The sequence below is a fragment of the Ranitomeya variabilis genome, chromosome 1 (assembly GCF_051348905.1).
Source record: "Ranitomeya variabilis isolate aRanVar5 chromosome 1, aRanVar5.hap1, whole genome shotgun sequence".
Lineage (NCBI taxonomy): Eukaryota > Metazoa > Chordata > Amphibia > Anura > Dendrobatidae > Ranitomeya > Ranitomeya variabilis.
In genome coordinates this window covers 778,627,010-778,771,188 of record NC_135232.1, presented here as the reverse complement: position 1 = coordinate 778,771,188, position 144,179 = coordinate 778,627,010, and the positions used below count along the sequence as shown (strand labels likewise).

Genomic DNA, 144,179 nt, shown 5'->3' with positions numbered 1-144,179 from the left:
TTAAAAGCAGTAGTGGATGGTGAGAGATGGAGCCTGAAAGTCCAAAGTTCAATGCTACAGTTTATAGGAAGTCTATTGTGCAAGTGATGATCGCAGGTTGAAATCCCCCTAGGGGACTAACTAAGGTTTTCACAAACATGAAAAAAATAAAATGTGGGGAAAAAAGATAAAAATGCATAATTGTCCAAACGAAGATAAAATGAACAAAAAACACTTAATGTGAATGACAAAACGAAAAACGATAAGAAAAAATCTCCATAATAGTTCATTTTCATTTGCTGCACCCCTTCTCCCCCCCAAAAAATGTAATGTATGTTTCCAATTGTGTTGTAATTTCCATTAACTAGATACGTCCCTACATTCAGAGCAAAATTGGTATTGGCAGAACGACAGCTATGAATTGAAACAACTACAGCTTGATGTGCTAAAAAGTAGGCATGTTCATCCACAGAAGAAAATAATAAAGGGTCCAGACAATGGTGAGACAAACCGCATTTTTTATTATGGAAACATATACATTTTCTGACAGCTAAACATAAAAAAGTAATCCTTTTCGATCACCTTAATGTTCTTGACTTGAAGAATCCATGTTGACAAGTCATATTTCCCGCACAATGAACGGCATAAGAATAAAACCCCAAACCAATGGTCGTATGTATTGTCACCATCTAGCACTTGTTTGTGTTGTTTTTTTTTTTTTAAAACCTTTTCCAATATTTTATGCATTGTTGTGAATTGTCAGTCAAATCTAAATATTCTCCCACAAAAAACGGTCCTCATACGATTCAAAAGCTATAAAACATTTTAACTAAATCACCTGCATGTCATACAAAAAAAAGGAATAAAAAAAAAATGTGGGTCTTTAGATCTGGCAAGAAAATGTGGTTTTGTGCCTTCCCTTCACCATCAAGATTGGCCACATGATGTATGTTTATAGTATTGCAACATTCCTATAGGCTTCTATGGTTCCTATTAACAGATTGGTTCTAGTAAAAAAAAATAATCCAGTGGGACATTTGTACACGAAAGCATAGTTAGTGTACGGCCTTTGCAACTTTTTTTTTTTTTCTTTACAAAGTTGCTTTACTTTAATGCTTTAATGTATTGGAGCAATAACTTTTCATTGGGATACCTTCTGTATTGTCTGTCCACAAATCCTTTGCCGATCTGTGGATTTCCAGAATTGGAGACTACAAATTGGGGTAAAGGTCAGGCTGGGATCACACCAGCGTGTGATATTGCTTTAAAGAAGCCAGTTAAGGAGAGGTGTGTGTGTGTGTGTGTATAATTAATAAATATATATATATATATATATATATATATATATATATACATACACACACACACACACACACACACACACACACACACACACACACACACACACACACACACACACACAGACAGACACAGACACACACAGACACAGACACAGACACACACATACATACATACATACATACATACATACATACATACATACATACATACATACATACATACATACATACATACATACATACATACATACATACATACGATCCTTAAATGGCTTCTTGCATGTCAATTAAGAGATTTGAGACTTCTGATCTTTGCACAGACATGTTAGATCCTTTTTTTTTGTTGGATTCCCCCCCCCCCCCCCAAGAAATAACGTGCATTAGTGTGGCTGCTTCATCCTGGGTCAATACAGAATTCTAGCTAAGGAACAGGTTTCTCATTCTGGTGCAACAAGTAATGTTTAACCGAGGGGACAGTGTAAAATATTGTGTTTGAGAATGTCATGTAATTAGCAGATGAAATAGTGCCTTAGTACAGTACCAGGCTTGCACATACTGCGTCCTATCGACTTCTCTATATTTGGCTCATGTACACCATGTGGATTGCTTATTGTGAATACCTAAAATGGTCTACTGCAGAAAATGAGAAGTTGGTAGTTGCTGGGTTGTGAACGTTCATCGTTGCTGCTATGATGGTTTAGGTATTGGAATCTAAGCATTTGATTAGCAACAATTTGACTACGGCCATAGCCATGTAGGCTTTAGATACGATCTGCGTTACCTACCTTTAGATTGTGTACACCTGGACTAAATCTATGATCCAGTAGTCTGTGATGGGTTCACATGTTACAGCTTTTCTGAGCTAGGGTGCCAAGACTACATGTGGCTTCCAATTTCACATTTTGCACCAATGAGCATTACTTTTACTGTACTTTACCACAACAATTTGTGGTAAACTGCCTGTAGTTTTGCCATTTGTCATACTGTTCGGCAAGGCACCACACACTTCCACCCAGCTGCTTGAGCATGTGACTGATAAATTTACAATAATTTTGTCTTATATTAAGATCATTTCAATGCAGGTTTTCTGCAACTTCTTTGTGTATAGGTAGATACTCTGTGTGTGTATACACAACTGTTAATATTTTAGGCAAGTGTGGAAAAATGCTGTAAAGTAAGAATGATGAGCGAACGAGCTCAGATAATGAGTCCCTGCAGCTGCATGTGTTGCACCTGTCTAACAGGCAATCCCCCGTGTGTTGCGGCTGTCTAACAGCTGCAGAGACTCGAACATATTATGAGTATTCCCAAGATACTCAGAAAACACCAGAGCATGCTCCTATAATGTGTTATTCGAGCATGTTTGCTCATCAGTATTGAGCATGCTTTCATAAATAAGTGTTAGGCTATGTGCACACGTTGCGGATTTGGCTGCGGATTCGCAGCAGTTTTCTATCCGGTTTACAGTACCATGTAAACCTATGGAAAACCAAATCCGCTGTGCCCATGGTGCAGAAAATACCGCTTGGAAACGCTGCGTTGTATTTTCCGCAGCATGTCAATTCTTTGTGCGGATTCCGCAGCATTTTACCCCTGCTCCTCAATAAGAATCCGCAGGTGTAAAACCGCAAGTGAAATCTGCACAAAAAACTGCAGGAAATCCGTGGTAAATCTGCAGGCGAAACGCAGTGCGCAGGATTTTTCAAAAACGGTGAGGAAAAATCCGCACACGAATCCTCAACAATGTGCACAGAGCCTAAGTAGTTCAATTTTAGTAATTTATAAAAGTAAATGAACAAATGAGAAGCCTAAATCAAATGAATATTTGGTGTGACTGCCCCTTGTCTTAATTCTTACGGATAGACTTGCACATCGTTTTTGATCGGCAAGGAGGTTTTTCCAAACTTTTTGGAGAACTATCCACAGATCTTCTGTGTGTGTAGGCTTGACCAAATCTGTGTCTCTTCATAATAACCCAGCCAGAAATGATTGATTCTTCTCATCACTTCTGGGACTCCTCGTTCCTCTGTAACTGAAGATGGTTTTTAATGATTTTGGCTGTATGTTTGAGGTTATCCTGCTGCAGAAAACATTTGGAGCCAATCCGATTCCTTCCTGATGTTACTTCTTGATAAAGTATCTGCCTGAATTTCTCTGCATTGAAGACACCATTAATCCTGACCAAATCTTCAGCTCCATTTGTTGTAATGCAGCCTCAAACTTGTAAGAACCCTCCACCATGCTTGATTTTTGCCTGAAGACACTTATTATTGTACCACAGCTAGCACTTCTGCAAACAAACTGCCTGTTAGAGTCAAACATTTCACATTTTGACTCTACAGTCCAGAGGACCTACTGTCATTTTTTTTTTTTAAATCCATGTTCCTATGTTTAAGACTCGTGCTTATTTGAGTCACTTGACTCTGTTTCTAAGTCAGAGGCATGGTTTTTTGGCTGCAATTGTTCCACGAAGACCACTTATGGACAGACTTTAGAACAGTGGATGGTGTAGCTGGGTCCCACAAGTTCTGCTAGTTCTTAAGGGAAGTAAGCATGAGGTCTTTCATCTGCTGCATGAAGTTTCCTTGGCCAATCACTGCGTCTACAGTCTCAATGTCACCAAATTGTTGGTGCTGCTTCAAATGCGTTTGAGCAAAAAGTTTGAAAATCACATCTTGAAATCCCATTTTGCTTTACAATCTTGGCTTGGGAGAGACCTAGCTGATGCAGTATAAGTACCTTGTGTTTTGCTGCTTTGCTTAGCCTACCTGTGACATGAGTCTTCCACCACCTCACCATTGTAGCAGAGTTTTGCCGTTCCTCACCCGGTTTTAAGTTTTCTAAACACCTGTTTGTTTCAATGAATGGTTGCTTCAACATGCATATGGAAAAAAGCCTAATCTGTTTGGTATAATTGGTTACTCATACATCTGACTATAATCTTACAAAATCCCTGATTTGTACACATGTACCTAGAGGAATTGAAATGCTGTTGACAGCACAGCCAATATTTTATTTTGATTTTAGTTTCTTTTGTTCATTCTCTTGCTCATTCTATTGTTCATTCACTTTTCCATTTTATTAAGTGATGAAAAAATAAATTCTTGACTTTCATATTTTCCAAAGTATTTTATTTTGCAGCATTTTCCGCAAACCTGCCTAAAAAATTTTTGATAGAATTTTATGGTTTTTTTGTTGTTGTTAAATCTGTATCTTTTAGCCGCACATGTAAGCCTAGGTACACGATTGGATAGCCTTTATACACTCGTCTGAATGAGTGCTAATCAGTCCGTGTCCTCAATGTTTTCAAAACTAGCAGCATTCGGGCAGCACACTGACCTATGTAACTCAATGTGATAGTTCGCATGAACGTCTTTACACACGAACTGATGGTCTGTGTGGAAACATCAAACATTGCAGCATTTACGATTTTTGATACGTATTTTGGATCAGACTCGCAATAATAAGTCAATGGGTGTGCTGAAAAAAATTAAATACATGTTACCATTGTGGTTTTTTTTGTTTGTTTTTTTTGTTTTTTACAGATCAGTACAAACAAAACTGCTCTTTTGTTATATTGTTCATGTAAAAAAGATTCCATATTGAATGTCACCACTATGGAATCCATATGTTCGTCTTTACATTTGAACGAGATTTTTTTTTTCTAGATAAAAAAAGCAGATTTTTTTTTGCATACGCTAGTCTGATCCTGGCCTTAACCTGAGCAGTACAATTGAACAATGTAAAATAATAGTTTTTTTTTTTGTTTTTTTTTGAGCGTGGGTTAGAACAAAAAAGTAAGGGTTGTGAATAGTGATGAGTGAATGTGCTGGAATAAAGTTATCGGAGCATGATCGGGTGCTAAGTGTGTGTTGGGCATGCTCAGATAATAGTCGAGTCCTGTTGGACAGCTGCAACACATGCATCGTTTGTCTAGCAAACGGTAATCTATGCATGTGTTTCAGCTGTCGAGGACATGCAGGTACGGGGACTCTAATATATTATCTGAGCATGCTCTGATAACACCTTATCCAGGCACATTCGCTCATCACTTGTGAAATATTATTATCTCAGCCCTTCGATTATATTCCTGTAAAAATAAACTTATTTTTATGATGTACTCAGGGGGCAGGAACCAACAACTGCATCTATGGTGTGGACGTTAAATAAAAGCTTCATTATTCAAGTTTTTTTGGATTTGAAAGACATTTATATGTACAGATCAGGATGAATGTACCACAGATGCCAAACGCTTGTATCTCCTTTTTATAGATTATTGCACTTGGAAAAATTCATAGTAAAGGGTCAATAAAAAAAGATGCATAAAGGCTAATAAAAATAATTTTAATAACCTTCAGTGTAATTTTCTCATATCCTTGTTTGAAACTGAGAGCACCCAGACGTTATCCTTGTTCTAGCAGTTTCAAACACGAACCCCAAGATGTGAATTGGCAGGATTGGCTAGCAAATCAGACCAAACCTGGCCTTTTTTTTTTTTTTAACAAATATTGTATGTCTGGCCCCTTGGAAGGAAACTTGATTTTCACATATGCGTAGCATTCATGTGTGAATGGAGTCTAATGCAAAATTCAATTTGCAGAACTGAATAAATCTTTCACCCCTAAATGATTATAAAAAATAATTATTTTTAAGTTCTAGAATGACTTTCAGAAAAATATGCACATAAACCGTTTAACTTGTTGGTACAATTGTGAATGACCAAAACTACATGCAAATTTGCCATAATGCACTGTGGAATTCTAAATAAAGTTATCGATAAGTAACAAATCTGTGCTGCAAAAAAACTGGAATAAGCACTTTACTGTATGTTAAAATTTTGATGCAGCTAAATGGAGGTTTTTGTTATCAAAAAATTCATCTGAAGTTTTGTATTTTTTTTTGTAAGACTGAATAAAAAATGTACTGTGCTTTTTTTTGTATTTTGATCAATTGTCACATTTTATCTTTTAAAGGGAAAAGTCCACGTGTAAGCATGGGTTTTGGTTCTTTAACTAGTGCTTTTCCCTGTATACACTCCAAACATGCGCTTCAAATGTTCCTGTGAATTTAGCGAAGCACAGACATGCTCTGCCTCCATTGACTGTTGTAAAATGCGGATTATCTACTCTGAGAAGACCAAACACATTGATACCATGGTAAAACATGTAGCATGGCATTACCGTTTTTCATTGCCATGCCAAGAATCTACATCTAGTCAGTAGCATGCTCTGGTGTTATACGAGTATCTTGGGTGTGCTCGAATATTATGTTCGAGTCCCTGCTGTTGCTTGTTTTGTGGTTGTTGGCAAATCCCCGCATGTTTTGCGGCTGTCAATAGCTACAAAACATGCAGCTGTCTGGACTCATAACATATTATATGAGCACGCCCAAGATACTGTAAGACTGGTTTCACACTTGCGTTTGGCTGGTCTGCGTATTGCTGCGTACATCCTTTAAGCTCCGCCTACTTCTGCATGCGTCCTGCGTACCGATCTTTAACCCCTTCCCGACCTGTGACACAGCGTATGCGTCATGAAAGTCGGTGCCAATCCGACCTGTGACGCATATGCTGTGTCACAGAATGATCGCGTCCCTGCAGATCGGGTGAAGGGGTTAACTCCCATTTTACCCGATCTGCAGAGACAGGGGGAGTGGTACTTCAGCCCAGGGGGGTGGCTTCACCCCCCCGTGGCTACGATCGCTCTGATCGGCTGTTGAAAGTGAAACTGCCAATCAGAGCGATTTGTAATATTTCACCTATGAAAATGGTGAAATATTACAATCCAGCCATGGCCGATGCTGCAATAGCATCTGCCATGGCTGGAGACCCCGATCTGCCCCCACCCCACCCCACCGATCGCCTCCCCAGTCGTCCTTCTTGCCCCGATCTCCGTTCCGCTCCCCTCCTCCCTCCTGTCGGCTCCCCCGGTCCTCCTGTCCGCTCCCCAGGTCCTCCGATTCCCCCCCCCGTGTTCCGGTCCCACCCCCCCATACTTACCTAGCTCCGATGTCCCTCCCGGTGTCCGGCCGTCTTCTTCATGAGCGCCGCCATCTTGGAAAATGGCGGGCGCATGCGCAGTGCGCCCGCCGAATCTGCCAGCCGGCAGATTCGTTTCTGCACATTTTGGTCGCTGTGATAAGTTCTATCACAGCGATCAAAATAAAAAAAATAGTAAATAAATCCCTCCCTTTATCACCCCCATAGGTAGGGACAATAATAAAATACAGAAAATATTATTTTTGTTTTTCGGTTAGGGTTAGGGGTACGGTTGCACTTAGGGTGGGGCTAGGGTTGCACTTAGGGTGGGGCTAGGGTTGCACTTAGGGTGGGGCTAGGGTTGCACTTAGGGTGGGGCTAGGGTTGCACTTAGGGTGGGGCTAGAATTAGGGTTAGAATTAGGCTATGTGCACACGGTGCGGATTTGGCTGCGGATCCGCAGCGGATTGGTCGCTGCGGATTCGTATCAGTTTTCCATCACGTTTACAGTACCACGTAAACCTATGGAAAACCAAATCCGCTGTGCCCATGGTGCGGAAAATACAGCGCGGAAACGCTGCGTTGTATTTTCCGCAGCATGTCAATTCATTGTGCAATTCCGCAGCGTTTTACACCTGCTCCATAATAGGAATCCGCAAGTGAAATCCACACAAAAAACACTGGAAATCCGCGGTAAACCCGCAGGTAAAGCGCAGTGCGTTTTACCTGCAGATTTTTCAAAAACTGCGGAAAAATCCACACAAATCCGCAACGTGAGCACATAGCCTTAGGTTTAGGGTTGGAATTAGGGGTAAGACTAGGGTTAGGGGTGTGTTGGGGTTAGGGTTGTGGTTAGGGTTGGGATTAGTTAGGGGTGTGTTGGGGTTAGTGTTGGAGTTAGAATTGAGGGGTTTCCACTTTTTAGGTACATCAGGGGGTCTCCAAACGCGACACGGCGCCACTATTGATTCCAGCCAATCTTGCGTTGAAAAAGTAAAATGGTGCTCTCTCCCTTCCGAGCCCCGACGTGTGCCCAAACAGTGGTTTACCCCCACATATGGGGTACTAGCGTACTCGGGAGAAACTGATCAACAACTTTTGGGGTCCAATTTCTCCTGTAACCCTTGGGAATATAAAAAATTGCGGGCTAAAAAATTATTTTTGAGGAAAGAAAAATTATTTTTTATTTTCACGGCTCTGCGTTATAAGCTTCTGTGAAGCACTTGGGGGTTCAAAGTGCTCACCACACATCTAGATAAGTTCCCTTGGGGGTTTAGTTTCCAAAATGGGGTCACTTGTGTGGGGTTTCTACTGTTTAGGCACATCAGGGGCTCTGCAAACGCAACGCAACGTGACGCCCGCAGAGCATTCCATCAAAGTCTGCATTTCAAAACATCACTACTTCACTTCCAAGCCCCGGCATGTGCCCAAACAGTGGTTTACCCCCACATATGGGGTATCACCGTACTCAGGAGAAACTGGACAACAACTCCTGGGGTCAAATTTCCCCTGTTACCCTTGGGAAAATAAAAAATTCAGGGCTAAAAAAAATTTTTTGAGAAAAGAAAAATTAATTTTTATTTTCACGGCTCTGCGTTATAAACTTCTGTGAAGCACTTGGGGGTTCAAAGTGCTCACCACACATCTAGATTAGTTCCTTGGGAGGTCTAGTTTCCAAAATGGGGTCACTTATGGGGAAGTTCCAATGTTTAGGCACACAGGGGCTCTCCAAACGCGACATGGTGTCCGCTAATGATTGGAGCTAATTTTCCATTCAAAAAGCCAAATGGCGTGCCTTCCCTTCCAAGCCCTGCCGTGCACCCAAACAGTGGTTTACCCCCACATATGGGGTATCATCGTACTCAGGACAAACTGTACAACAACATTTGTTGTCCAATTTCTCCTGTTACCCTTGGGAAAATAAAAAATTCTGGGCTAAAAATCATTTTTGAGGAAAGAAAAATTATTTTTTATTTTCACGGCTCTGCGTTATAAACTTCTGTGAAGCACTTGTTGGTTTAAAGTGCTCACTATGCATCTAGATAAGTTCCTTGGGGGGTCTAGTTTCCAAAATGGGGTCACTTGTGGGGGAGCTCCAATGTTTAGGCACACAGGGGCTCTCCAAACGCGACATGGTGTCCACTAACGATGGAGATAATTTTTCATTCAAAAAGTCAAATGGCGCTCCTTCCCTTCCGAGACTTACCATGTGCCCAAACAGTGGTTTACCCCCACATGTGAGGTATCAGTGTACTCAGGAGAAATTGACCAACAAATTTTAGTATCCATTTTATCCTGTTGCCCATGTGAAAATTAAAAAATTGAGGCTAAAAGAATTTTTTTGTGAAAAAAAAGTACTTTTTCATTTTTACGGATCAATTTGTGAAGCACCTGAGGGTTTAAAGTGCTCATTATGCATCTAGATAAGTTCCTTGGGGGGGTCTCCTTTCCAAAATGGGGTCACTTGTGGGGGAGCTCCAATGTTTAGGCACACAGGGGCTCTCCAAACGCGACATGGTGTCCGCTAAAGATTGGAGCCAATTTTTCATTCAAAAAGTCAAATGGCGCTCCTTCCCTTCCGAGTTCTGCCGTGCGCCCAAACAGTGGTTTACCCCCACATATGAGGTATCAGCGTACTCAGAACAAATTGGACAACAACTTTCGTGGTCCAGTTTCTCCTTTTACCCTTGGGAAAATAAAAAAATTGTTGCTAAAAGATCATTTTTGTGACTAAAAAGTTAAATGTTCATTTTTTCCTTCCATGTTGCTTCTGCTGCTGTGAAACACCTGAAGGGTTATTAAACTTCTTGAATGTGGTTTTGAGCACCTTGAGGGGTGCAGTTTTTAGAATGGTGTCACTTTTGGGTATTTTCAGCCATATAGAACCCTCAAAATGACTTCAAATGTGAGGTGGTCCCTAAAAAAAATGGTTTTGTAAATTTTGTTGTAAAAATGAGAAATCACTGGTCAAATTTTAACCCTTATAACTTCCTAGCAAAAAAAAATGTTTCCAAAATTGTGCTGATGTAAAGTAGACATGTGGGAAATGTTATTTATTAACTATTTTGTGTCACATAACTCTCTGGTTTAACAGAATAAAAATTCAAAATGTGAAAATTGCAAAATTTTCAAAATTTTCGCCAAATTTCCATTTTTTTCACAAACGCAGAAATTATCGACCTAAATTTACCACTAACATGAAGCCCAATATGTCACGAAAAAACAATCTCAGAATCGCTAGGATCCGTTGAAGTGTTCCTGAGTTATTACCTCATAAAGGGACACTGGTCAGAATTGCAAAAAACGGCAAGGTCATTAAGGCCAAAATAGGCTGGGTCATAAAGGGGTTAACATTGGGTACGCAGGGACATGTTTTGTATGCGGATGCGTCCACGTGGCGTTTTGATGTGCCCAGCAACTGCACGGGAACGCAACTTTTTGAAACCTGCCTTACACCTGAGCATGCTCGTTCATCACAACTAGTCAGCCAACCAAGAGAATTCTGCAACCATGACCATTGTTAGGTTGTTACTTCATCGTCAATATGCATAGAAAATCTGCACTTGCACTTTATGCTGTCTTTCCACATCTGGGTCTTTTTCAAGATTGAAATTGGAGAATTTTTCTCTTTGCCATGACAGCACCCACTTGAGAGAGGGGATCCGCCCCTTAGGAACAGGAAACCCTATGGAGAGAATAAAAGGGGCGGTCCCCCTCGCTCCCACAGTTGGTTTCCTGTTCCTAAGGGAACCCATGGAGAAGAGGATACCTAGCCTGGTTGCCGCATGCGGTTTACCTGAGAGGACGGCAGGGGCTCCAGTGCTAGAAGCAGCGTCGGGGGTCCTGGGCTCAGTTTCCCCCCTCTGCTGGCAGGCAGTGTGAGGCCAGGATCGGGGAGTCGCCTGGCTCATAGGAGAAGGACGCATCAGCGGGCCTGCGGCAGGTGAGAACGCTCCAGGGGGCGCGACACTGCTTTCGGTGGTACGCGCAAGCATGCTGCCTGCAAATTACTCCCACGGAAGTGAAATGAATGCTTCCGGGGGGGGGGGAGAGAGAGAAGGGGAGAGGTGACGCCGGGCAGATGTGCAGGTAATCCAAGACTGCCGCGACCTGGAAGTGGTGATGACTTCCGGGTTCCACAGGAAGAAGATGGCGGTCCCCCGCATTAAAGGACGCTGGCGCTGATCCCCCGGCGGCCAAACATGGAGACATCTCAGGACTCAGCGGTGCCTTCAGTAGAAGTCACAGCTAAAATAGCTCGCAGCGGACGCAGATCCTCCACAAAGAGCGCTAAGGATAAGAGATCTGACCGATCCTCGTCCCAGCCTGTGCCATCATCTCCTCTTCGGCCGGTACCTGATTCATCTGCTTCACTGGGGTGAGTGTATATCCCACCCTATTAAGCTGATTATTGCCCTCTTTTCTCTATGCATCCCCTAGGCAAAGAGATTCGAAAAATCAAAGCACAAACAATGTGCTTTATGTACCCAGCCCCTCCCGGATAATTATGCAAAGAAAATGTGATATGTCTGTATTGAAAACACCTTACGTGAGGAATCCTCTGTATGATCTGAGGACATCAGACACAGGAACGAGTTACGAGCATTCCGTAGTTCAGAAAGTATTCCTGAAACTAAAAGCAGGAAGTATATTTCTCCAAGATCAGATCATTCTACTGATAAGGAAGATACGGATGTCTCCCTAGAATATATTTCCTCGGAAGGGGAGCAAGATACGTGTTTTCCAACAGAGAGCATAGATAATCTTGTCAGATCGGTATGTAACACCATGGGTATTAAAGACAGTAAAGACCCTAAGACACCACAAGATATAATGTTCGCAGGATTGTCAGAAAAGAAAAGACCTACATTTCCCGTAATATCACCAATCAAAGAGTTAGTCAAAAAAGAATGGGAGAGTTGGGCAGAAGGGATTACCATCGTCCTCAAAGAGGCGTTATCCCTTTAAGGGTCCCTTTCCACTTGCGAGAGAAAAAACGGTCCGTAATCTGGACCGAAAATACGGATGTAATGTATGCAATTGTCATGCGAGTGCAATGCGATTTTTTTAATCACATCATCCGTTTTTTGTAATCGCATCATCCGTATGACATCCTTATTACTGTCCGATTTGTATGCACCGGTGTCCTTTGAAAAGCCGGCAAATCAGTGCTGTGTACAGTAAAATCACACCGACAGGTTAGAATAGAGTAGATATATACACATAGAATAGGTATATATACATATATATATGTCAGTGAGACACCTATATATGTATATTTATATTTAATGCAGCACTAGATAGCATAAAAGCCGGTAATTCAATTGCCGGCTTTTGCTCTCTCCTTCCCAAACCCGACAGGATATGAGACATGGTTTACATACAGTAAACCATCTCATATCCCTTATTTTTTTTCATATTCCACACTACTAATGTTAGTAGTGTGTATGTGCAAAATTTGGGCGCTGTAGCTGCTAAAATAAAGGGGTAAATGGCGGAAAAAATTGGCGTGGGCTCCCGCGCAATTTTCTCCGCCAGAGTGGTAAAGCCAGTGACTGAGGGCAGATATTAATAGCCTAGAGAGGGTCCATGGTTATTGGCCCCCCCTGGCTACAAACAACTGCCCCCAGCCACCCCAGAAAAGGCACATCTGGAAGATGCGCCTATTCTGGCACTTGGCCACTCTTCCCACTCCCGTGTAGCGGTGGGATATGGGGTAATGAAGGGTTAATGTCACCTTGCTATTGTAAGGTGACATTAAGCCAGGTTAATAAAGGAGAGAGCAAAAGCCGGCAATTGAATTACTGGCTTTTATGCTATCTAGCGCTGCATTAACCCCTTCCCGACCTGTGACACAGCGTATGCGTCATGAAAGTCGGTGCCAATCCGACCTGTGACGCATATGCTGTGTCACAGAATGATCGCGTCCCTGCAGATCGGGTGAAGGGGTTAACTCCTATTTCACCCGATCTGCAGGGAGAGGGGGAGTTGTACTTCAGCCCAGGGGGGGTGGCTTCACCCCCCCCGTGGCTACGATCGCTCTGATTGGCTGTTGAAAGTGAAACTGCCAATCAGAGCGATTTGTAATATTTCACCTATGAAAATGGTGAAATATTACAATCCAGCCATGGCCGATGCTTGCAATAGCATCTGCCATGGCTGGAGACCCTGATCTGCCCCCACCCCACCGATCGCCTCCCCAGTCGTCCTTTTTGCCCCGATCTCCGTTCCGCTCCCCTCGTCCCACCCCCCCATACTTACCTAGCTCCGATGTCCCTCCCGGTGTCCGGCCGTCTGCTTCATGGGCGCCGCCATCTTGGAAAATGGCGGGCGCATGCGCAGTGCGCCCGCCGAATCTGCCAGCCGGCAGATTCGTTCCTGCACATTTTGATCGCTGTGATAAGTTCTATCACAGCGATCAAAATAAAAAAAATAGTAAATAAATCACCCCCTTTATCACCCCCATAGGTAGGGACAATAATAAAATACAGAAAATATAATTATTTTTGTTTTTCCATTAGGGTTAGGGGTAGGGTTAGGGGTAGGGTTGCACTTAGGGGTGCACTTAGGGTTGCACTTAGGGGTGCACTTAGGGTTGCACTTAGGGCTAGGGGTGCACTTAGGGTTGCACTTAGGGCTAGGGTTGCACTTAGGGTTGCACTTAGGGCTAGGGTTGCACTTAGGGTTGCACTTAGGGCTAGGGTTGCACTTAGGGCTAGGGTTGCACTTAGGGTTGCACTTAGGGCTAGGGTTGCACTTAGGGCTAGGGTTAGAATTAGGGTTAGAATTAGGGTTAGGGTTGGAATTAGGGTTAGAATTAGGCTATGTGCACACGGTGCGGATTTGGCTGCGGATCCGCAGCGGATTGGTCGCTGCGGATTCGTATCAGTTTTCCATCACGTTTACAGTACCACGTAAACCTATGGAAAACCAAATCCGCTGTGCCCATGGTGCGGAAAATACAGCGCGGAAACGCTGCGTTGTATTTTCCGCAGCATGTCAATTCTTTGTGCAATTCCGCAGCGTTTTACACCTGCTCCATAATAGGAATCCGCAAGTGAAATCCACACAAAAAACACTGGAAATCCGCGGTAAATCCGCAGCTAAAGCGCAGTGCGTTTTACCTGCAGATTTTTCAAAAACTGTGGAAAAATCCACACAAATCCGCAATGTGAGCACATAGCCTTAGGGTTGGAATTAGGGGGTAAGACTAGGGTTAGGGGTGTGTTGGGGTTACGGTTGTGGTTAGGGTTGGGATTAGAGTTAGGGGTGTGTTGGGGTTAGTGTTGGAGTTAGAATTGAGGGGTTTCCACTTTTTAGGCACATCAGGGGTCTCCAAACGCGACACGGCGCCACCATTGATTCCAGCCAATCTTGCGTTGAAAAAGTAAAATGGTGCTCTCTCCCTTCCGAGCCCCGACGTGTGCCCAAACAGTGCTTTACCCCCACATATGGGGTACCAGCGTACTCAGGAGAAACTGATCAACAACTTTTGGGGTCCAATTTCTCCTGTAACCCTTGGGAAAATAAAAAATTGCGGGCTAAAAAATTATTTTTGAGGAAAGAAAAATGATTTTTTATTTTCACGGCTCTGCGTTATAAACTTCTGTGAAGCACTTGGGGGTTCAAAGTGCTCACCACACATCTAGATAAGTTCCCTTGGGGGTTTAGTTTCCAAAATGGGATCACTTGTGGGGAGTTTCTACTGTTTAGGCACATCAGGGGCTCTGCAAACGCAACGTGATGCCCGCAGAGCATTCCATCAAAGTCTGCATTTCAAAACGTCACTACTTCACTTCCGAGCTCCGGCATGTGCCCAAACAGTGGTTTACCCCCACATATGGGGTATCACCGTACTCAGGAGAAACTGGACAACAACTCTTGGGGTCAAATTTCTCCTGTTACCCTTGGGAAAATAAAAAAATCAGGGCTAAAAAATTTTTTTTGAGGAAAGAAAACGTATTTATTATTTTTACGGCTCTGCGTTATAAACTTCTGTGAAGCACTTAGGGGTTCAAAGTGCTCACCACCCATCTAGATAAGTTCATTTGGGGGTCTAGTTTCCAAAATGGGGTCACTTGTGGGGGGTTTCTACTGTTTAGGTACATCAGGGGCTCTGCAAACGCAACGTGACGCCCGCAGAGCATTCCATCAAAGTCTGCATTTCAAAACGTCACTACTTCCCTTCCGAGCCCCGACGTGTGCCCAAACAGTGCTTTACCCCCACATATGGGGTACCAGCGTACTCAGGAGAAACTGATCAACAACTTTTGGGGTCCAATTTCTCCTGTAACCCTTGGGAAAATAAAAAATTGCGGGCTAAAAAATTTTTTTTGAGGAAAGAAAACGTATTTATTATTTTTACGGCTCTGCGTTATAAACTTCTGTGAAGCACTTAGGGGTTCAAAGTGCTCACCACCCATCTAGATAAGTTCACTTGGGGGTCTAGTTTCCAAAATGGGGTCACTTGTGGGGGGTTTCTACTGTTTAGGTACATCAGGGGCTCTGCAAACGCAACGTGACGCCCGCAGAGCATTCCATCAAAGTCTGCATTTCAAAACGTCACTACTTCCCTTCCGAACCCCGACGTGTGCCCAAACAGTGGTTTACCCCCACATATGGGGTATCAGCGTACTCAGGGGAAATTTGACCCCAATAGTTGTTGTCCAGTTTCTCCTGTTACCCTTGGGAAAATAAAAAATTCAGGGCTAAAAAAAGATTTTTGAGAAAAGAAAAATTATTTTTTATTTTCATGGCTCTGCGTTATAAACTTCTGTGAAGCACTTGGGGGTTCAAAGTGCTCACCACACATCTAGATTAGTTCCTTGGGAGGTCTAGTTTCCAAAATGGGGTCACTTATGGGGAAGCTCCAATGTTTAGGCACACAGGGGCTCTCCAAACGCGACATGGTGTCCGCTAACGATTGGAGCTACTTTTCCATTCAAAAAGTCAAATGGCGCGCCTTCCCTTCCGAGCCTTGCCATGCGCCCAAACAGTGGTTTACCCCCACATATGAGGTATCGGCGTACTCAGGAGAAATTGCCCAACAAATTTTAGGATCCATTTTATCCTGTCGCCCATGTGAAAATTAAAAAATTGAGGCTAAAAGAATTTTTGTGTGAAAAAAAAGTACTTTTTCATTTTTACGGATCAATTTGTGAAGCACCTGAGGGTTTAAAGTGCTCACTATGCATCTAGATAAGTTCCTTGGGGGGTCTCCTTTCCAAAATGGGGTCACTTGTGGGGAAGCTCCAATGTTTAGGCAAACAGGGGCTCTCCAAACGCGACATGGTGTCCGCTAAAGATTGGAGCCAATTTTTCATTCAAAAAGTCAAATGGCGTTCCTTCCCTTCCGAGTTCTGCCGTGCGCCCAAACAGTGGTTTACCCCCACATATGAGGTATCAGCGTACTCAGAACAAATTGGACAACAACTTTCGTGGTCCAGTTTCTCCTTTTACCCTTGGGAAAATAAAAAAATTGTTGCTAAAAGATCATTTTTGTGACTAAAAAGTTAAATGTTCATTTTTTCCTTCCATGTTGCTTCTGCTGCTGTGAAACACCTGAAGGGTTAATAAACTTCATGAATGTGGTTTTGAGCACCTTGAGGGGTGCAGTTTTTAGAATGGTGTCACTTTTGGGTATTTTCAGCCATATAGAACCCTCAAATTGACTTCAAATGTGAGGTGGTCCCTAAAAAAAATGGTTTTGTAAATTTTGTTGTAAAAATGAGAAATCACTGGTCAAATTTTAACCCTTATAACTTCCTAGCAAAAAAAAATGTTGTTTCCAAAATTGTGCTGATGTAAAGTAGACATGTGGGAAATGTTATCTATTAACTATTTTGTGTCACATAACTCTCTGGTTTAACAGAATAAAAATTCAAAATGTGAAAATTGCGAAATTTTCAAAATTTTCGCCAAGTTTCCATTTTTTTCACAAATAAACGCAGAAATTATCGACCTAAATTTACCACTAACATGAAGCCCAATATGTCACGAAAAAACAATCTCCGAATCGCTAGGATCCGTTGAAGCGTTCCCGAGTTATTACCTCATAAAGGGACACTGGTCAGAATTGCAAAAAACGGCAAGGTCATTAAGGCCAAAATAGGCTGGGTCATGAAGGGGTTAAAGGGCACCTGTCACCTCGTTTTTTCAGTATGAGATAAAAATACTGTTAAATGGGGCCTGAGCTGTGCATTACAACTGTGTATTTTGTGGACCCAGATTCCCCAACTATGCTGCCAAAATACGTTACCAAAGTAGCCGTTTTCGCCTGTCAATCAGGCTGGTCCGGTCAAAAGGGCGTGGTGTCTTCCCCAGATCTTGCTTAGTTTTCCGTTGGTGGTGTAGTGGTGTGCGCATGTCCAAGGTCCCGAATCCACTGCACAGGGGAGTGAAAAGAGCGCGATTTGCGATATTTCATTGGTGATCGGTGGGGGCGGCCATCTTCCTTTGGCCGCGCGTGCGCAGAAGCAGCGCTCTGCTCGCCGCGGCTTCAGGAAAATGGCCGCCGCAACCTCCATCTGCGCACACGCGGCATCCCGCGGCCATTTTCCTGAAGCCACGGCGAGCAGAGCGCCGCTTCTGCGCACGCGCGGCCAAAGGAAGATGGTCGCCCCCACCGATCACCAATGAAATATCGCAAATCGCGCTCTTTTCACTCCCCTGTGCAGTGGATTCGGGACCTTGGACATGCGCACACCACTACGCCACCAACGGAAAACTAAGCAAGATCTGGGGGAAGACACCATGCCCTTTTGACCAGACCAGCCTGATTGACAGGCGAAAACGGTTACTTTGGTAACGTATTTTGGCAGCATAGGTGGGGAATCGGGGTCCACAAAATACACTGTTGTAATGCACAGCTCAGGCCCTATTTAACAGTATTTTTATCTCATACTGAAAAAACGAGGTGACAGGTGCCCTTTAAATATAAATATACATATATAGGTGTCTCACTTATTTTTATATATATATATATATATATATATTTATATATATATATATATATATACACTCACTCACTCTCTGGCCACTTTATTAGGTACACAATGCTAGTAACAGGTTGGACCCCTTTTGCCTTCAGAACTGCCTCAATTCTTCGTGGCATAGATTCAACAAGGTGCTGGAAGCATTCCTCAGAGATTTTGGTCCATATTGACATGATGGCATCACACAGTTGCCGCAGATTTGTCGGCTGCACATCCCTGATGCAAATCTCCCGTTCCACCACATCCCAAAGATTTCATGTTGTTTACGCCAAATTCTGACCCTACCATCCGAATGTCGCAGCAGAAATCGAGACTCATCAGACCAAGCAACGTTTTTCCAATCTTCTACTGTCCAATTTCGATGAGCTTGTACAAATTGTAGCCTCAGTTTCCTGTTCTTAGCTGAAAGGAGTGGTACCCGGTGTGGTCTTCTGCTGCTGTAGCCCATCTGCCTCAAATTTCGACGCACTGTGCGTTCAGAGATGCTCTTAGGCCTACCTTGGTTGTAACGGGTGGTGATTTGAGTCACTGTTGCCTTTCTATCAGCTCGAACCAGTCTGCCCATTCTCCTCTGACCTCTGGCATCAACAAGGCATTTCCGCCCACAGAACTGCCGCTCACTGGATTTTTTTTCTTTTTCGGACCATTCTCTGTAAACCCTAGAGATGGTTGTGCGTGAAAATCCCAGTAGATCAGCAGTTTCTGAAATACTCAGACCAGCCCTTCTGGCACCAACAACCATGCCACGTTCAAAGGCACTCAAATCACCTTTCTTCCCCATACTGATGCTCGGTTTGAACTGCAGGAGATTGTCTTGACCATGTCTACATGCCTAAATGCACTGAGTTGCCGCCATGTGATTGGCTGATTAGAAATTAAGTGTTAACAAGAAGTTGGACAGGTGTACCTAATAAAGTGGCCAGTGAGTGTATATATATATATATATTCTAACCTGTCAGTGTGATTTTACTGTACACCGCGCTGAATTACCGGCTTTTCAAAGGACACTGGTGCGTAAAAATCGGACAGAACTCGCATGGTGCGAGTGCTGTGCGTTTTTTTTTTTTTTCTCGCACCCATTGACTTGCATTGGCGAGTCTCGTCCGAGAATCGCAGCAATACGCAGCATGCTGCGATTTTTTTTTCTCAGCCGATCCAGATTTTTCTCAGTCCGATTTCGGCTGAGAAAAAAATCGCAAATGAAAAGACACCTATTAAATAACATTGGTCCGAGTGCAATCCGATTTTTTATCGGATTGCACTCGTCCGTTTTCCTCGCAAGTGGAAAGGGGCCCTAAAGACGAGGACATATCTGCGTGGGCCAAAGCCCCGAAGGTAGATGCGGCAGTGGCATCCACGTCCAAGAAATCCTTACTTCCTGTGGAAGATTCTGGTTCCTTACAAGACCCCCTAGATCAGAGGTGTCAAACTGCATTCCTTGAGGGCTGTCAACAGGTCATGTTTTCAGGATTTCCATGTATTGCACAGGTGATAATTTAATCACCTGCACAGAATGATTCCAGCACCTTGTGGAATGCTAAGAAAATCCTGAAAACATGACCTGTTGGCGGCCCTCGAGGAATGCAGTTTGGCACCTCTGCCCTAGATCGTAAGGCCGACTCTTTGTTAAAACGAGCATGGGAATCGTGTACTGGGGCATTCAGACCGGCTATATCGGCTACATGTACGGCAAGGTCCATGTTAGTCTGGCTTAATGACCTGGAGGAAGGTCTAAAAGGGAGCCTGTCTAGAGAAAAGTTGATCTCTTCCTTACCCCTAATCAGAGGCGCTACAGCGTTTTTAGCGGACTCATCTGCTGACTCTATCAGGTTGGCTGCCAAATCAGCAGGCCTAACTAACGCAGCTCGTCGGGCCCTGTGGCTAAAGGGTTGGAAAGGAGACGCCCAAACAAAAACTAAATTATGTGGCCTTCCTTGCCAGGGTGAGTACCTTTTTGGTACAAAGTTAGATGAGATTCTAACCAAGGCGGGTGAAAGAAAAAAGGGATTCCCTAATAACTATTTTCCATCCTATAGGAGAGCGTTCCTGAAGCCCATCTTTAATAAAAGAAGGGATTTTAAAAACCAAGACCGCTGGGCCAATAAGGATAACAAACAAAGAGGCTCTTTTTTCAGGAAACGTCCATTTAAAATGGAAGACAAACCGCGTTAGCACAGATCTGCCAGTAGGTGGCAGATTGTCTTTTTTCGCCACATAATGGCGTGCAGTAACATCCAACGCTTGGGCAACTAGCCTCATAACTTCAGGCTTAAAATTAAAATTTGCCCGAGTCCCTCCGGACTCATTCCTATTGATTTCTTTAAAGTCTCAATCTCAACAACAATTTTTGGAACAGGAAATAATTAATCTCCTATCCAAAAATGTAGTAGTGGAAGTCCCGTTTCATCAGAGGGGAAAAGGTTTTTTTACTCCCCTTTATTTTTGATCCCAAAGCCTGACGGATCATATAGGACTATAATAAATCTTAAAAAACTGAATATCTTTCTGGAAAACCAAACCTTCAAGATGGAGTCGATCAGGTCCACAGTAAAACTTCTGTTCCCTGGGTGTTTTATGGCAGTCCTTGACCTAAAAGATGCATATTACCATCTACCAATTTATATTGAACACCAGCAGTATCAGCGTGTAGCAATCATGATCAATGGGCAAATACGTCATTTTCAATACACAGCAATGCCCTTCGGACTGTCAATAGCTCCCAGAGTCTTTACTAAATTAATGTCGGAAGTAATGTCGTTTTTAAGATTAAAAGATACCCTCATAGTTCCATATTTAGATGACCTGTTGGTAGGAAACTCCCCTTCACAATGTGAACAGCACCTATCTAATACCATCTCATCCCTACAGGAAATGGGATGGTTGATTAACTGGAACTTTTTCCCACGCTCGACGTCATATGAGGACATCCAGCAGAGGGCGCATCACCGCGACTGAAGGTAACTATAGGTCATTGACCTACATTACCTTCATTCCCTGGGATTTACAGGCACGAGCACAGCTGCATTTATAGCAGAGCTCCTGCCTGTAAAATATTTTAACCCCTTCAGATGGATTTATATCGTGGGACGTTACAGATCTACGGAAGGTATGTATATTGTTGGTTTATTATTTTTAATTTGTTACAGAACGAGGGTCTTCATGTGGATTGAGAGAGCAATAAAATATTACAACAACCTGTGTGTTTATTTCATTAAAATACTTTGCAATATTGTGTGTGTCGTTTTTTTAACCATTTCATATAATTGGATTAATAATGGATAGGTGTCATAATTGAAGCCTCTCCATTATTAATCTGGCTTAATGTCACCTTACAATAGCAAGGTGACATTAACCCTTCATTACCCCATATCCCACTGCTACACGGGAGTGGGAAGAGAGTGGCCAAGTGCCAGAATAGGCGCATCTTACAGATGTGCTGTGGCTGGGGGCAGATGTTTGTAGCCAGGGGGGGGGCCAATAACCGTGGACCCTCTCCAGGCTATTAATATCTGCCCTCAGTCACTGGCTTTACCACTCTGGCGGAGAAAATTGCGCGAGAGCCCACGCCAATTTTTTCCGCGATTTAACCCTTAAATTTAATAAAACACACCAAAAACAGGCAGAGATGCTTACCTGTCTGAATAGGCCTCAATACAAATGCACAAGCAGGGTGCAGCGGACCCAAATAAAATAGCAAATGCACAGGTGCAATACCTAATGAAACAGCCAGCCTTCAATCAGGGATTGGCCGTGTGGTACACCAATGCACTAAGATAAAAACTGTATGTGGCGTGTTCACACAAGGAATGCAAGCATCTGGCTCCAGCCTATTAATGACGCCCTATGGCGGGCTGCCCAGTGCTACAATGCATCCTGTGTGAACAGAGGCCACAGTATACAGAACCATTTGGGCCCAACTGCACCCTGCAAAAAATACAACGTGCAAAACAAAACATAAATATATGTAAGGGTATGTTTCCACGTTTCGCCGCAGCGGCGAAGCCGCTCGGCGCTAAGCCCCGCCCCCTTAATGGGATGCGATGGTGCCGGATGTGTACAGTACACATCCGGGATCATCGCACCCCTCGCCATAGGGCCCTGTGATATGCCTTGCGGGGACGCTGCGTCCCCGCAAGGTGTACGGACATGCTGCGATCTGAAAAGACGCGCAGCATGTCCGGAGTCGCAGGGCCTCCGCGTGCGGGTTTCCACGCATAGTGGAGACGGGATTTCATAAAATCCCCTCCACTATGCTGGAACATCTGGACGCTGCTTGTTTGACGCTGCAGCGTCAAACAAGCAGCGTTTACTTACCGTGGAAACATACCCTTAGGTATTGGTTGATATTCTGGCCATAATATGGAAGCTGGCAACCCACGTCAAGGGTCCTTACTTTTTGCCAGTCCTACACTAACATGAAAAACACCAAAAAAGGAACAATTCAAGAAAACACACCAAAAACAGGCAGAGATGCTTACCTGTCTGAATAGGCCTCAATACAAATGCACAAGCAGGGTGCACCTTAAATTTAATAGCTACAGCGCCGAAATTTTGCACATACACACTACTAACATTAGTAGTGTGGAATATGCAAAAAAAAGGGGGGATATGACATGGTTTACTGTATGTAAACCATGTCTCATATGTCGGGTTTAGGCAGGAGAAATGAAAAGTCGGCAATCGGCTTTTCTGCTATATCGCGCTGAAATAGATAGATAGATCTATCTATCTATCAAAACGCCGCGTTTACATGCGTTTTTTCACCACCTGCGTTTGCGTTTTAAACGCTGCGTTTTTAAATGCAAGTGTGAGACTAGCCTTAGAGAAGGTATGTCCCTTTTAGGTTCCTTTACATCAGAGGTGTCAAACTGCATTCCTCGAGGGCTGCAAACAGGTCGTGTTTTCAGGATTTCCTTGTATTGCACAGATGATAATTTAATCACCTGCACAGAATGATTCCAGCACCTTGTGGAATGCTAAGGAAATCTTGAAAACACTCATGGTTTGAGGCCCTCGAGGAATGCAGTTTGACACCTCTGCTTTACATCATGTATTCTGGCGGTTCCATGGGCTCAATTCCACACTAGGCAGTTACAGTACACAATTTTACAGGAGGAAGAAAAATTACAAAGCTATTTAAGTAGTCGTTTATACCTCCCATTAAATGTGATAGAGTCCCTCTACTGGTGGTTAGATCCGGACCATCTGGTCGGTGGAGTCCCTTGGGTGATTAAACCTTCAAAAATAATTTTTACTGACGCCAGTCCTACTGGTTGGGGGGCACATCTGGAAGACCAGTTAGTTCAAGGCCAATTGTCTGTTAGTGAGTCAAACGATTCATCTAATGAAAGGGAACTAAAAGCAGTTTATCATGCCATATGTAAATTCCTTCCGCAGTTACACGGAATACTTTCAGACAACATGACATCTGTTGCGTATATAAACCATCAAGGAGGAACGAGATCAGGAGCTCTCATGTCTATAACAGACGATATCCTATCTATGGCCGAGATACATCTACTGTCTTTGTCAGCACTACATGTCAGAGGAGTGGACAATTCAAAGGCAGATTTCCTCAGCCGTCACACTCTCCATCAAGGAAAGTGGGTACTCAGTCGGCGTATTTTCATGATGATAGCCAGGAAGTGGGTGCACTCCTGACATAAACCTGCTTGCAACAAGAGACAACAGACAAGTCAAAAGGTTCGCTTCATTGTTCCTGTCCGACAACCCCGATATTCTAGATGCTCTCCAAGTTCCATGGACATTCCGGCGAGCTTATGCCTTTCCTCCATTAATACGCCTTCCGACTGTAATCAGGAAGATAAGGGAAGACAAAGCGAACATAATCCTAATAGCGCCATTCTGGCCCAAGAGGCCATGGTTTTCCTGCCTCGGAGCCATGTCTGTTGCGGATGCATGGATCCTTCTAGAGACTCAGGACCTTCTTTACCAGGGTCCCTTCAACCACCCTCATGTGAAGGGCCTACGGTTGACAGCCTGGTGTTTGAAAGGCAACTATTAAAACTAAGAGGTTTTCAAAAAGATTGATTGATACCCTGCTACTCAGTAGAAAGAGGTCTACAACAACCATATATGTAAGAATATGGAAAAAATTTCTAACTTTCTGCCCAGCAGCTCTATCAAGAGAAATTCCTATTTCTGCTATTTTAGAATTTCTCCAGAAAGGACGTGACTTAGGCTTGTTGGTCAGTACACTAAAAGTGCAGGTTTCTGCTCTAGGAGCTCTGTATAGTCACAATATTGCAGGAGACAGATGGGTAGCACGGTTCATCTCAGCATGCCAAAGGGCAGAACCAATCCAGATTCCCCACATACCACCATGGGATCTTAATCTAGTTCTAGAGGCCCTAACAGGGGAACAATTCGAGCCAACACACTCGGCCCACATAAAATGTTTCTCTTAAAACAGCTTTTCTTGTTGCTTTAGTATCAGCCAGAAGAGTAGGCGATATTCAGGCATTATCGGTAGATCCTCCTTTTCTGTCGATATTCCAGGATAGGATTGTTTTAAAAACAGACCCTTCTTACTTACCTAAAGTAGGGACCAAATTACACAGATCCCAAGAAATCTTTCTTCCTTCCTTCCTTCTATAGTAACCCCACAAATCAGGAAGAGGAAAGATACCATACATTAGATGTAAGAAGGGCCGTAATAGCTTACCTAGACAGAACTAGCCCCTGGAGGAAGAGCAGGGCTCTCTTTGTTTCCTTCCAGGGCCATAAGAAAGGTTCTAGTGTCACGAAGAACACGTTATCTCGATGGATTCGGACGCAATTTGCCTGGCCTATTCAGCAAAAGGGGAGAACCCGCCTGAGACTGTAAAGGCACTCTCTACCCGGGCGATGTCTTCATCCTGGGCTGAGAGAGCGGAGGTTCCAATAGTACTGATATGTAAGGCCGCAACCTGGTCTTCTCCTACTACCTTCTATACTCACTATAGATTGGACTTGTCGTCCTCATCTGACTTGTCTTTCGGTAGATCAGTTCTAATGCTGTAGATAAGCCCCCGATGTTACCTGAAAGAGGAGAAAAAGGTTAGATTATACTCACCCAGGGGCAGTCCCGCTGCGGTCCGGTCCGATGGGTGTCTCAGGTCCGCTCCGGCTCCTCCTATCTTCATTCCATGATGTCCTCTTCTGGTCTTCATGCCGCGGCTGCAGCGCAGGTGTACTTTGCACTGTTGAGGGCAGAGCAAAGTACTGTAGTGCGCAGGCGTGGGGCCTCTCTGACCTTTCTGGTGCCTGCGCACCGCAATACTTTGCCCTCAACAGGGCAAAGTACGCCTGCACCGGAGCCGCGGCGTGAAGACCAGAAGAGGATGTCATGGAATGAAGATGGGAGGCGCTGTACCGGACCTGAGGCGCCCATCGGAGCGGGACCTCCCCTGGGTGAGTATAATCTAATGTCTTTTTCTCCTCTTTCAGGTAACATCGGCGGCTTATCTACAGAGTTACAGAATGTTGTAGATAAGCCCTTGATGACGGTGAGCTTACCTCACCATCGATTTTGGGGGTGACAGGTTCCCTTTAAGGGTTTGTTTTACTAAAGGTAAACATTTTTTATGGGGGGAAATTGCCCTCCTTACAACACCATTGCTCCTTTTACAGCAACACCGTTTGACAATCAATTTCACATGCTGTTGTGCAAATGGAATAGACAACAGATGGAAATTATTGGCAATTATCAAGACACACTCGATAAAGGAGTGGTTCTGCAGGTGGGGACCACAGACCACATCTCAGTACCAATGCTTTCTGGCTGATGTTTTGGTCACTTTTGAATGTTGGTTGTGCTTTCACACTCGTGGTAGCATGAGACAGACTCTACCATCCACCCAAGTGGCTAAGGTAGTGCCGCTCATCCAGGATGGCACATAAATGTGAGCTGTGGCAAGGTTTGCTGTGTCTTTCAGTGTAGTGTCTAGAGGCGCTACCAGGAGATGTGGAGGGGGAAGTAGGAGGGCAACAACCCAGCAGCAGGATTGCTACCTCAGCCTTTGTTCAAGGAGGACAATGCCAGACCTCATGGAGTGTGTCAGCAGTTCCTGCAAGATGAAGGCACTGAAGCTATGGACTGGCTCGCCTGTTCCCCAGACCTGAATCCGATTGAATACATCTGGGACATCATGTCTCGCACCATCGACCAACCTCATGTTGCACCACAGACTGTCCAGGAGTTGGCGGATGCTTTAGTCCAGGTCTGGGAGGAGATCCCTCAGGAGACAATCTGCTGCCTTATCAGGAGCATGCCCAGGCATTGTATGGAGGTCATACAGGCACATGGAGGCGCGCCCCACGCACGCACACACACACACACCTGAGCATCATCTTGTTTTGAGGCATTTCCACTGAAGTTGGATAAGCCTGTACTTTGATTTTGAGTATCGTTCCATATCCAGGCTTCCGTGAGATATTAATTTTGATTTACATTGGTAATTTTAATGTTTTATTGTTCTCAACGCTTTCCACTATGTAGTGAATAAAGATTTACAACTGGATTATTTTATTTAGTGATTTCTAGGATGTGGTATTTTAGTGTTACCTTTATTTTTTTGAGCAGTGTATATATCCCCCCCCCCCCCAGATTTGGATTACGCCTTGGGACTGACTGTACGCCAGACAGGTATGGGTATATTCCACAACAGGAGGAAAAAACCCACAATTCTGGGAAACCATTATATGGAAACCATTTTTTGGAGTGCTGCTTTCTGTTTTTTTGTCGTCTATATATTGGTAAGTATGGATTGATTGCTGGAGGCTTTGCACCCATCAGATATTAGTGCTGTTCCGTTTTTTTTTAACTATATTTATATCATCTATATAATCTATCATCTATATTTCTATACCATCTCTATATAATCTATATCTACATCTATATCGTCTATCTATATAATCTATATCTTTATCTCTCTCTATATATAATCTATATCTCTATCGATATAATCTAAATCATCTGTATCATCTATATCTATATATCATATGTATCTTTATAATCTATATTTTATCTACATCTCTATTATCTATAGCTATATTTCTATATCTATATTATCTGTATTTATATATATTTCTAAATTTTTATCTATATCATTTCTATCTATAATCTATATCATCTTTATATCGATATCTCTATCATCTATATCTATATAATCTATATCAATATCTAATCTTTATCTATATAATCTCTATATCATCTATACAGCATCTATATATCATTTATATCTATATAATCTCTATTTCTATATCTCTATCATCTGTATCTATATAATCTATATATCTATCGATATAATCTATATCTGTATCCATCTATCTAATATATATATAAAATCTATATCTCTATCATCTATATCTATATCATTTATATCTACTGTATATATCATCTATATATAGTAAAAAAAAGGAACAGCACAATAGTTCACAGCGGGTGCCATGCCTCCAGGCAAACAGTCTAAGGGTATGTGCACACTTTGCGGATTCTTCTGCGGATTTTTCCGCTGCGGATTTGGAAAATCCGCAGTGCAAAACCGCAGCGGTTTTCACTGCGGATTTTCCTGCGGATTCCTCTGCGGGTTTTCAACTGCACTTTCCTATTGGTGCATGTTGAAAACCGCTGCGGAATCCGCAGAAAGAAGTGACATGCTCCTTTTTTTCCGCAGCGGTTCCGCAATGAATTTTCCGCATCGTGGGCACAGCGGTTTTTGTTTTCCATAGGGTAACATTGTACTGTACCCTGCATGGAAAACTGCTGCGGATCCGCAGCGTCAAATCCGCTGCGGATCCGCAGCAAAAACCGCAAAGTGTGCACGAGCCCTTAGGCTGCTTTCACACTAGCGTCGGTATGGGGCCGTCGGCCCGACGTATACTGTGAAATAAATGCCCGACGTGGGCAGCAGAAGCAGTCTTAGGACGCTTCCGCTGCCCCATTGCAAGGTCTGGGGAGGAGGGGGCGGAGTTTCGGCCGCGCATGCGCGGTCGAAAATAGCGGTCTCGACGCACAAAAAAGAATTACAGGTAACTTTTTTTGTGGCGGAGGTGTGCCAAAACACGACGCAACTGTCGCACGACGGTTGCGACGTGTGGCAATGCATCGGTAATGTTAGTCTATGGGGAAAAAACGACGTGCAGCCAAAAACGCTAGTGTGAAAGTAGCCTTAGGCTGCCGTCACACTAGCAGTATTTGGTCAGTATTTTAACTCAGTATTTGTAAGCCAAAACCAGGAGTGGGTGATAAATGCAGAAGTGGTGACGTGTTTCTATTACACTTTTCCTCTCCTGGTTTTGGCTTACAAATACTGATGACAAATGACCATGAGAACTATTCTAGTGTTACCGTGTGATTGCTGCAATGCTTATCTGCATAACATCTGATCACAGCTGTGTACATAATTAAAATTAAGTATTCTACCTGTCAGGGATCAAGCATGTCAGCATGGAGGACGCCATCACCGTTTATCCCAGCGTTCACCTATAGATACTGCGCATGTCTCAGTCCTTGTGATGCTAAGGAAACACTAACAGCCAATAAAAAACATTGTGTGCCATTTTTATAAGTGCGCATGCGCACTCGCACTATATCATCTCCTCAATGCCATCTTGGAAGAGGCAAACATAGAAAAAAATACATATCTCAGGTATTATAAAGAGAAATACCGCTGAAACCATACGGGGTGAAATTCCTTGTTACTTAGCGGTAATCTAGCGCTTATAAATAATACAATATCACCACCATACTATATATGGGTACATTTTCATTCATTCTAAAAAGGAGTATACCGTTTTTTTATGGCATTCTATAACTACCCTGACGCAATGGACGGCACCCTCCTCAGGCCACCTCCGCTCACTAATAGTGCCATAGTGGTACACAGGACCCTTCCGGACCCTAGTGATCCAACTTGGGCTACTATAAAGGTAGAAATGCCCATTTCTTCAAACTCCTTCAATCCTGAAAAAAAATCATACGTATATATAAAAGATTAACCGAGAACTTTATATGTGATGCTACTTTTTATTCAATAAATGTTTTTTTTAACAATGAAAAAAAAAATTTTTTAGAGAAAAAAACAAAACATTTTTTAGAAAAAATTCTTGGCAGTTATATATAGTCCTCCATATATCCATGTTTCTTCTCCAAACCAGTATGGTGACAGGTGACACCCAAGTGTTTTATCTATAAAAAATAAAATATAATTATTTACCACATAAATAACTACATATATAGAACCTGGTTCCCAATTAGCCGATTATAAAGAGCAAAATATCTTGAAGGATTGCTAAATAACTGAATGAATTTTGAAATCTGCTGGTTTTAGAGTATTGAGTTCATATATCCATTTAAGTTCACGTTTCTTTAAGAAGGCGCTCTCTGTCGCCCCCTCTTCTTTGTGGTGGAATTGCATCAATGATTTCAAATCTAAGTTGTTTCTCCGTATGATTCAAATCCAAAAAATGTTTAGGCACTGGAAGAATCGATATGGCCCCTTCATATGCAAACCTAGTTATGGGAGTCTTGGAGGAGGACCTTATCTATGTATCCCACCACTTCCGACATGCATTGATGTGGTGGAGATACATAGATGACGTCTTCCTCCTATGGATGGGTAACCATGAAGAATTGAATGGGTTCTATGTATTGCTTAATGGGATTAACCAGACCATCAAGTTCACTTTGAATTTCTGTTTCAGATGCTACCAGTTTTTAGATGTCCTGATAAAACAGGTAGATGGACAATTGAGTACAACTTTCTTTGTGAAGGAGATAATACCCGAGATATGTATTTTTTCTATGTTTGCCTCTTCCAAGATGGCGTTGAGGAGATGATATAGTGCGCACGCGCACTTATAAAAATGCCACACAATGTTTTTTTATTGGCTGTTAGTCCTTGTGATGCTAAGGAAACACTGAGACATGCGCAGTAGCTATAGGTGAACGCTGGGATAAGCGGTGATGGCGTCCTCCATGCTGACATGCTTGATCCCCGACAGGTAGAATACTTAATTTTAATTATGTACACAGCTGTGATCAGATGTTAGGCAGATAAGCATTGCAGCAATCACACGGTAACACTAGAATAGTTCTCATGGAGTAAAATAATGTTTTGGCACCAAAGCACTTTATGTATGAAGCTCAGCTATAGGCAGCATCAATAGTAAACCGTTGGGGACACACAGGGTTAATAGCAGCGGTAATGTCACCCGCGGCATAGCGCGGTACGTTACCGCTGGGATTAACCCTGTGTGAGCGGTGAGTGGAGTATGGAGCGGGCGCCGGGCACTGACTGCGGGGGAGTAGGGAGGGACTAATCGGACCGTGCCCGTCGCTGATTGGTCGCGGCAGCCATGACAGGCAGCTGGCGAGACCAATCAGCGACGCGGAATTTCCTTGACGGAAGTTGCCGACAGAAAGACGGAAGTACCCCTTAGACAATATATATATGTATATATACACAGTATATATAGATAGATATAAAAATTCTTTATCATCTATATATTATCTTTATCTCTATATATCATCATATATATATATATATATATATATATATATATATATCTCATCTCTATCATCTATATCTATAGAATTTATATCTTTATAATCTATATTTATCTAGATCTATATCTCTATCATAGGTATCATCTGTAGCTATATCATTGATATCCATATCAATATCTACAGTATATCATTGATATCTATATCAATATCTATCATCTATAGCTCTATATATCATCTATATTTCTATCTAGATCATCTATAAATCATCTATATCTATATAATCTATATTGTCTATATCTCTAAAATCTCTCATCTATATCTCTATCATCTATATCTTTATTTATATAATCTTTATCTATCTAGATCTCTATCATCTATAAAATCTATATAATCTATATATAATATATACAGGGGCGGATTATAATATGGTCAATCTGGGCTGCTTGTTTACTGAACACACCCATGGAGTCAATCATCACTCCACCTGTAGATACATTCCCAAAAGGGGTATCATTTCCAAAATGGGGTCACTTGAGGGGGGGGGATTCTGCTCTTCTAGCACTTAGGGGCTCTGTATATGGAATTCGCATATTCTAGGAAAATCAGGCTCCAGGAGACAAATAGCAAACAGTCCCTCCCGAGTCTTGCCGTATGGCTAAGCAGTATTGTAGAGCCATATATGGGGCATTTCTACATTCAGCAGACATTGTGGGACACATTTTGGTGCCATTTTTATCCATTTCACAGTGTGAAAATGTAAAATCTGGGCCTAAAATAAAAAGTTTGGTTATGAAAATGTTATTTTTTTTTCTTTCTTCACTGCCCAATAGTATAACATTCTGAGACCCACATGTGGTGTCAATATGCTCACTGCATCCCTAAATGATTTCATTGAGAAGTGTAGTTTGTAAAATGGAGTCACTTATGTAGGGGGGGAGAGGGGGTGGTTTCTGCTGTTCTTGCACTTCAGGGGCTCTGCCAATGTGACATGGCACCCTCAAACTAGTTGATAAAACACCTTTATCGTTTATACAATGGGTACATGGTACCGGAGTTATCAGTGTCCGTGAGCTCACGTGGCACATCAGTGTGGCACACTTGCGGCAGCCGTGTGCCAACTGAGGACCCCCCAGACCGTGCAGGAGACAGCGCTACAGTAAGCGCTGTCCCCAGCGTGGTGCTGAAGCCGCCATTCATCCCTTCTCTCCAGCAGCATTCGCTGGAGAAGGAATGAAAAATCAGTTGATTTTAAAGACAAAAATAATTTAAAAATAAAGTTCCTTGTCACCTCCCCCCTCCCGTGCGCCCGCACGCTGGAAATAAATTAAACACCCAGCTCCCTCGATGCTTCCTCTCAGCGCCGCAGCTTGTCCTGTATGAGTGGTCACGTGGTACCGCTCATTAGTGAATATGCGGCTCCACCCCTATGGGAGGTGGAGCCGCATATTCATCACTAATGAGCGGCACCACGTGACCACTCATACAGGAAAAGCTGCGGCGCTGAGAGGAAGCATCAAGGGAGCTGGGTGAGTATTTTATTTCCAGCGGGCGGGCGCACAGGGGGGGGGAGGGGGGGTGGAGACAAGGATATTTATTTTAACCACAAAAAAAAATAAAAAAACAATGATTTTTCATACCTTCTCTCCAGCGAACGCTGGTGGGAAGGAATCAATTCCGGCTTCAGCACCCAAAGCAGGGGACAGCGCTTACTGTAGCGCTGTCTCCTGCACAGTCCATGTGGTACGCAGTCAGCACATGGACAGCATCCGTGTGTGGTACGTGTTTACACGGACCCATTGACTTTAATGGGTCCGTGTGATCCATGCGCTCCCACGAACACTGACATGTCTCCGTGTTTTTCAAACGGACACACGGTCCGTGAAAACACGCTGACATGTGCAGAGACACATTTATTTTAATGTGTCTACGTGAGTCAGTGTCTCCGGTACGTGAGAAAACTGTCACCACACGTACCGGAGCCACTGACGTGTGAAACAGGCCTTAAAAATACAAAACCCAAAAGGGTATGATTAAAAATAGGTATTGCTGCAGGACAAATTCCATGAGAGAGTAAATTGGGGACAGTATTAATGTTGTCAGTAATAACCCCAACCTGTAGATCCGGTCAGAAGTATAGGGGTGCCTCTACTGAATATAGTGAGCATGTGATTGGCATATGCAGTGTGACAGTCACTGGCATAGCATGTCAATCGAGATACGGGTCACTGCGCATACTGCTATCAGCGATCTAAAACCAGAGTGTTTTTGCCTCCAGCACACTGTGCTGAGAGGGTTAATAGTAACGTATGTTATGGGATGGTTTTAGTGGACCTCCATAGAGCGGGTGGGCGGAGGTCCACCGTATCTGCACAGGCAGAGTCCTGACAGGACCTGTGTGAGGTCAAGGTCATGTGACCATCACATGGGTGTTAAATACCTGGCAATGAGTCAGTGTGTTGTGTATTGGGAGAGCAGGAACTCCCACATAGCTCCCGGAGGAGCTAAAGGATTGTGCAGGATAACTGCAGGTGAACCCTGCAGGGAATGGACTCATATGGACTGTTTGTTTTACAGTTATGACAGCAAGGCTCTGTTTATTTTGCTGAACCCTGCCAAGGTTTATGCTATCCACAATAAACCAGCAGGTGATTTTCTACCAGAATGGTTCCTGTGTCTACCCGAGGAAGCAGCTAAGTGTCAACCCCTCACAACAGATTATGATGTTTATTCAAATCTAAGTGTCGTGCTAGAAAAGTCAAGCAATAGCATAACATGGGTATTGTCATGATCTGTTCCAGGGTTTATTCTTGTCTGCTCTTTTTTTAGACGGATCATGTCAAGGGTTAACTTTGCTCTACCTTATTCTGGGTTCAGGTTTGCCATTTAGCTCCCAGGCATCCGGCTGGTGGTGTCAGCTACAGTTGTGCCTTTGGCGTGTGAACCTGACTCTGGTAGCTCTTAATTTGTCCTGCTGTGATCCCTGACTTGCCCCGTGTCTGTTAACTCCCTCTGTCTGCTCGTTTCCCTGTTTGATGCTCTGGTTCCTGACTTGGCTCATATTTGGACTCGCTTCTGCCTTCTGACTGTCTTATCCGCTTCTGAACCTCCTGGCTTGTTCCTGACCACGTTTACTGCTTATCCCTTTTGGTACTTCTGCCTCGGCTTGTCTGACCACTCTCGCCACTTGGTGGTGCCTGTGCTGCTGCTCTGTGGTGCTTCTCTGTGTACGCAGTCTCACTTCCCTCTAAAGCTCCCTCTGGTGGAGGTTGCGTAATATTGCAATGCAGCAGCATGACATGTATCATATGTAACGTAAATGTGTTTACCGAAAGAGATACTTATGCCAAAGTATACCTATATAGTAAAGGTCAGTGAAATATACGCAATTACACACTACACTAGGCCTATAGTGAATACTCAAAATGTTCTTAATATATTATGCATTCCCTAAATGAAATTACACAGCCCATCACCAATCACAAAGATTAGGGGCATTGTTCATATGTGGATCAAATAAGGTCCTGCATACAGTGTGGCGCTCACCCCGAAGTGATGCTTCGTTATTTGATCCAGGTATGAACAATGCCCCTAATCTTTGAATACGAATGCACTATACACTGATTGTCTGTGTAATTTCATATACGGCATATGTAATATATACCTATTTTTAATTGTACCCGTTTGGGTTTTATGTTTTTTATTTTTAAACGTGTGACTGCGCATGCTCTTGTTTCTCTGCCACCACATACCCATTTGTATAAAGAATAAAGGTGTTTTATCAACTAGCCACTTAATCTGGCTAATCACATTGGCTTTTACTGTGCCTCAAAAGTAGTTTTCGACCACATTTGGAGTATTTCACAACAAATTGAAGAAATTGCACAACAAATTTTGGGGTCAATTTTTTCCTATCCTTGTGAAAATGAAAAAAATTGAGGCTAAAACATTGGGAAAATTAGTTTTTCATTTTCACAGATTAACGTCGTCAAATTCTGTGAAGCACCTGTAGGTTCGAGATGCTCACCACACATCTAGATAGAGTCCTTGAGGAGTCTAGTTTTCAAATTTTGTCACTTATGATGGTTTTCCACTGTTTAGGCACCTCAGGGGGCTCTCCAAACGTGACAAGCACCCTCAAACCATTCCATCAAAGTCTGTTTCAAAACGTCACTCATTCCTTTCAGAGCCCTTCCGTGCGTTCAAACTGTAGTTTTCCCCTACACATGGTGTATCTGCATAGTCAAAATAAATGGCACAACAACTTTTGGGGTCCATTTTCTCCTGCTAGCCATGTGAAAATAAATATGGGGCTAAAAATATTTTTGCGGGAAAATGTGATATTTTCACTGCTCAACATTATAAACTTCTCTGAAGCACCTGGGATTCAAGGTGCTCACCATATATCTAGAAAAGTTCCCCGAGGGGGTCTAGTTTCTAAAATGGTGTGTCACTTGTTGGGGATTTCTACTGTTTAGGCGCACAACAGGGGCTCTACAAACGTGACGTGGCATCCGCTAATTATTCCAGCAAATTTTACATTTAAAAAAAAAAAAAAAGTCAAATGGTGCTCCTTTCCTTGCGAGTTCTGCCGTGCATCCAAACAGTGGTTTACCCCCACATATGGAATATCAGGGGGCTCAGGAGAAATTGCATTACAAATTTTGGGATCCAGTTTCTTCTGTTACCCTTGTAAAAATAAATAAATTTGGGTCTAAAGTAAAAATTTTGTGAAAAAAATAAAAATTAATTTTTCCTTCCACATTCCATTAATTACTGTGAAGCACCTGAAGGGTTAATAAACTTCTTGAATGTAGTTTTGAGCTCCTTTAGAGGTGCAGTTTTTAGAATGGTGTCACTTTTTGGCATTTTGTCATACAAACCTCTCTTGGGAAAAAATAAGAAATCGCTGGTCAACTTTTAACCCTTATAACTTCCTAACAACAACAAAAAAATTATGTTTCAAAAATTGTGCTGATGTAAAGTAGACAAGTAGGAAATGTTATTTATTAAGAATGTTGTATGTCATGACTGTGTCTAAGGGCATAAAAATAAAAAGTTTGGAAACTGCTGAATTTGAGACAAATTTCAGTTTTTTTCTCTAATAAATGCAAGTCTTATCGTAGAAATGTTACCAGTATCATGAAGTACAACAGGTCGAGAAAAATACAAAAACAGTCTCAGAATCAGTGGGATCCGTTGAAGCGTTCCATAGTTATTACCTTATAAAGTGACAGTGGTCCGAATTGTAAAATTTGGCCTGGACATAAATGTGAAAACAGCCTCAATGATGAAAGGGGTTCTCTGGCGAACAAACGTTAATTTTAATCAATAGATCTACAGATCTGCATATGTCCCTGTGGGGAATGTAGACTTCATCCAGAGATGACTCCAAAAGTTAGGTCAATTTGCTGGACATTGCATCATCATTAGAATGCAAAAACTTGAGAATAGCTATAAGTGTGTCCGCGACATAGCCACGCAGCAAATTGAAAGGTTATACAAGATATATAAAATATCTAAACTCCAACATTGCAGAATTTGTGGCTTACACAGTATTCCTATTTAAAAAACAAGGACCCAGAATTTGACTATTTCCACCAAATCTACGAAGGGTCCAATTAGTGAATAATGAAATACAGTTTTGGAAAATAAATTTGGGTACAACACTGCTGATTCAAATAAAATTTCAAGAAATGTTTAAACACAAAAACATAAAATCTTGAATAAAAAATTGAGAAGAGTTGCTGATCAGCGAGGTGCGTCACCAATCAGTGCTCAGCAACTGCAAAACACGCACACAGATTTTGCAAAAATAAAAAAACAAAAAAACAAAACAGAAAAAAAAGGTATTTGCCAAAAATTGAGCAGAAAACCTGATCAGTGATTATATGATCAAACATAGTAGATTAGTTTAATTTCTGCTAACATTTAAAAGGTGATATCCGGGACTTTATGGAAAAATAAAAAATGTGCCTAAGTGCTAACAGGCAGGTAATTGCAGTTGATCTGCATGTTGTGCACAGCACCAGTCTTCCCGAGGAGAGAGTGGTCACATAACAATCCAGCCAGGGATTCAGCTGCCTCTACTGATGCAACGGAGTGTGACTTCCGATGTCATTCTGTGACAGCGGGTTCCCCTCAGTTAGGGAGCGGGGATCCCTGTCAATCAAAATGTTGAAAGTCCCATCCCGTTAAAGCAAAGCAAAAAAGAAGCCTCCTCCTCCTTGACATCAGCAGAGGCTTCAGAATCCCTGGAAGAACCAGTCTCTGACAGCTCTGTACTGGGGAAGAACGGCACAACAGGCTGTTAGTGCTTATATGTACAAGTTTTTTTTTATTTTTTAAATTCACAGATACCCCTGTAACAGGATTGTTTTTCTTTTAATCTAAGTAGCTGAGCATTAATTATTTTACACTGCCTCGAAGTACTTCAAATCTAATTCATACCATTCACGCAAAGGCTGCAGCATTACTACTTACATAGAAGATAATTTATTTAAGTGGCACAGAAAGACAAAGTTCATATTTTGGCATTTACTATGTCTCCAAAAGGAGATATGGGTGAATGGTGATGTTAAGTAGCCATGCCAAGTGCTGAAGACTTGCTAATTGTGGGAAAAAATGTCAGTAGGCGCGGTCTACATAGGTCCGATAATGTCATTCACACTATCCCAACTGAAAACATTGTCCTATGCTAGGCACACAAGTCTTTGAAATGAATCCTTTGGATATAAAATGTGACGTAGCCACTGTCTTATATCATCTGAGTAGAAGTGGCTTATGTGTAGAAAATAATCTCCGGGATCTGTCCATCCTCAACTGAAGTCCCATTGTTATTACCAGCCGCATAACAGAATGTAAAGCACGTCTTTGCACCAGTAGTTGGAGATTCATGGATAACTTTGCGTAGGCCTTTTGTACCGTAGTGCGAGTCCGGGCCCTAAAAAAATTTTTTTGAAAAAGGTTATTAATACAAATCCAGGTGCAGTTTTTCAATTTCATGCGTGTTATGAAAATAAGGCAATACTAGCGGAAGTGTGAAATGAATCACACTAAGGCTGTGTGCACACGTTGCAAATTTGGGTGCAGAATTTTCTGCACAAAATCTGCATCTCCTGGCAGAATCCGCAGCTGCGTTTTTTGCGCGGTTTTGATGCAGTTTTTACCACTGCGGATTTCCATTAATGGAGGGGTGCAGAAATGCACAAAAGAAGTGACATGCACTTCTTTGAAATCTGCAGCGTTTCTGCGTGGATTTTTCTGCACCATATGCACAGTTTTGTTTTTTTTTTACATTGATTTACATTGTACTGTAAATCACAGTGCAGATCTGCAGCAGAAAAAACCGCTGCAGATCTGCACTAAATCTGCATCGTGTGCACACAGCCTAATACAGTACCCCAATCTAATAAAACTTAACTTTTAATCACGTATAATAAAAATGGACAAACTAAAATGACACAAAGTACACATGTGCATAAAGTGCAAATCTTACTTTCTGTAATGAAAATACCACGCGCATTTGGAATTTACTTACGGGTCATGCCATGTCAAGAGATCCAAATCTGAATTATTATTTTTTTTTTACCGGACATCTTACTTTGGTGTTTTGTTTTTTTTTTAAGTGCTACTTTAGTGAATTAAAAATAAGTTTTGAACTTTTATCTTCGTTTTTTTTTTTTTTTTTTTTAACTAAATTTCTAAAGTTTTGAAAAAGCCTGAATTTTGGGCAGGTATGTCTATCTTAATTCTCTTTTTTTTTTTTTTTTTTTTAAAAAGAGATGGGAGAGGCTCCATTTTGTTTACAATTGTACAGACTCTGATTTGATATGTCACATGACTTGATATTTTGTTTTTAAGGAGTCAAAATCTAAATTTTGATGGGCTATTTTCGGAAAACTACGTTGGAAATTTTCCATAAAAATGCACGTGTGTTACTTGTGTTGGTTACATTTGTTCAGGAATTCAAGTTGGGATCTCTGTAGGATCATATTTTGAAGAGTGATATTCCAAATACAGTCTCATACTAATCATGTGTTAAATACTAAATTAAAAGAATAACATTTATTATTACATCACTAGACATGTCCTTATTTAAGTTTGTAAAAAGAATAGTACAGTAGTAAAGTCATCAAGCTATAAAAAAAACAAAAAAAACAAACAGATATGCGCTAGCAAACAGTCTTTTTTTAAACTGAGCTTTTACCATCAATTTGTCCCTTCTACAGGGTGAAATGTAATTCTTGTCCACAAATCTCTTACCAACACTCACTTGGCTTCACCCAAGTGAATATCTAATTTTTGTTTACTTTTAGGCTGTGTGCACACGTTAGTTTTTATAGCGAAAAAAGCAAAAAATCCTGCTTAAAAACGCATACATATGCATCCCATCATTCATAATGCATTCCGCAATTTTTGTGCATATGTTGCGTTTTTTTTTCCATGAAAAAAACGCATCGCAGTAAAAAACGCAGCATGTTCATTAATTTTGAGGATTTTTCACGTTTTTACCGCTATTTAATTGCATTGGGAAAGCTCCGGAAAAAAACGCATGCGTATTTCCTGCAGAAAAAGTCCGGTTTTGTTCAGGAAAATTCTGCAGAAAATCCTGACGTGTGCACATAGCCTTAAAATGTTTGGTTTTCTCAGATACACAAAGGACACGTATGGACCAGCCTTCATTGCCATAATCTTTGGAGAGTACATTAACCACCAGTGCCGATCATATCACAGGTCACATAACCAGTTCTGTTTATCCATTGCCAATCTTGTGCCACCTTCCATCACTTCATGGAAGTAAAGTGTGGTATTGCTGAGTCCCTGTGATGGGTTCTGCTCCTGTAACCGATATTTTAACCCCTTTCTGACATCAGACGTAATAATCCGTCCATTTGATCTGGGCCTATTTGACCATGGACAATTACGTCTGCACAATTGCCCGCACACACAGGTGGTGTGTGGGATATCGCTGATGCATCATAGATGACAATACAGTTGAAAGCAATAATGGAGGAGAGAGCGTCATCTGACGCTCCCTCTCCCTCTGACACAGCAGGTGCATCACCAGTGACGACATCGTGCACCATGCTGTGTGTGCCAGGCAGACGGCAGTGCAGCTGGTGGTACTGGTTAATATTCTGGGATTGGGGGGGGGGGGGGGGAGGAGTATATTCCATGTGGGGCTGCATTATATTCTTTGGGGGGGGGGGGGGAGGCAGCATTATACCCTATGAGGAAGCTACATTATATTCTGTGTGGGGGGGAGGGAGGCTGCATTATACCTTATGAGGGGGCTACATTATATCCTATGAGGGGGCTACATTATACCTTATGAGGGGGCTACATTATATCCTATGAGGGGGCTACATTATATTCTGTGGGGGGGGCTACATTATACCTTATGAGGGGGCTACATTATATTCTATGGAGGGCTGCATTATACCCTATGAGGGAACTACATTATATTCTATGAGGGGGCTACCCCTGCTACACAATTAAGATGTGTACTACCTTATATTATACCCTGATATTAGAGTGCTTTACTGCACAATTGGTGGTCTTGTATTATTATTATTAGTGCAGAGCTGACAGTTTCTACAGCTTGGGGATGCTGCTGCATCTCCATGCTGTAGAAGCGATCAGCCTGCAAAAAATTATTGTCCCATATTGGGACAAAGTAAAAAAGAGTAAAAAAAGGTTTTTAAATTGGAAAAAAATCTTACAATCTCGATTTTTTTTTGGATTTTTTTTTATCTACAAAAATATTTGAATGAAAAAAGAAAAAATAAACGAACAAAAGAAACAATAGAAAAGTACATATATTTGTTACCGCCTAGACCTATAAAACTGTCCCACTAGTTAACCCTTTTAGTGAACACCAAATAAAAAATAAATAAAAAACAAGGCAAAAAACAATGCTTTATCATCATACCTCCGAACAAAGCGGAATAAAACACAATCAAAAAGTAAGATAGAAATAAACATGGTACCGCTGAAAACTTCATCTTGTCCCGCAAAAAACAAGCCATACAGCTCCATCAGCAAAAAAATAAAAAAAAAGTTATAGTTTATTGTGTAAAAGCGCCAAAACATAAGAAAACTATATAAATGCGTTTATTTGTAAAAAAAATTATCAAGTCATATCAGAGAAATGTTACCACTATCAAAGTACAATATGCCACGAGAAAATCTAAGAATCACTGGCATCCGTTGAAGCGTTCCAGAGTTATTACCTCCAAGTGACAGTGGTCAGAACTGTAAAAATTTGTCTGGTCAGGAAGGCGAAAACGAGCTTCGCGGTGAAGGGGTTAAAGAAGGATAGACGTCGATGACAAACATAAAAATATAGTTTTGCCCCTACAAGAGTCACTAGTGTGGCCACACTTCGAATATTGTGCACGGTTTTGGTGTCCAGTGTATAAGGAGGACATAGCTGAACTAGAGCGGGTGCAGGGAAGAGCAACTGAGGCTATGGGTGATCTGTAATACCAAAACTGGTTATCATTAGTGATGAGCGAATATACTCGTTACTCGAGATTTCTCGAGCATGCTCGGGGGCCCTCTGAGTATTTTTTAGTGCTCGGAGATGTAGTTTTTCTTGCCGCAGCTGAATGATTTACATCTGTTAGCCAGCATAAGTACATGTGGGGGTTGCCTGGTTGCTAGGGTATCCCCATATGTACTTATGCTGGCTAACAGATGTAAATCATTCTGCTGCGGCAAGAAAAACTAAATCTCAGAGGACTAAAAAATACTCGGAGGACCCCCGAGCATGCTCGAGAAATCTCGAGTAACGAGTATAATCGCTCATCACTAGCTATCATATCTGGGGTTATTCGGTTTTGGAGAAACAAAAGGGTGATCTTCTTACAATGTGTAAGTATATACATAATGACAATATAGATGAATTGGGGTCTAATACTTTTGTGGCTATAACGGCTTTTCCTTAGCTTCTATGGCCCATTTAACAGAATATATTCCCCAAAAATTTGGATTTAATTTAGACATTTAAAAAAACAAAACAAAACCTTACAAATATAACACTATCAATTAGAAAAACAACAAAACAGAATCATTTGGTTATGCAATACCTTTAGTGTCGCACATGCAGTGTAGTTGACATTAGGTAGGATTTCCACTGGTTCTTTAAACATCACCCTAAATGTACTTGAAGAACCATCACAACTGAATCCTGTGTCATTCTGCCCAAGAACTGTATTGCTATCTGTGTGAATAATCTACAAAAAAGGAGAAGAAGGAATAAAAAATACTTACATAATTATGATTTAAACAAGGCAGAATAGTTTTGCTCCACGTGGATTCAGGATTGTATAGTAGCATGTGCTAGATTTTAAGACAGATTTGCACGTTTCATGTGCTCCAAGTATATACGTAGAGTAATAGAATGACAGACTGCATGTTCTGAAATAATGCAATTAGCATTTTAACTTTGTAGAAGTTTTGAGGTTCTTCATCAGCAGACCTCTATTGCAAACTATATTTCTACCACCTAATGTCTCAATGCCATGCTTTGGATCTACCCTACATGATAGCAGGACGATCAACATGGACCTCTTATTTCAAATATTTTTCCCTTACTGCATTAGAGGAAATCTGTCAGCAGGTTTTTGCCATTTAATCTGATTGCATCATGATGTATGGGAACAGAGCCTGATTGCTGGTATTGGACAGTTCCTCAGCAGCCAGCTTGCTGTAGTTTCAAGCAGCATATCAGTGGTGTGGGTGGGATTCCACAAACATTCTGACCACTTCTACATCTACAACAGAGATTCTATCCAAATCACACCATGCAGTCCAGTAGGTGATAAATCTCTGAAATCAGGGTATCTGCCACTACATCAACCTGTTCTCAGATTACAAGCAAAAACATGCTCACAGATTCCTTTTAAATGCTAATCAGCATCATGTTAGAAAGAACTTAAAAACCTTGCAGGAAATGTTAGAAAAGAGACACCTGAGAGTTCAGGCAGCATACACACTGCATCAAGTGGCTTCAGCTGAAACTAGGAGAGGGGAGACACCGGAGGGTTCAGGCAGCATACACACTGCATCAAGTGGCTTCAGCTGAAACTAGGAGAGGGGAGACACCCGAGGATTCAGGCAGCATACACACTGCATCAAGTGGCTTCAGCTGAAACTAGGAGAGGGGAGACACCCGAGGGTTCAGGCAGCATACACACTGCATCAAGTGGCTTCAGCTGAAACTAGGAGAGGGGAGACACCCGAGGGTTCAGGCAGCATACACACTGCATCAAGTGGCTTCAGCTGAAACTAGGAGAGGGGAGACACCCGAGGGTTCAGGCAGCATACACACTGCATCAAGTGGCTTCAGCTGAAACTAGGAGATGGGAGACACCTGAGAGTTCAGGCAGCATACACACTGCATCAAGTGGCTTCAGCTGAAACTAGGAGAGGGGAGACACCCGAGGGTTCAGGCAGCATACACACTGCATCAAGTGGCTTCAGCTGAAACTAGGAGAGGGGAGACACCCGAGGGTTCAGGCAGCATACACACTGCATCAAGTGGCTTCAGCTGAAACTAGGAGAGGGGAGACACCCGAGGGTTCAGGCAGCATACACACTGCATCAAGTGGCTTCAGCTGAAACTAGGAGAGGGGAGACACCCGAGGGTTCAGGCAGCATACACACTGCATCAAGTGGCTTCAGCTGAAACTAGGAGAGGGGAGACACCCGAGGGTTCAGGCAGCATACACACTGCATCAAGTGGCTTCAGCTGAAACTAGGAGAGGGGAGACACCTGAGAGTTCAGGCAGCATACACACTGCATCAAGTGGCTTCAGCTGAAACTAGGAGAGGGGAGACACCCGAGTGTTCAGGCAGCATACACACTGCATCAAGTGGCTTCAGCTGAAACTAGGAGAGGGGAGACACCCGAGGGTTCAGGCAGCATACACACTGCATCAAGTGGCTTCAGCTGAAACTAGGAGAGGGGAGACACCCGAGGGTTCAGGCAGCATACACACTGCATCAAGTGGCTTCAGCTGAAACTAGGAGAGGGGAGACACCCGAGGGTTCAGGCAGCATACACACTGCATCAAGTGGCTTCAGCTGAAAATAGGAGATGGGAGACACCTGAGGGTTCAGGCAGCATACACACTGCATCAAGTGGCTTCAGCTGAAACTAGGAGATGGGAGACACCTGAGAGTTCAGGCAGCATACACACTGCATCAGGTTACTTCAGCTGAAACTAGGAGATGGGAGACACCTGAGAGTTCAGGCAGCATACACACTGCATCAGGTTACTTCAGCTGAAACTAGGAGATGGGAGACACCTGAGAGTTCAGGCAGCATACACACTGCATCAAGTGGCTTCAGCTGAAACTAGGAGATGGGAGACACCTGAGGGTTCAGGCAGCATACACACTGCATCAGGTTACTTCAGCTGAAACTAGGAGATGGGAGACACCTGAGAGTTCAGGCAGCATACACACTGCATCAAGTGGCTTCAGCTGAAACTAGGAGATGGGAGACACCTGAGAGTTCAGGCAGCATACACACTGCATCAGGTTACTTCAGCTGAAACTAGGAGATGGGAGACACCTGAGAGTTCAGGCAGCATGCACACTGCATCAAGTGGCTTCAGCTGAAACTAGGAGAGGGGAGACACCCGAGGGTTCAGGCAGCATACACACTGCATCAAGTGGCTTCAGCTGAAACTAGGAGAGGGGAGACACCTGAGAGTTCTGGCAGCATGCACACTGCATCAAGTGGCTTCGGCTGAAACTAGGAGAGGGGAGACACCCGAGGGTTCAGGCAGCATACACACTGCATCAAGTGGCTTCAGCTGAAACTAGGAGATGGGAGACACCTGAGAGTTCAGGCAGCATACACACTGCATCAGGTTACTTCAGCTGAAACTAGGAGATGGGAGACACCCGAGGGTTAAGGCAGCATGCACACTGCATCAAGTGGCTTCAGCTGAAACTAGGAGAGGGGAGACACCCGAGGGTTCAGGCAGCATACACACTGCATCAAGTGGCTTCAGCTGAAACTAGGAGAGGGGAGACACCTGAGAGTTCTGGCAGCATGCACACTGCATCAAATGGCTTCGGCTGAAACTAGGAGAGGGGAGACACCCGAGGGTTCAGGCAGCATACACACTGCATCAAGTGGCTTCAGCTGAAACTAGGAGATGGGAGACACCTGAGAGTTCAGGCAGCATGCACACTGCATCACGTAGCTTCAGCTGAAACTAGGAGATGGGAGATACCTGAGAGTTCAGGCAGCATACACACTGCATCAAGTGGCTTCAGCTGAAACTAGGAGATGGAGACACCCGAGGGTTCAGGCAGCATGCACACTGCATCAAGTGGCTTCAGCTGAAACTAGGAGATGGGAGATACCTGAGGGTTCAGGCAGCATACACACTGCATCAAGTAGCTTCAGCTGAAACTAGGAGATGGGAGATACCAGAGGGTTCAGGCAGCATACACACTGCATCACGCAGCTTCAGCTGAAACTAGGAGATGGGAGATACCTGAGTTCAGGCAGCATACACACTGCATCAAGTGGCTTCAGCTGAAACTAGGAGATGGAGACACCCGAGGGTTCAGGCAGCATGCACACTGCATCAAGTGGCTTCAGCTGAAACTAGGAGATGGGAGATACCTGAGGGTTCAGGCAGCATACACACTGCATCAAGTAGCTTCAGCTGAAACTAGGAGATGGGAGATACCTGAGGGTTCAGGCAGCATACACACTGCATCACGCAGCTTCAGCTGAAACTAGGAGATGGGAGACACCTGAGAGTTCAGGCAGCATGCACACTGCATCACGTAGCTTCAGCTGAAACTAGGAGATGGGAGATACCTGAGAGTTCAGGCAGCATACACACTGCATCAAGTGGCTTCAGCTGAAACTAGGAGAGAGGAGACACCTGAGGGTTCATGCAGCATACACACTGCATCAGGTTACTTCAGCTGAAACTAGGAGATGGGAGACACCTGAGAGTTCAGGCAGCATACACACTGCATCAAGTGGCTTCAGCTGAAACTAGGAGATGGGAGACACCTGAGGGTTCAGGCAGCATACACACTGCATCAAGTGGCTTCAGCTGAAACTAGGAGATGGGAGACACCTGAGAGTTCAAGCAGCATACACACTGCATCAGGTTACTTCAGCTGAAACTAGGAGATGGGAGACACCTGAGAGTTCAGGCAGCATGCACACTGCATCAAGTGGCTTCAGCTGAAACTAGGAGATGGGAGACACCTGAGAGTTCAGGCAGCATACACACTGCATCAAGTGGCTTCAGCTGAAACTAGGAGAGGGGAGACACCTGAGAGTTCAGGCAGCATGCACACTGCATCAAGTGGCTTCAGCTGAAACTAGTGCATACACACTGCATCAGGTTACTTCAGCTGAAACTAGGAGATGGGAGACACCTGAGAGTTCAGGCAGCATACACACTGCATCAAGTGGCTTCAGCTGAAACTAGGAGATGGGAGACACCTGAGCGTTCAGGCAGCATGCACACTGCATCAAGTGGCTTCGGCTGAAACTAGGAGAGGGGAGACACCCGAGGGTTCAGGCAGCATACACACTGCATCAAGTGGCTTCAGCTGAAACTAGGAGAGGGGAGACACCCGAGGGTTCAGGCAGCATACACACTGCATCAAGTGGCTTCAGCTGAAACTAGGAGAGGGGAGACACCCGAGGGTTCAGGCAGCATACACACTGCATCAAGTGGCTTCAGCTGAAACTAGGAGAGGGGAGACACCTGAGAGTTCAGGCAGCATACACACTGCATCAAGTGGCTTCAGCTGAAACTAGGAGAGGGGAGACACCCGAGGGTTCAGGCAGCATACACACTGCATCAAGTGGCTTCAGCTGAAACTAGGAGAGGGGAGACACCCGAGGGTTCAGGCAGCATACACACTGCATCAAGTGGCTTCAGCTGAAACTAGGAGAGGGGAGACACCCGAGGGTTCAGGCAGCATACACACTGCATCAAGTGGCTTCAGCTGAAACTAGGAGAGGGGAGACACCCGAGGGTTCAGGCAGCATACACACTGCATCAAGTGGCTTCAGCTGAAACTAGGAGAGGGGAGACACCCGAGGGTTCAGGCAGCATACACACTGCATCAAGTGGCTTCAGCTGAAAATAGGAGATGGGAGACACCTGAGGGTTCAGGCAGCATACACACTGCATCAAGTGGCTTCAGCTGAAACTAGGAGATGGGAGACACCTGAGAGTTCAGGCAGCATACACACTGCATCAAGTGGCTTCAGCTGAAACTAGGAGAGGGGAGACACCTGAGAGTTCTGGCAGCATACACACTGCATCAAGTGGCTTCAGCTGAAACTAGGAGAGGGGAGACACCTGAGAGTTCTGGCAGCATGCACACTGCATCAAGTGGCTTCGGCTGAAACTAGGAGAGGGGAGACACCCGAGGGTTCAGGCAGCATACACACTGCATCAAGTGGCTTCAGCTGAAACTAGGAGATGGGAGACACCTGAGAGTTCAGGCAGCATGCACACTGCATCACGTAGCTTCAGCTGAAACTAGGAGATGGGAGATACCTGAGAGTTCAGGCAGCATACACACTGCATCAAGTGGCTTCAGCTGAAACTAGGAGATGGAGACACCCGAGGGTTCAGGCAGCATGCACACTGCATCAAGTGGCTTCAGCTGAAACTAGGAGATGGGAGATACCTGAGGGTTCAGGCAGCATACACACTGCATCAAGTAGCTTCAGCTGAAACTAGGAGATGGGAGATACCTGAGGGTTCAGGCAGCATACACACTGCATCACGCAGCTTCAGCTGAAACTAGGAGATGGGAGATACCTGAGAGTTCAGGCAGCATACACACTGCATCAAGTGGCTTCAGCTGAAACTAGGAGATGGAGACACCCGAGGGTTCAGGCAGCATGCACACTGCATCAAGTGGCTTCAGCTGAAACTAGGAGATGGGAGATACCTGAGGGTTCAGGCAGCATACACACTGCATCAAGTAGCTTCAGCTGAAACTAGGAGATGGGAGATACCTGAGGGTTCAGGCAGCATACACACTGCATCACGCAGCTTCAGCTGAAACTAGGAGATGGGAGACACCTGAGAGTTCAGGCAGCATGCACACTGCATCACGTAGCTTCAGCTGAAACTAGGAGATGGGAGATACCTGAGAGTTCAGGCAGCATACACACTGCATCAAGTGGCTTCAGCTGAAACTAGGAGAGAGGAGACACCTGAGGGTTCAGGCAGCATACACACTGCATCAGGTTACTTCAGCTGAAACTAGGAGATGGGAGACACCTGAGAGTTCAGGCAGCATACACACTGCATCAAGTGGCTTCAGCTGAAACTAGGAGATGGGAGACACCTGAGGGTTCAGGCAGCATACACACTGCATCAAGTGGCTTCAGCTGAAACTAGGAGATGGGAGACACCTGAGAGTTCAAGCAGCATACACACTGCATCAGGTTACTTCAGCTGAAACTAGGAGATGGGAGACACCTGAGAGTTCAGGCAGCATGCACACTGCATCAAGTGGCTTCAGCTGAAACTAGGAGATGGGAGACACCTGAGAGTTCAGGCAGCATACACACTGCATCAAGTGGCTTCAGCTGAAACTAGGAGAGGGGAGACACCTGAGAGTTCAGGCAGCATGCACACTGCATCAAGTGGCTTCAGCTGAAACTAGTGCATACACACTGCATCAGGTTACTTCAGCTGAAACTAGGAGATTGGAGACACCTGAGAGTTCAGGCAGCATACACACTGCATCAAGTGGCTTCAGCTGAAACTAGGAGATGGGAGACACCTGAGCGTTCAGGCAGCATGCACACTGCATCAAGTGGCTTCGGCTGAAACTAGGAGAGGGGAGACACCCGAGGGTTCAGGCAGCATACACACTGCATCAAGTGGCTTCAGCTGAAACTAGGAGATGGGAGACACCTGAGAGTTCAGGCAGCATGCACACTGCATCACGTAGCTTCAGCTGAAACTAGGAGATGGGAGATACCTGAGAGTTCAGGCAGCATACACACTGCATCAAGTGGCTTCAGCTGAAACTAGGAGATGGAGACACCCGAGGGTTCAGGCAGCATGCACACTGCATCAAGTGGCTTCAGCTGAAACTAGGAGATGGGAGATACCTGAGGGTTCAGGCAGCATACACACTGCATCACGCAGCTTCAGCTGAAACTAGGAGATGGGAGACACCTGAGAGTTCAGGCAGCATGCACACTGCATCACATAGCTTCAGCTGAAACTAGGAGATGGGAGATACCTGAGAGTTCAGGCAGCATACACACTGCATCAAGTGACTTCAGCTGAAACTAGGAGATGGAGACACCCGAGGGTTCAGGCAGCATGCACACTGCATCAAGTGGCTTCAGCTGAAACTAGGAGATGAGAGATACCCGAGGGTTCTGGCAGCATACACACTGCATCAAGTGGCTTCAGCTGAAACTAGGAGATGGGAGATACCTGAGGGTTCAGGCAGCATACACACTGCATCAAGTAGCTTCAGCTGAAACTAGGAGATGGGAGACACCTGAGAGTTCAGGCAGCATGCACACTGCATCAAGTGGCTTCAGCTGAAACTAGGAGATGGGAGATACCTGAGGGTTCAGGCAGCATACACACTGCATCAAGTAGCTTCAGCTGAAACTAGGAGATGGGAGACACCTGAGAGTTCAGGCAGCATGCACACTGCATGAAGTGGCTTCAGCTGAAACTAGGAGATTGGAGACACCTGAGGGTTCTGGCAGCATACACACTGCATCAAGTAGCTTCAGCTGAAACTAGGAGATGGGAGACACCTGAGAGTTCAGGCAGCATGCACACTGCATCAAGTGGCTTCAGCTGAAACTAGGAGATGGGAGACACCTAAGGGTTCTGGCAGCATACACACTGCATCAAGTAGCTTCAGCTGAAACTAGGAGATGGGAGATACCTAAGGATTTGGCTAACAGCTAATTATATGACATTGATTGTATCGGGCAGCATACATTTGGCACAAATTGGTAGCATTTAGCCAGAAAATGACTGAAGAACAAGAGGCAAACTAGGTCAGGTTGTTTAGTTACCTTGGGACTGGATTTTTTTCTGGCTATATACCGTAATAACGCTATAGGTTACATTATGACACAATAAATACAATACTCATACCTGTATATTAACTTGATAGTCTGTTGGACCATGTATTGAACCATAAAGTGCAAAGCCCACAACAAATATTCGTCGATTAACTGAGAACCTGAAATGTTTACAATACAAAAAAATAAATAAAAAAAGTTCAGCAAAAAGTTGAGAAGTAACAGTAATAAAAATACAGGAAAGAAATATATCTTGCCTGATGAAGAGACGTATGTAGTCTCGAAAGCTTGCAATTTGTTACCATCTTTTCAGTTAGCCATTAAAAGGTATCAACCACTGAGGACTCTCAATTCTAAATATTTTAGTAATAAAAATGTAACTTATTCCATTTACATAAATCTGTCCGACATGCAACTACTACAGGTGGAAACCTCCTTCAATTCTCTTCTCCTTGCCTGGAACATTTAAGAAGGACACTGATGAACCACCACAATTCAGCATCTAGTGGAATCCATGTCATAGTGAGGTTTTGAATGCCAAAAGCGGTGCATCATGTGACCTAGATGAGTGGCGACTGGCCATTCACAATATGTCGCTATTTTCATATATAATGGTTTTTATTAAATATATAAAAATATTTTTCAACCAACAAGTAAATGGTAAAAAGTGTCATACATAGAAATGCCAAGGCAATTAATCGTAAATGAATAAAGTGACAAATGGCAAATAAAATGACTAAAGAGATCATCAAAATTAGAACCAAGGTAACAGTACTTAGAACATACATGTATAAACTGCTATTGGAAAGTGCAATGTGCAAACGGGTTAAATGAAAGCGGACAGTGCAGTCATAGGAACCAGCGGTGACTAACAGAATGCCTAACCGCAATGTAGGCAGGCACAGAGCAGAAGAAAGGAACTGAGGGGAAATAAAGGTAACTGAGGGGTGGCCGCGATTACTTTCATTTCACCCAAGTTTCTTTCTTCTGCTCCTGCCTACTGTCCATTCACATGTATTAGGGGAGCCAAGGTATGCAAAAAAATACATTACACACCATTACTCTATCTCCACCAGCCTGAGTTTTCGACACCTGATAGGAACAGATCTGATATTCTTGCTGCTTCTGCCAAATTCTGACCTTCCTATCAGCATAGTGCAATAGAAAGTGAATTCATCCAACCAGGCCTTGTTTTTCCACTCCTGACCCAAATTATGCGCTCGTTTCCCTTCTAAAGGGTGGCCTTCTGTTTCCCTTAGAGAGCAATGACCCTCAAACAGGTCATCCGCTGTTCTAGCCCATCTGAGCAAATGAGTTGTACTCCCGGACATGTTCATTGTTCATGGTTAATTCAGCTGCAATTGGCTTATTGTGCACTGCCTGTCAGAACCACTCATCGTCCTCTTAGGACTCCTTTGACAAGTTTTTACATACAAACATGGTCCTCTTTCACAGAAAGAAAATAAAACATTGCATATTTCGCTGCTGTTCGACAGACAACACATGCAGGGACTGCTTGTTTGTTAGGCAATCCCCTGCATGTGTTGTGGCTGTCGAACAGCCGTGAGACATGCAGCCGCAGGGACTCGAGCATATTATTCGAGCACGCCGAAGTTACTCGGTTAGCACATGAGCATTTCCAGAAAACACCTTATCCCAGCACGTTCGCTCATCACTAAAAATGGCCTGATCACTTGATTTTACGCTGTAAATACTGGGTGACATGTTTAATTTTCAGACATGGAAGCTCTAATGGGGAGATGGCAAGTTTTTTTTCTTTATATATATAAAAAGGGGCATTCTGTGAGCATCACTAATGAGCTCTCATAGTAGGAAAAAGAAAATGTATCTGACATGAACTACTTCCTCAGTTTAAAAGAGTGGCTGCACAACAAGTGTGATTGTGAGATTTTGTTTTTTTTCCAGGCTTACAGTCCAATCATGGAGAGATGCTATAGAACATGCAGCATTTATGGTTTCACCATACATAGATTACAAATACAGTACCTTATTCGATCGCTGGTACCACTGTAACCCCATCGACTTTCTACCTGCTGGAAACGGTTAATATTACATTCTTTCCCACGAAGACAACACCTTGGCCTGTCTATAAACTCTACTCGAGGTTTGGGGTTTACTGTAAAGTGCAGGAAAAGACTGACCACCTCCCGATCAGTGAGTATGCCTGACTGAGCTGGGCCTAGAGAAAACAAAATTAAGGGAGAGAAAGGTTACAGCTAAAACGCAAATTGTAGGAAGAAAAACAACAAAAAAACACTTCCCAAATTACCGTAAATGGGTTTTGCAGGATCAACAAATATAGGCCTAGAGGGCTGCAGCCATGTACATGTGTGACTGATAAGGATAGCGTGATTGCCTGCAGTGGTCATGTGTGTCGACATTGCTGCAGCACAGTGAACATTAGTGGGGTGCACCAGGTAGATATTTCTTTATGTAGCCTCATGAACATAGGAAACTAGAGTCTGGAGACAACTCACTCACTGCTGGTAGAGTGGTCTAGGCATCCTCTGCAAGGTGGCCACTGGGCAGGGAGGGGAAGGGGGCAAGCGGTGTCCACTACCCATTGCCTATAGTAGATCATGTGCTATCTGTCTCCAGGATTGTAATAGATGTGTTATGAAAAGTCATCCTGGCTATAATGAGAAAGAGCTCTCTAAAGAACAGGAAGTGGTTAACATGAACACTGCAAAGGAGCAGGATTATTTTTTAAATCTATACAAAAGAGATTAAGGTTTTGTACTGTGTTAGCCAGTTGAAAAATATTATATATTGCTCGCAGTAGGAGAAACAAAACATGATACCATTTCATGGCTAATAAAAAATGAGGTTACTAGCCTTGAAGACTAATTCGGTCTCTTCTGCAGGTATGGTATAACAAAGTATCTGAAGAAACACATGTGTGCACATGTATAGTGCGTAAATGTATGTATATGTAAAAGGAGCAGACACCATATAATAAATGGACACGGAATGAGGTTGGAGAGTAAATCCTTAATTGGATTAGTTTAGATGAGTAAAAGTTTTATTGTCCCTAAATTGATGGAAGATTAGTTGAAGCTTATCATCAAGTTTGAAAGTTTTCTCCTATCCACAGGATAGGAGTTAACTTCCCAATCGCTAGGGGTTCGGACCACTGGGTCCTCCACCTTCAGAGAACCAAGGCTCTGAAGAGTCCAATGTGAATGGAGCAGTTGTTGAACTAGAGATCAATGAGCCCTAAAGCAAAATTATACATGTGCCTCACCTCCAGCATGAAGATCAGCTGCAAGCCCGCCCCCGTTATGTGGCTAGATTCTATAAAGGGTATGTCTGCGTTCCCCCCACTTCCACCGTAAAGAAAGACATAAAATATATACTAGACATCTTTACAGAAAACGCAGCAATAAGAATTTTCTAAGTAATATTTCTAAAATAATAGAGTCATAGTTACCAGATAATAATCGCCATACCGTTATTGAACAAACTATTACACCAAAACAAAAATAGCAATAACACCACATACAAATGCAAATAAAATTCCAATAAAATGCCAACACACCATAAGTGTTCATAGTCTTGGAAATTATCCACCCTTATACAAGGGACAAACACCACCACACCATGACCAGACCACATATGATCAACACTGCAATTGAATACTACCAAACTTAACAAAAACCACAGTACTAACCGTAATAAGGATGACCACAGAGTTATACACAGGAGCTCTGCAGATATATTGTACATTTACAGTATATACTAATGATCACCAGAGACATTAAACACAGGGGCTCTGTAAATGGTTTATAGTGTAAAATTATGTAAATCCATTGAATTCTCCAATTAAAGTAATTTATTTTCACTTATCTTCATCTAGCACGGACTAGGACTTAATCTAGCTACGACTCATCTCTGCAGAATGTAACAAACATCTGTGGCTAATAATTTCTAGAGGATCTTTCCCATTTTTTTCCCCACTTATACATTGTGCCAGATGAAGAAAAGTTTCAAAGTACCACTCTGGTGCCCTGCACAGGAAAACTTCTTCCCTTTTCTTCCCTCCACAGTAACAATATCCCCAAAAATAAAAAACTGTAGTGATGTACCCATTTATGACCCACTCACAGTAGAAATGTCCTCCTCACCTATGGCCCCTACGCAGTGCTAATGCTTAAGAACTTCTATAACTTGCACTTTTGTGACCCTCTACAATAGTAAAATTAATCTTTCTGCCCCCATACACTAGAGATTTCTCACTTTGTAATTAAATACAGCAGTAGTGGCACAGTCCCCAGCGACACCCATACAGTAGCTATAGCGTCCACCTTTTATGCCTTGATACAGTTGGAAAAGCCAAAATTGTGGCACCATCATAAATTAATAATGTATGGGCCGACAAGGGAAGGCACATTGCTAAAGTATGGAGTACAACTGGGGACATTATTAATGTATGTATTGGGCCATAATGGAGGACATTATTTTTATATTGCAGCCAGAAAATGGGACATTAAAGGGAATCAGTCACCAGGTTAGGCAGATATGAGATGTGGCCACTGCCTTTTAGGGCTGATCTACAGCATTCTACAAGGCTGTATATCGGCCCCCAACCTGGAAGAACTGAAAATTAACTTCTTATACTCACTTGCGGCTCGGTCCGGTCCGAGGGGTGTCGCTCTTCTTGGTCCGGCTCCTCCCATCTTCTTGTGATGCAGTCATCCTTCTTGGTTCATGTGGATGACATGTCCCTGCATCATCCACACAGTCTCCCCGGCATCGCGCTTCTGCGCAGGCGTACTTATCTGCCCTGTTGAGGACAAAGCAAAGTACTGCAGTGTGTAGGCCCCAGGAAAGGTCAGAGAGGCCCAATGCCTGCGCACTGCAGGACTTTTCTCTGCCCTCAACAGGGCAGATAAGTAGGCCTGCACAGGAGCGCAATTCCAGGGAGCCCGTGTGGATGATGCAGGGATGCATTATTCACATGAAGCAAGCAGGAGGGCAGCATTGCAAGAAGTTGAGAGACGCCGGACCAAGAAGAGCGACACCCATCAGACCGGACCGCCCCGCAAGTATAATAAAAGTTATTTTTCTCCTCTTCCAGGTCAGGTTGGAGGCTTATATACAGCATTATAAGGTGCTGTATATCAGCCCAGAAAGGCAGTGGCCGTAACTCGTATCGGCCTAACCTGGGGACAAGTTCCCTTTAACTTTATGCTCCACAATAGGTTTTCAATTGAATGTTATTTGCAGCTGGATGTGTGTTCCCAGATACACACTGGCAGGTTGTCATCCACTCCAGGCCCAGTAGAACCATCTGTGATAGCTGCACCCCAGAAGATCTGAAACCTAAATCAGACATACAGGGGTTGGACAAAATAATGGAAACACCTAACGTTTTGGCATCATAATCTTCGAACATGTGATAAACATGCAAACCTTGACATATGGTAATGTTTTGTAGTTGATTATTTGTGTTATGTGATGTGTATGTAAATTAACTGTTTGTTTTGCATAATTGTAAGAACATTGATGAGAACCGGATACCAATGGCAGACGTCTCGGATTTTCAAAGAGGCCAAATTGTTGGTGCTCGTATGGCAGGCGCTAGTGTAACAGAAAGTGCCTGAATGCTTGCGTGTCAAGAGGTACTGTCTCCAAAGTAATGACTGCGTTTGAAAGAGAAGGAAAAACGTCCGCAGCAAAGCACAGGTCCGGCCAAAAGTCAAAGCTGACAGAGAGAAAGTCGGACTCTAAATCGAATTGTGAGAGAGGATCGCAAGACCACGGCTTCGAAAATCAATGTTGAGCTCAATGAACACCTACAGAACCCAGTTTCCAGGAAAACTGTTAGTCAGGAGCTGCACAAATCTGGATTCCACGGAAGAGCTGCAATTAGAAAACCGCTGCTCTCAATGACAAAGGTTTCCAAGCGTTTAGAGTGGTGTAGAAACCTCCAGAATTGGTCCCTCGAGCAGTGGAAACATGTGATATTCTCAGACGAATCATCGTTTACCCCATTTCCGATCTCCGGCTGACTGTACGTTTGGAGACAGCCGAAAGAAGCATTCCATCCAGACTGCCTTCTCCCAACCGTAAAACATAGCGGAGGTTCTGTGATGATCTGGGGTGCTATTTTGTGGAGATCCGCCGGGCCAATGCTATCCCTACATGGAAGAATTAACAGCAGAGATTATTTAGGCATTTTGGGCGACCAAGTGCATCCAATGATTCAAGCACTGTTCCCGGAGGGGAACGCCATCTTTCAAGATGGTAATGCACCAATTCATACAGCTAGAATCGTTAAAGCATGGCACGAGGAACATTCTAATGAAGGTTAGCATCTCATCTGGCCCCCACAATCCCCAGACCTCAACATTATTGAGCATTTATGGTCAATTTTAGAGATTCAAGTTAGACGTCGATTTCCGCCGTCATCGTCGCTCAAAGAACTGGAGGGTGTTTTAACTGCAGAATGGGCTAAAATTCCTTTGGAAACAATTCATACCTTGTATGAATCCATACCTCGGAGAATTGAGGCTGTAATCGCCGCAAAAGGTGGACCTACTCCATATTAAACTAACTTTTGTTGATGTTTCCAGGTGTTTCCATTATTTTGTCCAACTGGCCTAAATCTATCAAAGGATTTAAGTGCATCAGTGACTGTAAGGAAATATTATTCATAGACCCTTCTGTATCTAAGATTTGAAAGTGCCTTTTAATATCACAACTTTCATTTGGTTCATGGAATGAAAGGTAGATACCGGTACATTTTTTGTCTGTAGTTGTAAGAAGATAAAACCTCATATCCCTGCTTTAAGTTTCTGTTTTGAGTCCTCAACATGAAGACCTGCAGAAGGACATTTAGTGCGCAGTGTTAGGTACCACATTGGACGTATAACATGTTAATGTCCCGGAATCTTAGATCCCAAAAAACAGTAGGTGTAGAAGATTTAAGGAATAATCACATTTTCTACATTTAATGTGTGGTGTATATGATTCTGTGCACTCATTTTCCTATTACTATTCTCCTATTGGGAAAAAATGACAAACATAAGAGTAATTTTTTTAAAATTTCATTTGCAAAGTCAGAAATCTTTGTAATGTACCTCAGAACCTTATCTTGCTTCTCCAAAAACTGAAGGCTGAAAAAAAGGTTTCATCTGTCTTGAGGGGTGAGAAGAGAAGAAAAGTTCACACAAGAATAGGGATATTTGGTACACCTGTAGTTATGAACAATGCAGTTGAAACAGCCCTTTCAGGCTTCAGTTTGGGAGAAAAATAAGCAAGATAAGGTAATGGCGTACATTACAAAAATGTATTCATTTGCAAAGACTGATCAATAATTAAGAAATAAAAAAGTTACTCTTTAAAACCCATCAAATCTCTTCTGGAACTTGCAATGTCTGCTTCTGGCACCAGGCTCCATTTTCATCCTGTGGGCAGTTCTGGTGATGGAGTTAAGATCGAGAACAGAAGTTCTGCTTGGTACAGGCTCTGCCTAGCCACGGAGGCTGGAATCTGAAGTGCAGTCTAGTCTACGGCATTATGGGTGTGCACTTGGCCAACTGAACAGCACCACACCCTACAAATACTCCTAGCCTAGTGATGGGCGCTACCAGATAAAGTCTCTGTGCCATCTCCACTCATGCTGGATTGTTTTATTCTTGTTGTCTGACTGCAGCCATTTCTTGGCCATTCTTTTGCCTAGCAAATTTGTGCCTTGACAGTCTTCCAGGTTCAGACCCGGCTATCTCACTACTTTTGGGAGCCTGCCACATCGGCCAGCAGCTGACTTCGGGACCACACCCAAGGGGTTCTTGTCCATATCCCTGTACAAGGTTAAAGGGTGAAGGCCGGGGTAACCCCTGGGATCTGGTGTTAATCCAGTCCATATATCCATTTTAGAGCTGCCAGGCGAGGAATGACAGACCAACATAACGTTAAAAAAAACCAAAAAACAAGGATGAGGCCTCATCGGCACACAATAACAGACCAAAAGATCTATTTCCCTGTGGCCAAACATTTGGTTACAGGACACAACATGAACCATATGAAAGGTATTGTATTAAAAAAAAAAAAAAAAAAAAAAATCAAATCACCTAGCCATGTCTCAGCATGGTTAAAGGGAACCTGTCACCTGTTTTGGCCCCTATAAGATGCGGCCAACGCCTTTCAGGCGGTCCAACCTGCAAGTGAAGAAAAATACGTTATATTATACTCACCTGGGGGACGGTCCTGTGTGGCCCAGTCCGATGGGTGTCCCAGGTCCGGGGCCTCCCATATTCTAGTGACACCGCCCTCCTGCGCAGGCGTACTTCTCTGCCCTGTTGAGGGCAGAGCAAAGTACTGCAGTGCGCAGGCACTGGGCCTCTCTGACCTTCCCCAGCACCTGCGCACTGCAGTACTTTACTCTGCCCTCAACAGGGCAGAGAAGTACGCCTGCGCAGGAGCACAATGCCGGGGAGCAATGAAGAAGCAGGAGGGCGGCGTTGCAAGAAGATGGGAGGCGCCAGACCAGGACCTGCGACACCCATTGGACCGCCCTCTCCCTGGGTGAGTATAATATAACTTATTTTTCTTCACTTGCAGGTCGGATCGGGGGCTTATCTACAGCATTATAGAATGCTGTAGATAAGCCCTGAAAGGCAGTGGCCGTATCTTATAGCGGCAAAATCTGCTGACAGGTTCCCTTTAACATGTGAAGATCTATATTATGGAAACTCAGCCAAGCAACTTACCATATTCACCCACAGTGTATGGCTGTTCAGATAGAAGGTATTGTGGAATACTTATTACATAAAAACATTTTATATGAAAAGTGGAGCATTGAGTGGAGTGGGTCTTTATGGCCATATGAAAGTTATGGTATATTAAAAAGGAAATTTCAAATCACAAAGACAAAAAGGGTCTTGGAATACAGAGCCATGAATGTCTGACATGCTTTATACAGCACTAAATTTCGCACAAGGAAATTGTTCAAAACTAAATCTGAAACATCCGATTTTTTAAATAAAGAGGGAGTCTGGTCTCTAATATGATTTAGGGACAAAAAAATAAATAAAATCTTTCACACTGGATATCTATTCAAATTAAGAATTTACTCTCCAAATTAATTCTGTGATTCTTAAATGTCCATTTATTCTGCAATGTCTCTGCGCTTTTTGTCTATACAACCTTACTTCCAAAAATGTTGGTGCGCTGTGTAAAAAGTATAGAAAACGAGAAATTTTTTTAGATCTCTTATAACCATATTTTTTTCACAACAGAACAGAGCACATCAAAAGATGAAAAGGTAGATATTTTTCCATTTCATTTGAGAGAGTTAACTCAGAGATTGATGGCAGTAAGGCTAGGTTCAGATTGCGTTCGTGCAATCCGTTTAGCGCGAGCGCTAGCGGATTGCGCTAACGCAATGTCTTTTTCGGGGCCGCGTTCAGGGGTCGCGTTAACGTCCCCGCTCTCGCAGATCCCCGATCTGCGAGAGCGGGGAACGGACCTCTGGCGCGCCGCGGACGCTGCAAGCAGCGTCCGAGGCGCGCTACAAAAGACCGGCACATCGCTAGCGCGTGCCGAAAATGACACGCGCTAGCAATGCGCTCTAACATTGCCGGCAATGGGAGCGCTAACGGACGCGGTGCACGGCGTTAATTTCGCCGTGCAACGCTGTCCGTTAGCGCTATCCCATTAACGCAATGGGAACCTAGCCTAACAAATATCTTAAAAAGTTGGGACAGGACAATGTCTACCATTGGGTATCATCACCCCTTTTACTACAGTCTGTAATTACTAGAGAGAAATGTTGTCCCATTCTCGTCTGATGTAGATTTCTGGCTGATCAACAGTACTAGGTCTCTTTGCTGGGTTTTAATTTTCATAACACGACAAATGTTTTCTATTAGTGAGAGGGTCCGGACTGCACAAGGCCAGTTCATCACTTGACGTCTCCTGTGAAATCATGCTGTTGTGATAGACCCAGTATGTGGTTTATCATTGTATTGTCGAAATATGTAAGGCCTTCCATGAAATACATTGGATGGGAGAATATGTTGTTCTACATCCCCTATATAATGCTCTGCATCGATAGTGCCTTTCATGTGGGTAAGCTGCCCCTGTCAGGCACTACACTGTGTTCCAAATTATTATACACAAAGAGTTTAGGAGTGATAAGGTTAGAATTTTTTTGTTTGTCATTTAAACTCATTGTCATTGATGGTGATGTGTGTCAGGGCTCTTTATATCACTGAAAGCAATTGCAGATACCTGTGCACATTAGTTTGGCAGGTGTGTCCAAATCAAGGCAAGACCACTTAAGAAGGCTGTTCCACATTATTAAGCAGCCTACATTTTTTGCCAAAATGGGAAAGAAAAAGGATGTGTCGGCTGCTGAGAAGCAACAAATAGTGGAGTATTTAGGTCAAGGCATGACTACAATCAACATTGCCAAGACACTTCATCGTGATCATCGCACAATCAAGAAGTATGTAGCTGATTCCCAGCACACACGTGTGCGTGCTGATAAGGAAAAATTGAGGACTCTTTCCAACAGGCAATTGCGTAAGGTTAAAAGAGCAGCTGCAAAAATGCCTTGTCATAGCAGCAGACAAGTTTTTGAAGCTGCTGGTGCCTCCAACGTCCCCAGAACAACAAGATGCAGGGTCCTTCAGAGGTTTACAGCTGTGCGTAAGCCATCCTGTCGACCGCCTCTATGCACTGCACACAAGCAGAAATGGCTCCAGTGGGCCAAACGATACATGAAGACTGACTTCTAAACTGTTTTGTTCACCGATGAGTGCCGTGCAATGTTCGATGGTCCAGATGGATGGAGTGGAGGATGGCTGGTTGATGGACACCCCACGAAAACACGGCTAAGGCGCCAACAAGGAGGAGGTGGAGTAATGTTTTGGGCTGGAATCATGGGGAGACTGATTGTCGGCCCCTTTATGATCCCTGAGGGGGTAAAGATGAACTCCATAATCTATGTGGAGTTTCTAAAACAACACTTCCTGCCATGGTTCAAGAGGAAGAACCGTGCTTTCCGCAGCAAGATCATTTTCATGCATGATAATGCACCGTCTCATGCTGCAAAACACACATCTGCATCTCTGGCTGCTATGGGCATAAAAGAGGACAAACTTATGGTGTGGCCACCATCTTCCCCTGACCTCAACCCCATTGAGAACCTCTGGAGCATCATCAAAAGGAGTGTCTATGATGGCGGGAGGCAGTTCACATCTAAGCAACAGCTCTGGGAGGGTATTCTGTCCACATGCAAAACAATTGAAGCAGAAACCATCCAAAAACTGACAAATTCAATGGACGAGAGAGTTCAGAAGCTTCTTTCCAACAAGGGGTCCTATGTGCAAATGTAACATCACCTAGAATAAAGTTTTCACTTGAAAACGGTTTGATTTCATTTTGTAATCAGCTGATAATGCTTATAACTTCACAATCGACCATTTTTTTGTTCAAAATAAAATAAAAAAGGTTGAAAACTCTGCTGTGCATAATAATTTGGAACATGCATTTTGAGTGTTTATTATTATTTTTTTTTTTTAAAGATATTGTTTTCATAGGCAGTTTGTTCCAAAACATTGCAATTATACTAGGATAGTAGATGACTGGAAAACAACAATGACTGCAATTCAGATAGGTAATTTAGAGAAAATATGAGGAAATATTATTTGCATAATAATTTGGAACACAGTGTAGTGCAAACCCATACCAGAGAGTTAGACTGAGCTTTGCGTTGATAAGCTGGATGGTCCTACTCTGGAGTCTGCAGGTCTCGGTGTCTGGTTTCCACAAAGAAGCTCACATTTTGATTTATCTGACCACAAAACAGTTTTTCATTTAGTCTCAATTTTAAACAAGCTTTGGCCCAGAGAAGACTGCAGTGTTTCTAGAGTTTGTTGATACATGGCTTTTTCTTTGAAAGATAAAGCTTTAATTTGCATTTATGGATTACACGGCAAACTGATCAGAAAATGATTTCTAGAAGTATTCCTGAGCGCATACATGATATGCATGACCAAATCATGCTAGTTAGTCTGTCGCCCAAAAGACAATTGATCACAAGCATCCAATATTAACTGACAGCCTTGTCCCTATTTTTCCAGAATCTCTGAAAATTTTGATGACCATGTATTGAAGATGGTGGGATACTTAAAGTCTTTGCAATTTAACATGGAGGAACATTTTTTCTGAAATTGGTTCACAATTTTCAAGTGCAGCTGTTCACAGATTGGTGAAAGTCTGACCATCTCTGCTTTTGAGAGACTCTGCCTCTCTAACATGTCCTTTTTATACACAGTCATTTGACTTAGTTGAAAATTGACCCAAAAGCTGTGTTTTTTTTTTATTTGTACCACATACTCTTCCAACCTTAAATTAAGCCTATCACAACTTTAAGATGTGTTAATGTAATTTCTAAATTTGTTAATTGGTTTATATGAAACAGAAAAATTGTTTGACTTTCAACTTCTGAGGTGTTCTATATTCTGTTGTGAACATATGGCTATAGAAGATTTCCAAATCATTGCATTCTTATTTTCTTTACATTTTACACGGAAACACAACTTTTTTTGGAAATGGAATTGAAGATTTATTTCTTCACATACATTGTTATACATAAAATGCTGATGAAGACACCCGAATAGTCTTAAAAGCTTGCTTTGCGTCATTATAATTTATTTTATTTTTGTTAGCCATTAAACATTATAACTTCTTACTCAAAGCAGTCAATGAAGATGAAACGCCGCTTATCAGACAGATAAAAAGTCATTACATATCTGGCCAATTTGAGGTGACAGAGTCCCTTTAAGGGTATGTGCACACGTCCGGATTTCTTGCAGAAATTTCCTGAAGAAAACCGGAAATTTTCTGCAAGAAATCCGCTTTTTTTTTTGCGTTTTTTTCCCTTTTTTTTAGCATTCTGCAAGCGTAATTAGCTTGCAGAATGCTAAAGTTTTCCATGACAGGTTGGTCACACTTGTCATACATAGCGTTTGACAAGTGTGACCAACTTTTTACTATAGATGCAGCCTATGAAGCATCAATAGTAAAAGATAGAATGTTTAAAAATAATAATAAAAAAAGAAAAAAAAAAAGGTTATACTCACCTGCAGGCGTCCGTTCCTATAGATGCTGTGTGTGTTCAGGACCTTCGATTACGTCGCGGCTTGTGATTGGTCGCTGAGCGGTCACGCGACCAATCACAAGCCCGTGACGTCATCGCAGGTCCTGAACACAGACCAGCTAAAGGAACGGAAGCGGCAGCATGCACCGGGCCATCAGAGGGTGAGTATATGACTATTTTTTATTTTAATTCTTTTATTTTTTACCAATTATATGGTGCCCAGTCCGTGGAGGAGAGTCTCCTCTCCTCCACCCTGGGTACAACCGCACATAATCTGCTTACTTCCCACATGGTGTGCACAGCCCCGTGCGGGAAGTAAGCAGATCAATGCACTCCTAGGTGTGCGGAATCCCCGCAATTCCGCAATTTTAATGAACATGTTGCTTTTTTTTTCCGCGATGCGATTTTTTCGCGGAAAAAAATGCAACATTTGCACAAAAAATGCGGAATACCCTGTAAATAATAGGAGGTATATGTTAGCGTTTTTTTCGCGTTTTTATCACGTTTGTATAGCGAAAAAACGCGAAAAAAACGCGAAAAATCCTGAACGTGTGCACATGGCCTTAGTCTGCCGTTTTGAAAGACAGTGTTAATGAAGGGGTGTGTAGGTATAAGATGGGCATGCCACTTAACGAGTTTGGTGCACCTTATTACTGGTGTACGCCTCTGTGCGCTTCACCAGAGAGGTTACTTCAGTCAAAGACTGGAGTAATGTTTCTGGCGAAATGTACTGACGTCACTTTTGATACATTTTCCAGGTGGGCATTGTAATGCCCTGTCCCAGTTGCTCCCCAGCTCTGCCCAATTTGGCGGAACTGGTCAAAAGTGACGCATGAACACCAAAAGTCGACATTTTCTTGCTCAACTTTGTGCTGTGCAAACATTTTGCAGCGTTTTGTGCAGAAATATCTTGATGAATCAGAAAATCCCGTCTGCAGTTTAAAAAATACAAACAAAAAAACAAGCAAAACAAACAAAGCAAAACTGCTTTTCTCACCCTCATTGGGCACCGTGCCAAGTCTCCAACGCAGCTCTCAATGTGTTATTGTTTGCAATCCTGATGTTATGGCAAAAGTGCTGCAGCCAATCAGTAAAGCTCAGCAACTCTGAGCGGCTCGTGCTGTCTACTCTAAGGCCGGTTTCACACTTGCGTTTGGGGTAGAGTGCGTAGGGCTGCGTACTTCCTCCCTTAAGCTCCGCCTACTTCCAAACTTCTTCCCTTAAGCCCCGCCTACTTCCGCATGCGTCCTGCGTACCTATCTAACATTGGGTATGCAGGGACATGCGTTTTATGCGGATGCGTCCGCATACATCGCTTTGAATTGCCCACTAACCACACGGGAACGCAACACTACCCAAAGGAAATTGTGAAACCAGCCTAACAGAGGCACGGAGCTCAGTTATTGGGGATATGCGTTATAGCGGTGATGTCATCACTGCAGCCAGTTCGCAGGGACCGTGGCAGCTGTAGAGAGCTGGTGCTGGACCTAGGCTAGGACAAGCTGCATTTATTTTATTTGTATAAAAGGTTTTTGGGGACATCATTTGTGAAAGTGAGATAAAACAAGCCACCACCCCCATCTATATACAGCAGCAATAGTGTAAATAAATTACAATAAAATATGTTTACTTTAGGATACCTGCTGCAAATTCTTCAATAGTCATAAGTGGAAAACGGATAAGTGATAATGCTTTGCCAAGCGCTTTCCGTTTGTTTTCTGAGGTTATTGGTTGCTGCTGCCTCTGGCACTCTGCCTCAGACCAGCGTACAACTGCATTAAAGAGTCTGATCTCACGAATCCCTAATGTATCCCGTTCTAAGACTGCAACAAGGGTATCTGGAAAAAAGCAGAAACATGCAATGTGAATACAGTAGCCTATTTGTGTTGTCCATCCCAGAGGCAAGATATTTTACTATTCTATACTAACTATTCAGTCACCTTTGCATTTTATAAGTTTGTTTTTATTTAAGTTTTCATTCAAGTTTGCAATTAAAACAGGAAGAAATTGAATGTAGAAGAAAAAGTGCATTCAAGACATACAACAATGATTACAGGAGCATGGCGGTATAGACATGAATTAGGTTTACAGAGTATTGCTCATAATAAAAACTTATTGCTACATCAATAACCCAAAATTAGGAACCAGGGAAAAAAGCCATGTAAAAATATAAAGGTGCAGTTACAGTGTGTGATGCCCATTGCGAAACGACCGCCATCGTTTGCCAGTCGGCAGTCATTTAGTAGCCCGTTTAGACAGGCAGATGGGCGCTTCAGATGCCATCTGTAATAGATCAGTCAGTGCACATAAGCGGCCACAGTTCTCGTCAGCACAAGTCCAGTTTACATACTGCCAAAAGTGATGATCTTTTGGGCAAATTAAAACATTTCACTCAACGAGCAAGCGTTCTGCCCGTTTGTCGGGTAACCAGCATCCTATTTAGACTTAGGATTATGGTGAAACGAGAGTTCCTAGGGATATTCTTTGACAATATTCGTGCTGTGTAAATGCACCTGACAGGAAAGAAGAGTAAAAGGAAGTGGGAAGAAAAGGAGGAGCATGAAGGGAAGGAGGTAATGAATGGTTGAATGATGAAGGAAGCAAGAGGAGCACAGTGTGCAAGTACTCCAAGCAATGATACCTGCCTTTTAATTATAACATTATTAAAAACCAGCCAGTGAGGAAATGACGGGCCTTGTTTTAAAGTCGGTCCAGGGCAACCAGAGACATTCCGCTTGATAAGCCTAATCTCTATCATCAGCAGTGAGAGCTTCCAATTTGTGGAGACGATCATTTTAAAAAATTAATTTCACTAATTCTGCAGGTTTGGCCGACTTACAATGGCGTGGAATAATTATTCTAGTGGCAGCAGGAAAATGTCTCATAACGCTCTTTGATTTAGTTGAGCCTTGGATGAGAGCCAGAAGCAAGATCTGGGGCTGGAGGGGTGTGTGCTCACAAAGCTGTAGTATAGCTCAAGGATCTCATTCACCACGAGCTAGTATAACTCAAAGATATGCCAGGATGGCCTCAACAGCACAGTCTCACCAAATATAAAGCATAGTAAAAACTTTTCATTGTTTAACCCTAGAACGCATATTGGGGGCCTTTTAGGCCCCCATGCTTACATTTTTGCTATTATCTGCAAAATTACTTTAGTTAGAATTTTGAAACTCCAGGTATTCCTCAAGCATGTCGTTGTTGATAATATCCAGTTGTTAATATAATTTTTTTCATAGGCATTATGGTGTAACAATGCTTATTTGGTGAAAACTACATCTGTACGAATTGGGGGCCTTTTAGGCCCCCGCTATTTTTATCATGTTCTCAGTAGTGTTTGTGTCTCAAGTTACTTTATTTGTACTCAGTAACGCTGGTGGAGGGGCCAGGGTGTGGGAAGTCCCAGTTACTTTACCCCTAAAGATGTATTCTGTCCTTATTTTTCTGACAATTTTGCAGAAGAGATCCTATTATGTTCAAACCTAGAAGGAAGACGTATTGCTTCTGCAAAAAATAAGTCCTGGAAAAATATCTCAAAAGAGGAACTTTATGCATATATTGGACTTTTGCTGCTGGCAGGGAGTCAAAAATCGTATGATGTCCCAATACGAGAATTATTTCTGGACCCACTTTCTGATCCACACTATAAGGCGACAATGTCAGTGGGCAGATATGAGGAAATTAGGAGAATCATTCGCTTTGATGATAAGCGAACTCGTGCAGCGAGGATTGAAACAGACAAATTAGCCCCTATCAGTTATATCTGGAACATATTTATCAAAAATTGCACAAAACTTTACAATCCTAGTACTAATGTTACTGTAGATGAGCAACTTGTACCGTTCAGAGGACGCTGCAAGTTCATACAATACATGCCCAGCAAGCCAGCCAAGTACGGAATAAAAATCTTCTGGATGTGTGATTCTGCAAATTATTATGGCATAAATGCCGTAATCAACTGTGGCAAAGAGGTTGGTGCACCAGTACAGAAGGATCTGGGGTCTGAAATAGTCAAAACTCTTGCTGTTCCAATATACAATTCAGGTAGAAACTTTACCATGGACAATTATTTCACCAATGTTGAACTAGGCAATTTTCTGCTTGCAAAAGCTATTACACTTGTTGGTACTATAAAGCAAAACAGACGAGAAATTCCAGAAGCACTGAAACACAATCGTCAGTGAGCACTTTATGAGAGTGTCTTTGGATTCAATAACAAAGCGACTTTGGTATCTTACAAGGCGAAGAAGGAGAAATCTGTAATTTTACTCAGTACCATGCATCACAATTGCAGTGTTGACAGCAATGACAAAAAATTGAAACCAGAAATCATCCTGCATTACAATAAAACAAAAGGAGGTGTAGACAAAATGGATGAGATGGTGGGAGAATATTCGTGTAAGAGGCAAACAAAACGATGGCCTGTAGTACTATTTTCAAATATGCTTGATGTAGCAGCCCTAAATTCATTCATTATTTATACAGAAACTCATCCGGAATTTCATGCACAGAGGAAGGACAGGAGACGCATATTCTTGAAGGACCTTTGTCATGAACTTGTAATGCCTCACATGATAGAGCGAAGCGACTTGAAAGGCTTGCCAAAGCAAACTAAAGAAGCAATGAAACGGTGTGGCGTACAGTTTCAGATTATTCCAGAGCCAGGAGAAAGAAAACGAAAGTGTCGTTTTATGTGTCCAAGAAACAGAGAGGAAAACTGAGCGATATTGTTCCACTTGTAAGGAAACTGTTTGCAAAGAACACTCTTCTGAAAAAATAACATGTCAGAATTGTTTGGAAGACTAATATAATAGAAAAGAAAGTTAGAATAAAAATGTAGCTGCAGCTAGTTTGCTATAGATTTCTATGCATTTTTGTGTGTTTTCATGTCTTTGTGTGAAATTTGGGAAAAAAAAGATTTTTTTTGTGTTTTCTGTGAAAAATTATAATTTCCACTATTCATATTTTATTGAGCAATTTTGAAATAAAACTTGTGAAAGTTACTCAAGTGTGTTTTTCTACATTATGTGCATGGGGGCCTAAAAGGCCCCAATACGTTAATATGTATATTTTTAACGTCATGCGTTCTAGGGTTAAGTGCAAGGTCTTGAGGAGGACAGAGGGCAATTCTTAAGCATCCAGTCAGAATCTTGTCATTTCTCCTGGCATTTTGGAAGTCTGAATGAAAATTTTCCGCCAATCCACAAATGACACCAAGACATCAACAAAACGCGTGGAGAAAATCTCATAATATCTCACAATATAATAAAAGCAGAGTGCGCACATACAAGGGGTAAAAGGATGACTGAAGAAGAACAAATTTAAGATCCATAAGAGAAAACAGAATAGCTCTTGCAGAGGGCTTTACTGAAGAAATTTTTTTTTTTTTTTTTTTTAAACTATGCATTAGTCAAGAGACATTTTTAAATCGGCAGGCCCAACAGACAATCAAACAAAGGCAATAAGAGATATGAAGACACAATCTGGCAATGTATATTGGCCTACTGCCCGCAGAAAAGGAGGTTAATAAAAAAAGAAGGGCCATAATTCCAGGTCTCAAGTTTAACTCGTTCCAAAGACCAAAGTGTTGTTGGATTAGGAAAGGAAGGGAACGGCTGGTGGTCAATCAATGAACATCACCCAGAAACTGATTTCAGTAAAATAAAGACCCATTGTTTGGTGTATTTTGGAACCAGTATAGCATCTTAAAAAGGGAGGCCTGCACAACCTTTGGATTTAGGGTGGGTTAGCAAAGAATTGCTGAAGCATTAAAGGAAACCTGCAACTCGATTCATGTTGATCCCCAAACTAATTGGAGATTGGAGACTTTTAAAAAAGGTGTTAGGGAGATGGATTGGTATAGTTTAGAATGAATACAGAAAGCAGGGTAGAATATCAGTTTTCACAGAATTTAAAAAAAAAACAAAAAAAAAAACACATGAACCAGGATAAATAGGATTTGAAGTCTTGAATAGTGTATTGAAGCAGGGAGGTAAAAGTTAGTTAATAAAAGCTAGGCAAGTCAGAGCGAATCTGTATTCCCAGGTATTTGACTAAATTGGATTGCCATTTAAAAGAGACTTCTCCAATATGCTGGCAGTATTAGAAGCTATAGCAACATTGCGTGCCTCCGTTTTGTTATAGTTTACTTTAAAATTGCTTACACTGCTAAACATTTCAAAACTCGCTGATCAGGAGTGGGAGGGAAGTTACCAGTTTGGTAGTGTACAGTAATAAGTCCGAATAAATTGGCTAAATTATGATGGTTCTGGACTAAAGTGCCTGAACAGGACAGAGGGAAGTAACCAGCTAGGTAAAGTACAGTAATAGTTTACATAAATGGCTAATTTATGATCGTTCCATCCCACGGAGACTGCAGATATGTTCTGGGCTTGGCAGATCACAATTGCCAAGTATTCCATAGGGATCATGGATAGAATAAGGGCCAGGAGGAACACTATTATTATTAATTATTATAGCGCCATTTATTCCATGGCGCTTTACATGTGAGGAGGGGTATACATAATAAAAACAGGTACAATAATCTTGAACAATACAAGTCACAACTGGTACAGGAGGAGAGAGGACCCTGCCCGCGAGGGCTCACAATCTACAAACATCTGTCTTACCGTTTTAAATAGTGGTGGCAAAGAACAAAGCATTTAACCTAGTTCTGGCACCAGGCACTTTATGTGGCAATAACTCTGGAATGAGTTAACCCCTTCATAACCAGAGGTAATTTGCGTTTTTTGCTTCCCTTCTTCCCAGAGCCATAACTTTTTAATTTTTTGGTCAAAATGGCCAGGACAGGGTTTCATTTTTGTGGAACAAGTTGTACTTTTGAAGGACACAATTGGTTTTAACATATCATATACCGGAAATAGGGGAGAAAAAAAATTCCAAGTGTGGCAAAGTTGGAGAAAATTAAAAAAAAGTGCAATTCCAGTTTTTTTTATCATCATGTTCACTAAATGCTAAAACTGACCTGCTATTATGATTCTCCAGGTCATTACAAGTTCATAGACACCAAACATGTCTAGGTTTTTTTTTTATTTAAGTAGTGAAAAAAAAATAATCCAAATCTTTTGGTTAAAACAAGAAAAAACAAACAAAAAAAAGACGCCGTTTGAGACCTGTAGCGTCTCCATTTTTCATGATTTGGTGCTGGGTGAGGGCTTATTTTTTGAGCACCAAGCTGAGGTTTTTATTGATACCATTTTGGTGTAGATACGATCATTTGATCGCCATTATTGCATTTTATTGCAATGTAGCGGCAACCAAAAACGTAATTCTGGAGTTTTGAATTTCTCGTTACGCCATTTACCGATCGGGTTATCTTTATTTATTTCTATTGATAGGGCAATTCTGAACTCTGCGATACCAAATATGTATATATTTGATTTTGTTATTGTTTTATTTTGAATGGGGCGATTTGAGCTTTTTTATATAATTTTTAAAACTTTTTATTTGTTATTTTGCATGCTTTAATAGTCTCCATGGGAGACTAGAGGCTGCAGTTGTCTGATCGGTTCTGCTACATAGAGACGATGATCAGAAATCCTCACCTGCTATGAGCGCAAACCACGGGCAGCCTCAAAGCAATTCGGCTATGACAACCATAGAAGTCTGCTGGAGACCTCTGGTTGTCATGCCAACCCATCAGTGACCCGTGATCACGTGACAGGGTCAACGATTTGGGGGTAGAGGTTCGGCGCGCTTACCAGAAGCGCAAGTTAAATGTAGCCGTCAGATTGACGGCGGCATTTAACAGGTCAACATCCACGGGTGGATCACGATTCCACCCGTGGCTGTTAAAGGCACATGTCAGCTGTTCAAAACAGCATCAAAAGGGAGGAATTCCGACGTGGGCGTATTATTACACCCAATGTCGAAAGGGGTTAATGGATCCCACTGATTCTGAGATAGTTTCTTGTGATATATTTTACGGTAATTCGTGATAGAGGTAAAATTTCTTCAATATGACTTGTGTTTGTAAAAACATAAGAAATTTGGCTATTTTTTTTTATAAATTTAGCAATTTTCATACTCTTAATTCTTATGCCCTTAAACCAGATTTATGCCACACAAAATAGTTAATAAATAACATTTCCCACATTTCTACTTTACATCAGCACAATTTTTGAAACTTTTTGGTTAGGAAGTTAGAAGGGTTAAATGTTGACCAGCAATTTCTCATTTTGCCAACAAAACCATTTCTTTCTTTATTTTTTTCTAGGGACCATATCACATTTCAAGTGACTGGGGGGCCTACATGACAGAAAATAACCAAAACTAAAACCATTTTAAAACCTGCACCCGTCAAAGGTGCTCAAAACCACATTCAAGAAATGTATCAACCCTTCAGGTGCTTCACAGGAATTAATGCAATGTGGAAGAAAACAGGTAACTTTTTTTTTTATTCACAAATTTTACTTTAGCCTCTATTTTTTTTTTATTTTCAAAAAGGCAACAGGAGAAATTGGACTCCAAAAGGTGTTGTGCAATTAGTTCCGAGTATGTCAATACCCCATATGTGGGGAAAAAAAATGTTTTTGTGCAAGTCAGGGCTCGCTCAGAAGGGAAGGAGAACAGTTTTGACTTTTTGAACATAAAAATGGCTGAAATCAAGAGCAGACGCCATCTCTTATTTGGAGAGCCTCAACAGTGGAAACTTCTCACCAGAACAGTACCTGGACCCCACTCACTTGAATGGGGGGCATGAACATCCAGTGTTTGTCACACTGTCATGTGCACGACAAACACCGCTTTTGATTGGCGGTAAAATAATCATCAACGCTGGTCAAACAGCTGCGGTTCCCATGCTGTCAAAAGACAGGGCAAGTGCCCTGTGATCGGAGGTATAATGTTCACAGGGAGAAATTCACTGTGGTGAACTTGCCTCTGCACAGACTTTCTCACGGTGCAGAGGTCACCGCAGTTCATTTGCCAGCTGGGAACGCAGCCTCAGTGACCGGCAGTAACATTGAGGTCGTCCACGCAATTCACTGATGCTGCACTCGCAGAAGCTCTTTCACCAGTGGTTCTCAGCCTGGACAGTAGCATCTTGGCACCACCCAGGTTGAAAATTGTTGATTCCAAGACATGGATTATGGCGTGGGAAAGAACGGACAGGTCAGGGATATGATTGTTTATTTTTAGTTTATTACCAGAGACTAGGGATTCAGTGGAATTAGGCCTTAGATGAGCATATCCGTTTGATACTTTTAAATAAAAATGTAAAAGTGTGTTTTGATTTATTTTGAATAAAAGACTTATACTTGCTGTGTCTTTATTTACCATATATCTATAGGATTAGTAATGGATAGGTGTCTTAAAGACACCTCTCCATTACTAACCTGTGGGCTTGATGTCACCTGACAATACAAAGGTGAAATCAACCCCATAAATATGAACCCCACTTGCCACCGCTACAGGGCAAGTGGGAAGATCCGGACAAAGAGCCATAATTGGCACATCCAATAGATGCGCCTTGTCTGGGTGGCTGCAGGCTGCTATTTTGAGGCTGGGGGAACCAATATCCCTGGCCCCTTAACAGCCCGAGGATACCAGCCCCCAGCAGTCAGCTTTAGCTGATGGGAGCAGTAGTCCCATCAGGTGACAACAGTACCATAGGTAAACTTTATACACGTCCGATCACAGCTGCGTGATCACGCTGATTTTTGACAGCATGGGAACCATGGCTATCTGAACAGCAGTGATGACTCTGCCGCCGATCAGAAGCAGTGTTTGCAGTGCCATCATAAACACATGACAGTGTGACAAACATCTGGTGTTCGAGGGACCGAACCCAAACAGTAACACGGACTTCCTGATGAAGTCAGTGTTCAGTGTCCATGCTCAAACAGAAGGTGAAATACCCCATATGTGGCTGTACAATACTGCTTCGCCACACATCAAGACTTGGAATGGAAGGAGCGCCATTTGCCACCTGGTGAGCAGATTTTAATAGTTTGTGGACTCCATATACAGAGCCCCTAAAGGCTAGAAGAGTGGAATACATCCCTCATCCCTCCCCAAGTGACCACATTTTGGAAATTATTCCCCTTTGGGAAGTTCTAGGTAAGTGTGAATTTGACTGCATGGGGGTTTTCCAGAAACAAATAGCAGTGGATGTTGCCGAATGAAAAATTGAAAATCTGCTATTCTGGTGCCGGTACATTGTAGTGCCCAGTAAATTATGCCCAGTTCATGCTTCTGGAGACATGCACGTTCTACACGCGAGATCACTGTGGGACACTCATTATTGTGGACTACAGAGGACAGGGAGTATTATATGTTGGTTTTTTATTTTATTTGTGCTGCAGGAGTACGAGGGCGTCGGGGATTAAGCATTCAGTAAATATAATAAATTAAGATTCAATAAAGGAGTCTGTGTGATTAATTTAGCATGTAACTATAGGATTAGTAACAGATAGTAATGGAGAAGCGTCTATAAGACACCTAAGCCGTGGGCTTGATGTCACCTGACAATACAAAGGTGACCTCAACCCCACAAATATTACCCCACTTGCCACCGCTACAGGGCAAGTGGGAATAGTGAGGCTACGTGGCTGAATTGCGCCTTTTCTGGGGCAGCTGAGAGCTGATGTTTTTAGCCTGGGGGGTGCCAATATCCATGGCCCCTTCCAAGGCTATTAATATCAGCCCCCAGCTGTCTGCCTGGCCTTTGCTTGTTTGATTTTATAGGGGGACCCCATGTAAACTTTTTTCTGGGATTCCCCTGTAAACTAGCCAGTAAAGGCTAAGCAAACAACTGAGCTGATATTAGACTGGAAACCTTTATGGCTATTGGCTCCTTTCCAGAATATTAACATTAGCCCTCAGCTGTCAGCTTTCCCTCTGCTGGTTATTAAAATTACACGGGAGCCCAAGCAATTTTATTTTTTTTTTAAATAAACATATTGCATTTCACGCAGATTTCTGAGGGTATGTTCCCACAGTCCGTAAACGCTGCGGGTTGGACGCTGTGTACATCCCCAGTGTCCAACCTGCAGCGGCCAGATGCTACAGCATAACGGATGGGATTTTAAAGAAATCCCATGTCCACTATAAGTGCAACGGCGCCCGCGGCTTCCCTGCGGAGACGGACATGCGGTGCGTCTATCCAGACTGCAGCACGTCTATTCATCTTGCGGTGATGACCCGTCCAATGTATAGGGTGCGGTGATTCCGTAAGGTTCAATGAACACCTGTGTTCAAAAGCCAGCAGCGCTTTGGACACAGCGGACATGTGCTGAGTCCAAAGAGCTGAAGATTGCTGACCGTGGGGGACGTAGCCTAATAACAGTTGCTGTTTTGTTACAGCACATGTAGGATAATTACGTTAATGTTAATGGAGTCGGGAGTCAGGGAAATTGAGGCCTTGGCTGCAGGGTTCAAGACGCATAACAGTCACACGAATCCCAGCAGACCCGGCGACATATCTGGAATATTGCCCATGTGCGGGAGGTATGGACATCATTGGTGAGAATGGTATTTCATGTGACTGACTCATAGGCTATATAGTGGGAGTTTCGGGTCGAAGCGCCATTCACTAATTCATCCCGATACAGATGATTCAGTGAAACACTTTTTGGGAAAATGTGCGTTGTGTTTGATACATTATAAAATGAGAATTTGTCTATTGACTACATAACAATGGTACTCCAAAAGGCGGCATCTTCTACGATAAACGTTTACTACTTGGCATATATTTATTAACATTGGCAAATATGGAGTGTAGAGTATTTTAATGGATTACGCTGTTGAAATTATTTTAATAAAATGGACTACAGGTTAAGTTTTATTGGTCTGTTAGAGAAGGGTTTATATCTAGTGGAGATTTGCCCATTTAGGATTAATGGTTTAATATGTTCATAGCCTTTCCATTCCATTTTAATGTCCAAAAGTGGAAATTCGAAGTTACATGGACAACTACTTCAATTAAAAAGTTGTTCAGATAGTGTGTGTGCTCTAGTTATAAGTGTTCTAATTGAGAATTGCATTTCAAGCATTCACCTAACTCAGTGAGATTTTTTGCAGTGAGCGGAAGACTCCGGATCCCTTCCTCATATACGCAAATGTATTCACATCTTTCAGACGCAAATACATTTAAACACTTCAGCACCAAGAAGAGCAGAGCTCGTAAGTAGAGTCGAGCGAATATGTTCGGAATTGGTCGCCAAATCTGAATTTGCCATATTGATACCCTATTCATGACCAATTTATGTTTGACGATGGATTTTGAACATATTCGGTCATTTCTACCCCCAACTCCAATGACGTTTGGCTAATATTGCAAATACAATATTTGTAGCCAATTGTAATCGGAACAGAATTTTGAAACATTCGCTCAACTCTACTCGTAAACCCCAGGCCCAACGTCCAGCTGCGTGATGCGGTCATCATGCTGCTAACCAAATCACACTGCTGCTGTCACCACATAGGCAGTGAGGACGCAAAAGACAGCCATGGACGGTAATCACTCCTGATTCAATGTCCAGATTATGGGTGTTAATGTCTGGACACATTATGAGGAAGTGGCGGGGAAATGTGAAAAACAGGAGGTGTGTATGTGGGTGGGATATGGAGAGGGGCAGTATGGGGGACATTATGGAGAGGGTCAGCATGCAGGGGACATTAAGGAGAGGGGCAGCATGCAGGACATATTATGGAGAAGGGCAATGGGTGCGGGGGGACAATTATTTATTCAGGAGGCATGGACTAGGGAAGACACTTATTCAGGAGCATTTTAATGACATTGTTAAAGGGCACAGTGTTAGGATGTGCTGCAGAAAATCAAAAAAAGGGGATGTCTGTAGAGACTGAGTGGATATGTAAAGGCATGATGACATCTGTACTATATATAGAGACATAAGGGATGAGAATGACTTCAATCAGACAAAATGTCACCTATGAAAGGTACCTGGAAGTAAATGCTTGAGATACTGCCTGTGTGTCACCACTACTGCGTGTATAGTCCACAGCCTGATGATGGCTATTAACAACTCCTCCAAGTATATGCTTACCAAGGACATACTGGGAGTTGTAGTTTCATGCTATACAAGAATATATGGGGCTGACATCACCTTACAATTGATCCCTGAACTAAGCTTAATGCTGCAGTCATGTACTGATGATTGTTCTAGGGCTGCATTCATGTACGGATGGTGATGGCTTCATGTACTAATAATGGTACTGGTGATGCATTCATATACGGATGATGGTTCTCGTGATGACTTCATTTACTGATGGTGGTTCTAATCTTCTACACATGTAATAATTAACTAGTCAGATGTGCTTCATGCCTACGTTAACACTCAAAAGACCTCAAAACTTGGAGTTTAAAGATGTGGATTTAGAGAGATTCTGATCAAAAATTCAGTTAAGTTAAGGTGTGTTGACATTTTTTTCATGAGTAACTGAGAAGAAACTCTGATACGCAAAACTTTGTTTTCTTTGTGATTTCTTAATGCAACTAACCCTTTAAAAAATTATTTTGTGGCCCTTGGGATTGGTTAAGTATGACAATGTGGCCCTCGGACCAAAAAAAATGTTGTGTGCACCCCTGCCATAACTGAACAATAAAGATAGAACAGGATGATGAAAATTAATAGAATAAGTGCTCACACTGCCATGTCGGTGTAGGGTTTTCTGTGGGATAACATTCATACTGTATTCTACCCTGCACTGAGCACTGCATTAGGTTTCAATATAAATCCTTGAAAAACTGGATTCAGAAGGAGTCCAGATGGATACATTAACTATAAAGAGGCAGATGGAGGCACTTTAGATTCTGACCTCCGTTTCGATGTGTTTTTTAGGCAGAAACAAAGTTGTCAAAGAAAACTGATAAAGGAGACCCTGTTCTTGTAACTACAAAAAGGATTTATTTGCCTTAATAGGGGAATTATCTGATACTAACTTAATACTAGGCTTTCATAGAATCCTACTAGTTTTCACTGAAGATCAAGCAGATAATATCTAAAGGTGTTGCACTTGATGCAATTTCTAACACACATGCTGATTATTTCATATTGAAAATTGTATTGCCCCTAAAATGTTAATGCTTCTGCCTGCACTGCTCCAGATAATTCACAGGTCTCTCCCATCTGTGTATGTAGGAAAGAACTGTCAGTCACAGAGAGGAGCTGAGAGGAACCAGGCTGGACACGTTTCAGACAACAGTAGAGAAATTATTGGTCCCAGCCAGATCTTCACATTATGTTTTCTCGGAAATGTCGCTAAGTTTCAGAGAAATGCATACTTGGCTGCAATCGTGTAGCCAGTCTTGGTTAGCATGAATCTGTGGCTTGATCAGCATGAATCCAGTGACAGTTTCCGTTCAAAAGGACTGCGAGGATAGTGAACAATAACAACCCCCAAAATTAAGAGCAAACCTAACCGGGCAAAGTACTGAAGTGTGCAGGTGCCCGGAAAGGTCCGAGAAGCCCAGCGCCTGCAGTACTTTATGCTGCTTTCAACAGGGCAGATAAAAGTACGCCTGCGCAGGAGCCGCGACAGGAAGCAGACGTCATCGCATGAAGATAGTAGGTGCCAGACTCGGACCGCGACGCCCATCGGACCGGACCGCCCCCCAAGGGAGTATAATCGAACTTGTTTTTCTTATCTTTCAGGTTACATCGGGGGGCTTATCTACAGCATTACAGTATGCTGTCAACACACCTCATGAAGACAAGAAAAGGTCACAGAATATTTATAGCTATAAAGATCGTTGTAACTATACTGTGATAAATATCAATACGGACATAAAAAATGGAAAAAGTTGCAAACTAATGCAAAATACGAAGAAAAAACACGACTAGAAACACCAAATTATAATATTAAATAATCCACAATGTATTTATTAAGGGAACAGGTAAGGATGACAATAAAGGAAGAGGAAGGGGTACAACCATTACAGTATGCTATAGATAAGCCCCTAATGGCAGTGGCAGCAGCTTATATACGAAAAAGTAGGTGACAGATTCCCTTTAAAACACACACCTCCCCTCCGTGTCAGACAGCGTTTCTAAGAGTATGAGGAAGTTATTTGTGTATGCCTATACTTGCCCCTTTAAACTCCAAAACAGGATTTGTACTGTGGATGAATACTATCTTATTAAACAAAGATATATAAATCGCCTCTAAAGTGGGTTTCTTCAAGACAGAGACAATGTACATGTTTACGCATATGTTAAAACACTTAAAAGGATAGAAAGATTAAGAGCAAGGAGGAAGTATAAACGCTAGATATATCGTCTACCTCTCAGCATCTAATCTATGCGGTATAGATTATGAATAAATTGAACATTAGGAAGGAGATCCAAAATCCAAAAGCAACTCCCTAAGGCCAGGTTCACACTTGTGTTCGGCTGGTCTGCGTACTTCTTCCCTTAAGCTTTGCCTACGCTCCGCCTATTTTCGCATGTGTCCCAATCTTTAACACTGGGTAAGCAGTTACATGCGTTGTATGCGATGCGTCTGCATGCGGCAGTTTGACGTGTCCACCGAACGCAACATGCTGAATTTTCTTGCGGTCAGCGGGCACATCAAAAAGCCGCATGCAGACGCATCCGAATACAACACATGTCCCTGCGTACCCAATGTTAAAGATAGGTACGCAGGAAGCATGCGAAAGTAGGCGGAGCGTCGGCGGAGGTTAAGGGAGGAAGTACGCAGCCATATGCAGAAAAGTCAAACGCAAGTGTGAACTTAGCCTCACTGGGGGTTGTCTTTACAGGCATAAGTCAAACTTTCAGACCTAGAGTTACTATTAGGGGGAAACATTGAATATACAAATGCTTCTCGCTAACCTTAGAATATCAAAAAGTTTATTTGTATTGAAGAACTGAAATACTCAAGCTACTTACCAGGTAGCGGTGTTTTTCAGGAGTCCATGACAGCACTAACGAGAGAGGGGATCCGCCCTTCAGGGACAGGAAACCTACAGAGATAAAAGGGCGGCACCTCTCTCCCGCATCAGTTGGATTACAGAGCATGAGAGGACCTCCATTGATTAGTAACACATAAATATCTTAACACATTTCACCTTGTGACTACCATTTGTAGAAAAATTAACCTACATGAGAATATACTTATCGTGATGAAACCCATACCAGTAGAAAGGGAGGGAATATAGGAGTGCTGTCATGGACTCCTGAAAAACACCGCTACCTGGTAAGTAGCTTGAGTATTTATTCAGTCGTCATGACAGCACTAACGAGAGAATTACAGAGAAAAGAGTATTAGGGTGGGATTACTGCTTCCAGCACCCTTCTACCAAATGTAAGATCATTGGAGCTACCAAGATCTAATCTATAATGATTCAAGAAAGTAGATGGAGATGACCATGTGGCCGCCTTACATATATCCTCAATTGACACCTCCGATCTCTCTGCCCAGGAAGATGCCATGGCACGGGTGGAGTGAGCCTTTACGCCTTCCGGGACTTCTAGGCCACCTGCTGAATAAGCCAGAGAAATTGCCTCCCTAATCCATCTACTCAAGGTGTTTTTGGACACTCTAAACCCTTTTTTGACTCCCTGATAGGATATAAACAGGGAATTATCTTTTTTCCAGGGATCTGTTAAAGAAATATATTTAAGAAGGCATCTTTTGACATCTAACGTATGGAGTTTGAGTTCCTTTGAGTTTTTAGGATTAGGACAAAAGGTGGGGAGATTTATCTCCTGGAGTCTGTGGAACCTAGATGCTACTTTTGGGAGATAGAGGGGATCCGTTCTTAATACTACTCTATCTTCCCTAATCTGCATATATGGAGTTAGTCTAGAGAGGGCCTGCAAATCACTAACTCTCCTAGCAGACGTAAGAGCAATCAAAAGAGCAGTCTTTAAGGACAGGATCTTTATAGATGCAGATTCTAAAGGCTCAAAGGGGGGTTCCGTTAACGCTGAGAGGACTAAGTTTAAGTCCCACGGGGCTAGCCTATTCTTAACGATGGGTCTTGATCTAGCGGCCGCTTTAATAAACCGAGCAATCCAATAATTTTTAGCTAACCCACAATTATACAGCGCCCCCAAGGCTGAAACCTGGACTCTAAGGGTGCTTGTAGCTAGCCCCATTTCGAGACCTTTCTGTAGGAATTCCAAGATCTTTGGAATACTAGCTTTCTGACTGATAAGTGACCCTGAGACCGAAAGGAATTTTCTCCAGATTCTTACATAAATATTTGTTGTGGAGTTTTTTCTGCTTTTTAATAGGGTATTAATAAGTCCCTCAGAAAACCCCTTTTTTCTTAATAATGACCCTTCAAATCCCACGCCGTCAGATGTAAACTGGCCACTCGTGGATGGAAGATCGGACCCTGTGAGAGGAGGTCTGGGAGTTCTGGGAGAATCCATGGTTGAGAAATGGACATTTTCCTCAACCAAGGAAACCACGGCCTTTTGGGCCAGAATGGCGCTATCAGAATCACATGAGCTCTGTCCTCCCGAATCTTCCTGAGGACTATCGGGATCAAGTTCAACGGGGGGAAGGCATAGGCTGTTTCGAAGTGCCAAGGAATCAGGAGAGCATCCACCGCCACCGGATTGTCTCTGGGATTTAGGGAACAAAATCGACGACATTTTTTGTTTTCTTTGTTGGCGAAGAGGTCTATTTGTGGGTATCCCCAACGCTGGGTGATCTGATCGAAGATGGCCTGATTGAGCACCCAATCTCCTTGCCCGAGCTTCCTGCGACTTAGAAAGTCGGCTACAACGTTGTGCTTCCCCTTTATGTGCAGTGATGTTAGTGACCGTAGATGATTCTCGGCTATCTGTAAGATACGACCCGATACCTCCATTAAGGACTTGGATCGGGTTCCCCCTTGGTGGTTAACGTAAGCTACCGTTACCTGATTGTCTGAGAATATTCTGACGTGGTGGTCCTGTAAGGATATAAGGAAATATCTCAGAGCTCGTTCTACGGCCAACAACTCTTTAAGGTTAGATGACAAATTCTGTTCGGAGGGTGACCAAACCCCCTGGACCCACATCTCGTTCATATGCGCCCCCCATCCCGTGGGACTAGCGTCTGTGGTTAATACTCGTGATATGTGGTTTATCCAGGGAACCCCCTTACGAAGGTTTGGAGCGTGTAACCACCAACGTAAGGACTGAATAGTGGCATTTGATAAGGAAAGAAAACTGTCCAAGTGACCTTCTAACCGACGAGTGTTGTACAGGACCTCCCACTGTAGGACCCTGGTGTGGTACTGGGCCCATCGTACTGCCGGGATGCACGACGTGAGTGAGCCTAACAGTGACATTGCTCCCCTTAATGTTATAACTGGATTAGCAATCACTCCAAGAATCTGTCGTTGGATCTTTTCCAACTTAACGTCAGGTAGACGGCATTCTTGTAACCTCGAGTCCAATATGAGACCCAAGAATTCTTGAACCTCTAGAGGCTGCAACCGTGACTTTTTAAAATTGATTATCCACCCCAACCTTTGCAAGGCTGCAATTACTTTGTGTAGTTGGGACGCGCAGTGTGATTCGGAGTTTCCTATTATTAATAGGTCATCGAGATATGGGACTATGAGAATATCCTGCTCATGAAGATGCGCCATAACCTCTACCATTATTTTAGTGAATACCCGAGGGGCCACCGCAACACCAAAGGGGAGTGCCCTGTATTGAAAGTGTCTTATTGATTTTCCTAAGAGGACTGCAACTCTTAGATAACACTGGTGGTCTACGTGTATGGGGACGTGATAATACGAGTCTTTCAGATCTAAGACGACCATAAAGCACCCGCCAAACAATAACTTTATTGCAGACTTGACCGACTCCATTTTAAATGACGGGATCCACAAAAACCTATTTAGGCCTTTAAGGTTTATAATTGTGCGAAAGCTGTTATCTGGCTTCTTAATCAAGAAGAGGGGAGAGTAGAATCCTTTACCCCTCTGTACTTCAGGAACCTCCACCAAAACGCCTTTCTGTTGGAGTTCCTGGACCTCAGACTCTAACGCCCGCTGTTCTGTGGAGGAAGAACGCAATGGTGTTACAAGAAACCTGTCGTCAGGAGTGAATCGAAAGTCAAACTTTAAACCCGACTCCACAATGTTCAAGACCCACGGGCTATTGGATATAATACGCCATGCCGGATAGAAGGCTAGAAGTCTCCCTCCTACCCGGTCCGCCAGTCATTGTGGCTTCCTGTTGTCTCTAAAGGAGCTAAACATGTAGCCTCTACCTTTCTTTTTGTTAGCATCATATCTGGGTCTTTCTCTATTCGGTCTTGTTCGATCAAACCACCTCCTATTAGTGCCTCTTCTGTAAGTAGGCCTACCCAGGTAGGGAAACCGTTTCTTACTGTCTCCCGCTTTTTCTAATAATTCGTCCAGAACCGGACCGAATAAGTGTTCTCCCACGCACGGGATGTTGCACAATTTGGATCTGGCCTGCATGTCTCCTTGCCAACATTTCAGCCAGATTGCTCTACGGGCTGAATTAGAGAGCGCGGCCGACCTAGCCGCCAACTTAACTGAGTCCGCTGAAGCGTCAGCAAGGTAAGCCGCAGCCCTCTGAATCATAGAGAGAGAGGATAATATTTCATCTCTCGGGGTTTTGTCCTTCAGCTGACTCTCCAGGCTATCCAACCACACCATCATAGAGCGTGCCGTGCAGGTGGCAGCGATTGATGGTCTGAGAGCCCCTGCTGAAGTTTCCCAGGCTCCCTTGAGAAACACATCTGCCCTCCTGTCCAGTGGGTCTTTTAAAGTCCCCAGATCCTCAAACGGTAGAGAAGATTTTTTGGAAGCCTTGGCTACGGCCGCATCAAGCTTCGGGGCTTTATCCCACGTGGCCGAAGCAGACTCCTCGAACGGATACTTCCGCTTGAAGGATGGAGGAAGAGAACCTTTTCTTTCCGGTTTTTTCCACTCTCTGGAAATTAAGGCGCTAACTTTCTCCACTACCGGAAAGCATCGGCGGGATTTACGGTCCAGACCTCGGAACATGACATCCTGCATGGATCTCTCTGGTGTCGTCTGCTCAATCCCAATTGTATTATTTACCGCTTTAACTAGGCGGTCTATGCGGTCAAAAGAAAAACAAGAATGTTCGTATTCCGAACCCGAGGAGGATACTGACGAGAGAGAGGCTTCCGACTTCAGATCTCCTAAGTCACTCTCGTGTGAACTTGGGGATCCAAGGTCCGTTATTTTAGACCCCCTATGAGATTGAGATCTTGTAGAGCTTCTAATCTCCTGTCTAACCATCTGTCTCAGACTAGAAGCGAATCTGGTGTTTCTTCCGCTATTAGACGCTGGATACACGGACCACATAGTCTCTTAACATATTCGTCAGGGAGAGGAATACCACATTCTGCACATTCCTTGTGCTTGGATTTAGAGGATCGCTTTTTTCCCTGATGTAAAAAGAGGGAATAAGGAGGGACACCAATCACTAAGTGAACTTTCACGATGATCACTTACCCCCTACAGTGTCCAAATGGTACCGAAGATTGCGGGGGGACCCTCTCCACCGAAGCAACATCCATACGGCTTGAGGACTTTCCGGCTTTAGATGATTGGTCAGCTCTACCACCAGGACGACTACTGCCACTAGCACGTCGCTGGGTGTTCGCTGCATGAGGCTTCTCCAGGGGTTGACACTGTTGCTCAGAAAGCAACGGATCCTGCTCCTGAGACTCCATTGTAACAAATGGGTGTGAAGCATGAGGAAGCCGCCATCGACTCCTTAAGTAGCCGGCCCCCAACAGGGTACCTCCCCCAGATGGGGGTCAGCAGGCCAATCCGGATGAACTGCCTGGTACTTCATTGTATGTGGGAGGCCCTTCCCCCACGAGGCTGACCGATCTGGATAGTCCCCCCCCCCGCCCCCTCAGGAAGCGCCGGATCCAGACTCTACTTTAAAGCGAAAGGGCCGCCCGGACCCTGTCTACAGCAAAGCCGGCAGGGCGCCGCCATATTTTCTCGCCCCGGCGGCTTAGTGCGCATGCGCCGAAACGTCATCGTCAGTTACCACCCAGGTCTCCCCCATCGCGCGCGTCACTTCCGGTGCGCCCTGCAGCCTCCGAACGCTGCACGCCGCACACCTGTCAGAGGGGAACGTCGGCGCTGCCGACAAGGCGCCGCAAACGCCCACGCTAGCCGACATGAGCACCCACACTCGGCGCTCCGCATCCCAAACCGGGCAAGCCCCACACCGCGCTGCAACGCTCACGCTGGCCGGAAAGGACCCCGAACCCCGCACACAGCTGGAAGGAGGGCCTCCCACCTAATACATACCCGTACCAGCGGCGATGGGACATCAAAGAGCGGCTCCCCCTGAAGGCTGCTCTTGCTCTGCTGTTGCCTGCTCCCACAGCCCTCTGTGGTGCGGCACTTCCAGCATCGCGATCTACACCGAGGAAGGGGCCATCCCGCCTCCAGGATCGGTGAGTCGGACCTGGGTCCAAACTTCTGTCTTCGCCTTTCTTCCAAAGGCCTCTGCAAGGTCCCCTGTCAGGGACAGGAAACCAACTGATGCGGGAGAGAGGTGCCGCCCTTTTATCTCTGTAGGTTTCCTGTCCCTGAAGGGCGGATCCCCTCTCTCGTTAGTGCTGTCATGACGACTGAATAAATTATGAAACTCATTATATAGAGTTATTACAAACAGAGTGATCTATTAAAGTGTTTATTTCTGTTAAGGTTGATGATTATGGCTTGCAGCCAATGAAGACCCAAAAGTCATTTTCTGAGAAAATTAGAATACATTACAACATCAGCTTGAAAAAGGATTTTAAAATCTGAAACGTTGGCCTACTGAAATTATGTTCAGTAAATGCACTTGATACTTGGTCAGGGCTCCTTTTGCAATTACTGCATCAATGCGGCGGGGCATGGAGGCGATCAGCCTGTGGCACTGCTGAGGTGTTCTGGAAGCCCAGGTTGCTTCGATAGCCTTCAGCTCATCTGCATTGTTGGGTCTGGTGTCTCCTCTTCCTCTTGACAATACCCCTTAGATTCTCTATGGGGTTAAGGTCAGGCGAATTTGCTTGACAATCAAACACAGTGATACTGTTGTTTTTAAACCAGGTATTGGTACTTTTGGCAGTGTGAACAGGTGCCAAGTCCTGCTGGAAAATGAAATTTACATCTCCAAAAAGCTTGTCGGCAGAGGGAAGCATGAAGTGCTCTAAAATTTCCTGGTAGACGGCTACAATGACTGATTCTCATAAAACATGGTGGACCTACACCAGCAGATAACATGGCTTCTCAAACCATCACTGATTGTGGAAGCTTCACACTAGATCTCAAGCACCTTGGATTGTGTACCTCTCCACTCTTCCTCCAGACCCTGGGACCTTGATTTCCAAATAAAATGCCATATGTACTTTAATCTGAAAACACCACCTTGGACCACTGAGTAATAGTCCAGTTCTTTTTCTCCGTGGCCCAGGTAAGACGCTTCTGGCGTTGTCTATTGGTCATGAGTGGCTTGACACAAGGAATGCGACACTTATAGCCCATGTCCTGGATACGTCTGTGTGTGGTGGTTCTTGAAGCAATGACTCTAGCAGCAATCCACTCCTTGTGAATCGCCCCCAAATTTGGGAATGGCCTTTTCTTAATCCTTTCAAGGCTGCAGTTATCACGATAACTTGTGAACCTTTTTCTACCACACTTTCCTTCCACTCAACTTTCCAATAACATGCTTGGATACAGCTCTCTGAACAGCCAGCTTCTTTAGCAATGACCTTTTGTGGCTTACCCTCCTTGTGGCGTGTGTCAATGACTGCCTTCTGGACATCTGTCAAGCCAGCAGTCTACCCCATGACTGTGGAGTCTACTGAAAACAGACTAATGGACCTTTTTAAAGGCTTAGGAAGCCCTTGCAGGTGTTTTTTGTTAATTATTCTAGTTTACTGAGATAATTACTTTGGGTTTTCATGGGCTGTAAGCCACAATCATCAACATTAACTGAAATAAACACCTGAAATATAATATATAGTCATTACAGAATGATCTATGAGTTTCACTTTTTGTAATGAAGAACTAAAATTAACTTTTTGAAGATATTCTAATTTAGTGAGAAGCACTTGCATAGTGAGTAAAGTAATACAGCCTGATCACAATAATTGAATGGTATTTAAGTTGAGTTTGCATTTCAAGATTTATATTAACTGAGAAATTCTATATAGTCGATGAGAACTGTATTTACATATATCTAACTATATGCTTAACCCTTTAGTGACGGACCAATTTTTTTTTTAAATCTGACGTGTCATTTTATGTAGCTTCAATACATCCCACTGATTGAGACTTTTTTTGTGACATCATACTGTACGATAATGGTAAATTTAAGTTCATATGTTTAGTGTTTATTTATAAAAATATCAGTGATTTGGGAAAAAAAATTGCAATTTTCGAACTTTGAAAGATTATCCCTTTAATCCAGATAGTCATACCACCCAAAAACATTAATAAATAACATTTCCCACATGTCTAGTTTACATCAGCACCATTTGTAAAATGTTGTTTCCTTTTGTTAGCATTTCAGGAGGTTTAAAAATGTAGCAGTAATTTTTTTTTTTACGGAAATTTACAAAAAAAAAAATTTAGGTACCTGTTCAATTTCAAAGTGACTTTGGGGGTCCTATATAATGGAAACCCCCAAAAGTGATACCATTTCAAAAACTGCACCCCTTAAATTCAAAAATGCTTTCAGGTAGTTCATTAATCCTTCAGGTGCTTTTCAGGAATTAATGCAAAGTCACATGACAGGAATGAAAGTTTATTTTTACCACCTAAATTTTGATAACTTTTGAACAGGCCGCTATGGCAGTCAGACTCTAAGGCCGCTATTTGGCCGTCAACTGCCACAGCAAACATCAGAACCACACAATCAAGATCTCGAGGTGCCAATGGGGTTAAAGAGGAAGCCCCCGCACTCTGTTAACCATCTAGATGTTGTAGTCACTATTGACAGCAGCATTTAAGGGGTTAATGACCACAGTCCGTGCCAACACACTGACTGTGGCTGACGCAGCAAGTTGTCAGCTATAGTGTACAGCTGCCAGCTACAGGAGTGTCACCCTTCAATGGATGCTAATCTGTTATAATCACAGGTCAGTAAAAAGATGTATAGATGGTCACTAAGGGGTTAAAGAAAAAAACCCAAACGTCTACAAACTGTCTCTCTGGTCAGGGAAGACCAGATTCATTTCAAGAGCTCATATAATGGTCAGGTTCCTGTCCAGGTGCATAACCTTCATCCTGATCCACTGAACACCTTCTGCGAAGTGCTGGAATTCTCTGTGGCAATGGTAGGGTAGCCAGTCAGATATATGGACTGGGCATCACAAAATGGTCTCATGTCGCCTGGGTTTTTCAAAGCATACAATGTTCCATTTTTCCCAACCTGCAGCTGGAGTACAGCAGGCCACTTTCCCAAAGGGCATTAAGTACCGTAGTGGTTTCAATACCCTTCTTTTAGAACAGGTTATTCAGGATTAATCTGTGAGCAGCTGTATGCTTTTTCCACTGAAATCCAGTCCCTTGCTTTCCTCATAATGGCCTCTTTTACATTGAAGAAATGGATGTGACAGATAATGTCCTTTGGATGCTCAGCATCTGGGTCACAAAGGCCTAGTAAATGGTGCGCCCTGTCTATCTCTAGCTCTTGGTCAATAGGATCACCAAGGATATTACGGAATCATTTCTGCAGTCTTGGCATGATCAGTTGTGTATTAATGCTTTCAGGTACCCCTTATCTGGATATTGCAGCGATTGCGATTTTATTGGTCATCATATTAAACAGACTGTATGTACTGGCTGTGAAGAGCCAGTGTTTGTTTAGGAGCATTATGATGGCCCACAACTTGTATGACATCATCCTCTTATCTGTGTACCTGGTCAGTAACCGTTGACAGCCTAGAAGTGAGGGAATGTATTTCAGTTTCGTGTGTGGTCTCCAGCCTCTGTATATATTGCTCCATGCCTTGCTTAGCAGGGATAGGCACAATATGATGTTTCAAATCAATTATGGCGCTCCCCATATCAGAATCCCTGTGGCTAGGGGTGGGGTAAATTCCACTGTGAAGAAAGCACCACTATGTGGGCTTTGGTGAGAGCACAATGAGAATTGAGGAGCTGTTATCTTGTGAGGCAGACATTAAAGGGAACCTGTCAGCAGGATTGTGCACAGTAACCTACACACAGTGTCAGGTCATCACCGTTATACTGATTAAAATGATACCTGGGTGATGAAATCTGTCTTGTGGTTGTTGTTTTTAGCTTTATTTTCAGTTTTGTGTTAATGATATGCCCGTGCTCTGGGGCGGCCTGTCAGGGTCTTCATGTGATGTTCTGCAAGACAGATTTCATCAACCAAGGTATCATTTTAGTCAGTATAACAGCACCAACCTGACACTGTGTGTAGCTTACGGTGCACAATCCTGCTGACAGGTTCCCTTTAAGAGAGAAGCTTGCCCAGTTCTTACAGACACTGTCCGGTATCACGAGTGTTAAGACAGCTTCTTGTTCCAGGCTGAGGTGAGGCAATAATAACTCCGTCTGCTGCGCCTGGGAAAAGGTGTCCTCCAATAAGAAACCCTGCATACCGGATGTGCTGACAGAGGTGGAGGACTTCAGATTAACCTCTGATCTAGTCTTTCTTTCCCATAACGGAGGGCATGCAAATTGCTTATAATTCCCCCAGGAACACGGCCTGAAGGGACAGCTGTCAGTGTGGGTCCCCTCACTGCCATGTCCAGGCCACAGCCCCATATTTCCTACATCTTGCAGTCATGGTTTTTTTTTTTTGCTGTGTATTATTCAATTTAATGGCTCCTCAATGACAGCAGTAGAACGACAGCAATATGCTGTCAGAAGTGATAGATCATGAAATGTTAACAGTCATTGAATTCAGACCATTGAATCTATCAGATCACTGTTATTAGAGAAAAGTAATTAGTGATTCCATCTTATAAAGGTTCTATTAACCCAATGTTCACATTAATAAATCGTTAGCGCTATGTCTCTTCCCTTTATTCAGGAGTTATTTGGAAACAAAACCATTATCTACTACGCTAGGGTCTGCACCTTGCCTTTATTTTGGGGACTCTGCCTGAAAAAAAACTTTAAAGAACTGACGCAAAAATTTAACAGTACACAGCACTGTAAAAACAACATTTGCTGTGCACATGTTCAATCTTTTTACCGCTCCACAATGCAGAAACTGTGAAACGGTTAAACAAAAAACAATGACTGCTACTGCCACTGGAACCACTTCAGGTAAACAAAAGCAATTTTTCTTCCTGAAGCGGCTTTGTGAAAGAAAACTCCAGTGGCTCACAAACTGACCGCACTTCTGTCTACAAAATGGCTGCCGGTGGAGTCATGTGACCAGGCTTGTCAATTGTATTGTAGAATACTTCACATAGGAAAGAAGCTTTTCTATTGGAGGAGGCTGATGGACAGGTCTGGACACAACAGTCCACCAGCAGCCATTGTATGGAGAATAGTGCTGGTCAGTGTGAGGAAAGCTGCAGTAACCAGAAAAAAAGGGTCATTTTATAATCAATAAGATATTACTGCACAATAGAATGAGGAACATTACTGAAGTCAAACATATCAGCCAAATGACAATGGAGTTACTATATTTTAAAGAAATATTGCACCATCAACAGTAACCGTTATATTTATATAAAAAAAAGAAAAGACGACCACCCACAACTTCAGATACCCCCTCTACTCTGTTTAGGTTATTCCAAAATAGATGGAAAATGAGTCCAGGGATTAACGAACCATCCATACATCTCATCTGGTAGCAAAGCTTCTGACTCCACCCTTGGACATCTGATCCATACACCCCCCCCCCCCCCTTTATCAAACGTAGCCAGAGTACCACTACTATAATTTTTCTGGCCAGTATCCAGTAATAATTTGCCTAACTTGGTAAAGAATTTTGGCTATTGCTACCTGTTCTAATATTGTGCGCTCAACATAACTTTGGTTCCAAGAGTATCAATGCGAAATACCTCACCAATTACATTTTTCACATCACCCCATTACTCAGCCAAGTGTGGACACAACCAAAACAAATGTCCCCGATCTGCACCTTCTTTCCTACACCGGGGACGGCAGTCATCCTGCTGCAAACCCATCTTATGGGGCACGTTTGGCCTTCAATATACTGTATGTATAACAAAGAACTGAGATCTTTGAGCAACATTTATTAAGACCAGTCCTGAAGACTCCAAAATTTCTCCTGGCAGCTCCATGGAAATGGGGCTCATATCCTCCGCCCATCTACACTGCACAGTTTCCATGGGCTCTCTCAAAACTTTTGTTAAAAGAGACCTATACATTAAAAGATATTGGACGTTAGTATTTCTCGCTGGGGCCACATTATCTAACACTCCAGCAGAGTGGGGTGTCATGTAGACCTCACCTTAAATGTATGTGTTTTCAATAGCGTCAATAGATTTCTGTCCAAACCCAGGCATCTTAGCAATGCAGCATCTGTCTCCCAAGTCTCCTCTAATGTCCACTTCTTAGAATGTTAGAACTGTGAGGCTAAAAAATATCACCATGTATGCGGCACAGCAAAAATCTTTGGCTTTGGAAAATTGGTGCTTTCTAGCTTAATTCTGGGGGATACCCTTTTCCACACCCAATACCTGAAGATGTTGTGCATCTTTTTGAACCAATACTCAAGGAACCAGATAGAAGACGAGTTTCAGGGGAAAGCGAGAGAAGCAGCACTTGCCACCGGCAATTTCAATAAAAGGCACTTTATGTTAGCCTCAAGGTTGTAGACAGACATCAAAGAAATGAGCAACAGATGTTTTGTGCGAGTACAGGCTGCTTTAGGGGGAGATGGAAGAAGGGTATACTCATGCTAAACAGCTGTTGCTCATTTCATTGGTGTCTGCAACCCTGTGACTGAAATAAAGTGCTTTTATTGAAATTGCCGGTGGAGAATGCAGTTTCTCTCGCTTTCCTCTGAAATCCATGATTTTATACATGTTTTAAGCAGAGCGCCGCAAGCTATGGTGATTAGAATTTGCATATTTTTTGTTTGAGCCCATCCTTCATTTGAATCGGGTGTGGTAGTGACAGCGTTATTTTTCTTTTTCAGTCTCTAACCATATAAAAAATAAAAAAAAATTAGGCACGACATAAAAAATACAATCTTAAGATTTGTCCTATCCAACGTCGATAAAGGGAACTTCCCCCAAGTCCTCACATTATTTCTTAACTTCATCATTAAGTGACTTGGAAATATAATCTTTAACAATTTTAGTGATAAGTATTTTAATAAGTACCCTAACTAGCATTTATTCACCACAGGAATAATTATACTACTACCCAATGTCACCCAGTGGTAATGATACTTGGTGCAGTTTATAGTGAGGCCCGGAATAGCCCAAAAGCACCCAATTATTTCCATCAATGTCGATCAGGACCTCTCCAATTTTACCAAGAATAATAAGAGGTAGTCCACATACAATTCCATTGGCTCTTCTATCTTCCCATACTGAAATCTCATCACCCCAGGGTGACCTCTAATAATGAACTTCAGCGGCCAGGGAGAACAACAATGCCAGCAATGAGCAGCCTTGCCCCTAGCCAATTGTCAACTCAGTCTTGCCCTTAGTGCTATACAGAAAAGTTAAACCATAGGAGGAAGTTCAGGCCAAAGCCCAGTCTCTACAGTAAAGGGATATCGCCATTCTACATTATCAACCACGTAGCATCCAGAGATAGGACAGCTTTATTATGATCAGCATGGGATGCCTGTAAATATAGAAAAAAAAAACGCAAATTCGTTTCTGGCAATTTAGAGGGCATAAACCCAGATGGATCAAATTTAGACAAGTGGGATGCAGAATCATCTCCAAGATCTTCATAGCAGCAATATAGGTCTACAAGAGTCAGGCAAATCTTTATCCTTTCACTCCTTTGGCAAAACCCCCATTCTAAATTAATTGGGCATGGGCAATTCTCAACTCTCAAAACTAGACTCAAACATGGCAAGATAATGCCGTATTAGGTCCTCTTCAAATACTTTACAAACCTTGATAAGGCGGCTATCTACTCCTGGGGCTTCATCATTTGGCATCCTCCCAACTGCTTGCTGTATTTTTTCAACAGAAATGAGCATTTCTCTGTCCACATCATGCAAGATCAGTATACTTATTCCCACCAGTTAGGACAATAGCTCAACCACTGTATTCTGCACATGGCAAATACAGATCCAGATGAAATATGTGAAGTCTGAGTGAATATTTTACCAGTCATCGCCAATCTGAGTTTACCAGCTTGGCTAATAACTGCCCTGTAGTTTCCCACCTCTTGATAGAACTGCCGTTTTAAGACCATGAGCTTATTGTCAGGAGAACATAACTGCCTTTGAGCATCTCTCCAATGATCCTGAGTCTATGGGTTATTCCTAGGATGTAACGTCTCCTCTCTCACTGCTTTTAAGCAACACAGATTTTTAGAATGGTCTTTATCTTTCTTGATTTCTCAAGGAAATTCACCTTTTTATCATCGTTTCCCAAAGCACATCTAGGGTCAAAATGCAAATGGGGAAAAAAAAAAAAAAGGGGAGACTGGTTCCTGGGACAGTATTAGGCTGTGTGCACACGTAGGAGATTTTTCCGCGTTTTTTTCGTGGTTGGTACCTATGGTGGAGGAGAGGAGACTCTCCTCCACGGACTGGGCACCATATAATTGGTTAAAAAAATAAAAAAAATGAATTAAAATTAAAAATAGTGATATACTCACCTTCTGATGGCCCGGAGTCTTCCCGCCTCTCAGCGGTGCACACTACCGCTTCCGTTACCATGGATGCTTTGTGTGAAGGACCTGCGATGACGTCCCGGTCACGTGACCGCGACAACGTCGCTGTCAAGTGACGTCATCGCAGGTCCTGCACACAAAGCATCTATAGGAACGGAAGCCGCTGAGGAGATCGGCTGCCTTCGGAAGGTGAGAATAACCATTTTTTTTGTATTTTTATTTTTTTTTAATTATTTTTAACATTATATCTTTTACTATTGATGCTGCATAGGCAGGATCAATAGTAAAAAGTTGGTCACACTTGTTTGACAAGTGTGACCAACCTGTGAATCAGTTTTCCAAGTAATGCTACAGATCAATTGGAAAACGCTAGCATTCTGCAAGCTAATTATGCTTGCAAAACGCTAGTTTTTAGCAGGAATATGCATGCCAATTCCACATGCGATATACCTGCGGCAGGAGTTGCAGAATATACCCGCGGCAATTCTGCGACGTGTGCACTTAGCCTAATACCTTCATAATTAATGGTACCAAGGACAGGCTACATAGCAATACATCAATTCTAGATCGGGATTGAACAACAATTGTAAGCTCTAGTATTACTTTCCTGCCAGACAACAATGACATCTTCCTCTCAAACAAGGTGGCCTAAGAGTGTCAATGAATCCTCACCTACCCCTAGGGAAGTTTTTTTTAAGCTATATTTACCACATTATAAAAATCTTCCATAATGATTAAAAGGTACATCAGGCCATCTAAATGTTCTTGGACGAAAGTAAACTGCACCCCCAGTAAAGGGCCCTTCATCATTTCTAAATTAGTCAATACATTTAAAGGGAATAATTAAGACCAGCTAAAGTCCAATAGCCAATATAAATGACAAAGTAACAGACGCACCTACATACCATGCAATTAAACCCAAAGAAAAGATGGTACAAAACAGTCTACATTTTTTATTTTTTTTTTTCAAATGTATAAAATGTACATAGGAAAAAAAAAAAAAAAGCAGATCAAAGAAGAGCTAAATCAAAACATTGGGGGCCTGAAGAGCATTTCATATTATAATAAAGTATAAGTAAAAAAACCAAAAACGTATAAAACATACAAAGGTGCAGTCCAGAGTGACGTGCCCCCTGACAAAGTAAGGTGAAACGTGTTTTGGGGTGCCGTGCTACACACTGGCAGGGCTCCAAACTCACATTAGCTTATTTGGAACAAATTTACACATCCTATTGGTCTGTATGCAACTCACTGTAGGGTCTCGTTTGAGGGACCTCTTACTGCAGATAATGGCAGCTCCGGAACTTGTCCTCTTGCTCCTTAGGATCACAAACTCAACTGTCCACAGCCACCATTAGAAACCATAACAGTCGAATACTTTCAGAATGTGTATAGTGAGAGCTCAGCCTGAACACCTCTCTGTACATGTGCCCTAATTTTACTGGTCATTCGGAGATGTTGCAGGTATCTGATCTGTTTTCATAAGAACTCCCATCAACATTTTTATCCTGTTAATATATTGCAGTCATCATATTATATGGCATTGTGTACTTACAGTTGCTCATTTTGCCCTTCTACCCAGATAATTCTTCTCTTCAATTAGGTCTACGACCTGATGTGATTAAATACAGACTGGCTGAATCCTTCTAAGCTCTATGTAGAAAAAGTCTCTTACTTGTACGAGTTATCACTGCAAAGTCCCTGGCAAGGGAGTAACACAGCAACTGGGTCAGGAGTTGAAGAGAGAGGACTCTTGCAGGGAAAAGAGACCTTCTGTTTCTAGTTAGCACTTAGAGGGATTCAGCTAGTCAGTTTTTAAAAGGAATCTGTCACCTACTTTTTCGTATATAAGCTGCGGCCACCGCCTTTAGGGGCAAGCCCAAGCTGTAACCTGAAAGATAAGAAAAACGAGTTATATTATACTCACCCGGGGCGGTCTGGTCCGACGGGAGTCACGTTCCAAGTCCAGCGCCTCCCATCTTCACGCAAGGACGTCCTCTTCCTTGCTTCTTGTCGCGGCTCTTGCGCAGGCGTACTTTATCTATTCTGTTGAGGGCAGAGCAAAGTACTACAGTGCACAGGCGCTGGGCTTCTCGGACCTTTTCCGGCACCTGCGCACTGCATAAGGCCGGTTTCACATTAGCGTTTGCAGCAGCTGCGGAGGGCTGCGGACTTCCTCCGTGAAGCCCCACCCTCGGCCGCTAGCTCCGCCTATTTCTGCATGCGGCCTGTGTACCTATCTTTAACATTAGGTACACAGGTCGTGCCGCAGTATGCGGATGCTTCCACATGCGTCGTTTTGACGATGCGGCGACCAGCGTAGGACGCAGCTTGTAGCAAATATTTTTTTTCCGCATCGTCAAAACGACGCATGCGGAAGCATCCGCATACTGCGGCACGACCTGCGTACCTAATGTTAAAGATAGGTACACAGGCCGCATGCCGGCCGCGTGCAGAAATAGGCGGAGCTAGCGGCGGAGGTGTGGCCGAGGGCGGGGCTTCACGGAGGAAGTCCGCAGCTGCTACAAACACTAGTGTGAAAGTAGCCTTACTTTGCTCTGCCCTCAACAGGGCAGATAAAGTGCGCCTGCGCAGGAGCCACAACAGTAAGCAAGGAAGAGGACGTCATCGCGTGAAGATGGGAGGTGCCGGACCTGGACCACGACGCCTATTGGACCGGACCGCCCCTGGGTGAGTATAATCTAACTTGCTTTTCTTATCTTTCAGGATACATCAGGGGCTTATCTAGAGAATTACAGAATGCTGTAGATAAGCCCCTAATGGCGGTGGCCGCAGCTTATATACGAAAAAGTAGGTGACAGATTCCCTTTAATCATGTGATGTCGTAGACCTAATTAAATATAGATTAACTGAATAGAAAGACAAAATGAACAAATACAAGTACATAGTGCTATATAATATGACTAATTTATTAACAGGATAAAAACTGATGGGAGTGCTTCTTATAATAAATATATTATACCAATATATTACCATATCCAATATACAGTCCCTGCTCACTAAACAGCGAGCGTGCTGAAATCCCGTCTCAGCACACTGATAGACTGGCATGGCTGACAATCAATGAGCGTGGGAGACCACCCCAATTAATGGAAGTGAGCATCTACAAGGAGTTAGGCTACTTTCACACTAGCGTCGGGAACAACCCGTCGCTGCGCGTCGGGCCGACGTTCCCGACGCTAGTGTGGTCTCCGCCGCACAACGGGGGCAGCGGATGCATATTTCCCACGCATCCGCTGCCCCATTGTGATGTGCGGGGAAGTGCGGGGAGGTGGGGGCGGAGTTCCGACTGCGCATGCGCGGTCGGAAAAAGCGGACCGTCGGGAGCAAAAAACGTTACATGTAACGTTTTTTTCTCCCGACGGACCGCTACCATACGCCCAAACGCCGCCAAACGCATTCACCGTTTGGAAATGCGTCGCAAATGCGTCGCAAATGCGTCGCTAAGGTTACTCTATGACGAAACAACGTATCCAGCAAAAACTTTTGCTGGATGCGGCGTTTCGCAAAAACGACGCATTTGCGACGTATTGCAGTTAACGCTAGTGTGAAAGTAGCCTTAGAAGTTCATTTTCTCTCTGTAGTTGCTGCTCCAGTAAAGCAGTCTTGTAAGATTTTAAGGCTATTTTTCAGCTGTGTGTCTGCATTTTTTGCATCTTTCTTGTTAAACCTATTGAATGAGTTAAGAAAAGTAATTACTATCTATATTTTCATTATTAAAATTCAATTTCTATGTTCCAGATCAGCACCGTAAGGATCAGTTCTGTTTTGGGTGTTTAGTCTGTTTTATACATCTTAATGAGCCACCATCCTTAATTTCTATTTCATAAATCAAAAGTACATGTAATAAACTTTGTAATTTATTTTACCAGAGAAATTTGCTTCTTTCACCTCCAGGACTGAAGTTTAACTCAATTTATGAGTAAAAAAACAAAACAAAAACAACCTTTACTGAACTCTTATTTTACCATTACTAAGATAGGAGATGATAGTTGGTGCTTTTAAAATTCTATGGAGGGGGAGGAGCTGAAGATGCAGATATTTAGCTGCAAGTCTTCCAGAAGCACTCAGTTCTCCATAGAATTTTATAAACACCGACTCATCTCCTTTTAAAGTAATGGGAAAATCTTTGTTTTCGAAGACCGATTTCATCTATGAATTGAGATTGAAAGATCAGTTCAGTAGAAAGAAGCAGATTTCTCTGATAAGATATATTACAAATTTGCTTAATTTCCTGTGTCCTATGGGATTTATGAAATAAGAATTAAAATTACTTGCCATTTATACTACACGTGTGTTTGGGAGCAGTACTTAAACGGAAATGTTATTTAGCGTAGCCAAACAGACACTAGTAACATTAGGATATTAAAATTGCAAGTTGCTTTAGAAACGCGCTGGTTGCTTACTATGGATTTTACCTGGAATTTAACAAAATTGTGATTTAAATCTTGGATGAAGCTGGACAATGCTTTCTCCTTTTCTGTGGTACTAATAAAAAGATTTATTGTTTAGAATAATTATTCACTAAATTAGACTTGTCTGCTAAGCAAAGCTAAATGAGAGCAACTTTTGGAGTGAATGGGTAGGTCTATCTCAGACAACCTTGAGGCCTCTACCATCAAAAAGACACCGTACTTTGTAACTAAAAAACAATGCAACTAAAAGTACTTATGTCCCAAGCAATCTACAGAGCCTTGCGAAAGTACTCGGCCCCCTGGAACTTTTCCACCTTTTCCCACATATCAAGCTTCAAACATAAAGATACCAAATGTAAATTTTTGGTGAAGAATCAACAACAAGAGGAACACAATTGTGAAGTTGAACGAAATTTATTGGTTATTTTAAATTTTTATGGAAATTAAAAAACTGAAAAGTGGGGAGTGCAATATCATTCGGCCCCTTTACTTTCAGTGCAGCAGACTCACTCCAGAAGTTTATTGTGGATCTCTGAATGATCCAATGTTGACCTAAATGCCAAATGATGATAAATATAATCCACCTGTGTGTAATAAGTCTCCGTATAAATGCACCTGCTCTGTGACAGTCTCAGGGTTCTGTTTGAAGCACAGAGAGCATCATGAAGACCAAGGAACACAACTGGCAGGTCCGTGATACTGTTGTGGAGAAGTTTAAAGCCGGATTTGGATACAAAATGATTTCCAAAACTTTAAACATCCCAAGGAGCACTGTGCAAGCGATCATATTGAAATTGAAGGAGTATCATACCACTGCAAATCTACCAAGACCCGGCCGTCCCTCTAAACTTTCATCTCAAACAAGGAGAAGACTGATCAGAGATGCAGCCAAGAGATCCATGATCACTCTGGATGAACTGCAGAGATCTACAGCTGAGGTGGGATAGTCTGTCCATAGGACAACAATCAGTCGTACACTGCACAAATCTGGCCTTTATGGAAGAGTGGCAAGAAGAAAGCCATTTCTCAAAGATATCCATAAAAAGTGTCATTTAAAGTTTGCAACAAGCCACTTGGGAGACACACTAAACATGTGGAAGAAGGTGCTCTGGTCAGATGAAACCAAAATCGAACTTTTTGGCAACAATGCCAAAGGATATGTTTGGCGTAAAGGCAACACAGCTCATCACCCTGAACACACCATCCCCACTGTCAAACATGGTGGTGGCAGCATCATGGTTTGGGCCTGCTTTTCTTCAGCAGGGACAGGGAAGATGGTTAAAATTGATGGGAAGATGGATGGAGCCAACTGCAGGACCATTCTTGAAGAAAACCTGTTGGAGTCTGCAAAAGACCTGAGACTGGGACGGAGATTTGTCTTCCAATGATCCCAAACAAAGCAAAATCTACAATGGAATGGTTCACAAATAAACGTATCCAGGTGTTAGAATGGCCAAGTCAAAGTCCAGACCTCAATCCAATCGAGAATCTGTGGAAAGAGCTGAAAACTGCTGTTCACAAACGATCTCCATCAAACCTCACTGAGCTCGAGCGGTTTGCCAAGGAAGAATGGGCAAGGATTTCAGTCTCTCGATGTACAAACCTAATAGAGACATACCCCAAGCGACTTGCAGCTGTAATCGCAGCGAAAGGTGGCGCAACAAAGTATTAAGTTAAAGGGGCCGAATAATATTGCACGCAAAACCTTTACATTTTTGTGGAAATTCAAAAACTGACAATAACCAATAAATTTCATTCAATTTCACAATTGTGTTCCACTTGTTGATTCTTCATTAAAAATTTACATTTGGTATCTTTATGTTTGAAGCATGATATGTGGGAAAAGGTGGAAAAGTTCGAGGGAGCCGAATACTTTCGCAAGGCACTGTAGTTGTAAAACATATGCTAATAGTCTCACCTTCAACAGGCTTGTAGGCACGAATGAGGTTTTCCAGACAATTTTTCTTTACATTAAAATCATACGATTCGTAATGAAAGGGAACTTGTCAGCAGGATTGTGCACAGTAACCTACAGACAGTGTCAGGTCAGGCCCCTTACACTGATTACAATGATACCTGGGTGATGAAATCCGTCTTGTAGTTGTTGTTTAATCTGTATTTGTAGTTATCAGTTAATGATATGCTCGTGCTCCGGGGTGGCCTGTGGGGGTCTTCATGTGGTGCTCTGCTTACATATTCATCTGTATGACTTATGAGAGGTCACTAGTCCCTCAATGACCTGCCCCCTATTTTACATCGTGAATATAATAGGATGTAAAAAATAAAAATTTACATTCATAATGCAGGCGGTGGCATTTGCGCTGCAGCATGATCGGATCTATAATATTTATTTTATTTAGGGATATAAGTTTTTTCAGAAAGTCAAAATTCTTAAAATTGCGCTGGCTGCTCCTGCACAGTAGCATAACTCGGAACGCGATAGACGCTACTACGCAGGATGTAAAATAGGGGGCAGGTCACTGAGGGATCAGCGACCTGTCATAATCCAACACAGATGACTATGTAAGCAGAGCTCCACATGAAGTAAAATGATTTACTGTGCATAGGTTTTGTCTTTTAACTGCTTCAGGCTTCAAAAGCTATTATGCGGCCAAAACCAAAACAACCATTCTGCACGAGTAGTGCTTGGATAAGGTGGCACACCGAAGGCACTTGGTTAGTACATAGGCATGCTCAGATAATACCTTATGGTAGCTCACCACACTTCACGAGGCTCCTGCTTAGAAACCTCTTACTACTGTATACATCACGTGGGGTGGGGGTTGGGCGTTAAGAAAAAGACGCTTAAGGAAAAAACGCCGGCTTGTACTTGAAAACACGTCATTCTAGCAAAACTCGTCAGGCATCTAAAAACATCGTGTGGACATGCACTCAATCAAAAGAAATGGCAAATTGTGTGTATTTATAATCTATGTATGGCACTTACAAGACATTAGTCAAATAAAAAAAAATGTGCTTATAATCTATGAACACAATACCTAGATCAATATCTGTAAAACCTTCTGCATTCAGGGCATCTGAAGTATTTTTATCTATGTTTTCCAAGCAGAGGCTTGCTAGCTGAGGTTCATCAAATAAGCGAGCCTGAAAAAAAGATAAACAGGACCCAATAGGAGGGGATTAAAAACTGAGAAAAGCCAAAGTTACCTCCTACAAGTGACAGAAGTACATGAAGAATTCAGACCATTTATGCACGCAGACCACAAACATTAGCTGCATTTTGCACATACCTGAGTAAGTAACATGAAAGCATTGTCAGCACGAAGGTTCTTCTTCAGAAACTCTACACAGTGCGCCTCCAGGGCGGGCACTGCGTATTTCTTAGCAGTGTACAGAGTAGTCATGACGGTCTCGGGTCCAATCTGAACCTCGTCAGAATACAGGAACCTTAAACAACATTGATTTTTCACATTAGTTTGAAAGTATAAAAAAAAAAATACATAAAATTAGTGCATTTCACGTAGATCCAAGCTAACAATATACAACTTTATGATATCTATGAGCAGGGTATGATCCTAGATCACTTTGCATCAAACCTACCAACAGTGTAAGGCCAGGTTCACATTACGTTAGTGGCGTCCGTTAGACGGACTACGTTACACAGCGGCATAACGCGGTGTAACGTAGTCTGTTTAACGCCGCCATTGACTCCAATGTCGGACGCATCGCTAGCGCACGCCCACAATGGGTGTGCTAGGGATGTGCCGTCATTGAGTGACGGACCCTGGGACGTGGGCTGCAGCGTTTCCGGGTCCGTCACTGCTAGCGCAGATAGAGCTATATCTGTGCTAGCATGCTGCCATACCGGCACTTGCGTTAACAGCAGCCCGTTACCGTATGTGTTGAACGGACTGCTGTAAATGCAATGTGAACCCAGCCTAATTTACCTGGGATTGACAGGCGGAACATTTGAAACCACACACCGATACTTCACTGCAGTAAGTCCCTTACAAAATCTGCATGCATTACATGTGAATTTGACCCATACTAATGCGAAGGTAAAACATTCAATGTGTGAACTTGCACCATATCAATTAGTCAAACGGCTTCCATTCATGAAGAAGCCAAAAGATAACAGACATAACCCAATGACTCAGTGAGATACGTGATGTTTTGTTAATGTTTTTATGGTTTAAAGGGAATCTGTCAGAAGGATTCCCTCTCCCCCTCCCCCCTCAAATTATTTGTATATGTAGCTCTTCCACAGACAAGTCCAGCAACACCTTTACATGGTCAGTGTGCTCCTCCGTTACGGAGAAGTTAGGGTATGAATTGATATGTAAATGATGCTGTAGCTCTGAAGCCTCTGTCACTCCAGCTCTATTTTCCTCCTTCTTGACTGACAGCCTCTGTGTTGTGTGACATGAGGCAACAGTCATCAGTGAAGCAGGCGGAGGCAGCACAGGGCAGGGAATAGAGGTGGAGTGACAGAGGCGTAAAAATCTAATATATCCATTTACATATCAATTCATACCCTGAATTCTCAGTAACTGAGAAACCTACTGGCTATATAAAAATATTGCTTGACTCGTTTTTCAAGAAGCTACATGCAGATATATTATGGGGGGTGAGGGGTTAGATATCCTGTTGAGAGATTCCCTTTAATCTCAAATGGAAATAAAAAAAAAATAAAGAAAAGAAAAAAGATAAACAGACATATCTATCTCAAGCAGTTTGGAAATGTGTGCAAGGATGAAACCTATCCATCTGATATATAACGTATCTATTATATTAGATGTACATTATGGTGCTAGAGAACCGTCTCACATAACAGGATGAGGTTAAGGTGTGGTGAACCATGAGACTGGCATAATCACAGAGTTCAAAAAAAGAATTGTAAAATCTGCAGAATCTTCATGGGTTAAATCGCAACATATTATAAGTAGTTCCAATATGCTAATGTTCCATTCAAAAACTCATTTTGTAGCATTTTTAGTATTTTACAGACCTTGGCTCCAAAGTAGTTATCTATGGGAAGGTTCAAGATTTTTAGCCACCTGCTTTTGTCGGAGATGTTTCTTTTTAATAAATGTCTAGGTTAAATTCAAATAACATTACTAGCTGATGAGCTAAATCCCTGATGTAGAACTGTGTGTGTGTGTGTGTGTGTGTGTGTGTGTGTGTGTGTGTGTGTGTGTGTGTGTGTGTGTGTGTGTGTGTGTGTGTGTGTGTGTGTGTGTGTACACACACACACAATATAACAGACCCTCCCTCCGATTTTCACAATACGCTCCACATCTCTGCTTATTTTTTTTGTCATCCAGGAGACCTTCAGAAAACTATACAATTATTATTTAATTATTATTATTTATTTTTTTTGCAAAAGGGAAGCAAAGAATCTAACATTAAATGGGGAGTCATTCAGGGATCCACATCACATCTGCATTGACTAAAACAGATGGTGACTTGGGACAGGGTGAGGTGATAAAACTGGCCTTCTTGCAGCAGTGATTTTGTTTTCTGTGTGCTCAAGGATTAGAGCACGGAATATCAACGTATACAGGGAGTGTTTAATAACCTAATTCTTCAGAAAGGGCAAGGAGGTCCTAATAAAATACTTCCCCAGAATACGACTAGCTACCTTATAGGAGGGCTCATGGGCTCACTAACTGGTAAGGAAGATTTGAGTGGGTAACCCACAGAAAGCAAGTACTGTAGACACTGAAGGAAAATTAGGGGGCATGAGCAACAGATTGCTTAACCCCTTAATGATCACAATACGCCTTTTTACTGACATGAGATATAAAAGAATAGCATCCCCCATTGGGTGACAATCCTGTAGCTGTCAGCTGTACCCTATAGTGGACAACTTGCTGCATCAGCCATAATCAGAGTTGGCACCGTCCATAACTGTTTAACCCCTTAAATGCTGCTGTAAATAGTGACTACATCATATAAATGGTTAACAGAGTGTGGGGGCTTCCGATTTAACCTCATCGGCACCCAGAGATCACGATTGTGTGGTCCTGATGTTTGCAATGGCAATTCACAGCCAAATAGTGGCCTTAGAGTCTGCCGGCTGTTGTAACCTGTTCAGAAGTTACCAACATTTAGGTGGTAAAAATACACTTTTCTGCTTCTGTTATGCCACTTTGCACTAATTCCTGAAATTCATATGAAGGGTTAATAAACTACCTGACATTTTTCAGTATGTCGAGGGGTGCAGTTTTTAAAATGGTATCACTTTTGGGGGTCTTCCAATATACAGGACCCCAAAGTCACTTTAAACTTGGCTAGGTCCTTAAAAAAATAAATACCACAAATAAATACATTTAGTAAATTTCCTTAGAAAAAAAAAATGGATGATGACTACTACATTTTTAGACCTCCTGAAATGCTAACAAAATTAATTAACATTTTAACAACGGTGCTGATGAAAAGCAGACATGTGGGAAATGTTATTTAGTCATGCTTTCCTGTGGTATGACTATCTGGATTGAAGAGATAGTTATTCAAAAGTTTGAAAATGGCACTTTAATTTTTTTTTTTTAATTTTTCAATTTTTTTTTTTAATAAATTAACACAAAACATAATGGACCTAAATTCACCATTATTATACATTATAATGTGCCACGAAAAAAAAAAAATCTCAGAATCACTGGGTTACGTTGAAGCGTTCCAGAGTCATTACCACATAAAGTGACACGTCAGTTTTTTAAAAATGTGGCCCAGTCACTGAGGGGTTAAAAGAAAGTGGTAAAGATGCAGGAAATCTTAGAGAATGAATGTGTAGAGGCGCAAAAAAACTCCGAATAGCCAATGGGCCACCTGAACCCCGTAAGAACACATGGCTCCTATAAAACCATGAAGTGCAAGACAGTAAAATTATGGCCTGGACAGATATGAAAGGATTAGGTTATGGGGCAGCACAGAACAATTTTGCAGTAACAGTGAAAAATGTCCAGAAAGGAAATAAAGACCAGCCCCCTCTACTATGCTTAAAATCTGTAGCGTCAAGGACCGTAATGGCTTTTACTCATGGAACAGTATTCCAGAACACTGGAGATCAATCCTTTACAGGCTTCCCACAAGGATTTCAGGAAAGTGACAAACAGTGCACAAATACCCCTATGCAGTGGTGCTTGGAAGTTTGGGCACCCTTCAGAATTTTCTGTATTTCTGCATTAATTTGACCTACAATTACAACACAAGTCCTAAAAGTAGATCGAGAACCAACTGAAACAAATGAGTCGTACAGGTAGCCCCTGACAAAAACTGATGCGAAACACGAGTCAGGTGCGTTTTCTCTAGAGGAGAATGTACTAATAGCCCTGTTTATGCACTTGATATTTATAATTCCTCCTTTCATGCTTATATATTGTAAGCTTTGGGCTTTTGACCATCTTTGAGCCTCCATCTCTAATGCAGAGACAGAATTGGATAATGCTCCAATTCAGGCTAAATGTTTGTACTTATGGTACCTCTTGGTCACTCATTTTCTGTGACTTTACATACTTAGCTAGGGGATTATTTTTGCGTCTGTCTGGCATTGTAGGTTTTTATGCTTTTTTAAAAACGCATGTATGAAGAGTTTTTTTTTATTTCTACTTATTAAGAACCTATTCTTTTCAAGAACGTTTGTCAAGGCAGACAACATGGCTGTGTGCTGTATTTCACTTATGGCAATAGGACAATGAAAATCTGCAATTTAATTGTGTGCCAATACATACAGGCTCTATAGAGCTGCGATTGTGCCTGATGTAAGGCATGCACATATCTCCTCGATCCTGGAAACCCATGCTATGAAGTTGCTGGTGCACAGTTTTCATGTGGATGTTAATGCCAGAGGAGGTATGGACCCCTGAAGTTACTAAGTCTAGGTATAATATATTTAAAGACTAATTTTGCTCTTTCTGCCTAGTATTTGGCTAATACAGAATTATTCACACTTGCGGCCAAATTTTTTAGTTTCATTATAGTAAAAGAAAACAATTCCCTTTAAAAAAACAAAACAAACAAACAGATCTATCATATGACTGACATAATGGCTCTTATCATAAGGTCCTTTTGGTTTTGAGCAGGGTGTTTTGAATAAGCCTAATAAGACTTGCCAAATGCTGTGATTTTTCTTATTGGGGAAAATTACAAGACAGAGCGCTCAAGCACTAGCATAATACTGTCAGGTTACACAGTTTTGGCATCAGGTCTGATTCAGAAAAGAGGGAGCAAAATTGAAAATTGGTTACACTTGGCACAAATGGAAAGCAACCCCACTTGTATTGACAAAATAATGAATACTGTTTGTTGCAGTAAAAGGAGGTTGGCTCTCCGTAAATTTGCTATGGTATTTAAAAAACTGTTCTGAAGCTGAGGAAATTGTGTAGCATGGGGTGTTCCTCTATTAAAAAAGGACAAAAAAAAAACTGAAAAAAAAAAAAAAAAAAAGACAGGCTATAGGATAGGTTATAACTGATTGGTGGCAGTAATACTTCTGGGTACCTCACCACTCATCAGAATGGGTCTCTGCAAATCCCCACTGAATGGAGCAGTGCCAGGCATAGACCCCACCACCCTAGTCACTCTCTACTCTACAGAAGAAAACTGAGGGCAGCACTCTGCTACCTCTAAATAATGAAGACACAAAAGAGCACAGTGAGGTCAAAAATACTCTGTTGTAAAAAAAATCAAAAAAAAAAAATCAAAAAAAAAAAAAATCACAGTAATCAGCAAGTGCTAGTCAAAAGATGTAAAGAAAACAGGGTATTTAGTTGATACTTTTTCTTTTTTGTTTTTTTTCTGGTTCTACCTCTAAATAATGTTCTATTTTGCTCACACAACCTATTTACACACACAAAAAAAAAAAATAGTCTCTCCTACCCACAGTCCTATGCCTAGCTACAAGACAACTGGCTGCAGCAGGAGCCCCCACCCCTCTTAGTTAAGCTTGACCCCTTCAGCTGATTCTAAACCATTAACCCACTTCTACAGGTTTCCTACATATGGAACATTTCACAAAACAGTGGACAAGTGCATCGCTTTTAAGCCTCACAAATATCCACTTTAGGTAATATGGTCCTTTAGGCGCCATTTGCATCAGGTAACGGATTCATCCCCAGTATGAAATCGGCTTCAAACGGAATTAAAGAATGCAGACAGAAAATGCAAATAAAAACTATTGCTCAAATTACTTGCTCAATCATGAGAGCAAAGTAAGGAAAGGGACAGCAGTGCTGAATACATCACAAGATGGGCACCAACAGCAGCAGACAGACCGCACTGACTAATATAGTCCAGCTGATTTCCACCATCTTTTACATTTACTTATGCAGGTGCTTCTCACTAAGTTAGACTATCATTTAACCCCTTCCCGACCTGTGACACAGCGTATGAGTCATGAAAGTCGGTGCCAATCCGACCTGTGACGCATATGCTGTGTCACAGAATGATCGCGTCCCTGCAGATCAGGTGAAAGGGTTAACTCCCATTTCACCCAACATGCAGGGACAGGGGGAGTGGTACTTCAGCCCGGGGGGGGGGGGGGGGGGGGGGTGGGGGGGCTGATCGTGGCTACGATCGCTCTGATTGGCAGTTTCACTTTCAACAGCCAATCAGAGCGATTTGTAATATTTCACCTAAAAAACTGGTGAAATATTACAATCCAGCCATGGCCGATGCTGCAATATCATCGGCCATGGCTGGAAACACTGATGTGACCCCCCCCCCACCCCACCGATCGCCCCCCCAAGCCACCGATCTGTGGTCCGCTCCCCTCCGTCTTGTGCTCCGCTCCCCCGTCCTCCTGTCCGCTCCCCCCGTGCTCCTATGCCACCCCCCGTGCTCCGACGCCCCCCCCGTGCCCCGATCTCCACCCCCTTATACTTACCGAGGCTCCCGGTGTCCATCCGTCTTCTCCATGGGCGCCGCCATCTTCCAAAATGGCGGGCGCATGCGCAGTGCGCCCGCCGAATCTGCCGGCCGGCAGATTTGTTCCAGGTATAGTTTGATCACTGTGATATAACCTATCACAGTGATCAAAATAAAAAAAATAGTAAATGACCCCCCCCCCCCCTTTTATCACCCCCATAGGTAGGGACAATAATAAAAACTGGGCAACAACTGTTGCGGTCCAATTTCCCCTGTTACCCTTGCAAAAATAAATTACTTGCTAAAACATAATTTTTGAGGAAAGAAAAATGATTTTTTATTTTCACGGCTCTGCGTTGTAAACTTCTGTGAAGCACTTGGGGGTTGAACGTGCTCACCACACATCTAGATAAGTTCCTTGGGGGGTCTAGTTTCCAAAATGGGGTCACTTGTAGGGGAGCTCCAATGTTTAGGCACACAGGGGCTCTCCAAACGCGACATGGTGTCCGCTAACGATTGGAGCTAATTTTCCATTCAAAAAGTCAAATGGCGCGCCTCCCCTTCCGAGCCTTGCACCCAAACAGTGGTTTACCCCCACATATGAGGTATCAGCGTACTCAGGAGAAATTGCCCAACACATTTTAGGATCCATTTTATCCTGTTACCCATGTGAAAATGAAAAAATTGAGGTTAAAGAAATTTTGTGTGAAAAAAAAAAAAAAAACTTTTTCATTTTTACAGATCAATTTGTGAAGCACCTGGGGGTTTTAAGTGCTCACTATGCTTCTAGATAAGTTCCTTGGGGGGTCTAGTTTCCAAAATGGGGTCACTTGTGGGGGAGCTCCAATGTTTAGGCACACGGGGGCTCTCCAAACGCGACATGGTGTCCGCTAAAGATTGGAGCCAATTTTTCATTCAAAAAGTCAAATGGTGCTCCTTCCCTTCTGAGCCCTACCGTGCGCCCAAACAGTGGTTTACCCCCACATATGAGGTATCAGCGTACTCAGGACAAATTGGACAACAACGTTCGTGGTCCAGTTTCTCCTTTTACCCTTGGGAAAATAAAAAAAATTGTTGCTAAAAGATCATTTTTGTGACTAAAAAGTTAAATGTTCATTTTTTACTTCCATGTTGCTTCTGCTGCTGTGAAACACCTGAAGGGTTAATAAACTTCTTGAATGTGGTTTTGAGCACCTTGAGGGGTGCAGTTTTTAGAATGGTGTTACTTTTGGGTATTTTCAGCCATATAGAACCCTCAAAATGACTTCAAATGTGAGGTGGTCCCTAAAAAAAAAAATGGTTTTGTAAATTTTGTTGTAAAAATGAGAAATCACTGGTCAAATTTTAACCCTTATAACTTCCTAGCAAAAAAAAAATTTGTTTCCAAAATTGTGCTGATGTAAAGTAGACATGTGGGAAATTAGTTATTTATTAACTATTTTGTGCCACATAACTCTCTGGTTTAACAGAATAAAAATTCAAAATGTGAAAATTGGGAAATTTTCAAAATTTTCGCCAAATTTCCGTGTTTTTCACAAATAAACTCAGAAATTATCGACCTAAATTTACCTCTAACATGAAGCCCAATATGTCACGAAAAAACAATCTCAGAAGCTAGGATCCGTTGAAGCGTTCCTGAGTTATTACCTCATAAAGGGACACTGGTCAGAATTGCAAAAAAACGGCAAGGTCATTAAGGCCAAAATAGGCTGGGTCATGAAGGGGTTAAAAGTTAATTTATTTCAGTTCTTCAATACAAAAAGTGAAACTCATATTAGATAGAGTAATTACAAGTAGAGTGATCTATTTCATGTGTTTATTTCTGTTAATGTTGATGATTATGGCTTACAGCCAATGAAAACCCAAAAGTCATTATCTCAGTAAATTAGAATACTTTGTAACACCAGCTTGAAAAAGGATTTTAAAATCCGAAATGTTGGCCTACTGAAATGTATGTTCAGTAAATGCACTCAATACTTGGTTGGGGCTCATTTTGCATCAATTACTGCATCCAATGCAGCGTGGCATGGTGGCGATCATCCTGCGGCACTGCTGTGGTGTTATGGAAGCCCAGGTTGCTTTCATAGCAGCCTTCAGCTCGTCTGCATTGTTGGGTCTGGTGTCCCATCTTCCTCTTGACAATACCCCATAGATTCTCTATGGGGTTTAAGGTCAGGCGAGTTTGCTGGCCAATCAAGCACAGTGATACTGTTTGTAAACCAGGTATTGGTACTTTCTGCAGTGTGGACAGGTGCCATGTCCTGCTGGAGAATGAAATCTCCAAAAATCTTGTCGGCAGAGGGAAGCATGAAGTGCTCTAAAATTTCCTGGTAGACACCTGTGCTCACTTTGGTCTTGATAAAACACAATGGACCTACACCAGCAGATGACATGGCTCCCCAAACCATCACTGATTGTGGAAACTTCACACTAGACCTCCAGCAGCTTAGATGCTGAGATCTCCATCTGTAAATGCGCCACCGTGGCAGCCATTTTCCCAGGGTCCTTCGCATAGTAAACCATGTAAGTGCGAGGGTTCTGGGCCTTCACAAAATGTCAGCAGAGCCCCGGCATCACCAGACACCCGCAGCGGCGCATATCCGAACACCTCCTCATCCCAGCCTGCAGCAACACTCCACTCGTCTCCTCCAGCAGTGACACCGGAGTAGTGTGTTAAATTGCAGAAGGAATAATAAATTGTGATTTTTCTCCCCAACGATCCCAGATAATAGAATTATTCTTACCGTTAATTCGGTTTCTAGGAACCTTCCACGACGGCATATGGAGGTTGTCTCTTTGCCCTAATGGGGAACAGGAAACAGAGGTTAAAAAGGACCTCCCACTTGCCAGTGACTTACAACTGAGACCATAGCACCGGTTTACCTTCTGAATCCCAGAATTAATCCAGGAATATATAGAGGGCGGGAATTAGCACCGTCGTGGAAGGTTCCTAGAAACCGAATTAACGGTAAGAATAATTCTATTTTCTCTAGTCACCTTCCACGACGGCATATGGAGGAATACCAACTAATTTGATACTAGGGAGGGACAACGGCCTGAAGAACCTTGCGGCCGAAGACCAAATCCTTATTGGATAACACATCCAACCTATAATGTTTGGAGAAGGTGTGAAGTGAGGACCACGTAGCTGCCCTGCAGATCTGCTCCGGAGATGCGCCTGCTCTTTCTGCCCAGGAAACTGACGTAGATCTGGTTGAGTGGGCCTTGATCCCTACCGGAGGTATTTTATTTTGAGCAAGGTAGGATTCTGTTATGGCTTTTTTAATCCATGTAGCAATGGTATTTTTGGCTACCTTTTTCCCCTTATTTTGTCCCGAGGAATGGACAAAAAGGTTATGATGAATTCTAAGATCTCGAGTTTGATCCAGGTAATGAAGCAGGATACGACGAACGTCCAGAGTGTTAAATTTCCTTTCCTCTGAGTTTGCAGGTTTGTTGCAAAAGGTAGGTAGAACGATTTCTTGAGAACGATGAAATTCAGAGACCACTTTAGGAAGGAAAGAAGGATCCAGATGGAGTACTATTGAGTCATCTCTAACCAGTAAATAAGGTTCTCTTATTGATAAGGCCTGTAATTCACCCACTCTTCTGGCTGAAGTTATAGCCACCAAAAAATCAGTTTTGTAAGCAAGATTTTGTGGGGAACAGGAAGACAGAGGTTCAAAGGGTGGACCCGTAAGACCTTGAAGTACAATGTTAAGATCCCATGGAGGAACTATGATTTGTTGCCTAGGGTTTATTCTGATTGCTGAGGTCATGAATCTTTTGATCCAGCGATGGCCTGCTAGATCTTGATCGAACATAGAACTGAGCGCAGAAATCTGGACCTTCAGCGTACTGGGTTTCAGGCCCATTTCCAAGCCTTTCTGTAAGAAATCTAATATCTTAGGTATATCCGGCCTGAGAGGGTCTGGAAGAATAGGTAGGCAAAAAGATGAAAACTTTTTCCAAATTTTATTGTAAATGGCGTTTGTTACTGGCTTCCTGGATTTTTGTAAGGTAGCTATGACAGGGATTGATAGCCCTTTTGCTCTCAAAACCTGGGCTTCAGAAACCACGCCGCTAAATTCCATTTCTGAGGGTCTGAGTGGAGAACTGGCCCCTGAGAGAGGAGATTGTCTTTTATTGGTAACATAACCGGCCCGTCCACTTGTAGTTGGATGATCAAGTTGAACCAACTTCTTTTGGGCCAAAAAGGAGCAATCAGAATAGTTGGAGTCCCTTCCATCCGAATTTTCCTCAGCACCTTTGCAAGGATTGGGATTGGTGGGAATGCGTAGGCCAGATGAAAGTGCCAATCTTGAACTAGAGCATCCACTGCTCTGGGATTGCCTGTTGGGTTCAGGGAAAAAAATGTTTCGACTTTTGCATTTTGATGGGAGGCAAAGAGGTCGACATCCGGGAGACCCCACCTGCTTACTAAAAGATTGAACGTTTGAGGCCTTCTTTAGGCTGGCGAATTTTGTGCTGCCCTGGTGTTTGATATGAGCCACCGTGGTCATGTTGTCTGAGTGTATCAGAACATGTTGGCCAGAAATCTGACGATCTGCTGCTAAGAGGGCTTCTTCCACCGCTTTGAGTTCCCGGAAATTCGAAGATCTCCCTCTGATCGTCTGGTCCCAGAGACCCTGATAGGGAACATGATTTATCATGGCTCCCCAGCCCCTCTTGCTGGCATCTGTCTTGATTGTAGTTATTGGGGACTGAACCCAACTCACACCTCTGAGAAGATTTTTCGATCTCATCCACCATGTTAAGGATGCTTTCACCCGACCTGGTGTGCGAATCATTTTGGTCAGTGAGCTGGGACGACCATCCCAATTGTCTAAGACATGGGTTTGAAGAATTCTTGAGTGGGCTTGAGCCCAAGCCACCGACTGAATGCAGGCTGTCATGGAGCCTAACAGCGACATTCCGTCTCGGAGTGTAGGAGATCTCATCTCCTTGTATTTCCTGATCTTTACTACTAATGGTAGTCTGTGATCGTCTGGAAGAAAGGACATTTGTTTTACCGAGTCCAGAACCACTCCTAAAAACTTTCTGGTTTTTGAGGGTTGAAGCTGAGATTTCTTCATATTCGGAATCCAACCCAGAGACTTCAGTATCTCTAATGTTGCTGACACATGGGACATCAGGGTTGCCTCGGCGGGAGCTACTATCAGCAGATCGTCCAAATAGGGCACTATACAAACCCCTTGTCTCCGGATAAAGGACACTGTTTCTGCCATCACTTTGGAGAACACCCTCGGGGCTGATGAAATGCCGAATGGGAGGACTCCAAACTGATAGTGCTCCACCTGGTGATTTCCCTGTATCGCAAACCTGAGATATTTTCTGTGTCTCTGGTGGATAGGAATGTGGAAATACGCATCCTTTAGATCGATAGTTGCCATAAAGGAGTGTTGATTTATTAAAGGGATGGCTGATTTTACAGACTCCATCTTGAATCTTCGATATTTCACGTACTGATTCAGACCCTTTAAATTTATAATAATCCGAACTTCCCCCGATGGTTTGGGTACCAGGAATAATCGGGAATAATGTCCCAGACCTTGTTCTGACTGTGGAACCGGGGAAATCACGTTTGATCTCTGAGACCCAACGTTAACAAATTGTGATGTCTTGCCGGAAGGGAAGTAATTTTTAGACCCTGAGGGGGGGGGGGAAAGAAATTAACTCAATCAAAAGGCCCTGCTTGATAGCATTGAGGACCCAGTGGGAACTGGTGATGTTTTCCCACTGATCCACATATTTTGAGAGTCAACCCCCCACCGGGTCGGAGTCATTGTTTATCTTGTTGGGATGACGACTGCTGCTGCTGTTGTTGCTGAGGGACAAAAATATTTTTCCCTCTCCCTTTTGCATAGCTCCACCTGCCGGTCTTGCCTTTACCCCTCGGTTGAGAGGACTGCGACATTGGGGCACGAAAAAAACGTTTTTTCGGTTGCTTTTGCTCCGGGAGCGCCTTTTTCTTGTCAGTCGCTTTGTCAAGAATGTCGTCTAATGCTGGGCCAAACACATAGTCTCCTTTAAAGGGAATGGCGCACAATTTAGCTTTAGAGGTGATATCGCCACTCCATAGTTTGAGCCAGAGAGCCCTTCTGGCAGAGTTGGAGAGTACTAGAGACCTGGCAGCAATCCTAACGGATTCCAGGGAAGCGTCCGCCAGGAAACCAGTAGCTCTAAGTAGTATAGGAAGTGAATCTAACATTTCACCTCTAGGGGTACCCTGCGATATGTGAGACTCCAGTTTTACTAGCCAACAGGAGAGGGCCCTGGCTACGCAGGTAGAGGCGATATTAGCCTTCAGGACAGACGTAGAGGATTCCCAAGACTTCTTCAGGAGACTCTCAATCTTCCTGTCCATAGGATCTCTCAATTGCGAAAAGTCCTCAAAGGGGAGTGCTGTTTTTTTGGCGACTCTGGCTACCTGCACGTCAACTTTGGGAATGTCAAGTTTGTCAAAATCACCTTCTAGAGGAAATCTATGTTTCATCTCTGAAGACATGCTAAAGCGCTTTTCAGGGAGTTCCCATTCCTGCTCAATCATGTTAACCACATTAGCGTGAACGGGAAACCCTGTTTTCTTCTCCGATCTGAGCCCACCGAACATATGATCCTGTATGGACTGAGGTACAGGTTCCTCTTCAAGTCCCATCGTGTTACGTACAGCAGAGACTAGGTCCTCAATATACTCTGAGGAAAAGAGGTATTTCCTGACCTCAGCTTTAGGGGATGCAGGATCTTCCCAGCCAACAGATGAAGTTTGAGAGTGGTCTGAATCAGAGTCCGATTCAATGACCTGTATCTTCCTTTTCTTAGCTGGGGAGTGTGGTGGCGGAGGTGGAGGTGTGAAAGCTGCCAAGGAAGATTGTACCTCCTGTTTAACAAGAGAGCGAATCTCATCTAGTAGCGATGGTTGCTCCGCTTTAATTATCTTGTCAGTGCATGGCTGACAGAGCTTTTTATCCCAGTTAGGAGGGAATTTAGCAGCACAGACCGGGCACTTCTTCCTATAGTTAGCTTTAGGGGTAGACCTTTCTCCCTGAAATAAAGAGGGAGAGAGGAGTGAGGAGCTAAACCCCCTAAGGGAACTACCTCCCGGATCCCGTCCCTGCGTACTCACAGTAGCAGGGGCAGCGCTGGGCTCTGCAGACACAGGGCATAAGGAACCGTCCATACAGAAGAATTTGGTCTTACCTCAGTGGTGGTTCAGCAGGCTTTTATGGAGAGCACTCCCAGCACCTGCCTCCAGCGGCCGAATCTCCCCCTCCGGTATCCATGTGTGGGACGCCATTGCTCCGACAACGCCGGCCGGCGAAACCCAGAAGTACCGGCTTCAGGGAGCATATGAAAACCGGAAGTGACGCACGCGCGACCGCTGACGTCACTTCCGGAACGTCGAGCCGCATGGAGGGGAAGAAGCCGGGAAGCTCAAAGAGGATCCCGGCTGGGGATCCAGGCCTGCTTTACCCTCGTGGGGGCGCAGGAAGGCCTGGAGGGGGTCCCGAGGTACCTGGAGTACAGGACGACGGGAGCAGCATAAGGGGAGGCACGGAGCGACACCAGCTGCCCGGCTAAGCAGGTAAAACCTGCTAAAAACACTGCAGTTCACCGGCCACTACAGCATATGAAAAAAACCTCTCCTTGTCCCAAGGGGAACAGGAAAGACACTGGCAAGTGGGAGGTCCTTTTAACCTCTCTGTTTCCTGTTCCCCATTAGGGCAAAGAGACAACCTCCATATGCCGTCGTGGAAGGTGACTAGAGAAATACAACTTAAAAGGGTTGTCTACTACTAGGACAAGCCCTTCTTGAACTAAATGTTTGGCCCCAATAAAACAAACTATATTCCCCTCCCATGCTGGCGTGGTTCCAGCACTCGCGGTCCCGGAGTTCTCTTGAAGTGTTGTGACATCTGAAGCCCGGCGACCCTTCAGTGCTGGCGCCACTGTCTCCGCTTTCTTACACTGCTTTCTCTTCATATTCAATCCGTTTGGCGAAAAGTTTGAAAATTTTGCAATTTTTAAACTTTTTAGGACCTTAAATGAGATATTAATAATTTTGTGTGGTACAACTAACAGTTAAAAAAAAAAAAAAAAAAATGAAAACCCAGCTCTAACAACTAACAGTTCCCATACGTCTACTTTACATTTGCATCATTTTTTTAAAGAATTTTTGTGTTCGGAAATTAGAAGGGTTCAAAGTTGGTCATCAATTTCTCATTTTTCCAACATAATTTACAAAAATGTTTCTTCTTTTTTAGGGACCACATCACATTTCAAGTGACTTTGGTGGTTTTATTAACCCTTCAGGTGCTTAACAGGAATTAATGAAATATGGAAGGAAAAGGAATGTGGAGGAAAATGGGTGGTGTGTCTTACAGTCCGGATGTACGGTGGGGTACGGTGTATAGTCTGGCTGTGGTGGGGAGGTAGGGGAACGGCATTGGCGGAGCTGCAGGTCACAGGAGGCTGGAGCCAACTCCTGTTCCCGCTGCTAAAGAGAAATATTCAGTACATTCCACGCCCATGGAGTGAATATTAATTTCGCTTTAATAATATTATTTTGGTATGATTTACCCCCCAATCCCCAACTTAGAATGCATGGCTCCATCACAACACATTAAAAAAATAAACATTACACTCACCTACACAGCGCTCCCTCGCAGCATCTGCTTTATGCTTGTAAGCAGCGCATGGCAGGGACGTCAAGCAGAGCACAGCTGCAGGAATACTCAAAGGGACTGTGCGCACAAAAAGCACGGAGTATTCATTCCTCTTCTGTAGCGCGCAGTGTCAGGAACTGGCTTCCTGCTGCTGCCCGATGGTCACGTGTGCCGCTACTTAAGAGAAATGAATATTCATTTTCTCTTAAGTAGCGGCACACGTGACCACAAGGAGGATAACAAGGAAATGGACAGCATGTGACTTAAATATAAGTCAGAGCAAAGGGTCTGAATACTTATGACCATGTGATATTTCAGTTTTTATTTTTTAATACATTTGCAAAAATTACTACATTTGGTTTTTTTTCAGTCAAGTTGGTGTGCAGAGTCTACATTAATGAGGAAAAAAAAAATTGTACTTTTTTGAATTTACCAAATGGCTGCAATGAAACAAAGTAAAAAATTTTAAGTTGTCTGAATAATTTCCATACCCACTGTATGCAAATATAGCCTCTATGCAGAAACTCATACTATGCAATTCTAATATTGAGCTTACTCCTAGTACAATGAAGATGTAAAGATAGAAAAAGATTTCATATATTTACTTTAAAAATCCATGTCAAAACAGTGTAAGATACAGATATTAAAGTGAGCATTTTACTACTGTAGCTGGATTTTACTGTTCAACCCTTGCAGATTACATGGACTGCTAAATTTTATATATTTGCTGTAGAAAAGCATGTACAATCCTATGAAAACGTTACATTTTCTTTAAATGGAATCTGTCACCCTCCAGGACATTTATGACCTATTAATATGGGCATACAGGTGATAGAAATGTTACACTGGCCCTACCTGTCTGCCTCATATTAATGGTCTTGTTGCTGAGAAATGTTATACTCTGTCTTTATGTTAATGATTTCTTCCAGGCTCCGGGGCGTGCAGTGCTGTAAGAAATCGCTGCCTCTTGTCTTCATTGTAATACTTACCTCCTCCCATCAGCATCAGTTACGAACCCGGAATCCCACACCTGCACCCTCTCATCCCCCCTTCTGTGGGCACTGCATTCAGGGATCTTCTGCGCCAGCAACTTTAGCTCGTGCACAGTCATCGCCATGTACACATGGTTCCTAGCCATGACTGTGCATGGAGGAAGTGGGGAAAGCACATTATGGGGGCGCACACCGGAGGTCACAGTGACTCTCCACTGCCTGTGCAGAAGATCCCTGAATGCAGTGCCCACAGATGGGAAGATGAGAGAGTGCAGGGTACAGTATTTCGGGGCCGTAACTGACACTAATGGGAGGTGTAAGTATTACAACAAAGACAGGAGGCCAGGAAATCATTAGCATAAAGACAGAGTATAACATTTCTCCACAACAAGAACATTAATATGAGGCATACAGGTAGGGCTTGCTTAACATTCATATTACCTGTATGCCCATGTCAATAGGTCATATACCTCCCGATGGACGATAGGTTCCCGTTAAAGCGCTTTAGATAGAATATGAAATATATATATTAGTTTGTAATTTTAATCCAGTAAAAAAGTCTATGAAAAAGAAAATATATTCCTGGACAACTCCTTTAAATATTTATCTTTACCCCTTGATTGGATAAGCAAATCGGATTCTGATGTTTCACCTTACACGAAAAGTGTGATGTTCGTGAACTGCCATTTTATTTTGTGTTTACACACTAAGCACTTTAAGATAAAAGTAGGAAAAATCATAGATCCTGCTTCAAATTTTAGAGTTGGATGAAGTATAAAGCTGTCCCAAGAACTTACTTCAGCAAAGCAAGGAAAGCAGCAGGTTCAACATCTGGCAATTCAATTTCTGTTGAGGTTGTAGCCATGCCACCATTAAACATGGCATCAAAGACTGCACTTCCCACTGCCAAAACAAACCTAAGAGATACAAAACATGCAGATTAATACACATCCAAAAGAGATTTGCATGTTAAAACCTACTAAAGGAAATCTGGCACCAGGTTTTTGAAATGTTATCTATTAGCAGCATGATCTAGGGAAAGAGACCCAGATTCCATTGACTTACTTGGCTGCAGTTTTGATAGAATCACTTTTTTCTGCAGCACATCAAGCAATTCTTTAAATGCTGAGGTCTGTATAACTCCACCCACACCACTGATTGGCAGCTTTCTGCCTATGCACAGTGCACAAAGATAGCTGCCAATCAGTAGGGGGGGGGGGCTATACAGAGATCATGAATATGGAGGACTATATGGCAGCAGGTTTACTAGTCCTCTAGTGATCATTTCTTCCTCATAAAACTGATTTTATTAAAAACTACAGCAATTAGCCCAGTAAGTGATACATTGATGGAATCAGGGTCTCTGTTTCAACATTATGCCACTATCAGATTAGGTGGCAAAAGTCTGGTGACAGTTTCCCTTTAAACAGACAGCACACAATCACACATATGCAAAGGTTTACATGCCCACAAGGTGAAAAGTACCCTGCTTTCATTTGGGAAATAGTAACTATTTATCTTTTTAAACTATTCAAGCACATGGTATGTCTGTCTTCAGAAATGGCAAAAAGCTGTTGCAGATGTCTCTTTGACCAAGTAGTAACCATTTTTGAACACTTCATTAAATGGTTGTTGTACTTTTATAATGATGACCCCCACCATTTTGGATAGGTCATCAATCTGATCGATGAGGTTCAGACACCAGTCACTGCCGCCGATCAATGTCGGTGATACACTTCAACAGTGTAGAGGCCATTGCCGAGTACTGCAGGCCGAACCTATATACATAAGGAAGCTGTCAGCACTGAGAACAGCTGATCAGTGGCAGCGACTGGTGTCAAAATCTCACTGGCTTCATCCAGTGACAGGACTCTCCCTAGAAGTGGCTCAATACAATAGAAGTTTTTTAAAGGAATTTTATTGTGCAAACAGAAGGTCATAAAAATATACATAATTGTTATGAAAAGTGGGATTTATCATAAAAAAAAAAAAAAAAAAAAAAAGTAGAAAAATAAAACTAAACTAAAACTACACACATTGTATTACAGGGTCTGTGAAAGACCAAAATTAAAAGATTAGCAAGCTATTTATCTCACTGACGCCATAAAGAAAAACAAAAGAATCATCGTTTTGCCAAAAAAAGAAACTAATAAAAAAAAAGTCACGTTGCCTAAAACATGAATAAAAGCAACAACTCATCTCACAGAGAAAAGCCCTCATCAAGAATAATCATTGGCTCCAGAAAATAAAAAAAACAAACCAAAAAAAAGGGGGAGGGATTGTACAATACTTTAACACCGACAATGCCATGTCCCCCTGTATGAGTTAAAAAAAATAAAATAAAAAAAATAGATGCCGACCTGCCAAACCAGTGGCTGTTCAGCAATGCGGGCGCTGGGTCCCTCAACTATGACACCAGTGCTCACAAGAAATGACATTCAGCCACTGATTGGCTGCAGCGTTCACACCTTCCTCCAGTTCCTTCTGAAGGAAGGCTGGATCCCATTAGTAGCCACTGAATGCTGTGTGACTGGAGCACCAGGAAATCCGATGACAACATTGCTGGAAAAGCATTGGTGTGTGAGATTAATCTGTTTTTTTCCCCCCATTTTACACAGGGGAATGCAATATTTAAGAAGGTGTCCAAGTAGTAGGCAACTCATTTAAGTGTGCAAATATAGCTAAATAAGTGAAACCATAAATCACATTGTCTTTGGATTATGTTCAATAGCAAAAAGATTTTCTAACGTTTTTTATCTAAGTTCAGCTTGAAGATGTAAAGTTACATGAAGAAATATTTGCTCATAATACAAAACAAGAATGTCTGAATTGTATTTGGTAGTAGACAATTCTCAATTAAAAGCAGGCACAGAATCCACTTTAGCTCCCTCCTAATGGGGCTCACTTTTGTTTGTCCTCCCCTTTTACTTGTGTTCTGTATTGGAGAGATCATAGCATTTGGTCTCCTCCACCAACTCTGAATCAAAGGCAAACTAGAGATCAACTGCAAGAGGAAGCCTGGAGAAAATGGCCAGAAGGGGCGCTATTCCTCATGTACACACAGGACTGCTTATTCCAAATAAATGTGCCCCCGCTGTGTAATGGCTGTGACTGACCGGACAGGATCATGCCTGGTCATATCACAGCTCCTGGGTAGGGGAAGAAAAGAGTATACAGACAGGACAACACGGGTTTGCAGCTGACTTTCTGTGAGGTAAAACATTTTAGATTTAGTGATATAATCAGCCGTGATCCCTCACAAATATACAGGTGCTTCTTACAAAATTAGATCAAATACTTAATTTATTTCAGTTCTTCAACACAAAAAGTGAAACTCATTATATAGAGTCATTACAAGCAGACTGATCTATTTCATGTGTTTATTTCTGTTAATGTTGATGATTATGGCTTACAGCCAATGAAAAACCAAAAGTCATTATCCCAGTAAATTAGAATACTTTATAACACCAGCTTGAAAAAATTTTAAAATCCAAAATGTTGGCCTACTGAAATGTATGTTCAGTAAATGAACTCAGTACTTGATCAGGGCTTCTTTTGCATCAATTACTGCAATGCGGCGAGGCATGGAGGCGATCAGCCTGTGGTACTGCTGAGGTGTTATGGAAGCCCAGGTTGCTTTGATAGCAGCCTTCAACTCGTCTGCATTGTTGGGTCTGGTGTCTCATCTTCCTCTTGACAACTGCCCATAGATGTAGCAACAGTCCACTCCTTGCGAATCTCCCTCAAATTTTTGAATGGCCTTTTCCAAACAATCCTTTTAAGGCTGTGGTTATCCCAGTTGTTTGTGCACGCTTTTTCTACTACAATTTTTCCTTCCACTCAGCTTTCCATTAATATATACAGCACTCTGAACAGCAGCTTGTTTAGCAATGAGCTTTCGTGGCTTACTCTCCTTGTGGAGTGTGTCAATGACTGCCTTCTGGACACCTGTCAAGTCAGCAGTCTTCCCCATAATTGTGGGAACATCAACATTAACAGAAATAAACACTTGAAATAGATCACTGTTTGTAATGATTATATAATATATGAGTTTCACTTTTTGTATTGAAGAACTGAGATAAATTAACTTTTTGATGATATTCTAATTTTGTGAGGAGCACCTCTATGTATACTCTCTTGCTTCCTCCCCTACTAAGGAGCTGTGGAATGATCAGACCATGTTCCTGTATGGTCAGACACATTATTCAAATGATCTATTTATTAAAATTTAATTTGTTTGTGGGAAAACCCCTTTATAGGGAACCTGTCAGGTCCCTTGTGAACCCATCGTTAGCGCTATACTTACCTCTCGCATGTGCGCGGTTTCTCCTCCTCGCATCACTGATCCTCTGAAGCCAGATGTAGGCTTGCTGGCTGTAAAGAGGCGCACTATGCATGATTGGTAGTCTTCTGCACTTCCGATCATAAGCAGTGCGCTTCAGAGGCCGGCACAAGTACACCTGACTTCAGAGGAACAAAGAAGCGAGAAAAAGCGCAAGGCAAGTATAGCGCCAGCGACACCAACACCCCATCGACTAGTCACAGCCCTCATTTACATATCAAACGGACTTCAGAAACTTTAGTATAGCTGACAACTTGCTGCATCAGCCAAGATTAGTGTGGCTACTGGCTATAGTTGTTTAACTCATTAAATGCTGTGTCAAAGACTACAGCGTCTAGATGGTTAATATTGTGTGGGGGCTTCCTCTTTAACACCATAGGCACCCTAAGATCTTGATCGCATGATAATGATGTTTGCAATGGCAATTCATTGCCAAATAATGGCTTTAGAGTCTGCCGGCTACAGCGTTCAGAAGTTAGAAACAGGTGGTAAAAATAAATGTCTCCATTCCTGTTATGCCACTTTGTATTAATTCCTGAAAAGCACTTGAAGGGTTAATAAGCTATCTGAAAGCAATTTTAAATATGTTAAGGGGTTTTTTTTTGTTTGTTTTTTTTAATAGAATCACTTTTGGGGTTTCCAATATATCGGACCCCCAAAATAACTTCAAAACTGAATAGGTCCCTAAAAATATAGGTTTTTAAATTTCCTTGAAAAAAAATGGAAAAAAAAATTGCTGCTACATTTTTAAACCTACAAAAATTCTAACAAAATAAAACAATTTACAAATGGTGCTGATGTAAAGCAGACATGAAGGAAATGTATTCATGTTTTTGTGTGGTGTGACTGTGGACTAGAGGGATAATCATTCAAAGTTAAAAAATTGCTAATTTTTCTAGATTTTTGTAAATTTTTTTTTTTTTTTTTTTTTTTTTATAATGCAGAAATTTAAATTTACCATCATAAACTACAATATGTTATGAAAAATAACCCAAACAATCTCAATATCACTGGGATATACTGAAGAGTTCCAGAGTTATTACCACAAAGTGAATCTAGTCAGATTTAAAAAAATCCGGCCCAGTCACTAAGGGGTTAATACAGGACTGTTAGGCAGGCAATTTACCGTATAAATGCAGACAACTGCTGGTAGTTCTGGGGCCACGGGGGACCCGACAGGTTCCCTTCAACTAGTGCGCTACACCTTCAGTCCACACAGAACATATTGAGTTGCAAGGAACCCAATCTGCTGGCTTTAGAGGTTGTATACTCTTTAGTAGCTATTCATGGCATTGTGTTATGGTTCTATTTGCTTCAATGGGATAATTACTCAAAATCTTGAATGGACACTAAAATTCTATATATTTTTATTTATTATTTTTTTTGGAGGCACATGCATCTACACATGCAGTCTATTCAGCTGATTGTGACACTCATCTAATGCTGATGGCTTACTTCATGGTCTGTATAAATACTGCAATGCCTGGGCTGCCCAAGGCCTAATAATAATAAATAATAATAATAATTATTGTTGTTATTATTTATATACCAACTCCAGATACCAACTTACAGCCCCAAATGCCAATTATTAAAGGCTGAATAACGCTTTAGAGAAATAGTCACAGGTATGGAAGTTCTACCCTATGCGTGGAATAGAGGATAACATGTCAATTGCTGGTGGTCCAATCACAAAGACCCCCCAATGATCCAGGGAACCGAAGCTCTGAAAAGCCCTATAGATAGGGAATAGCTCCATACTTCAGAATACCCTTTTAAGTATTAACTGTAGACCTCTCTAACACCAGTAGTAGGAAGTTTCAGATGCATTTGTGATGACTATCTTTCACCTCCATTTGCTACTGAACTGTCCAATATCAACAGATACTATTATCTTGTTCTGCACATGCCTCTCCACCCTTAAAGAAAAATATGCTATCTAGCCTTCCTTTTAGGCAAGCACAGATGGCTGCACTCACAATCACTATATGGACCTGGGGAGGGAAGTCTCCTGCCCCCTCTTCCTCCATAGACAGCTCTGGCTTTACAGGAGCCAGAAAATGGCAGAGATAGATGGAAACCAAGTACAGTAGGTTGTGAGGAGATGCTCTAAACGGTGCTCGAGTTGAACAATCAATGCCGACAGATCACAGAGTTACGCCATGATCACACATCCGTGTCTATATTTATATGCATGTAAAACAGACTGTATTAGGCCGTGTGTCCACGGTAAGTAAACGCTGCTTGTTTGACGCTGCAGCGTCAAACACGCAGCGTCCAGATGTTCCAGCATAGTGGAGGGGATTTTTTGAAATCCCGTGTCCACTATGCGTGGAAACCCGCACGCGGCGGGCCTGCGACTCCGGACATGCTGCGCGTCTTTTCAGATCGCAGCATGTCCGTGCTACCTGCGGCGACGCTGCGTCGCCGCAGGTAATATCACAGGGCCCTATGGCGAGGGGTGCGATGATCCCGGATGTGTACTGTACACATCCGGCATGATCGCGTCCCAGAAAGGGGGCGGGACTTAGCGCCGAGCGGCTTCGCCGCTGCGGCGATACCGCCGGCCATCCTGAACATGGACACGCACCCTTAAGGTACCTTCACACGAAACGACTTTGTAACGATATCGCTAGCGATCCGTGACGTTGCAGCGTCCTCGCTAGCGATATCGTTTAGTTTGACACGCAGCAGCGATCAGGATCCTGCTGTGATGTCGCTGGTCGCTGAATAAAGTCCAGAACTTTATTTGGTCGTCCGATCGCCGTGTATCGTTGTGTTTGAAAGCAAAAGCAACGATACCAGCGATGTTTTACACTGGTAACCAGGGTAAACATCGGGTTACCAAGCGCAGGGCCGCGCTTAGTAACCCGATGTTTACCCTGGTTACCAGCGTAAAAGTAAAAATAACAAACAGTACATGCTCACCTGCGCGTCCCCCAGCGTCTGCTTCCTGACACTTACTGAGCGCCGGCCCTAAAGTGAAAGCACAGCAGTGACGTCACCGCTCTGCTGTTAGGGCCGGAGCTCAGTCAGTGTAAGGAAGCAGACGCTGGGGGACGCGCAGGTGAGCATGTACTGTTTGTTATTTTTACTTTTACGCTGGTAACCAGGGTAAACATCGGGTTACTAAGCGCGGCCCTGCGCTTAGCAACCCGATGTTTACCCTGGTTACCCGGGGACCTCGGCATCGTTGGTCGCTGGAGAGCGGTCTGTGTGACAGCTCTCCAGCGACCAAACAGCGACGCTGCAGCGATCGGCATCGTTGTCGCTATCGCTGCAGCGTCGCTTCGTGTGAAGGTACCTTTAGTCTCTCTTGTGTAATCTGTATAGCCTCCGTTTTTTCTAATCAGTCTTTAAATACGGAAATAGGTAAACTCTGAACTTTATCCATTCACTTTTCATAATGGATCAGTGGAGAAAAGTGATAACAATAAGTCCCCACAATATGCTAATCTATTTAGGACTATACTAGGAGGAGTTTTTGTCATCTTGCTCTACTAAATCTATAGCACACTTCCGCTACGGAGGAGACGAGAGGGGGTTAGGGAGCTTGCAACATAGCAAATTAATCCAAATGAGGCCAAGTTTAATGCGTAGCAGGCGAGTGCCGGTCCCACTGGTAAGCACAGCCACAATAAAGAAAAAAAGGGGAGGGAGTTTCCCCGGACACCAAACCAGGAGATAAAAATCAAAAACCTTTATTCGGCACGTCATGCCATGATTAAAAGAACCTTTCTTAAATTATTTGGCTTGACATGCCAAATAAAGGTTTTTGATTTTATCTCATGGTTTGGTGTGACGGAGAAACTCCCTCCCCTTTTTCTTCTTCATACTTCCGCTACATTGATGATCTGCTAATAATCTGGACAGGCTCAAAAGATTATCTGCATAGCTTCCACAATAACTTCAAGTTCCAACCAACCATCAAGCTCACCCGCAACTTCTCAAAGTCCCAAATACATTTTTTGGACACGACCATATACATCAAGGACAATGCCATACAAACATCAATTTACCATAAGCCCACAGGACGTCCAGCATATCTTAGATGGAACAGCTTTCATCCAAGAAAAAAACCCAAAAAACTATTTACGGTCAAGCTCTGAGGTAAAGTTGGATCTGTTCACGCAGCAAAGAGAAAACTACACCTACTATCACTGAGGAATACATTCCTACAAGATACCAGCCACTGGGAATAGATGCACAGATCCACAGAGCTACAAGGATCCCAGAAGCAGCCTCCTGGATTACAGAGGACAACAACCACCACATGAGCATCCTAAGGAAAATTGGGGCTGATCTCCGACCCATATTCCAGAGACATATTGTACTTCATGTTAGTGGTAAACTTTCTTCGATATGACTTGCGTTTATTTTTGAGAAAGATGGAAATATGGCGAAAATTTTGCAATTTTCAAACTTTGAATTTTTATGCTATTAAATCAGAGAGATGTCACAAAATAGTTCATAAGTAACATCTCCCACATGTCTACGTTACATCAGCACAATTCTGGAAGCAAATTTTTTTTGTTAGGAAGCTATAAAGGTTAAGTTGACCAGCGATTTCTCATTTTTACAACAAAATTTACAAAACCATATTTTTTTATTTTTTTTTAGGGACCACCTCACATTTGAAGTCACTGAGGGGTGTACATAATAGAAAATACCCAAAAGTGAAACATTCTAAAAACTGCACCTCTCTATGTGCTCAAAACCACATGCAAGAAGTTTATTAACCCTTTAAATGCTTCACAGGAACTGAAGCAATGTGGAAGGAAAAAATGATGGCCGGAAGCGTGATTTAAATGAGGCTATCAGAGTTTGACAGTGGATTTAACTAGTTAATAGCCGCAGGTGGATCGCGATTCCACCCGCGGCTATTGCGGGCACATGTCAGCTGTTTAAAACAGCTCCGGCGGTGAGCCCACATCAAGGCGGGGGATACTGACATCGGCGTACTAATACATCTGATGTTAGTATGTTAGTAAGGGGTTAATGAATTTATGGATACCATCAAAGAAAATGAATACACATTATACTGTAGATGCAATCATGCTTAAGCACAGGCGCCGCCTCCTGCAGAAGGAAAAGATAAAGATATAGATATATAGAGCACGATCACATCTACAGTAAAATGTGTATTGAATTGTTTTCATTGATGGTATCCGAAAATTCATCCCCGTCCCCCCCTTCAAAAAAAAAATCAGTTCGAAAATGGCGCCATCTTGCTAGAAGAGGAAAAAAAATTGTCTTTACAAGATGGCACCGGCTGCACCTGCGTAGTAGCATCTGTCGGCGATGCTACTGTATAGGCGCCATCTTGGAGGAGGCTTTTTTTCCTCTAGCAAGATGGCACCGCATGTGCAGTAGCTACTATCGAATTGCCGATAGCTGCTACTGTGCAGGTGCGGCCAGCGCCATTTTCAAACTGATTTATATATTTTTTTTTTTTATGGATACCATCAAAGAAAATGTATTAAATACACATTACAGATGGCCTCCCCGGAGCAAGAACATATCATTAACTCAAAACTGAAAAAAAAGATTAAACAACCACAAGATGAATTTCATCTCCCAGGTATCATTTTCAATCAGTATAACTGCGCTGACCTGACACTATCTTTAGTTACTGAGCACAATCCTGCTGACAGGTTCCCTTTAAAAACACAGCAAAGGTACATTGTTGAAATATATCAGTCGAAGGGTACAAAAATATTTTGTAAAGCATTAGATAGTCCTCACTATGTTCCACGGTGTATCAATGGGTGCCTTAAAATTGACAACAGTGTCAGTCTGGGTCTACATAATGTTATTATTGAAATGGCTATGGTTTACTTACTCTATCACAAATTGTATGTAACGTTCCCAGTCTTTACTTTACATAAAGAATTTACAAAAAAAAATTGACAACAGTGACATTACAAAGCTGAATGTCCCTCAAAAATGGATTAAAAAAAAATCTGTCCGGGAGGCTGCCAAGATGTGTACAGCAGCACTGAATGAACTGCAGGAATTTCTTAAAGTACTGCATGTGACTATCTCCTGTATTCTTCATGTGTGGCCTGTGGTAGAGATTGGCAAGATACAAGCCTTTTCTTACAAATAAAAACACCAAAGCCCAGCTAGATTTTGCAAAAACCTACTTCAAGTCTGCTACAAGTATGTGTGAAAATGTATTACGGTCTGATGAGACCAAAATTTAAGCTTTTTGGCCATAATTCCAAAAGGTAAGTTTGACGCAAAGCCAACAATGCACATTACCAAAAGAACACCATACCCACAGTGAAGCACGGTAGAGGCAGTATTATGCTTTGTTGCTGTCTTTCGGCAGCTGCAACTGATTCTTTAGTCAAAGTGGAGACAATTATGAACAGTTCCAGATTTTGGTCAATTTTACAACAAAACGTTAAGGCTTCTTCTTTAAAGCTGAAGACGAATTTCACATTACAGCATTACAACAACCCTAACCATACCTCCAAATCAACAAAATAATAGCTTTACCAGAAGCTGATGAAAGTTTTGGAATGGGCCCAGCTAGAGCTCTGACCCGAATGCTATTGAAAATGTGTGGGTGACCTGAAAAGGGCGTTGTACACAGAAGATTCCCTCACAATCTGACAGATTTACAGAGCTACTGCAAAGAAGAGTGGGCAAAGATGCTAATTCTACATGTGCCATGCTGATAGACTGAATGCTATCAAATTCAAAGAGTACTTCTAAAAAGTTTTTTCTACGACGTTATATATTCGCTCTTTATTTTCCTTTTTAGACCCAAAAAGATTACAGTTTATTTTTCAATTGAACTGTACAGACTATGGGTAACACTAAAGATGGAAAAAAGTTCTGAAATTTATTATGCTTACTTATATAGCGCCATCATAGTCCACAGCACTTTATGGACATTATAACTTTCCTCATTAGGGCTCACAATATAAAATGATTCTTCGTGGTACAATTTATTTTTTATATGCAAGCTGTATACATGCAGTGACCACCCTCTCAGAAAGGGCATACAGGGTAATCATGACAGTGTGTGACATTACAACTCCAGTGTTCCAGCTCTACATCTGGCTTCCACTACAACTCCACTGTTCCAGTGCGGTTACATCAAGTCTTCACTTCCCAGTTCTGCTACTTCAGCTCCATAAATCTCTGACATTGCTGTGTACCGATTCATCTGCACTGTTGCTTAAGATCTCCTCTTCTGTAAACGTTGTTTTGAAGATCCATTTTGCCAGGTGACCCATAATATCAGCATCTGACTAATTATTAACACAATTTAGGCAATGATTTCCTTTTAAAGGGGTTTGCAGGAGATATATAGCATTCTTAACCCATTGCTAGGCACTTGATTAAAATAATAAGTTGACCCCCACTGATCACTAGTTATCACCTATTCTGTGGATAGGGGACCACTGGATTTCACTGGACAACACTTTAAAATATAAGTTCAAACAGCTCCTGACATTAAAAGTTTTGGCTAAGAACACAGACCAAGTGTGCACTGGACCAAAGGACACAATCACACAACTGTCATTATTTACATCCGTGTACAACTAACCACTTATTGCTCAGGTCACCCACATTGCTTCCATTTTCCATCTGTGTTGCATTTTTTTGCTCATCCACTTTTAAAGAATTTAAGGGAAGTAGACTGACCTTTTATTTTACCACTGACTTAATGGCTCAGTGAAAAACAGAAATATAAAGTATGTCTTCCTTGTTTCATCAATCTTGAAAGGATCTCCATAGACTTTAATGTCATAGTCTGATCTACTGAACGGATGAGAATAGGACATGCTCTGAATCTCATGGACTGGAGACACGATTTTTTTTTTTTTTTTTTTTTTAAACTGATGTACCGTGTTTCCCCGTAAATAGGTCACCCCCCGAAAGTAAGGCATGCTAGGGGGAGCACTGTGCCTGCTAATATAAGGCACCCCCCCCCCCCCCCGAAAATAAGGCATACCTTGTTCTGTGCATGGGGCATGCAGTTGTGTCTCGCTCCCGTGCCCGCCACTGCAGCCACGCTGTTCGCAGGAGTTAATCACAGCCTCGGAGTTGTGTGCCGATCTCTGCCCGTGAGCCCTGCGCCAATAACAGCGCAGGAACCATGGGCCAGCTGACGTCAATCCATAGCCTCTGATTGTTCCTGGGCTGTGATTGGCCCAGGGCTCCTGCACCAACAAAGCACTGAAAGCAGCACCGCGGAGGAAACTAGTAAGAAAGTGTGTGTGTGTGTGTGTGTGTGTGTGTGTGTGTGTGTGTGTGTGTGTGTGTGTGTGTGTGTGTGTTACACACATGGGAGGCTGCAATGGAATACTGTGATAATGGGATGATGGGAGGCTGCAGTGGGATGACGGGAGGCTGCAATGGAATTATGGGGGTGCTGTACTGGGGACTGTAGAGGGATGATGGGAATATTTGGGGCTGCAAAATGATGATGGGGCTGCTACGGTAAAAACTGCTGTGGGTGATTGTTACGGTAGTAGTACAGTGTCCAGAAAGTGTGTGAGAGCCATTTTAGAGCCCTTATGTTTTGTGGCCCTGTGTGGGAGTCAGGCAATTACAGTACCGTACCGTAGTGTGTTACTTTGATTTGTTGTCTGCTTTTCTACTGAATGGTCTACCGTAAGTACCGTACTGTAAAAGAAATAAAGTAAACAATAGTGATACGATATATTTTTACCCCTAGACATGAGTGCTAAAAGAAAGCTATTCCGTCGAGTACAAAAAAGGATTTGTGGAGGAATTTTTGCGGCAAAAATCTTACTGAATTCTGCAAAGAGAAAATGTTGAGTGTCCGATTGGTCCAAAAATGGCGAGCAGATTACGGTAACCTCAGGCAACAAGTGGACAGCGGAAACGCTAAAAAGCGCAAGGTTGGAAAAAAATTTGTCAATTCGTTTTCTTGAGAAAATAAGACCCCCCCCCCCTGAAAATAAGACATGGTGCAACTTTCGGAGCAAAAATTAATATAAGACGGTGTCTTATTTTCGGGGAAACAGGGTATGTATGGTGTGCATCAATATAACTATGGGACCACGTGCTAGTCATTTAAAAAAAAAAACAAACGGACAGCACATATATGTCCACAATGGATGTGTGAATGTAGCGTTTATATGTTTTAACATAACAGTTAATAAACTGTTACACGTTTGTATTTTTTGCAATACATTGACATTTCTGTAACTATTTGAGCCCTATGAACACGTTTAATGTGCAAGTCTACAAGATTTCCAGGAATACATGAAAAAATGTAAAGTAAATCATATTGTGAACAGACTGAAAAAAATAATCTATTTTGGCCGTTTCTTCATAAATACAACCCCTGTCCATATGCTCTACTAATTTAACAGGACTACTTCACTACCCTCATATTTCCTTTATTCCACATCCCCAGTTATTGAACACTTAACTCCTTCCTCCGACCTCCCTCATCTCTGCAGAAGACTATGCCGCTCATTTAAAAAAAAAAAAAAAAAGAGATCGGCATATAAGTCTTTACTGTTCAATCACCACAACCCCTGTGGATAACAGACCTCTATAACCTTCATCCCCACCATCACTTAAGGACAGCTTACTCATCTTCGCTCCAAATCACACCTGACCCCCATCCCATCTCCCCCTAATAAGAGTGTAACTGGGACTTTTAAAAAAAAAAAAAATGTACCCAAGCACTAACAGGCAGGTAATTGCCGCTTACCTGCCTGTTGTGCGCGGCACCGTTCTCCGGCACATCCTGCTGGGGATTCAGAAGCCTCTGCTGACACGTCTACAGAGCGGAGGCTTCTTTTCCGCTCCGCTCTGTCGACAGGGCAGGACTTCGGAGGTTATTTTGATTGACAGCCAGATCCCAGCTTCCTTACTGGAGGAGCCAGCTGTCAAACGGACGTTGGAAGTCCTGGCTCGTCATGTCAGCAGAGGCAGCTGAAGCCCCGTCAGGAGAGGTATGTGATCGCTCTGTACTGGAAAGAAAGGCGCTGTGCACAACAGGTAGGTAAGTTGCAAATACCTGCTTGTTAGTGCCTAGATACTTTTTTTTGTTTTTTTGAAAAGTCAGATATACCCTTTAACCTCACAACCATGCTTATCCCAGTCTTAAGCCACATCTTCAGCCCAGCAGTAACTTATTTTCCCTTCTCCTTTCAAGCATGCCACAATCTCATCTATCCTGAAGAAACCATACTTCAACCTGACCTCTATATCCAGCTATCACCTCGTATCCTTGCTCCCGTTTGCCTGTAAATGCCTTGAACAGCACATGTCCATGCTTAACTTTCCTCCCGCTCACTCTTTTACAAGCTAGAATCTGGCCTTCTGGAACCCTCATGTACCGCACCATGGAAACAATGGTGCTCTAAAATAATTTATATGGACATTATAAAAGGGCATTCCCTCACGTGGGACTTTCACCTATTAAAAGGGAGTCAGAATTATGTCCCCACCCCTGCAAAAAAAAAAAAAAAAAAAGCGGCCAATATGGTCATGTTGCCCTCTAAAAATAATGTCATACACACCTTTACTTATGCTATCTGTTGCTCCTGACTGAAAAAAAGCTGGTTTAATTCAAAAGAGGTTTTACAAGGACGGACCAGTAGTTTCGGGCTGCCCTATTTAAGAGAAGACTGGGCAGCACCAGACTGGTGATTTTTTTTCCATTAGCAAAAAACAAGGAGTCCCTTGTTTAGCAAAAGTAGGGTCCAAATTTTGGGCTCAGGGATCCTAACATGCAGCACAGGATCCTACAACCCTCCAAAGCCTTCCTCGCTGACATCTTGCAGTTTGCACTAACAGAGCATCGCTGTGTACTCTACCAAATTGTTAATGAACATTACAGTGGCTATCCTTCAGAAACAACTTTGTAACAGATCAGTGATGGGTTAGCCCAAAGAGAGACCTTGCAATAACCTGAGAGATCTTGCTCAGTATGCAGAGATCACACATACTGGAATTTCAGAACAAAGTTCTTGGAAAGTCAGATCCTTCAAAGGGGCATTATGGACCCATGTGGAAATAGGTATCCTTTAAAACATGCATCTGTCACAAGAGTTATGCTGCCCAAAGCACTAGCAGCACGAATCAGCCTATCCATGGGATTGCAAGCCAGGTAGATTTTCCTGTGAAACACTACACAGTTTGAATAGTCCCACCCCACTGCAGATGATGGACATGTGTAACAAACAGACCTGTCAATCAACTGGAGAGGGGTGTGTAGAAGCCATTCAGAGGCCTCCCAGGACTAGATAGGTCTCTGCCTATAGTACTCAGCCGGCTCTTCAAACTATTACCCCGATTCATCATTGACCCACTATTGACATGGTCTACAACTTTGCTTAGGCAAATTTATACAGCCCCCAAAGGATGGTATAACTATCCAAATGGCCCTTGGCAGAAAAGGATTAGCCACCCCTGAAACAGAGAAACATGAACAAATAAACAGTATACGGGGTGGGGGCAGGGCGGATTGTGCCGACACTGCCTACAAGAAATGTTCTTAAAGCTAGACAACCCCTAAACGAAAGACCGATGTGTGTAGGAATAGGAAGGGGTGGCTACACATGGCTTCCCCTGGTGACAACCGATGATCTGAGGGTCAGGTTCACACAAGCGCCTTTCACGGCCCAGTATGGTGGCTGCAGAACGTCTTATACATGTGTCTGGGCACGGAGACGTACGGTATGGCGGTCCGCACATAGCCCATGAGATAAGCTTGTAAGACCCCGATCCTACAGCAGTCAGCAGGGGATCACCCCATATAAATAGGTGCAGTGCCCTCAGCTGTGATCTACCTTCCCCATGAGATAAGCTTGTAAGACCCCCGATCCTACAGCAGGCAGCAGGGGATCACCCCATATAAATAGGTGCAGTGCCCTCAGCTGTGATCTACCTTCCCCATGAGATAAGCTTGCAAGACCCCGATCCTACAGCAGGCAGCAGGGGATCACCCCATATAAATAGGTGCAGTGCCCTCAGCTGTGATCTACCTTCCCCATGAGATAAGCTTGCAAGACCCCGATCCTACAGAAGGCAGCAGGGGATCACCCCATATAAATAGGTGCAGTGCCCTCAGCTGTGATCTACCTTCCCCATGAGATAAGCTTGCAAGACCCCGATCCTACAGCAGGCAGCAGGGGATCACCCCATATAAATAGGTGCAGTGCCCTCAGCTGTGATCTACCTTCCCAATGAGATAAGCTTGTTAGACCTCCGATCCTACAGCAGTCAGCAGGGGATCACCCCATATAAATAGGTGCAGTGCCCTCAGCTGTGATCTACCTTTCCCATGAGATAAGCTTGTTAGACCCCCAATCCTACAGCAGCCAGCTGGGGATCACCCCATATAAATAGGTGCAGTGCCCTCAGCTGTGATCTACCTTCCCCATGTGATAAGCTTGTAAGACCCCCGATCCTACAGCAGTCAGCTGGGGATCACCCCATATAAATAGGTGCAGTGCCCTCAGCTGTGATCTACCTTCCCCATGAGATAAGCTTGTTAGACCCCCAATCCTACAGCAGCCAGCTGGGGATCACCCCATATAAATAGGTGCAGTGCCCTCAGCTGTGATCTACCTTCCCCATGTGATAAGCTTGTAAGACCCCCGATCCTACAGCAGTCAGCTGGGGATCACCCCATATAAATAGGTGCAGTGCCCTCAGCTGTGATCTACCTTCCCCATGAGATAAGCTTGTAAGACCCCCGATCCTACAGCAGAGGATCACCCCATATAAATAGGTGCAGTGCCCTCAGCTGTGATCTACCTTCTCCATGTGATAAGCTTGTAAGATCCCCGATCCTACAGCAGCCAGCTGGGGATCACCCCATATAAATAGGTGCAGTGCCCTCAGCTGTGATCTACCTTCTCCATGTGATAAGCTTGTAAGACCCCCGATCCTACAGCAGTCAGCTGGGGATCACTCCATATAAATAGGTGCAGTGCCCTCAGCTGTGATCTACCTTCTCCATGTGATAAGCTTGTAAGATCCCCGATCCTACAGCAGTCAGCTGGGGATCACTCCATATAAATAGGTGCAGTGCCCTCAGCTGTGATCTACCTTCTCCATGTGATAAGCTTGTAAGATCCCCGATCCTACAGCAGCCAGCTGGGGATCACCCCATATAAATAGGTGCAGTGCCCTCAGCTGTGATCTACCTTCCCCATGAGATAAGCTTGTAAGACCCCCGATCCTACAGCAGTCAGCTGGGGATCACCCCATATAAATAGGTGCAGTGCCCTCAGCTGTGATCTACCTTCCCCATGGGATAAGCTTGTAAGACCCCCCGATCCTACAGCAGCCAGCTGGGGATCACCCCATATAAATAGGTGCAGTGCCCTCAGCTGTGATCTACCTTCCCCATGTGATAAGCTTGTAAGACCCCCGATCCTACAGCAGGGGATCACCCCATATAAATAGGTGCAGTGCCCTCAGCTGTGATCTACCTTCCCCATGAGATAAGCTTGTAAGACCCCCGATGCTACAGCAGTCAGCAGGGGATCACCCCATATAAATAGGTGCAGTGCCCTCAGCTGTGATCTACCTTCCCCATGAGATAAGCTTGTTAGACCTCCGATCCTACAGCAGTCAGCAGGGGATCACCCCATATAAATAGGTGCAGTGCCCTCAGCTGTGATCTACCTTCCCCATGAGATAAGCTTGTTAGACCCCCAATCCTACAGCAGCCAGCTGGGGATCACCCCATATAAATAGGTGCAGTGGCCTCAGCTGTGATCTACCTTCCCCATGTGATAAGCTTGTAAGACCCCCCGATCCTACAGCAGTCAGCTAGGGATCACCCCATATAAATAGGTGCAGTGCCCTCAGCTGTGATCTACCTTCCCCATGTGATAAGCTTGTAAGACCCCCGATCCTACAGCAGGGGATCACCCCATATAAATAGGTGCAGTGCCCTCAGCTGTGATCTACCTTCCCCATGAGATAAGCTTGTAAGACCCCCGATGCTACAGCAGTCAGCAGGGGATCACCCCATATAAATAGGTGCAGTGCCCTCAGCTGTGATCTACCTTCCCCATGAGATAAGCTTGTAAGACCCCTGATCCTACAGCAGCCAGCTGGGGAACACCCCATATAAATAGGTGCAGTGCCCTCAGCTGTGATCTACCTTCCCCATGAGATAAGCGTGTAAGACCCCCGATCCTACAGCAGCCAGCTGGGGAACACCCCATATAAATAGGTGCAGTGCCCTCAGCTGTGATCTACCTTCCCCATGAGATAAGCTTGTAAGACCCCCGATCCTACAGCAGCCAGCTGGGGAACACCCCATATAAATAGGTGCAGTGCCCTCAGCTGTGATCTACCTTCCCCATGAGATAAGCGTGTAAGACCCCCGATCCTACAGCAGTCAGCTGGGGATCACTCCATATAAATAGGTGCAGTGCCCTCAGCTGTGATCTACCTTCCCCATGAGATAAGCGTGTAAGACCCCCGATCCTACAGCAGCCAGCTGGGGAACACCCCATATAAATAGGTGCAGTGCCCTCAGCTGTGATCTACCTTCTCCATGTGATAAGCTTGTAAGACCCCCGATCCTACAGCAGCCAGCTGGGGATCACCCAATATAAATAGGTGCAGTGCCCTCAGCTGTGATCTACCTTCCCCATGAGATAAGCTTGTAAGACCCCGATCCTACAGCAGTCAGCAGGGGAACACCCCATATAAATAGGTGCAGTGCCCTCAGCTGTGATCTACCTTCCCCATGAGATAAGCTTGCAAGACCCCGATCCTACAGAAGGCAGCAGGGGATCACCCCATATAAATAGGTGCAGTGCCCTCAGCTGTGATCTACCTTCCCCATGAGATAAGCTTGCAAGACCCCGATCCTACAGCAGTCAGCAGGGGATCACCCCATATAAATAGGTGCAGTGCCCTCAGCTGTGATCTACCTTCCCCATGAGATAAGCTTGCAAGACCCCGATCCTACAGAAGGCAGCAGGGGATCACCCCATATAAATAGGTGCAGTGCCCTCAGCTGTGATCTACCTTCCCCATGAGATAAGCTTGTAAGACCCCGATCCTACAGCAGTCAGCAGGGGATCACCCCATATAAATAGGTGCAGTGCCCTCAGCTGTGATCTACCTTCCCCATGAGATAAGCTTGCAAGACCCCGATCCTACAGAAGGCAGCAGGGGATCACCCCATATAAATAGGTGCAGTGCCCTCAGCTGTGATCTACCTTCCCCATGAGATAAGCTTGTAAGACCCCCGATCCTACAGCAGTCAGCTGGGGATCACCCCATATAAATAGGTGCAGTGCCCTCAGCTGTGATCTACCTTCCCCATGAGATAAGCTTGTAAGACCCCCGATCCTACAGCAGGGGATCACCCCATATAAATAGGTGCAGTGCCCTCAGCTGTGATCTACCTTCCCCATGAGATAAGCTTGTTAGACCCCCAATCCTACAGCAGCCAGCTGGGGATCACCCCATATAAATAGGTGCAGTGGCCTCAGCTGTGATCTACCTTCCCCATGTGATAAGCTTGTAAGACCCCCCGATCCTACAGCAGTCAGCTAGGGATCACCCCATATAAATAGGTGCAGTGCCCTCAGCTGTGATCTACCTTCCCCATGTGATAAGCTTGTAAGACCCCCGATCCTACAGCAGGGGATCACCCCATATAAATAGGTGCAGTGCCCTCAGCTGTGATCTACCTTCCCCATGAGATAAGCTTGTAAGACCCCGATCCTACAGCAGTCAGCAGGGGAACACCCCATATAAATAGGTGCAGTGCCCTCAGCTGTGATCTACCTTCCCCATGAGATAAGCTTGCAAGACCCCGATCCTACAGAAGGCAGCAGGGGATCACCCCATATAAATAGGTGCAGTGCCCTCAGCTGTGATCTACCTTCCCCATGAGATAAGCTTGCAAGACCCCGATCCTACAGCAGTCAGCAGGGGATCACCCCATATAAATAGGTGCAGTGCCCTCAGCTGTGATCTACCTTCCCCATGAGATAAGCTTGCAAGACCCCGATCCTACAGAAGGCAGCAGGGGATCACCCCATATAAATAGGTGCAGTGCCCTCAGCTGTGATCTACCTTCCCCATGAGATAAGCTTGTAAGACCCCGATCCTACAGCAGTCAGCAGGGGATCACCCCATATAAATAGGTGCAGTGCCCTCAGCTGTGATCTACCTTCCCCATGAGATAAGCTTGCAAGACCCCGATCCTACAGCAGGCAGCTAGGGATCACCCCATATAAATAGGTGCAGTGCCCTCAGCTGTGATCTACCTTCCCCATGAGATAAGCTTGCAAGACCCCGATCCTACAGCAGTCAGCAGGGGATCACCCCATATAAATAGGTGCAGTGCCCGCAGCTGTGATCTACCTTCTCCATGTGATAAGTGACAGGTGTGCTTGTTTTGATGCTACTTATTGCCGGCCATATCTGTACATGTGGGAGGTCTTCGCCCAATAAATGCCAGCCTACTGGGTGCACCGCAGCCCCCACTGAGGAGGGCTCCCACCAATCCGCACCACAGCACCGTCCTGGCAGCCCGCAGCAGGGCCACGCACCGCGCGGAGGGTCGGCAGCCGTCATGGCTCCGTGCCGCAGGCAGCACGATGTGACGGTGGGTGTGCCGAGTGCGGCGCCAGTACCTGTGTGCGGGGATCCGCTGGCTGCCCACTCCCTTCCCGACCAGGAAGTGCACGTCACTCAGCACCTCGTTGTTGAAGAGAAACGTGAAGCGTTCCCGCACCGTGGTCTTGGTGGCCTGCCAGTTATACACGGGCTCCCGGTGCAGGAGGCCAGCCACAGCTGGAGGGGGAGGAGGCGGGGCCGCAGGGGGGGAAGCCCCACTGGACGAGACCATAGACGCCGCCTGGTTACCGGGGGACGACGCCGCGGCTCCACCGCTATAGTTGTACGATGACGCGGACGACCCGACGCGATTGCTCGGGGTGCTGTTACCCACTACCCCAGGGAACGACAGGCCGCCGCTCCCTCCAGCCGCCATCTTGGATGGGGGAAGCTCCGGTGGGCGGGTGCAGAAGAAAGCGGAGGGGAATTGAGGCTTCCCACACTTGTTTATAAACAGCACCGGGCAGCAGTGGCGCATGGGGCAGACAACAGTCCGTTATGCACGTTAGAGCACCGGCGCACAGAAACGGAGGCCAGATACAGCAACGGTAGAGGAAAAACGGCAGACTCTGACGTCACCGGGTCACCTGACGTTCTCAAGTCATGTGACTAGCACGGGCTGAATGTATTTACAGGACTGAGTGAGCTGCCCGCCCGAGCACCCCGAGGACAGCAACTGTCACGGGACGTCCTGTGGTGAGGAAGTGGCGGGAGAGTGATGTCCTGAGGCACCTGGTGCTGCCTGCAGAGCGCACACGTGACGGGATATGGGACCAGGGGGGTTTGGACCAGGGGGGTTTGGACCAGGGGGGTTTGGACCAGGGAGGGTGGTGGGCTACTTTCACTCTAGCGCTGTGCACTGCACGTCGCAATGTGTCGTTGTGGATAAAAAAACGCATCCTGCAAAGTTGTCTGCAGGATGCGTTTTTTTCTCCATAGACTTTTATTAGTGACGCAGTGCCACACGTCGCAACCGTCGTGCTTTGGCGGACCGCCGCCACAAAAAAAGTGACGTAACCTTTTTGTGCGTCGAGACCGCCATTTTCGACCGCGCATGCGCGGCCGAAACCATGCCCCCTCCTCCCCGGACCTTGCAATGGGGCAGCGGAAGCGTCCTAAGACTGCTTCCGCTGCCCACGTCGGGCATTTTTTTCACAGTATGCGTCGGCCCGACGCAGCGCGACGTCCCCGTACCGACGCTAGTGTGAAAGCAGCGTTAGGCTACTTTCACACTAGCGTCGGTTGCAATGTGTCATTTAGGAGAAAAAACGCATCCTGCAAAGTTGTCTGCAGGATGCGGTTTTTTCCCCATAGACTTAGGCTACTTTCACACTAGCGTCAGGCTCGGCCCGTCGCTGTGCGTCGGGCCGACGTTCCCGACGCTAGCGTCTCCACCGCACAACGGGGGCAGCGGATGCATTTTTCCAGCGCATCCGCTGCCCCATTGTGAGGTGCGGGGAGGTGGGGGCGGAGTTCCGGCCGCACATGCGTGGTCAGAAAAGACATTTACGACGGAGCAAAAAACGTTGCAAGCAACGTTTTTTGCTCTCGACGGTCCGCCACTGCACGACGCATCCGTCGCACGACGGATGCGACGTGTGGCAATCCGTCACAATGCGTCGCTTAATGTAAATCAATGGTGAAAAAACGCATCCTGCAAACACTTTTGCAGGATGGGTTTTTTCGGCAAAACGACGCATTGTGACGGAATGCAGTTAACGCTAGTGTGAAAGTACCCTTACATTAGCGACGCATTGCGACATATGCACACATGTCGCATCCGTCGTGCGACGGATGCGTCGTGTTTTGGCGGACCGTCAGCACAAAAAAAGTTACATGTAACATTTTTTTTTGTGCGTCGTGTCCGCCATTTCCGACCGCACATGCGTGGCCGAAACTCCTCCCCGGACAATGCAATGGGGCAGCGGATGCGTTGAAAAACTGCATCCGCTGTCGATGGCAACGGCCCCGTACCGACGCTAGTGTGAAAGTAGCCTTAAAACGGACTCTTGCGTTTTCCAGTCAGGTCAGTACCTGGACATGGTGCAACTCCCACCACCTCCCTGGTAGGTCAGAGAGTAAGGGAGCAGCACCCCTAACACACCTGCTCTCCGACGGGTCAGGTAACAAGAATTGTTACCTGTCTCCTAGAAATCCTAGCAAAAGTGATTTCGTTTAAAGGGAACCTGTCACCCCCAAAATTGAAGGTGAGCTAAGCTCACCGTCATCGGGGCTTATCTACAGCATTCTGTAATGCTGTAGATAAGCCCCTGATGTATTCTAAAAGATGAGAAAAAGAGGTTAGATTATACTCACCCAGGGGCGTTCCCGCTGCGGTCCGGTCCGATGGGCGTCGCGGTCCGGTCTGGGGCCTCCTATCTTCTTACGATGACTTCCTCTTCTTTCTTCATGCTGCGGCTCCGGCACAGGCGTACATTTTCTGCTCTGTTGAGGGCAGAGTAAAGAACTGCAGTGCGCAGGCATCGGAAAAGGTCAGAGAGGCCCACCACCTGCGCACTGCAGTACTTTGCTCTCAACAGGGCAGACCAAGTACGCCGGAGCCGCAGCATGAAGACAAGAAGAGGACGTCATCGTAAGAAGATAGGAGGCTCTGGACCAGACCGCGACACCCATTGGATCGGACCGCCCGCCCAGGTGAGTATAATCTAACCTCTTTTTCTCATCATTCAGGCTACATTGGGGGCTTATCTAGCATTACAGAATGCTGTAGATAAGCCCCTGATGCTGGTGGGCTTACCTCACCTTCGATCTTGGGGGTGACGGGTTCCCTTTAATGAGTGTCAAACAGGACTCTTCATCAATCTGGCTCCAACTTTCTCTGATTGCTGTTGCCAGATCAGCTTTGCAGGTTGGAGCTTTGTCATGGACCATTTTCTTCAACGTCCACCAAAGATTTTCAATTGGATTGACATCCGGACTATTTGCAGGCCATGACATTGACCTTAGTGTCTTTTTTCAAGGAATTTTTTCACAGTTTTTGCTCTATGGCAGGATGCATTATCATCTTGAAAAGTTTCATCATCCCCAAACATCCTCTTAATTGATGGGATAAGAAACGTGTCCAAAATATCAACATAAACTTGTGCATTTATTGAAGATATGACAGCCATCTCCCCAGTGCCTTTACCTGACATGCAGACCCATATCATCAATGACTGTGGAAATTTGCATGTTCTCTTCAGGCAGTCATCTTTATAAACCTCACTGGAACGGCACCAAACAAAAGTTCCAGCATCATAACCTGCCCAATGCAGATTCGTGATTCATCACTGAATATGACTTTCATCCAGTCATCCACAGTCCACGATTGCTTTTCCTTAGCCCATTGTAACCTTGTTTTTTTTCTGTTTAGGTGTTAATGATGGCTTTCGTTTAGCTTTTCTGTATGTAAATCCCATTTCCTTTAGGCGGTTTCTTACAGTTCGGTCACAGACGTTGACTCCAGTTTCCACCCATTCGTTCCTCATTTGTTTTGTTGTGCATTTCCTGGTTTGGAGACATATTGCTTTAAGTTTCCGGTCTTGACGCTTTGCTGTCTTCCTTGGCCTACCGGTATGTTTGCCTTTAACAACCTTCCCATGTTGTTTGTATTTGGTCCAGATTTTAGACACAGCTGACTGTGAACAACCATCTTTTGCAACATTGCGTGATGATTTACCCTCTAGAGTTTGATAATCCTCTCCTTTGTTTCAATTGACATCTCTCGTGTTGGAGCCATGATTCATGTCAGTCCACCTGGTGCAACAGCTCTCCAAGGTGTGATCTCTCCTTTTTAGATGCAGACTAAGGAGCAGATCTAACTAGATGCAGGTGTTAGTTTTGTGAATGAAAATTTACAGGGTAAGGCTATGTGCATACGTTCAGGTTTTTTCGCGATAAAAACTCATTAAACGCATACATTCTGCATCCTATCATTTAGAATGCATTCTGCATGCTTTGTGCACATGGTGCATTTTTCCGCAAAAAAACCACATCGCGGTAAAAAAAAGCAGCATGTTCATTAATTTTGCGCATTTTCCGCGTTTTTCCCGCAATTCTATGCATTTGGAAAAAAACGCACAAAAAAAGCGTCAAACGCGGTAAAATCGCATGCGGATTTCTGGCAGAAATGTCCGTTTTTTGTCAGGAAAATTTCTGCCAGAAATCCTGACGTGTGCACATAGCCTGATTCATATTTTTTCCTCAGAATTGAGTGATTCTATAATTTTTCCCCTATGCTTGGTTAAAAAAAGTAACCATTACTGACTACCACATATTTTGTTCTTGATTTCTTTTAGTGTTTCTTAAAGCCAGAATGTTGCCATTTGAAATTAGTTTTGTGCCATGTTTGTGATCTGCTTTTTTTTCTACAAAATTTAAACAACTGAATGAACATCCTCCAAGGCTGGTGATTTCATAATTTTTGCCAGGGGGTTGTTTAAGCATTTGCATAACAGAAAAAAATTCACATGATGTCGGTTACCTGTTTGCCAAATATCCAATGAAAATGTAGTGCAAAAAAGCCAGACAATCCTTCACCCAGTCAAGAAGGTGTAGCAGTGTTTGTGCCGGTTCATGTGACCATAAAACTCACCACATTGGTGCCGCTAGTGGAACGCAGGTATCATGGAACGCACGCCAAAATTCCAGCATGGGAACTCTTTCTATTTCCCATCGTGTGCCCATAACTGGGCACATGCTTGAACCGCAAGTGCAGTAAGATACATACAGTGCTTCTGGTGTGCTCACAAATGGGCACATGAGTGAACCGCTTAGACAGTGGAGCGCACATAATACTTTCGGAATCAGAGAACAATACTTGCAGGAAAACAATATCTTGGTTGGATGAAATGCGTTGTGAGGTGGTCCCTTCTTGAAATGGCATGATGATTCCTACTCTTGACGTGGATGCTCTACTCAGTGGCTTAGTGCTTTCAGCTCCACATGAGGTTTTTTGAACAAATGCCTGAGGTCCAAACATCAACCAGATTTGGGTGAGACCTTTCTAGTTTTAATTTTATGGATCTTTAATACGTTTTTGGGGGCTTAACTGGCAATGTGTCAGTGGTACTGGCATGATTGTATGCTTGCTATACCTCATTAGGTCTGTTTACTGCTCCACCAGTGGTACTGGGATTGGTGGCATATTATAGGCCGTTGGTGCCCTAACTGTGCAGACTTGGTTTCTTGCTGGTATTTGAGGGTTCCGATTTCTATGGTTGTTGTGTCTGGGTCATTCCATATCAAGTGATCCAGATATGAATATTTTTTTTACCTGATTTCTTTAGATTTTTTTTTCTTTTTTTTTATGAAGTACAACTTTAGTTAATTACAAATTCAAAGTTTTGAAATTTTTTTTCTTCATCAGTTAATTTTTTACAGACTTCTAAAGTTTTGAAAGCGCGAATTTTGGCCTGGTATGGCATTACATTTTTTATCATATCTCGGGCTAGAATGAGGATAAAGAGGTGGGAGAGGAAACATTTTTCTCAGAACGGTACCGGCTTTCATTTGATATGTCGCAAGACTATGTTTCTTTATATTTTGTTTTGGAGAAATCAAATTCAAAATAAAAATAAAAAAATTGCGAAAAAAATGCATGTGTGTTACTTGTGTTCTTGTTTATATTTGTACAGGGATTCAACTTGGGACCTATCAAATAATTTATTTTTTTTTAAGCCTTGAATCATCTAATTTTATGTTTGTGTGAGTTTCTTCCTTTTTTCTTTTCAAATTACAACTTATTGCATTCAACATTTATATGCAACAATAAAGAAACAAAAAAACAAATACCGAAGTGCCAGAATAAATACATCTTAATCATCATAACAAACTTGCTTAGCATTTTCAACCTGAATGCATTGAACAAACCAAAAGAAAAAAGGTGATCATATCCACAAGTGATTTTTTTTTTTTTTTAAGTACAGTCTCATCCTAAGGCCATGTTCACACGGTGCGGTTTTTGGTGCGGATCCGCAGCGGAATTGCAGCTGCGGATCCGCATCCTTTTTCCATGCAGGTTACAGTACAATGTAACCCAATGGAAAACAAAACCCGCTGTGCTGACGATCCTTTTTTCCCCTGGAAAATCCGCGCGGATTTTCTGCGGAAAAAAAGAAGTACCATGTCAATTCTTGCTGCGGATTCCGCTCCTGTTTTCAACATGCACCAATAGGAAAGTGCTGTTGAAAACCCGCAGAGGAATCCGCAGAAGAAACAGTCGGAAAATCAGCAGTGCAGTTTTGCACTGCGGAATTTCCAAAACAGGACCTGAAAAAAAAAGGATCCAAAAAAGGATCGTGTGAACATAGCCTAATTATAAATTAAAAACAAGATTAAATAACCAATATTTTACCACCTATTTATACATGTAACATTTTTTTTCTATTATCACTAAACATGTCATTCATGAAGTGTTTAAGAAGAATAGTCCAGTAGTTAAATCCTCGTTCTATAAAATATGAACTAATCAAACAATTAATAGTAGGTTTTCACACTGGCTTTTTATCATCAATGTGTCCCTCCTAGTGGGTGAAATGTCATC

The 144,179-nt window shown here is 43.2% G+C and overlaps 2 protein-coding genes across 2 annotated transcripts; both read right to left on the bottom strand.

Annotated features, from left to right (window-relative positions):
• Nucleotides 1-37,238: 37,238 nt before the first annotated feature.
• Nucleotides 37,239-138,333, bottom strand: BTBD2 (BTB domain containing 2). Its single transcript, XM_077272254.1, has 9 exons — nucleotides 137,653-138,333; nucleotides 117,486-117,605; nucleotides 100,436-100,592; nucleotides 100,184-100,289; nucleotides 64,622-64,819; nucleotides 51,857-52,049; nucleotides 49,923-50,010; nucleotides 41,853-41,999; nucleotides 37,239-37,702 (listed from the first exon to the last, which is right to left on the bottom strand). Exons 1-9 carry the CDS (start codon nucleotides 138,111-138,113, stop codon nucleotides 37,541-37,543), a joined length of 1,632 nt encoding a protein of 543 aa, XP_077128369.1. The 5' UTR covers nucleotides 138,114-138,333; the 3' UTR covers nucleotides 37,239-37,540.
• LOC143767395 (uncharacterized) lies at nucleotides 78,912-81,679 on the bottom strand. The gene is made up of 2 exons (XM_077255745.1): nucleotides 80,833-81,679; nucleotides 78,912-80,760 (listed from the first exon to the last, which is right to left on the bottom strand). Exons 1-2 carry the CDS (start codon nucleotides 81,565-81,567, stop codon nucleotides 80,239-80,241), a joined length of 1,257 nt encoding a protein of 418 aa, XP_077111860.1. The 5' UTR covers nucleotides 81,568-81,679; the 3' UTR covers nucleotides 78,912-80,238.
• Nucleotides 138,334-144,179: the final 5,846 nt, after the last annotated feature.

What these genes read in the sequence shown, in the direction of transcription:
- LOC143767395 (XM_077255745.1), bottom strand. Translation starts at nt 81,567, where the DNA reads ATGGTAGAGGTTATGGCGCATCTTCATGAGCAGGATATTCTCATAGTC. An exon ending in TCTCAGACAATCAGGTAACG is followed by an intron (nt 80,761 to 80,832) that starts GTAGCTTACGTT and finishes CGTATCTTACAG; the next exon opens with ATAGCCGAGAATCATCTACG.
- BTBD2 (XM_077272254.1), bottom strand. Translation starts at nt 138,113, where the DNA reads ATGCGCCACTGCTGCCCGGTGCTGTTTATAAACAAGTGTGGGAAGCCT. An exon ending in CTTTCATGTTACTTACTCAG is followed by an intron (nt 100,290 to 100,435) that starts GTATGTGCAAAA and finishes TCTTTTTTTCAG; the next exon opens with GCTCGCTTATTTGATGAACC. An exon ending in TTTTACAGATATTGATCTAG is followed by an intron (nt 64,820 to 100,183) that starts GTATTGTGTTCA and finishes GCTTTTTTCCAG; the next exon opens with ATACCCTTGTTGCAGTCTTA.